Raw genomic sequence first — 144179 nt, 5'->3', positions numbered from 1 at the left:
TTATTCTCTCGATAATTGTGGGGATGTTTGAGAGGTTATGGATTTCGTTTGAGGGATATCTCCAGTGCTCGTAGTTGTATCTACGCAAGATTCTCCGTTCCACTCGCAACAACCTCTCTTTCTGAGCTCTAGCGCAAAGAGAGTAGAGGCATGCTTTGTACTCAATGACGGGTCGAATATAGGTCTTGTAAGTGTGTAAGTTAGTCTTCTTGTGTGTCTTGCCAATCCGTCCTGAGAGAGGGTTGAGAAGTCTGGCTCTGTTCCTTACCCTATCTAAAGTTGCCTTTAGGTCTGCGTCCCAGTTAAGAGTCCTGTTAAACAGTACTCCCAAGTAGGTCGCAGTCGGGCTGAGAACAAGCCTTTCTCCCATCAATCTCAGTGGGTATTGGTCGTCTTCATTTCTGATGATTTTTGCTGGCACAGAAGGGGCGCGAAACACAATTGTTGTTGTTTTGTTCGCGTTCAGCGTGACTCTCCCCTTACAACACCAATCCCCGACCGCGTCCAACAGAGCCTGGGCTCTTATGTGGATGAGTAATGGGTTGTATCGAGAAGTTGTCGTGAGTAGAGCCGTGTCGTCTGCATAGAGAAACAGCCGAGTGCCTGGGATATTTTGGTTTGTGATGTCACTGTTGTAGATGATGTACAGCAGTGGTGCTAGGACTGAACCCTGGGGAACTCCAGCTTTTGGAGTGAAGGGGGTAGACTTTTGATCGCTTATTTTCACTCTGACAGTTCGGCTGTGGAGGTATGAGTGTACAATTTTGGTAAATTGTAATGGTAGCCCGATGTCCAGAAGCTTCCGAACAAGTCCGTCGTGCCAGACCTGATCGAAAGCTTTCTGCACATCCAGGAATATGGCTATGGCGAATGAACCATCGTTGATGGTTCGAGTAACTTTTGTTATGAAATCTATTAAGGCATGTTTAGTAGATTTACCGGACTGGAATCCATATTGAAATTTTGGGATGATGTTGTGTGTTTCGAGAAAGTTATTGAGCCTTTCTTTTAGGATTAGCTCAAGAACTTTACCCAGAGTGTTTATTAGAGAGATTGGTCTGTAGGATTCCACGTCGGTTGGGGGTTTGCCTTTTTTCAAAAGCGTGATGGTATTGGCCACTTTCCAAGGAGTAGGGAAGTGGCTGTTTTTGAGACATTGAGTGGCATTTGAGACTAGGCATTGAATATTTAATCGCTACTGTTCATTGTTATACATATGCCTCCTCCAAGTTTCTCCATGTCTCTTGATTCTGGGTTGTCATGATCCGGTTGCCAGCAATTCTTTTTCATCGTCGCTTCAGCTAGTCTGGGGTCGACCTCTGCTACGTTTTCTGCTGGTGTTCCCCATTAAAATAATCTTCTAGTCCATTTGTCTTTCGATGTTCTCGTCATATAACCTCGCCGTTTATATTTCATTGTAGTTACATCTACATGTTTCAATATGTCTTTGACCTTTGTTCTCTGTTTGATAATGTTATTGGGTATTCAATCTCTTTCAGTCACTCCAAGCATTCTCTCTATGGCTCTCTGGTCTACTCTTAAATTTTCTGCTGTCATTTTTCTTAATGTTAATATTTCCGCGTATGTCACTATCGGTTACACGTGTTGTTCACATACTTCTCGCTATAGACAGATGCGTTTGGTTGTTTTTTCCAATTTGTATTTCGTGCTTAACCTTCGGATGACCAAGGGGGTAAATTTGGACCCCAGCGTATGTTTTCTTTAATAAATTCAAAAGTATTTTCAGTTTTTAACTCATTATTTTTTTATTTGTCTTTAATATCATTCTAGATATTCTCATATTTTGAAATACAAAAATTCCCTATATTTTACGAATAAAAAATATATTCTGAAGTTGATGTTTAGTAAAATACCGTCTATTATGTGGAATTCCAAGTAGTTTTACACTGCGCGTTATCAAAATCCATTTTTAAACTGTGGTGCCTGTTATGTACGAATCATGACATTCGTGTCTGCTACTTCTTCTTCTTCAGGTGCCATCTCTGCTACGGAGGTTGGCAATCATCATAGCTATTTTAATTTTTGAGGCAGTAGCTCTAAATAGTTGTTTTAAGCTACATCCAAACCATTCTCTCAGGTTCGCCATAAAATTCGTCTTCTTCCGATGCTTCTTCTGCCATCTATCTTTCCTTGCATTATGAGTCGTAGGATGCCATACTTCTCGCCCCGCATCACATGTCCGAGATACTGTAGCTTTCTTTCTTTAATTGTAAGTTCAACTTCCTTCTCTTTACCTATTCTTCTCAGTATTTCATTGTTCGTAACTCTATCTACCCAGGAAACCCTCATAATTCTTCTATATGTCCACATTTCAAAGGCGTTAAGTCGTCTCATTGTCTCTACATTTAGCGTCCATGATTCCACTCCATAATATAGTACTGTAGACGTAACATTTTGTTAAGAGTACTTAAAGAGCTAATGTTAAATCTTTGCTACATAGGACCTTTTTCATTTTTATAAAATTAGAACGTGCTTTTTCGATTCTGACTTTTATTTTTGTAGTGTAGTCATTATTTTCTGCTATAAGTGTTTCTAGGTAAGTGTACTATTTTACTCCTTCGATCTGCTGGCCCTCTACTATCAAGATTTCGTTAGTATTATGGTTGTTTTAACTAATTTTCATAAACTTCGTCTTTTTGATATTGAGAGAGAGTTCGTACTCCTTACTACACCTTACTATTTTACTCATGAGTCTTTGCAGATCTTGTAAACTATCGGCTATTATTACTGTATCATCTGCATATCGGATGTTGTTAACTAAGACTCCATTTACTCTTTATGCCGTCTGTTTCATCTTCCAGAGTTTCTCGCATTACCTCTTCAGAATAAGCGTTAAATAATAGAGGTTACAGTAGACTCCCGTAAGTTCGGCCACCTCGGGACCGGACCCTAGGCCGAACTTAAAAGTGGCCGAACTAACCGATGCCTGCCTAACAAATGTCCATTTATTGTTTGTAAGGATCTAGCAAACACAAAACACTTGCACATTCTGTAGAATACACACAGAGGGATACTCTGACATAATATTTAACACATGGAAAGACAAAAGGTTACAAAACACTACAAAACAATACTTACAGAACTCTAATTATGGCTAATACAACTTAAAAATATTACTTTACATTGGTGGTTTGGCTTCGTAAACACTTAAAAAAATCTGCTATTTTTTTCTTTTCTAATGATCTTTTATGTGCAAAGTCACGCCACTTTTTAATAAACATTACATCGATGGCAGTTGCTCCTTTTTGCTGTTCGATATGTTTTGCCGATCGATAAAGGTAGCTGCCAGTTGCAAAGCTGCTTTACCTTCAGCGTGGCTTATTTTATTTTCTTCAATGTCCTCTTCTACCTAAGCAGCATATGTGTCCTTATCGTTCCCATTTTCCTGGCAATGACACACTCGGCGATTTCGTCGTCGTTCAAAACCTCGTTGTGTAGCTCCTTTTCAAAGTTGATCCACTCAAAACATCTTCAACAATTAGATCACAGTTCGGTAGTTGCTGAAGGTCGTGCAATAGAGCTGCAGTGACATCAGGTTCGTTAACAAGAATGGTGTTTGACTCATCTGCTGTTGTGTTTGCTTGGCCAATCTTATCTTCTATATTTGGCCAAAGTTTTTTCCAAGACTTTACAAAACTCGACGCTGATATTTCGTCGTATACCTTGGCCGACATATACACAACATCATTCATATTAACTGCCCTTCTTCGGCACTTCTAAGTCTCAGTTGTCACCAGTCTCCAGTTTGGAAAGAACTTCAGAAAGCAGTTTTCGACAATACTTTCTCTTGAAGCACTCAATGCCCCTTGATCTATTGGCTGTTGAACACTGGGAACAGCAGCCTAATTTCTTTTCATCTTCACACTGAATATCTTCCAGGTGTGTAAGTGCGTTGTCAGAAAGTAGAGGGGCTTTGATGTCAGTTTTAATTTTGTCAAATGTTGTTTCACTTTGGGAACAAATTCGTAAACGAAATATTCCCTGAACAAATATGTGTCCATCCTCGCTCATTTCTGTGACCGATAATATACTAGGAGAGTTTCCACGTTTATGTTATTAAACGCTCTCGGTTTTGCTGCTGCGCCAATGACAAATATGATTAATTATGGATCTCCGAAGCATTTGAACACAAGGCGACCGTTATCATCTCTTTGCTGGCAAAGCTCAAGTTTAAGTCACCGATAATTTTAAAAATCTTGCAGAAAAATTGGTGGCCGCTACAGGCAGAGAGCCGGCCGGACTAAGCGGAGACCGAACTAACCGAGGCCGAACTTACGGGAGTCTACTGTAATAGTCTGCTTCAGTTAGTCATTATTATTATTTCCTGGCGTATATTATTATAGTTTCTTAGTGTTTTGTGTACATATAAGATATGGCCCGCAAATATCTTACTGAGGCTGAGTTGCAGGAAATTGTTACTGCTAGGGATTTTTATGATGATATAGAAGATGAAATAGTATCAGAAAACGAGGATGTATTGTTAGATGAAGATTTAAATGTTGGTCATCGGAAGGTTAAGAAAGATACTTGGACATATCGAACCCCGAGTTCATCAGTGCCGTAACCCTGAAATCGCAAAATTTTCAAGAGAGCAGAAACAAGATGTTATGTGAACGCTTTATTTTTTTTCTCTGCAACATTTTTTATCTAAGTTAACCAAATTCTGCATTCGTGTTGATTATGCGTGTAGCTATCTAATGTTAGTATTCATTTTTTGTTATTGACATTGCTTTACCATTCACCCTTAAAATATGATAAGGCGCTATTGCTAAGGACTCATCAGAAAACAGATTTCCCATTTTTTAGGGTTATTGAAGTTGGGGTGCAATATCTGTTTTTTTATGTTGGTATATGACGTTTTCTGTTCTATTCTATTCTGATGCTTTCTGTGAGCTCTAGATAATAAGGTTTGAGCATTGTTTGGATATTGTTTGCGTTTATTTGGAGAACAGCTTCTAGTAAGGCTTTAATAATAATTCCTCAATTATCAGTTTTGCATCAGAGATGTTGTCTGTGATAAGAATGATGTCATCTGCTTATCTAATGTGAGTTAACATTTTGCCGTCGATATTGACGCATTTGGTATGTACAAAGAAGGCTTATTAGTCAATAGTTCTAAGCTCGATGATGTCACTTTTTTTGATATATTTATGAATTCTATTCTGTCAACGACACCACTTTTTTTATATTTTTATTAGAGTGTTACTAGAGTACAACAAAAAATTCGTTGATTAAAACGTCGAGTAAAAAAAACTATTGATTATATCTTCTTGACTGGCTTTACAACTCGGGGTGAGTCTTCGCCGCATCCACTATGGCCCTCCATCGTCTGCGATCTTGCGCTTCGATTTGCCATTGTTGTACCCCAATCCTAGATAGATCGGTTTCAACATCATCCTTCCATCTTTTTCTGGGACGGCCCACTGATCTTCTACCGTCTGGTCTCTCGAAGCACTCTGTCTTCCTCTGATCTTACTACATGACCTGCCCATCTTATCCGTTTAGCTTTTATATGTCTGACGATGTTTTCAGTACCATATAGAGTCACCAATTTAGCATTGCGGCGCCTTCTCCACTCTCCTGTCAATTCATCTCTTTGAGGACCAAATATCATTCTGAGGACTTTCCTTTCAAATAACAACAATTTATTTATTTCTCGCTGATGTAGAGTCCATGTTTCACTCCCATATGCAACAACTGGGCGAATAATTGACATGTACAGTCTTAATTTAGATTGTCTTTTCAGCAGCTTAGATCTTAATAATGATGATAGGGAGTATAATGCTCTATTTCCCACAGCTATTCTTGCTGAGACCTCTTTTTCTATGTGATTGTCCTCTGTGATTACTGCTCCCAGATATTTAAACTCTTTTACTACTTCAAAGTTGTGGTCATTAATAGTTACATTCTGCCTAACTCTTGGTCTTGGATTTTTGGTCACCAGCATATATTTCGTCTTCTCTTCATTTATTCGAAGGCCCAGGTTACCTGTTTCCTCCTCGAGCTGTGAAAACACCTCTCTTACGTCTCTTGTAGAATGAGCGACTGCATCTAGATCATCGGCAAAGGCCAACAATAGTTTTGATCCTCGATTTGCGAATCCCCCTGTTAGTTCAGACGATATTTTACTTATTGCGTATTCTAAAGCCAAATTGAATAGCAATGGTGATAAAGGGTCTCCTTGTCTAAGCCCTGATGTTATACTAAATGGCATCGATGTTCTGTTTCCTATCTTTACCTGTGCATATGAGTCTGCCACGCACATTTGAGTGAGCTGCACTAATTTTCTTGGTATTCCCATTTCTAGCATTGCTAGCCATAGTCTGCTTCTTTTAATCGAGTCATATGCTTGCTGGAAATCTACGAAGATTTGGTGTATATCTCGGTTGAATTCCCAGTTTTTTTCTAATATTTGTCGGATGGTAAATATTTGATCTATTGCTGACCTTCCACTTCGAAAGCCGCATTGGTAGTCGCCTAGAATATCTTCCGAATACGGAGTGAGTCTCTTTAGTAAGATAATTGATAGAATCTTATACGCTGTACTAATAAGCGATATGCCTCTGTAGTTTCGGAATTGCTCTTTATTTCCCTTCTTATGTATGGGTATTATAACGCTTCCATTCCATTCTCTAGGCATTTCCTGCTATTGCCATACTCTGAGAATAATGTCATACAATTTTTGATGTACAACGTTTCCTCCTTTTTTTATCAATTCTCCATTTATACCACCATTTCCTGGTTCTTTGTGATCTTTAAGAGATGCTATTGCATTATTTACTTCTTGGAGTGTTGGTGGTGGTATTTCCACATCTGCAGAATGAAATGTAGTCTCTGATTCCCCCATCTCACTTTCAATATTTAGTAAATTCCGAAAGTATTCCTTCCATCGCTCTACGATTTCTGTTTCCATCATTATCAGTTCACCTGCTTCATTTCTCATAGCTTATGTTACCCCAACATTTCCACCTTGTCTGACTGTCTTCACTTCCCTAAAGAATTTTCTTATTTGATTCCTCTCGCCACTTATTTCCATTACTCGTATTTGCTGTTCTATGTAGCTTCTCTTTTTAGTTCTGAGTAGTTGCCTTGTCTGTGCCTTCGTTCTGCGAAAATCTGCTTTGTTCTCATTTGTAGGGTTTTGTACCATTTTCATTCTTTTGTGAGTTTTTGTTTCCAGCATTTCTTCGCATTGTTTGTCAAACCATTTTTGTTTTGGGCTAGTCCTCTTTTCCCAATGGTTTCTTTCGCTGCTTGTTCTATCACTGATGCCACTCGCTGCCATGCATCTCCTAGGTCTACATTTTGGTCTTCATCTCCCAGCAATTGAAATATGTTGCTTATGGCTACTTGGTACTCCAGTTCTTTATTTGGTGTTTGAAGAGCTTCTATGTCCCATCTTTCTCTTTGTTCTTGTTGCTCCATCTTCTGTACTGATATTCGTGTTCTCAACTTTGATTTTACAAGAAAATGATCACTATCGCTGTCAGCTCCTCTCATACTTCGTGTATTAATAATGCTACTAGAGTGTCTTGCATCAATGAGGACGTGATCTATTTGGTTACGTGTTCTTCCATCATTTGAAACCCATGTGACCTTGTAAATGTCCTTTCTTTCAAATTGGGTGGATTTAATAATCATGTTATTAGATATTGCGAATTGTGTTAGCCGGTGTCCATTATCATTTGTTGTATCGTGTAGGCTATGTTTACCAATTACTTCTCTTAAATAGTCTTCCTTACCTAGTTTAGCATTACAGTCCCCCATTACTATTTTGATGTCATGTTTTGACGCTACTTTATACTGTTGGTCTAGTAATTCGTATTGATTATATCTTACATAAAAATTATTTCACATCGTACGACAACCCCATTTAATTGATGGTATTACGAATCAAATTAGAAGAGCTTACCAACCCACTGCTTAAGGATTAAGAAATTTTGGCGCTAATAATCGGTCGCACCCATATGTCACGTATGCAGTCATCCTGAGATTTATCCACAATCTTAACTCTCACTCTTGTTCCCGGTCTGCCGAAGACAGTCGTGTCTTCGCTACGGGGTAGCACCCGCTACGATCATTATCATCTCACGTGGAGAATCAAGGTTTAATTAAACACATTATTTGTTGATAACTCACATTCTTAATGTTATATTCAAGTACGTTTACTTGTATAACACTGCTACATATACCCTATTCCACGAACATACGTCTGTTGTGGATTATCTCGACACTGAATATTATTACTGTGCAAATTATGAAGAACGAAAGTAAATTGAAAAATACATTTTGGTTTATTGGAACAATTATTAGAGCCATTTACTTTCGCACTTCTTATGTTGCACACTAAAATATGCGTTGTCGCGATAATCCAAGACAGTCGTATATTCGTGGAATAGCCCATACAATATTTGTTGTGAATTCAGATTGATTGTGCTGAACTATATTTCATCTTATGTTGCGTGTTAAACATTTTAACCGTTGAGAACATTTTAACGGTTGTTTAAACATTATTCACGTTATCGTAGATTTGTAGTTTTATCACTGATTCTTATTAATTTGTTTTTATTAAATATTATATTAATTTCATTATTAATTGAATGTGTATTTTATTACTGATTCTACTTTCCGAAAAACCTTCGTGCCAAGAACAAGTACTCCTATAACCGGGATATTCTAATAAAAGAAACAACAAAAATACACCATGGTTAGAAGAATACGAAATGAAACAAAGCAATTGGTAAGAAGAACAAAAAATGAACACTGGAAACAGTTTACAAAAAGGATGGAAAGCGACTTCTACGGAACACAAAAACAAATATGGAGAATCATAAGAAACCAACGGAAAGAAATGGCAGAATTGAAGGAATGCAATAACATACCAGCAAACGAATGGGAAATATACTTGACAGAACTGTTTAAAGGAAAGGAAAATAATAGTGAAAACAATAACCTACCTGAATTAAGACACGAAATAGAAATCAGTTTTCAGGAAGTAGAGATAGCCATAAATTCACTCAAAAACAGAAAGTCGCCAGGACCAGCAGACGATATAACTAACGAGCTTCTAAAATACGGACAATAAAGTATAACCTTAGAGATGACAAAACTTACACAAAAACTAATATTGCACTGCAAGATACCACACACATGGAGAAACAGCATAATGATACTCATGTTCAAGAAAGGAGACAAAGAAGACCCCAACAATTATAGAGGTATAAATCTACTGAACACCGCACTTAAGCTAACCACAAAAGTTCTATCCAACACAATGAATAAACTAACAACGTTATCAGATGAATAACAAGGATTCAGATCCGGAAGATCCTGCGTAGACGCCATATTTGTACTGAGACAAATCACAGAAAAGGCCACTGAGTATGTACAGTAAACTAGCATATCTATGTTTTAGAGACCTGACAAAGGCTTTCAATCGCATCCAAGTCGAAGACGTCTTACGTTTACTATATAGAAGAAACATTGAAACATACAATATTATACAAACCATCGAAAACATCTATTTTCATAATCGAATATAGGCAAAGATAAATGGAAAACTAACGCAGTTTATACCAGTACAAAGCGGAGTCAGACAAGGTAACTCATTAAGCCCACTACTCTTTATTTAATAATGGACGAAATAATAGGAGCAGTACGTAAAGGTCATGGTTACAGAATGGAAAATAAAGAAATCCAAATATTATGTTATGCAGACGACGCCGCAATAATCGCCGAGACAAAAGACGATCTCCAAAGATCACACACACATCTTCAATACAACAGCCAAGAAATACAATATGATAATATCAGCAGAAAAAAACAAATATATGACAACATCTAAATACCCACTACGATGTAAAATCGAAATTGATGGGAAAATAATAAAGCAGGAAGCAAGGTTTAGATATCTGGGAATAGATATAACCAGTTAAGGAGATGTTAAAGAGGAAGTACGACAACAAAGCTTAAAAGCAAGTAAAGCGGAGGGATCTCTTAATAACACAATCTGGAAGAAGAAACACCTAAGACAAGACACAAAAGCAAGAATCTATAAAGCAGCAATAAGACCTATATTGACATACACGGCGCAGACAAGACCCGACACATCTAAAACGAGACGACTACTAGAAACAGCAGAGATGAAACTACTCCGACGAATATCAGGAAAAAGTCTGTTGGATAGGGAGAGAAGCGAAAATATAAGAAGATCATGCAATGTAGAATACATAAATGGATGGGTGATAAAACGGAAACAGGAGTGGAACGAACACTAATCAGTAGAATGGCAGAGGATAGGATAGTACGAATAGCACGAGATAAATCACCAAATGGACAAGAAGTATTGGCAGACCAAGAAAAAGATGGTGCGATAACTTAAACAATTTACGAGGCTAATATTGAAGGAGGAACAGGCTTTAAAGCCTACATACAAGAAGGAAGAAGAAGAAGAAGAAGATGTATTCAGTTCAATATAATTCATATATTTTATGTCCGATTGCATTTTGTATCCCGTTATTTCTTATCTTACTCAAACACAGCAATATAATTCTTAAATTCCTTTGTCATTAATGTGTCTTCACACTTCATGGCTACCTGTAGTCGGATAATTCATTCATGGCCTGCGACAGTTTTTATTGGGTCTTCTGTGAAATTCTGATAGTATATATTATATTATAGTTTGCATAATCACATTTTGTAATACTTATTCTCGACTTTAAATAAATATTTGTTGTATCTTCGCAACTTCTCATATTTTACGTCGCATATTTTAATTCTGTAGATTTCAATGATTTAGAATTAAATGTATATATTATGATATTCCCGGTTTTCACTTCCATTGGTATGAATATTGTCTTCTTGCCTTTCTTTGTATCTCGATTGAACTCAATTCTAAGGGGAGAAACCAGTATGTTATAGACTGAACATATTTGTATATCCAGCCTCCCTTTCTAATGTCCTGATATGTTATACCGTATGTGCAGAAAGCAACAATTTAATTATGGCATATATAATAAGAAAATATTTCTAAATTAATTGTTGTGAGTAGTGTAGCTCAAGGATTAGTTAATGAAAAAAAAACAAAATTAGAGGATAATTTATTGCATTTATTTACAAAAGTTCACAGCACTAAATAAACAAAAATTACAATAAATATCGATACAAATGAATTCGATATTGATAAAAGTGTAAACATTATATACAAAGTTCATGAAATCACTATATAGAAGTTCTTGAGATCAAATATAGATTTTACATATATCTAATAATACTTGTCATGTCAATCGAGAGTCAATTGTCAAACAATTAAGTTAGCAAAACACATAATAAGTGAGACATATTACTGATATTAAAATGTAAATTAGGTAATCATGGTGTACCTTAGTTCATATTTATTATATTTATCTGCTAAGTAAACGAGTCTAAAAACGTAGAATATTACTGTGAGTAATAATTAATTCTATAAATTATTATATTAATTTGAATAAAAAATAGGAACATAATGTAACTTTTTCATCTAATTAAATTAATAAAAAAAACAAAACACTCAATTTTATTGAAAGGATTAACAAAAAACCTATTAAGCTACAATACAAAGGGAAGTGAAAAGGTTAAGAGCCAACAGTAGGCGTCATCAATATAACTTCCAGAGATAGTAGCACACCTTTTTTTCGAAAGTTCTGCGAAACTTTGGCAACAGTGCGTCGGGATTATTTGACATAACTTGAATATTGTGACATTATACTCATAGTTGCGCTAAATGGAAGTAATGGAAATAGTTATTTATGATATAAGTGTTAAAAGTACAATTTTAAGGCACGCATGTGAAAGTTTGCAGAATGAGCGAAGCTAATTCTGCAATTCACATGAGTGCCTTAAAAATGTACTTTTTAACACGTATATCATACAATATTTTTTCTACAAACGTTATAAATTTATAAAATATAATATTTTTGTTAATTGCTGAAACCATGAAACCTATGACCCGTAAAAGATAGAAATGGTTGTCTACACTCGAGGGGAATGTCTAAAAATTCTTAGCGAAAATATTATATTGTTACATAAACTTGTTTTTTCTACAAACGTGTTAAAAATGCAATAATACAGTTTAAATTACATTTTAAAAAACCGTATAACCAACTTTTTTAAATTGAGCAAGTTGTGAAAATATAATATGAAAATGAAATATAAATATTTTGACGTTTCACAATTTGAATATTCACTTTTAACTGCAGTGCCTTAAAATTTTTAAAGCACTAGTGCCGTAAAGTAGCATTTTTAACGCTCCTATGGAGTGCTAAAAATTGCATTTTTAACACGGTTGTAAAAAAACAATTTTGTTATAAGTAAATAAATATTTATAAAAATAAACCAAAATACAACCGCTATTATACTTAGAAATCTGACGCAGGTTTGTCAAAATGACACTGACTATTTCTGTATGTTGCCTAATCAGTTATATGTTCGATTTCTTGATAGAGATAAAAAATTTTAGTAGTTCTATTAAATAGGATCCATTACAGATATAAAATAGGACCTATTACAGATATGAAAATGCTGTAAGCTTTAAAAAACTTGGAAAATAAACGAGACTACGTACATACCTATATCTATGCGAGGAAATGTTTTTAATACCAATACAACTAACAAAAATGGAAATTATTTGGTTGAAAAAATATATAGATCACAGAACCAATAAATTAATATAATTTACCGTTTCAAGTAATCCAGATCGCTTTATTTAATTTTTGCAATGGCTTCAGTACTATGTCAATGTATGCAGAAGCAATGCTGGTCGGGGTATCACCAATAATAGTTCTGATAGCTGAGGAAAGTACAAATCATTGGTAAAGAAAAAGTATACATGGAAAACGAAAACGTGCGCCAGAGGGATTAACGAATGAATGACTGTGGAAATGGACAGAAGAGAGGGAAAAAGCTGACTGTCTCTAGCTTTTCATCAATAATCTCAAGATATTGGTCTTCTGTCAACACGAATAGGTAAACTATCAGCTGAATCAGGTAATCACGGGACATATTTGTTTCAGTTTTTTCTTAAAACGGGTTGTCAAGGAGAAGATCAATGTGCGTGTGTATTATTAAGGAAAGTATGAAAATACTGCAGCAAAGCATACTTTGTTTACATTCGTAGGTTAGATGGGAGAAAGTCGAGAGGGTGAGAGGGACTTCAGCAGGAGGATCATAGTGCAGTTGCTGCTTGTACTGATGTTGCATTTTGAGAGATTGTAACCTTGTAATTATATGACTATTTCAGGAATAAAAAGGGAGACTGAAAAGGGAGCGGAAGAAGGCAGTAGGATTGATATACATAGTTCATAATGGTGGAATGGAGGGGGCATGGTGAAGTAGTATCACATATTATGTTTTCTACCATGCGCTACACAACGTGTAGGTTATTCATGGTTACGAAACCTTCTGGTACGTTTCGGATGGTAACTTTTGAAGTTCTTCTCTCACCAGTGTAAAAAATGTAGCTTTGCTCATACTTTTACACATTTTAAGTAGACGAGCATTAAGACTCTTTAAGTTCATCCTTAAAGATTTAGTAAAAAACAGGCTAATCGACAAATTGGCAAGTAAACAATTTCTAAATTTTTGAGTGATAAGTTACCAACCTGGTAACCGGGCAACCAAGTCCGATGTAAAGATATATTGTATGTATCTCCATGAGAGATTAAATTTCTAATGAAGAACCATGCCACAGAACAAATTTAATTGATGTCATATGAAAAATTACGACTCTGAAGAGGAATCAGAAGTTGCAAGGTCGTAAGATAACCGATGGTCAAAATATCTCAAAATTAATCATGAGCATGGTACGAATGAGGATTTGGGCCACGACCCTTATTAGTTTCACTTATGATTTTTAAACTTTCTACATTTACATTTATGTTGATTAAGGGCATTTGTGTAGTTATAATAGTAGGGACAACCTAGAATTTTTTCTGTCGACGTATTAACAAGTTCTGAATTTATTTATATCGTAAGTATATTATTTGATGTAGCAGGGATATTAGAACAGTGGGTATCGTAACATTATTGTACTTTGTAGGAATATTCTAATTAAATAAAAAATGAAGTTGTTATATTCATTTATTCCCAGTTTAATTTCATTCTAATGTCAGCACTAAAAATTAATTAATTCAAAACTTTAATAAAAAATAGTATTTGAATTATTTTTGACTTACATTATTTTGCTATAATACTGAAGCTGTAATAAAATAATGAGTATTGGTAACAGCAATTTAGAGAATAACATCTAGATATATTATTTATTAACCTCGTATTACATTATTTTATTATTAATTAATTACGTATTTGAATGATCTGTATATTAGTCCATGTGGTGAGACCGCTCCCGTCTGGAAAAATTTCTGATTCGGTTTCTTTGTGGATTCCTATTCAAAAATGTCCCCTTTAAACAAATCTGAAGGGTACCGGGCGGAATTTTTGGGCAGAAATTGTTCAAACAATTTTTTTAAACAAATACAAAAGATCACGTTTTTTGGCTCCAAAACATACATTTTTAAGTTTTGTTGGTCATTCTAAACAAGAAAGGTATCTTGTAAATTTTCTCAAAAATTGATAGTTTTCGAGTTATAGGCGATTTAAAATCTGAAAAATGCGAAAATACGCATTTTCGAGGCCTAAAAACTCATATTTAAATTAGTATATTTGGGGATGCAAGATACTAAAATTGAAGTTTAAACATTCAGCTTCAAGATTCTGAAGAGTGATTGCGTCTAGCCTCAATTTAAACCGTTGTTTTTTAATTGTTAAATATGCCTGTCCATCCGATTTTTTTGCCGGTGCGGTGCGTTAGGTTTCAAAAAATCTTCAGTTTTTCTCCGAAAAATATTTTTTCTAGATTCTTTGTGATATTCTAAATAAAATAAGTTTCTTGACATTTTTCTCAAAAGTTAACAGTTTTAAAGTTATAAGCGATTTAAAATCCAAAAATGCGTTTTGTGGAATTTTTCGGATTTTAAATCGCTTATAACTTTAAAATTATTAACTTTTGAGAAAAATGTGAAGAAACTTATTTTATTTAGAATGTCCCAAAGAATCTAGAAAAAATATTTTTCGGAGGAAAATAGGAGATTTTTGAAATAGAGCGCGCCGCACCGGCAAAAAAATCGGATAAACACGCATATTTAACAATTAAAAAACAACAGTATAAATTAAGGTTAGACGCGATCTCTCTTCAGAATCTTGAAGCGGAATGTTTGTTTTTCAATTCAAGTATCTGGCAACCTCAAAAATACTAAGTTGAATATGAGTTTTTAAGCCTCGAAAATGCTTATTTTCGCATTTTTCAGATTTTAAATTGCCTATAACTCGAAAACTATCAATTTTTAAGACAAATTACTAGATACCTTTCTTGTTTAGAATAACCCACAAAACTTAAAAATATATAAATATTGAATGGGTTGCTATGTGAGTCCATATTAAATGTAGTAATGAAACACAGACTTACTCACAATCATTTAATTATACTTTGACGACCGGTTTCCATCTCTACATTATTCAGATCAATTTCAGGTCGGCGTTACAAGTAGTTAAATGCTACAATTAAAGAAAACCAGAGTTAGAACATTGTCTGGTTGCACAGATGCTAATAGAAAGCCAAATTTGAAAATTTTTGAAATAAAGGTTTGCAACTGTTGACATTTCAGAAATTCGATACACACAAATGCACGCCTATGAGAAACAGATACTCATAAACATGTATAAGCACATGGATGCATGCAGTTTATGACTATTTGTTGAGAAAAGGGTAAAACTGTAAAATATTAAAAAACTAATAAAAAATATTAATCAAAATTACATATGCTTCCAAAATTTAAAAAATAATAAAAAATAATAATAAATAATAATAAATAGTAATATTGCTTTGATCCACTTACATGCTGATACAAGGGCTGCGTTGCCAGTTCGTTGATAACATGTTTATACGTCCAACTTATGCTAATTGGTTAGCTGGGAGAGGTACAGGGCAAACAGACATGTTACGTAGGTCAAAACATAGTAAATTTTTTTATTTTTTTTTTTGAAAAAAAATAGGTCAAAACATAGTAAATTTTTTTTAATTTTTTTTTTCAAAAAAAAGTCAAAAAATTTACTATGTTTTGACCTACGTAACATGTCTGTTTGCCCTGTACCTCTCCCAGCTAACCAATTAGCATAAGTTGGACGTATAAACATGTTATCAACGAACTGGCAACGCATCCCTTGTATCGGCATGTAAGTGGATCAAAGCAATATTACTATTTATTATTATTATTTATTATTATTTTTTATTATTTTTTGAATTTTGGAAGCATATGTAATTTTGATTAATATTTTTTATTAGTTTTTTAATATTTTACAGTTTAACCCTTTTCTCAACAAATAGTCATAAACTGCATGCATCCATGTGCTTATACATGCTCATGAGTATCTGTTTCTCATAGGTGTGCATTTGTATGTATCGAATTTCTGAAATGTCAACAGTTGCAAACCTTTATTTCAAAAATTTTCAAATTTGGCTTTCTATTAGCATCTGTGCAACCAGACAATGTTCTAACTCTGGTTTTCTTTAATTGTAGCATTTAACTACTTGTAACGCCGACCTGAAGATGATCTGAATAATGTAGAGATCGAAACCGGTCGTCAAAGTATAATTAAATGATTGTGAGTAAGTCTGTGTTTCATTACTACATTTAAAAATATATGTTCCGCCCCAAAAATTCCGCCCGGCACCCTTCAGATTTGTTTAAAGGGGACATTTTTGAATAGGAATCCACGAAGAAATTTAATCAGAAATTTTTTTCAGACGGGGGCGGTCTCACCACATGGACTATATAGAGTTTCGCGATATTCGACAAAAATATCGATATTGTATTGATATCGTATCAAAAACCAATACGATACCGATACAATACATACCTTCGCAATATTAATGTCGATACGATACTCATTATCTGAAATCAATACAATACTCTTGTATTGTCGATACGCTTGCCTGGATATTATTGAAAATATCGATATCGAGAAAAAAAAAATAAAACGCCACAGTTGTTTGATTATATTTTGTCGAATAGGTATTTAGATCATAATTATTTATTACATAAAAGTATAAGTGATCTGCAACCCAAGCATCAGCTGTTATAATATTTTACACTTGAGTGCATGAACTTGAAATTCTTGAGAGTGAGTAAATGTCTGTTATGGAAGCAAGTGATGATGACTCAAACATAATTTTTATCAAATACTGAATTGCAATTTATTCCGAATCTCTGGGGATTTCCCTATATTTTCAAAAGTAATTTTTAAACAATACAGAATTAGTAACTATTTGTCGATTTTAAAGAAGCGTTCAGCCATATTTAATTTTAATTAGAATCTATAAGTTATAAGCAATATTCGTAATATTTTTAGAATAATGTCCATTTGCTAAGCATACAAAATTGGGCATAAAGGCCCTACACAGCTCAGATGTATAATCATTTTTATGTCGATATTTTATCGAGTATTGTATCGATATCGTATCGAAATCAATATCATTACAATATTTTTAAAAGAAAGTATTGCCGATATAGATACTCGATACGATACTTCATTGACATAACCAATACAATACTCAATACTTAAAAAGTATCGATATTGTATCGTATCGTGAAACTCTATCCGTATAATAAACTTTAACGTACCGATCTATTATCGTTATCGTACTAGATACTGGCATTCTATAAAAATAACAAAGTTACTCGTTATTTTGATATTTTAGAAACACCTTGTATACCTGAAAATATCTTATAGTTCTACGTATCATTAATTCCTGCATTTGAGAAAATGTTCGATGCCATATTTCGGGGACACACTATAGATTATTGCATAAATCAATAGAATATTAGTCATACTTGCATTTCAAATTAGTTCATATTTCTGAGAAATTAATAGTTTACAATATTTGCATTTTACTGCATGGATTTTAATTAAATTTTGGGAGTAGCCCAATCTCCTTATTCAAAGTTTATCCTATATACTATATACTATGGCGCTTTTATCATGGAGGCGGTTCCCACCACTTCTCGTGGATATTTTATTTTCGAATTGCATGGAGAAAAAGGAAGAATTGTAAGAAAATTTAAAAATGCGCTCTATAATTTGTTCTTATTTTTTTCAAAAATCTTTCATTTTAAACTCGTCCAACTTTTTGAAAGTAGAAATAACACTATATTAAGAGGTATTGCAAAAGAAAAACAATGCATTTAAATTCTGGTGGATGAGGGGTTAAATGTATGTACTTCTCATTTTTCCTTAAAGTACATTAGTCATATAATTTTTTTCACCATATCTCGCTTAATTTGAATGTAACCGACATTTAACGGTGCTCGTTTTAAAGGCCTTTTCAAACACTACAAAAGCATAAGCACTTTGAGCATGCACCAAAAAACAAACTTTTTTTACCTACCATATCTCTTTTTGTATTATATGTGAATAGAAAATTTACGAAGGAACAAATCTCTTTGTTATTTATGGTCTAAAAAGAAAATTATATAGTGTTTTTAGTTTGACGCATAGTATTCACAAAAAACCGTCCGAAAACGTGTCACCGTCAAGTATTGAGTTCTCAAAAACAATTATAGATCAATTTTTACTTAAAAATAGGTTCTCTAGCCACTTCCATGCTTATTTTGACCAACAAATTTTCTACCCCCTTGAAGCGGTGGGAATTGCCCCAAGATAAAAGCTCCATAGTATATAGGGTAGATTTTGTTTCTTGAGCTATTCCCTACTTACTGTGAAAATATCAAGTACATCGATGTAGTAGGATGGAATTCGGAGCCAAATACTCTCATTGACTGCCCTATATTAATGCTCTGCTATGATCGTGTGAGAGAGGACACACATAAGATTCTAGCAAAATTTCTATTTTCTGTAACTTTTCGAGTTTTTGAGTTACAGCAACAAGTTTTATGTCATTGGAAAGGTAATTTTGCATTCTTTCAAAATGTGTAAAAATATACAGGGCGTATCAAAAAGATTAAGATTTTTTTTTTCATTTCCGGTTCAACCGGAAGCCATATTGTAGGTAAAATTTATTGCGATAATAGATAATAAAGTACTATATACGTCTGCCAAATTTCAAATTTTAGTTTCTATTACAGAGGAAGTTACGGGCACTCGAATATTTTTTTATAAAAAATTCATAACTTCCCTCCTATGAGGAGTTAAGAAATTTGACTAATGTTATTCAATTTAACGATTGGATATCAAAAACATATCAAAAAATAAATAAATTCTTTGGAGCCATTTTTGAGAAAATCTAGTTCAAAGTTATGTCAAATTTTGACCCCTTAAATATAGGCAACCCATAACTTTTTCTGAGAAACGATAATATTCTTGTTGTATCCCCACCTTTAGGCTATATAAATATTTTTTCAAATTAAATTTATCTTAAACAAATTTTTAGATTGGTAGGGAAATGTGTCGGGCGGGCGGTCAGCCATGCTGGCCGCCATTTTGGATTTGGAAATGTCAAATTCCGTATTTCTATTTATCTATCGATGAGCTAACTTTATGTTAAATTTCATTCGTTTCGGTCAAAATTTGCAAAAATGGGCCCCAAATAACCCCCCTATTTCGGCCCCCCTTTGAGAGATTTTTTTCAAAAGCTTTGTTTCTCGACAAAATTCTCTTAAACTTACTCATACCGAATTTCATAGAAATCGGTCCAGTAGTTTTTGCTGGGCGGTGGCGACATACGTACGTACGTACATACTTCCCAGGCCCCGATATTCTAGTTACGGAAACTAGTCCGATTGGCGCATGACGTCAGCAACAGAGTAAAGCATAATCCCGTCTATACGTTCGTAATACCAAAGCGAATGAAATTTGAGCATAGTAAAAATGAATGAATTATGATTAGAAGAAACTAAGTGATTTTTATAGTTTAGAGGAAAATTATTAAACTATTTCCTATAATTTAAATAGATTTTCAGTTAATTGTAAAGTTCCCAGTCTCGATTATATTGGGATCCGGAAAATAAAAATATCCATATAATCGATATCTAATAAAATTGTTATATTTCGTTAGTTGGCAAAAATTTACTATTGGCCTACACATTAGAAAATATAATCTTTTCCAAGAGGAAGAGAAACCCCAAAAATTCAAACCATAAATTCAATGGATTGTTAAAAAAACAAAATGTTTACTTTTTAAATAATATATTTCATCAGAGTTAAGTGACAGGCTCGGAAAAGACAAAAATAAGTTTTACAGTTTTCATGCCATGCACTTGATTTAAATTTTGTGATTGTGAAAGAGACGTACATGCAGTAACTATGTAGCAGTTTTTATAATTTTTATAGTTTTTAAACTTGTTTAATTAGGAAGTACTTACATCCGAGACATAAAAAAGAACTTCTTCGCTCTATTAGAACAGTCTACAGTTATACTTTTAGACATAAGGTTTTATAAATAATTTTTAGTTACCAAAATGGAATCACCATTTGCGGAACGAAAAATTGTCTCCAGTTGCTCAATATATATGACAAAAAAGTTTCTGATGGTTTACATAAACCACCCTCATTCAAATGATCAACCCACGTGTACGTTGAAAAATCTTCGGATTGAATACTGGAGTTCTTCAATTTATGGCAAATATAGCCAACCAAGTTCTCCAAACCATCATACTCGAGGTCACTTATGTTTTTTTCATTCTGACTCTCATTGAAAACTTGAACATCCAAAACTGTTTCGTTCTTAGAATCCAGCCTTTGGGTCAATTATCCAGAAAATGGTAAATCTGGAGTGTCGTCTGTTCTCACGTTCGAAAATTCGTTTCTTTGTCTTTCCTACCGGAATATAACTTTTATAATACATAAAAATAAAGCTTTTTGTAAACACTTTAAAAGAATTTTAATGGGTTTTTCCCCGAACGTGCTTCATTTTTTGGTAATATCATGTTCAAATATTTGATTTGAATTTTGAACGAAAAGAGCGTCTTTTCATGAGCTACAAATTTGCTTTTACTGGTTCTATAGACTAAGAATATACCATTTTTTCGTTTTTTTATATGCTACATTTTTTCTAAGAATATTTTTTTCGATAAAATCCTTACTTTTGAGTATTTGCGAACAACAGCCTGAAAACGTGTTTTTCTTTTGTTGAAAAGTAAACATTTTTAGTCGCAAATGACTCTAGTACTACTGAATTAACCTAGAATCTAGTACTCAGTAATCTAGTAACTTAGTAATCAGTTTAGCTGTTTCCGGACTTATTTTAAACGTATATTTTTTTCACCCCCGAGAAGGAGTGACTTTCACCCCCCAACTAAAAGCAACCAACGCAACGGCACAAGTTCAACTTTGAAGTGGAGGATGAGTAGGACTTAAATCCAAATTTTCATGCAATTAGGAGTTGACCCTGAAAATTATAAGGTATCGCCGTATCGTTCTTTTATTGAAGCTTTAAATTTTAAATTAAATTATTAAATTTTAAAGCTGTTTTTCTTTATATTCTTTAAGTTTAAAACATTTTGCTTAAAACGATTTTTTAATTATACAATTATTACATAATGAGTTATTTTATTCTTTAAATTTTAATAATTATAAAAATTTGTACTTTTTTGTAATATATTTTTAAAACAAGCAATTATTTAAATAATTTTGTAACAATTTGTATTATTTAAGAATATAATAATTACATTTTTGTTTTGTATTAAGTGTTTCTTAAGAATATTAATGTATAGTTTTAAAATAATGTATTGCAAATTATCATTATTAAATAATGGTTATTATTTGTGAAGTATTCTTTTTCTTTTTTCACATCCTTATGTATGTAACAAAACTAAGAGACTTTCTGAAAGGTAAAACTAAATAGTTACGCGGACGGCGAAACTGTTAGCGGCAGCCTTGGTCAGATCCACATCCAAAATAGGCACAACGCATGTTTAACGGAAATATTCACAACGTTATAAATAAATATCACAACCTTATACAATAAATTCAAAATATTTAAAGAAAACCACGGTAGACGTTGAAGACACGAAAGAATGCGATACCTAAAAGTTGCATAAAGAATTCGAGATAACTATGTTGCTGCCGTCATTGACTCCGCCCACTATGCGCATTATCTTATCTTCTGTGTCTTTATATCGTGCATACTTCCGATATGTTTTTTTTTTATTTGCTTTTTAGACTCAGGGGGATTCAAAACGTCGAACAAAAGTGAAATCTGAAAAAAAATTTTTTGCACAATCCTATAACTTTATCTATTATACTCATACTTCGTATGTAGTACGATAAAGTAAAAACGAAGAACCTTTGAAACCCGATTGATCTGACAACGTCGCGTAACCAAAGCTTTCGGTCGGTCTGACCGTGGCGGCTTCAGATATTTCTATAGATCGGCATAGTATAGCTTAGCATAGTATAGCTATATATAGTAAGCTTGTAGTGCACACGATTTTGAGATTGCTTAGACCGTGACTTCCTGACTATGGTATCGATATTTGTTAATTTCGCTGAAAGAGATGAATATATCTGTCTAATGCTGTACCTTCTTCTTATATAAGTTCCGTTTCCGTATTCAGACGTTGGGCGTCATCATGTGTACCTACCATTTTCTGAAACATTTCTCTATCGGCTGGTGCGCGAAATGATTCTTCCACTTTGAAACCACACTATTGTCTAATAGTCTAATATTACGCAGCCATGAAAGTTTCTGATTAAAATGTTGAATGATATCGCACCTCCGCTAAAACAGTGTCAACTTAAAAAATTTTAAAATCGGTTTTATTGCACCAACACAGTGTCACGTCTATGAGTCAAGTTGTTCTGAAGCTATTTCCTTGTGGCATTTTTATGATTAATTATTTATATGGGAAATAAGCCACAATTAAAATGAAAAAAATAATTTTATTAACGTTTCGACGCCCAAATCGGGTGCCGTTGTCAAAATACAAAATATTACTAAAATAAACTAAAGTGTTGTTGCTAAGCAAAAGAAAAATTCTTCTAATAATTTATTTAATCTCACTCATTTATATTGGCAATTCAGACATATATTATACATTTTAAAGTAGAAGACTTTAAAATGATATTGCCAATATTTATGAGTTGCGTTCCTGGGACGACTTACTGAAAGATAGTTCATTCGATTACATGAAATTAATTTAAAATTAAATTAAATTTTCCCTTGTGATTTACTATGAAGTCTCTAACGCGAGAATTTTACTGTCGTTGCATTTGGTTGTCTTTTTAAAGACATATCACATGCTATAATTTTTTATGACGGATATTCTTGAGTTGGGGTTAATTTCATGTAATCGAATGAACTATCTTTCAGTAAGTCGTCCCAGGAACGCAACTCATAAATATTGGCAATATCATTTTAAAGTCTTCTACTTTAAAATGTATAATATATGTCTGAATTGCCAATATAAATGAGTGAGATTAAATAAATTATTAGAAGAATTTTTCTTTTGCTTAGCAACAACACTTTAGTTTATTTTAGTAATATTTTGTATTTTGACAACGGCACCCGATTTGGGCGTCGAAACGTTAATAAAATTATTTTTTTCATTTTAATTGTGGCTTATTTCCCATATAAATAATTAATTATGAGTCAAGTATTTATCGTTAGATGACACTAGTGTCATACGATTATCCAAAATCAACGACGCACCGAACACAAACGGTGTCACATATCGATTTCTGCAAAGCATTTGTCCATCTAAGATGTGTATAAAGCGTCGTTTGTCGAGTTAAGACAGTACATGTGATTATTTTATTCAAAACAATCTGCGTATGTGCTCAAGAAAAGTGACACATTTATCACTTATTTATCTTTATTTTTGCAGTATTTTGTGTTTAATGTTGTTACAGTAAAACCTGTGTTAACGGCCACCTGCCAACATCGGCCACCTGTCCTAACGGCCAGTTTAAAAATTTCCCAAACTAATTATATATGTAGACTACAAAAACTGGCAATAGCGGCCACTTTTTATATCGGCCAATAGTTCTTTCATTTTTAGTGGCCGTTACTGACAGGTTTTACTGTACTTGTATTTAAAGTTACATTATTAAAAAGTATAAGTCTGTTAACCAGATACAGGCGCGGATACAGGGGGGTCAACGGGTCCATGGACCCACCTATTGTATTTAGTCTATAAGTATTTTTTGATTATTTATTATTTTTTTCTATTAACTCTAAACTTTAAGCCATCAGCACAACACTGAATTACACGACAACCGCTTCCAATAAAATCCCAATCTAGCCATAAAATCTAATAAAACACCCTTCTCTGAAAAATAATCTGCAGGCGCATTTGTTTGGCTACCGGTAGAACCATAAACAACGGAAATATTTTTCTCAATTCAAAGAATAACAAAAATGATATTTTAAAATGCAAATACATTACACTGGGTATAAACCTTATCTCATGAAAAGTCACGTTTCAAATTTGCGATACAATAAAGATATAAAAATTTGTATTTTACTAGATAATCCATGCGTACCTATTAATACCCATTGATGGTAGAAAGGTTAATCTTTATGGTAAAGAACGACCAGTGAGATTAATAAGTCGTGAATTGTCTATCAATCGTTTTGATACCGTAGGTATCTGGGATTATATAGTGTATTTTATCCTTAGAGTAAGTGTGAGTCGTATGGCTAAATCTGGAAAATGTAATATTTGAGCAGTGTTGCCACAGGTCTTGGACAAAATTTCGGGAGACTGCTCCTATTTTTTCGGTAGAAATCATCAAATTTCGGTAGATTTCATTTTTTGCTTCTTTTGCTATCACATTGAAAAAAAATTATACTTTAGGTACGAGTATTCAAAAATAAACTACATTTATCATCATATAATGATCAATAATCACCATTCATCATAAAAATCATTCAAAGTTCAAAATCGGTATACCTTAAAAAAATGTATTTTTTGGCTTTCTAGGTATTATAATGGAGCAATTTTCTTCAATTTTTTTAATCCAAAGTAACTCGAGTAGAGCCGTCTAACTAACGCAATCCCAAATATCAATGATGCTTTAGTTTTGTTATAAGGAATTCATTTATTTATAATAAAATAAAACTGCACATTTTTTCCTGGTGTAGACTTTTGAAAAAAATTTACCACACGTGTACCTATTAACGTCCAAGATACCTACAAATATTCTTATTTGAAAGCTGCATAATTGTTTAAACAAGTTAAAAACTTTTGTTATAATAAATAATAGTTATAAGTTATTAACATTTATAAATTACTGCAAAAATAGGGTTTTTTTGAAATTATCTCCAATTGTTTATGTATTTCAAATTAAAAACTGTTAAGATCTAGATATTTATTTGAAACATATTTCTCTAAAATCGACAAGGAATGTTTTATAGGAAAAATCATGATTTTTTACGCTTTATAATCGTTTAAAAACAAAACAATGTCGGATATTGAAGCAGTTGAGAACGAGAAAAATTGTTAATGTTCTGTAGTTATGTCGAAATACTGTAAGTTAAAAAGATGCAAAATGGGTTCTCCTGTTTTAAGATTATAATATAAATACTGTTTTTAGTTTGGAATTATCTTCAATATCAAAGTAAGCCACAATCCTTCAGTATTCACTATTCAGATTCAGGTAGATATGTATATTTTACACATTTTTTCACAAGCTAGTAAAAGCAATTCAAGAATTCTTGAAAATTGACTAAACTGTGTTGCCAATTCTATCCACTAAAAAAAATTTTCTAATAATTTTGATTTTTCGGTAGAAAAAAAAATCGGCAGATTAATTTGAAAATTAGGAATTTTGATTTTTCAGTAGATAAAAAGGAGAATTAGGTAGATCGGTAGATTTGACAGGTATTGCGTAGATCTACCGAAAAATCGGTAGCTGTTACATCACTGTATTTGAGGTAAGTCTGCCCCCCCCCCCTATTATGAATTTCTAGATCCGCGCTTGACCAGATAATAATGATATTATATTCTGTATTTACTTGGGTCATGAAATTAGAATTGGCAGAGATAACCAAACATGCGAAATAAAAAGAAGATTAACTCTTGCTTGGGCAGCCTACGGAGCTCTGAGAGACATATTTAGGAGCAGTATACCGATCGGTTTAAAAAGACAAGTGTTTGACCAATGTGTGCTACCGGTAATGACATATGGAGCAGAGACACTGACTCTAACCAAGGCAACAGCGTCGAAAATGCGGGTTGCTCAAAGGCGCATGGAAAGATCCATGCTGGGCGTAACTCTACGGGATAAAATAAGAAATGAAGATCTCAGACAAACAACCGGTATCGCAGATGTTGTAGAACGTATCACCAGGCTCAAATGGAACTGGGCAGGACACGTCGCCAGGCTGAAAGATTCAAGATGGGCACGAAAGCTGATGGAGTGGAGACCAAGAGAAGATAAACGAAGTAGAGGAAGGCCGCCTACACGATGGGCAGATGATATCAGGCGGATTAGTAAAAACTGGCAAAAATCAGCACAAAACCGTGAAGTGTGGAAACAATTGAGGGAGACCTATGTCCAGCAGTGGACGTGAATTGGTTGGATGATGATGATGATGACTGCAAGTGTCACTTTTGATAAATAATATTTCATAAATTTTTCGTTATTTAATCTGTATAGTGTCATAACTCAAAAAATCAAATTTTTTAAATATTTTTAATAATATACTTAATACGCTATTTTATAGAGCTTCAAACACCATTGTCACTAACTAAAATAGTTATTATTCTAATTTTAATAATTTTTTAATTAAACACGAAAATGTTGTAGGACAAACTTTAAACGTCGTTTTCTCGAAACTTTGCTTTTTTGACTTACGACACTCTTTGAAAGGAGGTGGGATATGCTACACATAGTCTATTCTTTATGTCAAATTAAGGGTTTGTGAGACCTACGACCTACAGGAAGAAAGGAGTTACAAATGACAGATTCCTATATGGTTAAAAGATGACATGATATAGTCGGTTCGCTAAATTCAGACACAACTGGCTAGTGAGTTTAGTATTTTTTCCAATTTGGTAAAACTGACAAAAAAATAATTACCAAATAGTTAGTAACTTTTACTATAGTTAGTAAAAAAACAAAAAAATTACCTACTAAAATCACTAGCCAGTCGTGTCTGAGTTTAGCGAACCGACTATAAAAGAAGATGATCGACATGTTTTTCAACATTTTGGTCTATGTACATTATAATATGCTGAATAAAAAGCTTATATACAAATAATATACAGCGCATGTTTGAACACATTATTCGCATTAATATCCGTGGATTATCTTTCAGAGATGTAAAATGAACATATCATGTCTTATTTATATCGAGAAAGACAACCTTTATAAGGGGCCCACAAATTTCGTTATTGCTCGACAGTTTTGTTCAACAGGCAAGTATGTTCGAACAAAAATTACGCAAGACCAAAGTGTGTGGATTGAAAACTATCGTTGTTTTTCGCGTGGATAAATGATGGAAAAATCAGGTTCAGCTTGATTATGTCTGACGACCTTTCTCGTCGAACAAAACTGTTTAACAATAACTCAATTTGTGGGCCGCTTTAATGATGGAATGTATGGTGAATACACACTTATATTTCTGGCTTTGAATTCTTTGGACCTCTTAAACAAACCTGATATTTTCCTTTCTAAATTGCTGTTTAAATCAAGTTTTTAACGTCTTTTTAAAAATTATATCTACTACAAGTGATAACATTAACACTCATCACAAAAGTCCAACAACAATATCTTAAGTATCTTATAATATACAAATATATGTACAGGCAACGAAATATTTTGTTCAGATATCTTTCTAAATTATAAAAGGAGTCAAATAAAAGTATTATAAGATTTTTCACAATTTACTGTTAGAGGTAAATAAGGTGTCAAAATATTTACAAACATATTAGTAAAATTGGTAAAAGTATAAATTATTAAGCACTTTTAAAAAATGTAATAATTTTTATGAAAAGTGATAATAAAAAAACAGCACTTACAAGCACCAGTAGGGATGGTCACAAGCTCGAGCTTAGCTTGGCTTGGCTCGAGACTTGGTTCGTTTGACAGGCCGAGCTTCGAGCTCAAGCCAAATTGTTTTTTGCGAGCCGAGCTTCGAGCCGAATCAAACTTTTTCGAGCCGAGCCGAGCTGAATGCGAGACGAGCCGAGCTTGCGTTAATGAGTTTGTCAATATTTTACCTAATACAATAATTCATTTATTTCTGCTACGACTTATAATTTTGTTTGAGAATAAGCAATTCAGACTACAAATATATATTTTCAATATACAGTGTTAGTCTAAGAGCTGGGAGCGGATTTAATGCGTGATAAGTAATATGGAAAAACTATACGGGCATATGTTGAATTAGTTGTGTACATGACTTTCACCAACGGCCGGAAACCAAAGTAGGGGCCGAGGGTAGTTATAAGGGGTCAAAGTCGCGGATTTTATTATTTTTTTTATGACGCTCATGATCGAGACAGTGCACCAAAATTTGGGAATAAGTAGTTCATGACGTACCTAAGTAAAATCTCTAGGGGCTCAACGCTGCGTGGCCGACAAAGGGGTGGGGGTAGGGGTGTATTTAAAAAATATAAGGGGTTTTTTGCGACGTTCGTGATTGACATAGTGGACCATAATTTGGGTAGACCATGACATAAATAATTGAAATATCCAGAGCCGGAAACCAGAGTGGGGAAGGAAGGTAGTTATAAGGGGTCAAAATTTCGTTTTTTATTATTTTTTTTGTCACGCTCATGATCGAGATAGCGGGCCAAAATTTGGGAATAAGTAGGTCAGGACGTAACTATGTAAAATCTCCAGGAGTGGAACGCTGCCTGGTCGACAAAGGGGTGGGGCAGGGGTGAATATAAAAAAATGTAAGGGGTTTTTTTGCGACGTTCGTGATTGAGACAGTGCACCAAAATTTGGGAATAAGTAGACCATGACATAACTAAGTAATATCCCCAAAGGCGGAAACCAGAGTGGCGGACGAGGGTAGTAATAAGGGGTAAAAGTCGCGGTTTTTATTATTTTTTTTGTGGCGCTCATGATGGATATAGTGCACCAAAATTTGGGAGTATGTAGATTATGACGTGACTAAGTAAAATCTTCAGGGGCGGAACGCTGCTTGGGGCACAAAGGGGCGGTAGGCAGGGATGAGTATAAAAATATATGGGGGTTTTTTTGCCGTCCGTGATCGAGATAGTGCACCAAAATTTGGGAGTAAGTAGATCATGACATTACTAAGTAAAATCTACAGGGCCGGAACGCTGCGTGGGGGATAAATGTTGTGGCGGGTCACAAAAAAAATAACAGACACTGCGAATTTGACCCCTTAAAACTACCCTCATCCCCAACTCTAGTTTCCGGCTCTGGAGATTTTACTTAGCTAAGTCATGGTCTACTTATTCCCAAATTTTGGTGCACTATCTCAATCTAGCACGTCGCAAAAAACACCTTATATTTTTTAAATTCACACCTATCCCCACCCCTTTATCGGCCACGCAGCGTTCCACCCCTGGAGTTTGTACTTAGTTACCTCAGGGCCTACTTATTCCCAAATTTTGGTGCACTCTCTCGATCATGAGCGTCACAAAATTAATAATAAAAAGGCGATTTTGACCCCTTATAACTACCCTCACGCCCAACTCTGGTTTCCGGCTCTGAGGATTTTACTTAGTTATGTCATGGTCTACTTATTCCCAAATTTTGGTGCACTCTCTCAATCACGAACGTCGCAAAAAAACCCCTTATATTTTTTGTATTCACCCCTGCCCCACCCCTTTGTCGGCCACGCAGCGTGTCACCCCTGGAGATTTTACTTAGTTACGTCATGACCTAGTTATTCCCAAATTTTGGTGCACCCTCTCGATCATGAGCGTCACAAAAAAAATAATAAAAACGGCGACTTTGACCCCTTATAACTACCGTCATCTCCAACTCTGGTTTCCGGCTATAGGGATTTTACTTAGTAATGTTATGATCTACTTATTCCCAAATTTTGGTCCACTATCTCAATCACGAACAGCGCAGAAAACCCTTTATATTTTTTATATTCACCCCTACCCCCACCCCTTTGTCGGCCACGCAGCGTTCCGCCCCTAGAGATTTTACTTAGTTACGTCATGACCTACTTATTCCCAAATTTTGGTGCACTATCTCGATCATGAGCGTCATAAAAAAAATAATAAATTCCGCGATTTTGACCCCTTATAACTACCCTCGGCCCCAACTCTGGTTTCCAGCCGTTGGTGAAAGTTATGTACACAACTAATTCAACATATCCCCGTATAGTTTTTCCATATTACTTATCACGCACAAAATCCGCTTCTATCTCTCCGACTATGTATCCGTAAATTACCACTGATATTACATTTTACATTCATTATTATGTTTGTAGTTCAAGCCGAGCTTCTATCTCGAGCTCGGCTCGAAATTTTGAGCCCAACTCAAGCTTGTCAAAAGTTCGGCTCGGCTTGACTCGAGTCCATCCCTAAGCACGAGACTGAAGGGCAATTCACGCACATGGAAGAAACGTCATAGGGGAATAAAATGAATATCGTAATGTTTAGGTGACTAAATTTTCGGTGGTAGTGATATACAAGGAATTTTAGATCTCTCTCTTTTGTATCACCTTTTCATGACGTTCAAAAGAATGATATTGAACTGAACCACTGAATCTGAGGAGATAAATCATTCCATAAAAAGCAGGGTTCAGGCCCGAAAAGTGCTGTTGCAGTAAAATTTTTAATCTCACCCAACATATTGAAGCTGGTTTGGAACTGATAGAAACTGTCTCTGACACAGTTAACCATAAACAGCTGCCTACAAAACTCTAACAAATGACATCCAGAATATTCCAGAATATTCCAGATATCCAGGTTAGCGAAGGTCTCCTCCAGAAGCTTCCTGGTTACGCTTTAGTCCATGAACAGGCGGTGGAGGGACCAAAAAAATGGGCTCCCACACGGAAGTGTCCTTGCGCCGATTCCATACAATATAATATATACCCACGACCAATCCATAGACCAACAAAAAAGACAATTTATTTTGAGGAAGCTCAGGAAAGAACCGGCAGCGATGTCCAAGTATAACTGACAATAATTACCTTGGGAGACTTAGTACTTAACTATGATGACAACCATCCAAATCTCAATCCCACAAAAATCCAGGTATGCTTTTCACCTTAGAAACAAGCATGACCGAAGACTTGGAACCACTCACTAGAGATAAGAACATGTCTGGAAAAGGCACGTACAGTATTTTACAAAATGCAAAGAATTATATGCAACCGCCAGCTGGGTATCTCATTGAGAACTAGAATACTTAAGTGATGTTTTCTCCACCTTGCTCTATGGTGTTGAAGCCTGGAAAATGACAGAAGCAACACAAAAAAGAATCCAAGCATTCGAACTCTGGTGTTACCGTAAAATCCTCAGAATATCCTACATGAGCCATTAGTGTTGCCCAAATGCAAGACCAAGACGAGACTTAGAGAGTCTTGGTCTTGGTCTTGCACCAATACACCTGGTCTTGGTCTTGGTCTTGGTATTGCACTCCCGGTCTTGGTCTTGGTCTTGGTCTTGCAGCAAGAGTCTTGCAAGTCTCGCAGTTGCCCACTAGCATATTACTATTTATTAAACGTTACTTTAGATCTTAGAACAACGTAACAGTATAGGTACATTTTCAGCTTGACTTAAGATACAGGGTGAGGCAGATAAACTTTCATATTAAAAATATCTCCAGAGCTAAAGACAATAGAATCATGAAAATTGGAATGGAGTGTTTTGAAGAGTGATCTATTTAATGAAAATATTTTATCTATTTCCTACTTCCAGTTATACCGGAAGTTGCTTATAACTTATTTTTTAATGGGACACCCTGTATATTTTTACATTTCTGAATTCTCTTCCATGTCTTCTTTCTGAAATATGAGGTTTTGTAATATTATATAGGGTAGTTTAAAAGATAATTAGGTTTTCTTATTAAAAATTCACAAGGAAAAAGTTTTCCTGTAGTTGGCTGTATACCATGTAATACAAAAAAAAAACAGTAAAATCCTGTATAAAAGGTATATTTAAAGGTAATTTAAATATACATTTTATACAGGATTTTACTGTTTTCTTATTAATTTCGTAGCAGTTTTCACACCCTGTAGAATTGGTTATTTGACATCAAAAACTTTATTTATGTTCAAATGATTTTTAATATAGTCTACTATTGTTAAAAATTATTAGTGTAGCTTAATGTTGAATTTGGTATTCAGGGTTGGTCGAAACTCGGAATGAATATTTTCTGAGTTTTCTTAAATGGAACACCCTGTATTTTAGTATTGTAATGAAATGATATTTTATGGTACTTTCTTTATTTCTTAAGCATTCTCTATACCTAACTGCCTTAATTTGTGCTTAATCGTTAATCGCACTAACAATTTTAACTACGTAGGTATTTTGATAGCTCAACAATTATTGGTAATTTTTAGGATCAGTCTAGACTTCTAGACTCTAGACTCTAGATTAATATGTATATATTTCCGAAAAATTATTTGTTATTGAATTATTTGCGAACATTTTATGTTCACGGCAACCTAATAAAATTTCACATATTTTTTTTTGCAAATAATATTTGGCTTGAATCACCAATAATTCACAAACTAAAGCAGTTAGGTATAGGAAATGCTTAAGAAATAAAAAAGTACCATATTATATCATTACAATACTAAAATACAGGGTGCTCCATTTAAGCAAACTCAGAAAATACTCATTCCGAGTTTCGACCAACCCTGTATTCTAAAATTAAAAATTTAGCTATATGGTGTATTCCACGAATATACGACTGTTTCGGATTATCGCGACGACGAATATTTTAGTATGCAACATAAGAAGTACGAAAGTATTTTGCTCTAATAATTACTCCAATAAACACCAATATAATTTGCAATTTTCTTTCGTCCTTCATATTTTGCACAGTAAAATATCCGTTGTCGCGATAATCCAAGAGAGTCGTATATTCGTGGAATGGGGTATACTAACAATTCTTAACAATAGAAGATTATATTAAAAATCATCTGAACATAAATATAGTTTTGGATGTCAAACTACTACAATTCTACAGGGTGTGAATATTGCTGCGAAATTAAGAAAAAAATTTAATTCTCTTTTAAAGTACCTTATATAACATTACAAAACATTTTAACAACGAAGACATCGAGGAGAATTTAAAAATGTAGGTAAAAATATACAGGGTGTCCCATTCAAAAAAATGAAGTTATAAGCAACTTCCGGTATAAATGGAAGTAGGAAATAGATGAAAATATTTTCATTAAATAGATCACTCTTTAAAACCCCTTCGTTCCAATTTTCATGATTCTGTTCCTTTAGTTACAAAACCAATCAAATTAATAAAAAATGTATAAACAACTCACATCGGGTAGGGTTTGAACCCACGATCTAAACAACTATCCCTGCCTATACTCTCACTAACTGAGCTATCTACGATGTCCCACGGGAGTCAGTCTGTTTCTTAATAAACATTTGCATTTAATAACCTTACATGTACTAAAACATGGTTAAAACACACAAAAACCAATAAATGGCATAAACTTGACTGTATTAAAGAACATTTGTCTAGAATGGTATTTTGTTTGACCCATTGATATAATTGCACACTCTGCAAAAAGTTTAATATACCTACGATAGTCTTTAGTCTTTAAACTGATAAGGAAAAACAATTAAGTGGGTGTCGTATTATATCAGCTTTGGTGACATCATAACAAGTTTCAAAAGGATATTTATTACTGTCGGCGTCAAAACACAAGATTATTTTATGAAAGAGCCTATTCTCAAAATCTAGACAATTACAATAAATTTCAGAGCGAAGGCGTCGTCTGCTATATATAAGAAGAATGTATTATAAAATATTTTATTTTTACATTGTACAAATTTATTATGACCTCTGAGTACGTGTCAAATAAATATGTGAAGTGTTCTTTTAACACTCGTAAAGCGGTGCTTAAATTCTTACGTAAACAACGGTGCGGGGTGCATTTGTACCCCATCTGTATATCCATTTTTTTATATGTGAACGTCGGGAAAATTGATTTGAAAGATAATTAGGACTTGTTTATTATAGTATGAAACATAATTTTACAAACAAAGTACCCATTTCTTCTTAAAAAAAATTATTATCGTTGCAAGATAAACACATGAAATTTTTCACAGATTGACCAACACAAAGTTTTTACACAAAATACAGTTATGTCGGGACTTTCGGTCTTTTTTCTCTGACATAAGTAACACCGACCTTGTCCCGTAGCTCTGTTAGCTCCAAGTGGAACACCAGAAATGTCCAATTCAGGATATGAAGTTTTCATCATTTGCACAATACAGTCATTTTTCTAAAAAATCACGTAAACGTAAATCGTTTTAGATGCTGCAATGGGTGTAATGTGTTTAGAATTGAATTTAATGCGAATAAAAAAATAAACAAAAATCAAAAAAATTTATTAAAAAAGATAGGTGAGAAAAACGAGGTCTGGGGTGCGGCTGCACCCCGCCCCCTTACGAGAGTTAATGTATATTTTGATTCGCTATGTATGTTTATTGTATTGTTCATAACGCGCATAAGTCCAATTTTCCTAATTTTTTTTACCTTTTTTTGCGTCTCATAGTCTCTAAGCATATACCCGAACTACTATATTCCCTAAAACGACACTCAATCCTAACTGCAAGGCGCAAGAGTCTTGCAGGCTTAGTCTTGTTCTTGCTAAAGTCTTGCACGGTCAGTCTTGGTCTTGGTCTTGCTAAAATAAAGCGGTCTTGGTCTTGGTCTTGGTCTTGCGAAAATGCAAGAACAAGACCAAGACTGCAAGACCAAGACCGATTTTGGGCAACACTATGAGCCATACGACGAATGAGGAAGTCTTGCGGATGATGAATAAGGAAAGAGAGCTTATGCTTATAATAAAAGAACGGAAAACACAATATTTTGGTCACATTATAAGCAATCAAAAGTTTGAACTGCTCCAACTCATAATCGTAGGCAAAATCAATAGCAAAAGGGGAGGAGCAGGAAGAAGATGCAATGCGTCTTGGCTTAAAAACCTACGACAATGGACGAACATTACATACCTCCAGAAAACTATTCAGGGTGGCTGCTCATAAGAATAAATGGGCAAATGTAATGACCAACGTCCTAAAGGATAAGGCACCGTAAGAAGAAGATGACCGAAGAACGCTGGAGGCGAAATGGCATGATCGGATGCTTTAGGCCTTGTCCGTATGCAGGCGGTTTGCCAACGTCGACTGGGCGGTTTACCTGTTTTCCCCCTGTTATTCTTGGTATTAGGGTGAAACTTCAAAGGCGGCATTAGGGTGAGATCAAGTAAAACAGGTAAACTGCACAGTCGACGTTGGCAAACCGCCCACATATGGACAAGCCCTTAACAAAACGAGACGCCAAAATACTTCGGCTTACGTCTGGATAGAACACTGTCTTATCGATATCATTCTCAAGATGCCAAGAAAAAAGTAAGCGCCAAAAATAATATCATCCGCAAAGTAACTAATATAAAATGGAGAGAACAACCATAGACTCTCCGCACTTTTGCCTTAAGGTTTCTACATATTATCATGCACTCATCGTTTCCGGCACGTAGCGTAATCTCCGAAAAACCTGATTTAACAAAGAAGTGTCTGATACGATACGTTCCGGACAGTATGAATTGTTCATATTTAAAACCAATAAAATAAATATCTTTCGAAAACTAAACGCTACGTGCTGGAAACGATGAGTGCATGATAATATGTAGAAACCTTTAGCGATATGTTTTCAACCGCGGAGTTTGGAGCACTAGTCTGGGCAAACTCTGCTCTCACTATAAATATCGACGTGGCTCTAAATAAAACGGTTCGTGTAATAACGGGTTGCCTAAAACTTCACCTATCCAAGAGATCTACCCCATAGTTGGAATCACTCCACCACCTATCAGAAGACAGGTCATTTCAGAGGTAGAACGAAAGAAGCAGGAGACGGATCGAAGACACCCAGATCCATGACGACCAGACTCAGCCAAATAAACTAAGATCTCAGAAAAGCTCTCTAAAAAAATCAACATCTCTCCCCGAAGCGTCAGAGACTCGCCGAATACACCTACCGAATACAAGTGTCAGCTACCACAATACATTTTGCCTCCTCAAAGGAAATGGCTGCTGGACACTATTTGGCGTATCCCACATTAAAAGAGCCATACAGACTAATAACCGGCATGCCACGTTGTGCTAGTAACCTGAAAAAATGGGTATACCAACCAGTATTACGATACTTGCGACTTTAACGCTGCACAGTGTGTCGTTGAGCCTAGCTAGCTGGACAAAAGTCATGTTCAAAACTAAAAGAATTATTATTTGAATATTGTAAAGAATATATCAAAACATCCTATTCTAATATTTATTTGTGTCTGACACATCCACCGTGTGAGTAATAACATCCAAATTAAGTATTTTGATTGTAATAGAATAAATCAGTTGAATTCCGGACATCATTTAAATCGCACGAAATTAACGTTTCCCCTAATTTATAAAGATTAATTTTGTTGAATATGGATACTACTTATATTGGTAAGTGCTAATTTTTATTAATTTAACAAAACTATCTGATAACCAAACACTATTAAAAAAAGTTTTTATGATGAATGAAGGAAATTTTCTTCGTTTTGAAATTTTGGAAGGGTGGGAAATACTTGTACCCTTTTGTACCCGGGCTAAACTTTTTATATGTCATAGCTGCACCTATCCCATTGATAATAAGGCCTATTATAAACTGCACACGCTTGCACATAATTTTGTTTTTTGAGTAATAGCGTCCAAAGGTACGTATTTTATTGTAATAGAATAAATCAGTTGAATCCGTAGATCATATAAATCACATGAAATTTAAGTTTTCCTTAATTTATAAATATTAATTGTCGAAGGTGGATAATATTTATGATAGTAACTGATAATTTTTTCTAATTTAACAAATCTATCTGATAATAAAAGAATATTAAAAAAAGTTTGTATGATGAACGAAGGAAATTTTCTTCGTTTTCAAAGTGTGGAAGGGTGGTAATGACTTGTACCTTTTGTATCCGGGTTAAATTTGCTATTTGTCGTAGCTGCACCTTTCCCATTAATAATAAGACTTATTATAACCTGCGTACTCGAGCACATCATTATTTTTTAGAGCACTGTCTTCCGAGGAGCGTTTTTTTGGCAAAACAGCGTTTTTTGGCAACTAATGAAAGTTGGTTGAATGAGCACATCAAATTTGAAGCTCAATGTACTGTGCCACGATCGTCCATATTATTTCAAGGTTCCGGCAAGATAGGAAGCCCACGGAAAGATTTTGACGAGGCATCGTTTAAAACAAAAAAAAAACCTATAGTTGAGGAGCTCGTTGAATCACGCAGTGTGGAGGAGTTGGTAACTGCTTCAGAAGTAGCAGCTCGTGCAGTATGGAAAAGAAACGTTGCTAATTCAATTAGGAGCGTAAGTGAATGCTCAGTAGGTGCTACATCTTCTAATTATAAAAAATCGAATAGCTTGCAGGATGGTAGGCAATCAAGTGGAGATGAAGCATTAGCCTATTACATAGACTCCAAATCTACAACGCATTCATACAAGCAGACTAGGAAGTGTCTACCATAAAATATGCATTAAATATAGAAAATCTTTTAATTTTTTTATTTATTCCCCTGACTAACGCCTCTGATTTAGTCTTTGACTAATAAAAATGATTTATTTTATTATCAAATTACTTAACTGGTCGATAAAAATGTAAATAAGATGAAAAATAATTTTGTCCACCTAGCTTGTTATAAGCGACACACTGTGAGCTGTTCAGAAAATTCATCATCTACTCTCACGCACAGAGATGAGGGAAGTCTATGTGGCCATCCATTGGAAGTACATAATTTAAAGTTATTGGTGTTCCGTACAAGGAAAGTAAGTAAGTAGGTGGTGGATGCTAACTATGGGTACACTGGGTACTAAAATTGGAACTTGTACCTTTTGTAACTATGATCGGTATTTATTCGGAAGCCATATTTCAAGAGTCTTTGGAAGATGCAGAGATGGGAATTAAAGTGAATGGAGTATTGATGAACAACAAACGATATGCTGATGATGGTGATGGTGTCTTAATTTGTGACAACGTAGTGGATCTTCAACAACTTGTCACTATAATCGGAGAATACAGTAAGCGAATGGTATTAGAGATTAATACCAACAAGACCAAATTCACTATTATCTCCAGAAACTTGGACGCACTTGAAAACTCCATTATAACACTGAATACCAAGTCCATTGAAACAGTGAACAAATTTAAATACCTGAGAACGTGGCTTTTTGAAGACAGGGCATCGGACAGGGAAGTAAAATGCCGCATTGAACAAGCTCCGCAAGATTTCGTAAAATTCAGGAAGGCGCTGACGTGTTTAGAGTTCGACTTTAGCTGAGACTAATGTCGGTGCTGCTATACGGCGAAAAGGGCTGGACATTCAAATCAAGGGATATCAACAGATTAGAAGCCTTCGAAATGTGGCTTTATAGCCGTATTCTAAAGATACCATGGACGGCGAAAGTCACAAATGTAGATGTCCTCAAGAGAACCAACCAAGAACGCAAACTTTTCGAAACCATCAAGAAAAGGAAAACGGCGTATCCGGGTTCTTCTTCTTGCAGTACCGTCTCCTATCGGAGGTTGGCTAGCATCACAGCAATCTTAACTTTGTTGGCTGCAGCTCTGAACAACTGTATTTAACTGCACTCATACCACTCTCTTGAATTTCGCAACCAGGAAATCCTCCTACGTCCCACATTTCTCTTTCCCGAGATTTTTCCTTGGATTATGATCTTAGGAGAGAGTACTTTTCTCCTCTCATTATGTGTAGAGATGCATCAAGTCAAACTAGTTTGATTTTATTCAACAAACTTGACTTGACTTGAAAACCAAACGTTTTTTGTAAAAAAGTTTGACTTGACTTGATTTCGATATCTTTAGGTTTGACTTGAAATCAAACTTCTTCAAACAGTTTGAAGTTTGAATATCATATTGCGCAACGTGTTTATTTCCATTCTAATTGAGAGCGTACCGACTTTTGTTTTGACTTATTTGGATTGGTCTGAATCTGTACTCTGCTACGCAAATTAGTTTTAGGTCATATTAAGAAGTCTATGCTTGGCTTGTTTATTACGTTCGTTTTGAAGTGTGTGAAATAATATCTGAACCTGAATATTTTTCGGCTCAGAATAAGTACCAGATCAAATTGAGTCTGATTTTGAAGGTATTCCCACTTCAAAAATTAATAGAAAAAAATCTGTAGTCGAAGCAGAATTAATTAAGAAAAATGAATATACTGACTGATTTATTAGATATTGCGGCAGGTGATTTCAAAACAATGAAAATTGAAAAGTGCATACTTGTATTATGTAAAAATAAAGAACAGCGTTTTACAATGACAAATAGTGAACTAATTCTTTAAGACGACATTGCAAAGTCGCAAAAAATTCATTAAACCTACTCTATCAAAAATATAATATTTTGTTGTTCCTTCATAAATTTTTGTTAACCTTACGTTAGGCGCGTCGTTACTGCTGACAAGCTTAGGCGCGTGGTCTACGATTGTAGACCAATAGTTTTTTGTCGTATAATACCGGATTTTGATAAAATTAACAAATTAGTGGTTAATAACATGTTTATTTATGTTCGCACTTTGATATTAGATATGTTTTGTTCCTTGGCTTTTCTCATTTTGACAGTGGTAAAGTTAAAAACGAGGTCATGAATTTTTGGGTCTCTATTCGCAAGTAAATGAAAATGGTCACAAAAATAAGCTCAATTTAGTAAAAAAAACACAAATATGTTTTATTTTTGAACTTATAGAATGACCAATAGGGATAAATAGTAAAGAATAGAACTGAAAAGTAAAAACAGAACAAAACTATTAAATGGTAAAAGTGGCACAATTTTAGTCCGTCAAACATTCAGTGAAAATATCCCCAAAATGATCCTTGAATGCAAATGTGTCACATCTTTGGCATGCCCTTCTTGTTGACATATTGCAAATTCATGCACAAATGCAACATCGTCCCACGTAATTTGTTGGAATATTAGGGGAAGGGGTACGACTTCTTGAACTCCGAGCAGTACCCGAGCTCGTCGTCTAAGTTCTCTTAGCAGGGAAGGCATAGTTGATCCATATTCAATTTGCTGTTTGATTAGTTCCCATGCTGTTTTCAATGAAGTCGCTTCTTGAAACATTTTCATTTATGTTATTAGCTTTATATACACAGCAGGCTACATATTAGCTTTATATATACAACTAAAAACTGGAACGCGCTTAGTCGCGTGGTCTACGGTTGTAGACCAGTACTCTTTGAATAATGGTAAAAAAATAATGCAAACAGATCGGCGGCGTTTAGTAAACTGAAGAGTAAGTTGGAAGTATTAGTGACAGCTACTAAGCGGGATGGGGGCGTATGTGCAGTTTTATGCAATTTGCGACCACTTAAAGGAGAGTGGTCTACGATTGTAGACCACGCGCCTAACGGAGGGTTAAAAGGGCCGTTCAAGTATTACGAAACGCAATTTTTGAAGCTTTTACAACCTCTTTATCCTATCTGTATCTTTTCATCTTTTGTTGCGAAGAAAGGTCCAGCTATTTATTGCAAACATGTGTTACTGTGCTTGATCTGGTTAATACACATTTTAAGATTTTTTCACTTGAATACTACTGTCCTATTGTAACATGAGCGGAGCGTGAGGGGTCAATATAATACAATCCAGGGGTTCTATGTAAAATATAAACGAAAGTTGAAATTTGGGACATTGTGATTACGTAGTTTTTTTATTTAAGTTAAAAAACAATGTTACGTAACGCGCTGTTCCTACCCCCCTCCCCCCAACTTGCATTACGTAATCCTTGAAAGCTTCCAAAGTAGATTAAATTACACTTGGTATGATAAAAAACTATCCAACAAATTCTTTGTTTTAATCTAGTAACACTCAAATATAAAATATCGACAAGAGTTATATCGATAAGACGAAACTTGCCAGCTAGCAATTCTAAGCATACAGGGATCATTTTCAAAAAATTTACCCAATTTTGATTATAATCGCTTCCTGTATCAAAATACTTTTATGTGGCACTCATTGTATTATTAATTTTTTTATCTTAATTGGCAACTAACATGTCAATCTCGACAAAAAAGTGTATCTACTAAATAAATTATTTTTCAAACTCTTTCAAACTAGTTTGACAAACAGTTTGAATTTTCAAACCTGTACGATTGACCAATTTGACTTGACTTGAATTATTTGTCAGAAGGATTTACTTGAGTTTGACTTGAAATTAAATCAAACTCAAGTCAAGTTCAAACATTCAAGTCAAACTTGTGCAACTCTAATTATGTGGCCTAGATATTTCAGTTTTTTCGTTTGTATGGTTTTTATGACTTCGCAATCCTTCCCCATCTTCAGCAGAACATCTTGATTTGTTACTCTTTCTGTCCATGATATTTTCCACATTCTCCTGTAACACCACATCTCGAATGCCTCAATGTTTTTGATGTTTATCTTTTTCAGCGTCCAAGCTTCCATGCCTTGCAGCAGAACGGAGAAAACATAGCACCTCAACATTCTTGTTCTTAAGTTTATATTTACACTTACTTTTTCATTTTGACAAACGATTGTCTCGCTATCTCTATTCGCCTCTTGATTTCTCTTGTCTGGTCATTAGTATCAGTGAAGCAAACCCCTAAATATTTGTAGGATGTATCCGGGTCACATCATGCAATACCAGTTTCTTCAATTTATAATCGAGGGTTAAATTTAAAGCAAGAGAGGAATAGGAGACGCAAGAAAATGTCCTGGCTCCGAAACATAAGGCAATGGACAGGTATTAACGGCATACAATCTCTGATACACGTTGCAAGAAACAGAGAGTTAATGGAAAATGTGATTGCTAACATCCATTAGTAGATTTGCATCTGAAGAAGAAGAAGATCGGTATTGGCAGGAGAAATCCTTTAACACTCCATGAAAAGGATTTTATTTAGAGCACATTCTGGTAGAAATGAAAAAAAAAAAAATGAGAATATTGTACAAAATTCTAGAGACAAGCCGCCTAACGTAAAAAGAAGAACGTGTGAAGAACTATTTTTATTTACACCTGTGTAAAAAATCTTACATTATTACTACCAATTTTACTAATATGTTGTTCAGCGTATTTTGACTTTTATTTTTACACTCTGATAAACTGATAAGAAAATCGATTATTACAGATATATTTCGATTTAGAGAAGTAATTAGAGGAACACGTGAACCGTCATATTTTTAAAGAATGTAAAATAATCTTAAAGTTTTGACATTCATTCTATAAGAAATTGTAATACGTCACTTCTACAACTTTACATATCATCCTTTAATAAGTCTGAACCAAAAATTTGGTTGTATTGAAACTACTTCGGTCCATAAAATATATACGCCTAATACCTACACACTCACTTAAACCATTTGTAAACCCTTAGTAATATTTTCAACGTGCTCTTTTGCTTTGAGACGTAATGCAGCTATAGATGTGGTTCTAAGGTCGGGTGGTGTGTTGTTTGGCGAATGCGAATGAGAATGCGCCATTGGAGGTCTTCCAGGGTCTGCGGCGATGGGAGAGGTGAGATAACTTGGGTAACCTGTTTGCGGGTGACTAAGGAAACCTGGAAGAGCTGAGAGCAGCGGTGGTGATAACCAGGGATCCATTGGTAAAGTTAGACTAGAACCAGCTCGCGATAGAGTGGCTGCATGATATTCACTTAGTCCTAATCGAGCCGCTTCCATTTTTTCTTGTCGCCTCCACTTTGCTCGGCGATTTTGAAACCAAACCTGAAACAAAAGAAAAATATATTTAATAGGGATCCAAACCTGAAAATAATCTGAGACTAATTAGAAACCTTTACTGGAATCAGATTGCAAACCTCAAAGTTGACAGTGACGAATATGCGTAAATCATGCGTGGAGTGAGACAAGGCAGCATTTTGTCCCCCCTAATTTTCAGCCTTTACTCTGAAAGAATATTTATTGAAGCTTTGCACGAATCTCAAAAACGTATTGTACTAAACGGGTACCGGCTAAATAACATCAGGTGTGCAGATGACATCATAGTATTTGCGGACAACCTAGAAGACCTATAAGTCCAATATAAACGTACTGAAGGCAAAGTTTATGATCATTAGCAAGAAAAAGATAACAAGAAGGTCAAATCTACATCAACCAAACCCCTGTAGAAAGAGTGAGGCACTACAACTACCTCGGCACCATTATAACAAGAAGAAGTTGCTAGAAAAAGTTAGATCAACCTTCAACTGTATGGGGACCTATTTCAAGAGCCACAACCTTTCTCTTGGTATAAAAGTAAGAATGCTGAAATGCTACATCTTCTCTGTCCTTTTTATGGTGTTGAATCATGGACCTTGAACGAAGATATGTGCCGAAAATTGAAATACTTTGGACACATTATGCGAAATTAATCCAGATATGCCCTCCTACAAGCCATCCTGCAAGGAAAAATATTTAGAAAGCGAGGTCCAGGAAGAAGAGGAACATCCTGGTTGAAGAAACTTCAGAACCTGGTTCAACACAACATATGTGCAGCTTTTCCGCGTTGCTGTTGATAAAGTAAAGATTGCCATGATGATCGCCAACATTCGTCACGGATAGGCACGTCAAGAAGAAGATCCAAACCTGTTGATTTGTGGCTTGTTTGAAATAAATGGTATGTTTATATGGGATTAACTACAGTTAGGTTGTAACGCAGTGGCGACGCGTGACTTTTTCTAAAGTGTTACCAAACCCAGATGTAAAAAATCATGTTTCAAAGAACCTCGCAAATATAAGTTTTTGTTTATTTTACCTGGAAAAATGTTGATAACAGAATCGAAAAAAGAGGGTTCTGTCATTAATCCATTTAAAAAGCGTTACTCAATGAAAATTAAAGAAAATGACTACATCCGATATTATATTTCTTTGGCACGTTTTATTTCGTTTCACTGCTGGAAAACTTCTTTTAACGGATGCACTTGTAGCGGGAATTATTAAAAATAGGTTTTCCAATTTAAAGGGTTCTTGAAATGCATTATCAAGTTCTGAAGACCTTAAATATTGATACAATTCTTGTGCATTTTTTAAATATATTCTGGATCTTTATAAAGAACTATAAATTCTGTTTTTTAACTTATCTGTATCAATTTTTTGTCCATATAGCAGTACAAATTGATGAAAGGCCCTATCTGAAAATTTTGGCTTTAAATTAGAAAACCTATTTTTAAGTTTTATAATCATAGTGTCAAAAGTTTTAAAAAAAAGTCGTCAACGACACTTATCCATGTTTAATTGCACGCACACTCTAATAGGTAAGTAACCATTGTAACCATTTCAAAAAGTGGTGAGAAGCCTACAGCCTACTAATATCCACAGCGCACTTACGCCTTTCAAAATTTTCAGACACGAGCCGTCTTCGACCGTCCGCGTCCGACCGATAGCCGATGGACCTTCATTTTTTTCCACATTTAAAAGTGGTAACATTAACCTGCAACCGAGTCGCATAAATTCGCCAATATTTTCGTGCGTCTAGTTGGCTTTTTAGTGAATGACTATTAACACTCATATTTCTATTGAAAAAAAAAAATAAAATGGAATTATTTTACAGTAGTCAAAAAATATTTATTTGCAAGATTTTTAACTGTTATCAATGGTAATAGTGGTTACATGGACGCTTCGCCAGTGTCGTAACGATAATTACATATATTTTTAATTCGTTAATAATTCGTTAATAAGGTGTGTGCAACCACGACCGCCAAATTGTTGTTCTTGTCAGGGTTGTAAATACATTTAAATAATTATTATAAATTTAATGAAACAATTCTAAATACCATACCTAGATCAAAGGGCCAAAACCATGGATATCACGGGAAACGTAAAAAAGTGGGTCTAGGAAAGTTGGTCGAGAACACTTCGTCGACGGAAAATTAGTCGACAAATTTTGGTCGACAAACAGTTGGTCGAATGCACAATTCATCGAATGTACAATTCGTCGACGAACATTTGTTCGAATGGATTTTTCGTCGACAAACTGTTATTTATCTTTAGGATAAAGGGATTAATGGTGACAAACGACGGTTTATTGGTTTTTGTTTTGTTAACTGGAATATTATATTATACATATCTGAATTTATCTTTTTGAGAGGTTTTGTTAAATTTTTTTCTAAATCTTAACTATTTTTAAATTTAATAAAAAAATTGGCTACGGTGGAAGAGTAAACAGCAAATATAAACAGATATTTTAATTAGTGATGTTGTACCGTTCTTTTTTGGTGTCGGAGCACTTGCGAACGGAGCATTTCCGGACAAGTCAAATTTGATCAAAGATCAAAAATCAATAATTCTTCATTTATCACCATTACTTCCTTTGGGTCTTTGTCGCCGAAAAATTCATTCGATCAAATGTTCGTCGACGAATTGTACATTCGATGAATTGTGCATTCGACCAACTGTTTGTTGGTCGAATTCGACCAACATTTGATCGAATGCATTTTTCGGCGACAAAGACCCAAAGGACATAATGGTGACAAATGAAGGATTATTGATTTTTGATCTTTGATCAAATTTGACTTGTCCGGAAATGCTCCGTTCGCAAGTGCACCAAAAAGAAGAACGGTACAACATCACTAATTAAAATATCGGTTTATATTTGCTGTCTACTCTCCCACCGTAGCCGATTTTTTTATTAAATTTAAAAATAATTAAGATTTAGAAAAAAAAATAACAAAACCCCTCAAAAAAATCAGATATGTATAATATAATATTCCAGTTAACAAAATAAAAACCAATAATCCGTCGTTTGTCATAATTAATCCCTTTATCCTAAAGATAAATAACAGTTTGTCGACGAAAAATCCATTCGAACAAATGTTCGTCGACGAATTGTACATTCGATGAATTGTGCATTCGACCAACTGTTTGTCGACCAAATGTTTTCGATTAATTTTCCGTCGACGAAGTGTTCGCGACCAACTTTCCGACACCGTAAAAAAGTAAATAGATCTGAAGTAGGCCACAGTTTTAGTGGCGTAAATCTAAAGGAGTATAGGTCTGGATCCCGCGTATGAAAAAAAAGTTGATTGCTAGCAAGCTGAAAATTTGTTAATAGCTTAAGGGTGTCTAGTCGGATAAACTTTGATATATGGGAACACTGGAACAGGGGCAGTTTTAATTGTGGAACAGATTAAAAATTTGGAACCGTCACACTACGCAAACGGCACATTTATTTTGTCCGACAGAACAGACTTAAACTCTCCGAACAGAGATTAAACTCTCATGCAAAAATCAAACTGCTATTTATAACCTGTCATAATTCCCGTCATTTTACATATTCTACATGTTCCACTCATTTAAACGCCCATTTGGTGGTAAATCGCAGTCTGATTTTTGCAAGAGAGTTTAATCTCTGTTCGAAGAGTTTAAGTCTGTTCTGTCGGACAAAATACATGTGCCGTTTTCGTGGTCTGACCGTTCCAAATTTTTAACTTGTTCTAAAATTAAAACTTCCCCTGTTCCAGTGTTCCCATATATCAAAGTTTGTCCGACTAGACACCCTTAAGCTATTAACAAATTTTCAGCTTGCTATTAATCAACTTTTTTTTCATACGCGGGATCCAGACCTAGTAGGTACATACAGTGAGCACGTAAAGGTTGGAATAAATTCATTTTCTCGAGAATGGACGATTTTGGAAAAAAATCCCGAAAGAGGTCAATTTTTATTTTTAAATTACGACTTTTTGGCATATATATCATACTAGTGACGTCACCTATTTGGGTGTGATGACGTCATCGATGATTTTTTTAAATGAGAATAGGGGTCGTGTGATAGCTCATTTGAAAGGGAATTCAATTCTCTATTCAGTAATATAAACATTAACATAATTATTTATACAGGGTGTCGAAAAAAAATTTTTTTTAATTAAATTTATTGACATAAAAAGAAGAATATGTGTAATTTATTTAATTCAAAATACATTTTACTGCGCTCAGAAAACAGAAAAAAATGTTTATTTGAACAAAAAATCATTGCTTTTCGCTTAAATAAATGCTCAAATTGTCAAGAGGCAAGTGGGTGGCTGCTTTAATATTAAATTTGCAAAAAACAATATTTATGTGTCAAATAAACATTTTTTCCTGTTTTCTGATAGCAGTAAAATGTATTTTAAATTAAATAAATTACACTAATTCTTCTTTTTATGTCAATAAATTTAATTCAAAAAAATTTTTTTTGGACACTCTGTATAAATAATTATGTTAATGTTTATATTACTGAATAGAGAATTGAATTACCTTTCAAATGAGCTATGACACGACCCCTATTCTCATTTAAAAAAATCATCAATGACGTCATCACGCCCAAATAGGTGACGTCACTAGTATGATATATATACCAAAAAGTCGTCATTTAAAAATAAAAATCAACCTATTTCGGAATTTTTTTCCAAAATTGTCCATTCTCGAGAAAATGAATTTATTCCAACCTTTATGTGCTCACTGTATAATATAACTGTGCGAATATGACAATAACTGTGTTATCATATTAATTGTGATAAAAATGTTACTGCATGTTTATTTACAAATACTTGAATTTTGTATGTAAGTATTAAAAAATAATCTGGCGAATATCACACTACAGTAAGAATAAATAAGAAAATAATGCTTACATTTGCTTCTCAAACTTGTTTCTATCCGACAATAGTTACTCGAGCCCTACGGGATCTCGTATCTATTGCCAGGCAACAAGTTTTCGAAAAAATTTCGCATTATTATCAATTTATTCTCACTCCCTTGTGATATTAATGTTTAAAATATATAAAATAACTCAGCTACAACTGTTTTAATGTATTTCTGAATAGACCAATGAGGTCATTGAAATAGGGACATAGGGGTCGAAAACTTTCCCTTTCTCCTTCGATTCTAACAGAGGTAGTTTAAAATCACTGTGTATACACAAAAAGTAAATTGTCGTTTCAGGGGGAAGCAAAGTGCAAGAACTAATGTTTATATGCACCCCTCTTAAAGAATTGTTGCAGACGAATGAAAAGGGAAGACCCGTTACAAAGTTCCACCCCTATTCTCAGTGACGCTCTTGATTATCTGAATTCTTTTGGTTCTTTTATTTTGGTTTTGTTGAATTCAGGTGTGGACTTAACCGCATAGACCAGAATTAAACAAATATTGATATATATTCTACATACCTAGTTCATTACAACATAATTACTAGATACCCAATTCAAATTTGTACTATTATTCAAATTTGTATCATTGGGCGTCAGATTGAACGATTATCCCTACTACGTGGACAAAACCGCTCGTAACATAAGAACAATACGTTGGTGGCGTTATTTGGATGAGCATGAATTCGAAGAACAGATATAACTATAACAGTTTGTCAAAAAGAAAACAAAAAATACTGAGTGCTACGAAACTGCTAACATAAATGTGCGCCAATAAATCTTAACCAAAGATTTATAAAAAAAACTCAAATTCTTTATAAAACTTATCAAATCATTACATAAACAAAGCTATTAAACTGAATATGTTTACCTATATAATGCATACAATGATATCATCAATAGAATAAAATCATCAAAAAAGTAATTTTTTTTTTAATGCTCCACTCGGAGTAACATTACAATCTGTTCACTATTGGAACAATGAGTAACTTAATTCTAACCTAACCTAACTACATTTTTTTAAGCTAAAGTCTTACTCATCAGTATTTCTTTAGGTTATATTAGCATATCGCCTATTTACACTACAATTAACGTGTACACTACCGCACGATGCGCACTACACTATCTCATATGGTTTAGTACCGCACTATGCGCACTACACTAGCTCATATGGTTTGATTCTTTTAAGACGTCTGGTCTGGTTCGTGTTGTCAAGTAGCTGGAGGGCCTCAACATTCACGTGACGATGGAGCCTATCTTCGTGGTTCCGGGCAAATCTAGATATAGTCTGTCTAACGGTGTCGATCCCCAGATCATTGTGGATGATACTGTTTCTAATATACCAGGGGGCATCTACTATGTTCCTTAGTACCTTGTTTTGGAAGCGTTGAATTATTTGTATATTACTTTCGCTGGCACACCCCCATAGTTGTATGCCATAGCTCCAGACAGGCTTGAGGATTTGATTGTAGAGTAGCAACTTATTATGGATTGATAATTTGGAGTCACGTCCAAGCAGCCAATACATTTTTTTATATCTGATTCCAAGCTCTTGTCTTCTCTTTTTAATATGTGCTTTCCACCTAAGTCTTGCATCAAGAGTGATACCCAGATATTTTGCAGTATTCTCATATGGAATCTGGATATCATTTATTCTGATTGGTATGTATTGCCTCCTTTTATTGGTAAAATCAATATGTATGGATTTGGTTTCATTCAACTTGATTCTCCATGCTTTAGTCCATTTATATGTCTGATTTATGGAGTTCTGTAAGTTATGTACCGCTTCTTCATGATTATTTCCAACTGAGATAATTGCTGTGTCATCTGCAAATGTAGCAATAGTATCTTGACGTAGTTGAGGGATATCTCTGGTGTATAAAATGTACAGAACTGGTCCAAGGACACTTCCTTGTGGAACACCAGCTCTAATCTGTCTCAAATCAGAGTATGCTTCCTCCTGCTTTACTCTGAAGCATCTGTCTGATATGTATGATTCTAAGAGTTGGGCGAACTGTTCTGGTAGGTGATAGCGCAGTTTATGTATTAATCCTTTGTGCCACACCTTGTCGAATGCTTGGGCCACATCCAGGAAGACAGTGGTGCAAACTTTCTTTTCTTCCAGTGCCATTTCTATGATGTCAGTGATCCTATGCACTTGCTCAATAGTAGAATGGCTCTCTCTAAAACCAAATTGGTGGGATGGGATTAGCTGTCTCTCTTCAATTATTGGCTTTAGCCTTTTTAGGAGCATTTTTTCGTAGAGTTTTGCTATCACCGGGATGAGTGATATTGGTCTGTACGACGTTACTTGGTGAGGTTGTTTTCCAGGTTTAGTTATCATTATCACCTCTGCCACTTTCCACAACTTCGGAACATATTTACGTCTATATGAAGCGTTGAAAAGGTGGGTTAGTTTTATAATGGTTTTCTTCGGCAGCTGCTTTAAAATCTCACCAGTAATAAGATCAAAGCCAGGCGCTTTTTTCGGATTCAAATTGTGCTTTATTTCTGTCTCTAATTCATTAGGAGTAACAGGGTTGATTTTTATGTTTTCATCATTTAGTTCAATTGGTTCTTCAAGATCTTCTCCACATGTGGTTTGAATGTATTTTCTAAATGATCTGCAAATATTGTAGCTTTTTGTTCATTGCTACGAGCCCAGGTACCATTGCTATTCCTAATAGGAGGATTTTGTATAATTGGACTTTTAAACCGTTTAGCTGCTTTCCACAGAGAGTAGTCTGTCGTTTTATCAGCGCTTAGTTCACTGAGGTACTCCCCTATGGACTCTTGTTGTATGCGTTTGATTTCTCGCTTTAATTTTTGTGTGGCATTGTTTAAAACAGTTTTATCTGCAGGATTTCTAGTCATATGCCAGTTTCGTCGTAGTTTTCTCTTTTCGGCTATCATATCCCTTATTTCTTTAGGATAATTGTTGCCTTTAGTTCTTTGGATAATAGTTGGTGAATTATCCCAAGCTGCTTGCTGGATCTTATTCGTAATTTATCAAAAAAGTAAGTAATAAATCTAAAAAAATGTATTTATTCATTAATATAAAAAAGAGGCATATACTAACAACAATAATCTAATATTTAAATAATTTGCCGCCATCGATCTAATCCAAAATAAGCGATTCTTCAAAAAGTAAATAAAGGGCATCTCAAAAAATCAAATATTTGGTCTGCAATTACACATATCAAAGATAAAAATATCACGATAGTGGATATGTTATGGGCAATAATAACGTAAATCCGGCCAATAACGTTAATAACCGGTCAATATCGACAATGGCCTGTTGAATTAGTCATTGTCGATAATGGCCGGATATTAAAGTTATTGTCCATTGAAACTGGTCATTTCACAATGCCCGTTGTTAATAGGTCAATGTTGAAATTTAGACTAAAAATATGTTTTGTTTATTATTTGCTTCATTTCTGTGCTCGTGCTGAAATTACTAGTAGTAAATTTATGTAAAAAGTGTTACAAAATGCCATGGTTCACTATCTTGTCAAAATAAAATTCTTAGCCTTTAAAAGCTATCTTAATATATAAAAAAAATATGACATCATACCTAATTTTATTTATTTATCAACATTGGTCATTTGCTTTTGGCCACTGTCGTTATTGAGCGGTTATTGATGAAAACTCTAATTTTAGGTTATTTTTTTTACAACATTGGCCAATAGCTATGGTTATTGTCGTTAATGACCGGGCATTGTCGCTAATAACCAGGGTAAATGTACATTCACGACAATGCCTGGGCTTTAAGGTCAATGGCCAATTTACATCATTGTCCGTAATAGATATACTACATAACAATCATCCACACATAACCCCTATTGACCGGTTTGAAGTTGTGAGCTTATACTTATATCTGGGATCATTGATCACAAACACAGGGTCACTATAGGAAGAAATAAAACGTAGATGTGATCTAGCAAAAGTTTTCACAGCAAAAATGACAACAATATGGAAGGACTGTCAAATTTCAAGAGCGTTAAAGATGAGGTTGATCAACTGCTTAATATACCCAATACTGGCCTACGGATGTAAATCTTGGACACTAACACAATCGGAAAAAAGAAAGATAGACGCCACTGAAATGTTCTGTTGGAGACGAAGATCCCCAACAAGATGGATCGATCAAATAGAGACTAACAACAATAATCTAATATCTAAATAGACTTCCGTCGTGCCGTCATAAGTAGATCAAATCCAAAATAAGCGATTCTTTTAAAAGTAAAATAATTATTACTTAAAATTTCAAAACTAATAAATAAGGGGTTTGGACCACAATTTGTCAACCGAACAAGCTTTTTGGTTCGTACGTAATGTTCTCATTAAATAAATGAACACATAAACACATTACAAATACATATACGTAATCTTCCCAAAAAATATAAATCATACTCGTAATGATCTCAAAAAAATACATAACTTATTACAAATTTAATCATATTATACCCAAATAAAGGGCCGTTTTCACGCTACGTCTTATTGAACGTTTTGTGTGTCATGCAAAACGTACGACAAAATGTACGTTTTGTGAATAAGCGCATTTAATTTTTTCGATTCGAATTTTTTGTGTGTCGACAAGACGTACGTTTTGTTGTTTACACGCCACATAGGACAAAACGTGACACACAAAACGTACAACAAGACATAGCGTGAACACACACTAATATCAGGTGGTCGGGAAACTGAAGTGGCTATCCTCAAACTAAAATCGAAGTCCATTCTTATCTGGTCAGCAAAAAGGACAACAATAAGATGGATTGATAACATAATAATTGGGCAGCTTCTGTATGCAGTAATGCAGTTCGGCAATATAACGCTAAAAAGATAAAATCTCTTTATATTTAATGATCAAACAAAAGAACAAACAAGATTTACAGCAATACGACAGCATAATCAAAATTTTGAGGACAATTATTACTAGAAAAATGAAAACATACACACTCAGTAAAAAAAGTAGAGCCTTCCTGGAATAAAGAAGACGTTTTATTTTGAGACGAGTTTACCTATAACCGTACTTACTATCCCGAAGTAATATGATTACTGTATACCTACTACACCGATACCTACTACACCTTCCATACCTATGGAAGTTCGCCGGACACACCCTATGGCAGAAGGATGAAAGATGGACTAAAACGATTATACATTGGAGACCGTGGAACCACAAACGAAAAAGGGGAAGGCCACAAATGCGATGGTCACATGACCTGAAGAAGCACACTGGGCCAAAATGGATGCAAATTGCCCAAGATAGAGAGGCATGGAAGAAGGAAGAGGAGGCCTATATTCAAGGATGGATGTTAGTCCAGAGAAATAAGGTTTTTGTCGGGACACTTGAGCAGCCAGGTTGCAAATTGAATTTTTGGGTACTATATACCTAATACAGTATAAATACAAAAATGTCCGTCACAGTTCGGACGAGAAACTTAGTTATTAACAAATAAGGGTCAAAAATCGCAGTTTTTTCGTTTAAATCGCTACAGGTACAAATAGGTTAATTATATATATATTATTTAGGGTATTCGTATTTTAGCAGATCAGCCAAGGTTTAAAATGACACTTTTTAATTTTGGTGTGATCATTTTTTGCTTCGGAAATTGCAATAAAAGATTAAAATTTCAAAAATAAAAAATGTGCTATAACTTTTGCAAAAATAGCCTTAAGACTTTCATATTGCACAAAAAGTTGAGTCAAACATTCCGTATAATGCACAAAAAATTTTAAGACGATTCGTCAATTAGTTTAAATTTTATTCAATTTGTTTATCGCAAAGAGCTTGTCATTGTTCAGAAAATAATAATGATATAACAATTATGTGGAAACCACATGCAAGAATAGTACATTGTTTACCGGGTAGGAAAAGCTTAACATTCCTGGACGACTGTGAAGATTGCTAAGTCGAGGCGCAAGCCGAGACTTAGCAACACAGAGTCCAGGAATGTGGCTTTTCCTACAAGGTAAACATACTATTTTTCCGCAAATCGTTTAAAATTCGACAGATATTGATTGATTTAAACAAAACGCGATAATTTTATTCCCAAATAAATGGTGCTTTAAAATTCCTAATAAAATTACTTGGGTTACTATGGAAACGTATTGAGGTTGAATTGTCAAACTTGACGCTTATAAATTTAATTGCTGGTGTTCTCGAAAGTAAAATGATAAGTGATGATGAAATTTCCATTCCTGGGACTCCTCCAGAGCTGGTTGAGGCAGTGAATACTGCTTCATTAGAATTATTGCCAAAGAAATCAAGAGAAAAGTACGAAAATGCATACAGACGTTTTATGGATTATCGCATGAGTAAAAATACGAGTTCTTTCTCAGAAAATGTTGTAATGGCATACTTCCTAGACCTTTGTTTAAAGATGAAATCTTCAACATTATGGGCCAATTATTCAATGCTGAAGTCAACCCTTGCACTTAAACACAATGTAGATATATCTACATACTCAAAACTTCGTTCTTTATTGAAACGGCAAGCTCAAGAAATTGCCTTATAGGGCAAAGAAATCTAAGATTTTAACGAAGGAAGAAATTGAAAAATTTATCCAGGAAACTCCAGATAAAGAAAATTTAATGATTAAGGTAATTTACAAGGTTTTAATAGCAATGTGTTTTCTATCATTTATGTAGAACACTAACAACTGTACGGAAATATCATTTCCTTACAGTAAGGAAATGACATTTCCTTACAGTAAGGAAGTCCTGACTTTTTCTTCAAGAAATTTTGACAGGAATGTCAAAATTTCCTGGCGATTTGCGGAAAAAATAGTTATATTTTCAAAGTGTTGAGAAAAATCATTAAAAAGTCGTTTTTATCACTCCGAAAAAAGTTTAGCAAAATAGAGTCATTTTTGGCTTATAAATAATTTGAATAGCTTTGTTAATATTGACTATAGAGTAAATCTACTTTAGGATTTCAAAAACTGGTATTTTTACACGAATTTTCAGAGAAAACCTTTTTGCCTAGGTTAATTAGGCTCAAAGTTAGCCACTTTTATTATTTAATTCGCAGTTACTTCTATATACATCACATTCTCCTGTTACAGTGTTAGTTACCATACTACTCCGAAACGGCTTGGCCGATTTTTATGAAATTTTACACGTATATCCTATAGGACGGAGAAGAGGTTTAAACCTTTTTTTGTACCCATAAGTTATAAGGGGGGCTGCCCCCCTGACTTTTTTTTTATTTTTTTGGATAAAATTATTTACCTTAATTTTATATGATGTAGAAGTAAAAAATACATTCAACCCTTAATTTTCACTCTTTTATCACCAACCCCTCTTTGTTAATAGCCATCTATATATTTACATCTATAAAATTCTCCTGTCACAGTGTTAGTTTCCATACTCCTCCGAGACCGCTTTACCGATTTTTATGAAATTATATATGTATATTCGGTGGGTCTTAGAATCGGTCGTAATCTATTTTTCATATCCCTGAGTGATAAGGGGAGCTCCCCCTAACATTTTGTAATGTTAAGTGGGGATGTGTGTACATAACGTACTCTATAAGACTACGAGTCATACAAATTTAAAAAATTATAATCAAAATCCATCAACAAGCTCCGGTGATATTAATCTCAGCATATGTTTGCAGAATCAACTTCATTTTTTGAGTGCACGGATTTTATTAATTAACCCTCCACCGACCACGAATTAATTCCGTTCGGAGCCACTTTTAAAACTTTATTAACTACTCTGTTGAGGTTCAAAGTTTACTCAAACTTTTACACATATCTTCAACTTCAAAATAGCTCCAGTTAGGTTGCTTAATTATTATAAACAAAGTAGCCGTCAATTAAATAAAAAAAAGTGGCTAACTTTGACCGTAATTAACCTAGGAGAAAAGTTTTTCTTTGAAAATTCGTATAAAAATACCAGCTTTTCAAATCACAGTGTAGTTTTAGCCCACAGTGAATATTAACAGAGTTATTCAAATTGTTTATAAGCCAAAAATGACTCCATTTTAGTAATATATTTTCTGAGTAATAAAAATGACTTTTTAATGATTTTTTTTAAACGCATTGAAAACATGACTATTGTTCTTTCATATTGTTTTCACAGAATTACTATATCGTTATTATTTTCTGAACAATGACATTGCGAAAAAAAAGCTCTTTGCTATAAACAAATTGAATAAAATTTAAACTAATTGACCAATCGTCTTAAAATTTTTTGTGCATTGTGCGGACTATTTGACTCAACTTTTCGTGCAATATGAAAGTATTAAATTCATTTTAGCAAAAGTTGTAGCAAATTTTATATTTTCGAAATTTTAGTTTTATTTTGCAATTTTCGAAGCAACAAATGATCGGACCAAAATTAAAAAACTGCCGTTTTAAACATTGGCTCATCTACTAAAAGAAAAATATTATAAATACGATATTTAAGCACCCTATTTTTACATGTACTCTTATTTGTTAATAACTACATTTCTTGTCCAAACTGTGACGGGCATTTTTGTATTTATAATGGTATAGGTATATAGTACCCAAAAAACATGGAACATGGTATATTTTTGCCTTATTTCCCCGGTGTATGTTTAGGGCTGATTAGATAGATAGATACCTACTACAAACTTAAGAACCTTATATTGGAAGAAATCATACACAAATAGATATTATGTTACCTAAAATTGCTCAAACTGGCATAGGTAAGTTTACAATTGAATATACCTACATGAAAAATTACAAAATATTCATACCACTGTTAGATATTCAAAAGTATAATTAACTGTGTTATCGAAACAGAGACTTAGGTACATTCAGAAGCATAAAATACAAACAAAAATTTAAAAAGTAGCCACTAGATCGATATTCATAAATCCCTTGGTAACGTTTTACCGGTTTTACTTTTATTTTCCAGACATCAATGCGAACAATGTAGTATAGACAAACTCCAGCCCTGATTTTGGGGTGTCTTTCCTCGCAGCCATGTTGAGACGCCTTGGGCGAGCTCAAAATTGGTTTTGAACTGATGCATTAATTGACAATTTGATGGCATTCTTTGCCTGGGCTAATAGCGACTGAAGCTGTCTTAAATTGACTAAATCCAATAAGAAGTTTTAGCAAACTCCCATGTTTGTCGAATGCAATTTTCTCGTTGTGTTGGCAATTGTGTAACTTCATAAAAGTAAGCTGACGGCACCGAATGAAGTTTTTATTTCGTTTTCCGAAAATTGGACACGACTGAAGAGAACTAATGGTTAAAGTTATTTTGTTTACCTGGACTTACATTGTTCTTTCCAGAAATAACATTAATGACTATATTTCAATTAGTTTGAGCACTGAGTTTATTAAGGTAACTTGTTGAGTTATTCTGTTTCTCTTCTGTTGAATTGTTCTGATTTTTTTAAATTAAAGGAAAGATACTTATTAAAGTATGATTATATGAATTATGTTTATATGAGATTGAGCCACAAATATTATTGGTATATAACATTAGACTTTTGGACTTCCACTCCGAAAATTGTCAAAAAAGAATATTCTAATAAATTCTGGGAAGATTTTATAACTTTTTTTTAGATACATATTTCTTTTCAAAAAATGACATACTTTGCCTATATATTATAGGCCACAGCAAGGCGCGGATACAGGGGGGTCAACGGGTCCGGGACCCCCTATTGTATTTAGTCTATAAGTATGTTTTATTGTTTATTATTTATTGTTTTTTTCTGTTAACTCTAAACTTTAAGCCATCAGTACAACACTAAATTATACGACAACCGCTTCCAAAGAATTGAAAGAAGCCATAAAATCTAATAAAACACCCTTCTCTGAAAAATAATCTGCAGCCGCATTTGTTTGGGTACCGGTGAAACCATAAACAACGGAAATATTTTTCTCAATTCAAAGAATAACAAAAATGATATTTTAAAATGCAAATACATTACACTGGGTATAAACCTTATCTCATGAAAAGTCACGTTTCAAATTTGCGATACAATAAAGATATAAAAATATGAATTTTACTAGATAATCCATGCGTACCTACCCATTGATGGTAGAAAGGTTAATCTTTATGGTAAAGAACGACCAGTGAGATTAATAGTCGTGAATTTTCTATCAATCCTTTTGATACCGTAGGTATCTGGGATTATATAGTGTATTTTAATCTTAGAGTAAGTGTGAGTCGTATGGCTAAATCTGGAAAATATAATGTTATTCGAGGTAAGTCTGCCCCTCCCCCCATTATGAATTTCTAGATCCGCGCCTGGCCGCAGCAATGTGTTAAGGAAAAAGTTGACTGAATGTGATATAAGTATTATTAACCTAATGATATCCCAGGATATCCTGGGTATATGCGAAAGCAGAAGAAAAAGTGATGGCACACATTTTATGCATAAAGGTGGCGAATACACTGGAGTGGGATTCTTGGTAAAACAAAGCCTCACACAGTGTATCGAATAATTCAGGCCCATATCAGACAGAGTAGCATATGTTATCATCAGAATTAATAAAAAAACCACTCTGAAAGTGATCCAAGTATACGCCCCAACCAAAACAAAAGCCACGATGAAGAAGAAGGAGAAATATTTTATGATGAAATAATAACAGCTATAGAAACAAATAAAGCAAACTACGAAATCCTATTAGGAGATTTTAATGCTACATTGGCCAAAAAAGAAGAAGATTATGAACATTTAATTGGCAATTATGGCTACGGGAAAAGAAACGATAGAGGAGAAATGCTTCTCAATTTCATGAATGAACATAACATGTACTCAATGAACTCCCTTTTCAATAAAAAAACCAAGCAGAAAATGGACGTGGATGAGCCCCGATAAAAAGACAAAATATGAAATAGATTATATCTTAACGAAAAATAGAAACCTAGTTAAATACGTATCGGTATTAAATCAGTTTGACCTAGGAAGCGACCATAGATTAGTAAGAACAAAACTAGTAATAAACAAAAAACTACACCGAGAGAACAATTTCTTTTCTCCTAAAACACCGATTTCTTTGAGCAATATTTCTTAAAAGTTAACATATCCTATTAACTTAAACATACCGGTTCACATATAAAGAAACGAGTTTTTTAAACACAACTCAATAATTTCTTACAGATAATTTCTTCAATACTAAGAAATGCATTAATAGTTACATTTAATTTTCTTATCCTAAAGTTTTTATTTCTTAAATTGAAAACTACAAATATTTTGCAGTATAAGAAATATAATGTTAAGTTAATCCATAGTTATATTTGTGAACAAGAAATTTTCTTGCAATCAAATAAATATTTTAAACCACAAGAAATAATTCTTTAGAAATACCCTCTGTAGTAACTGTGGTTATAAAATAAAAACTTTGTCATTAATGCCGAAATGTTACTTGCAAAGAGATTTTCTTCCACAAAAGAATTGCGCAGATTAACTATTTATGATTTAGTCGTCAGTGTTTGTCAAGATGGCGTGATATGTTCATGTTCATATAGATGGATTTTTGATTTATTGGTGTTCTTTAAAAATTAACGGATATTTTGAAGGTACGTACATATATAGGTATTAAATAAAAGCAAATTGAGTAATTTAAGATGTAATAATAATATTGTTTCGTATCCGAATGGTTAAAAAAGAAACATAATAGTATCTTTATATGCCTTTTAGGTATAATGATGGACGACTCTGAAATAAAGGAGCTTATTATTCTAACTGGGAAATATGGCACAATTTAAAGCTGGGACAGAATGATATAATATATAGCTTCAGAACAATATTAAGAAATGAGTTATTAACCAACTGCGGGGCCTTCCAGAAATTGTAGAACTTCACACATGTAAGTACCTTTTTAAAAATGTGTATACTTATGAGTATCAACTATAATAGGTTTCTTGAATGTATCGTCTTCTATAAAAATATACAATACAACGCTATATCAAACATGGCGGGTGCAACGCTAAGGATGTTTTCTGTTAATTTATTTGAGATAAAGAAATCAGTTAGTCTAAAAAAATATATGTTTATGGTTAAAAATGTTATTGCCGAAAACCGTGAATTAGTTAATATGTATTAAATGACTTAGATGTAAACTAATAATACTTTCCCGTAATAAAATTTCTTAATTATTAGGTATGCTGTCTCTTTTAGATTATAAAAATTAAGAAAATTACATATTATTATGTCTGCTTCAATGTTTTACATTGGTTGTATTTTCCCTCATGTTTTAGCTAAACAATGTTTATTGTGTGACTTAATATTATACAGATAAATAATTAATATTTCAATAACAAAAAGAAAAAAATAATCAAAGATGTGTAGGTTAAATAATGCCATGTTTGAACTAAATATGATTGATTATTATTAGTATTAATAGTTCTTATGTGGGGCCGTGTATTTGTTTCTTTTTTGTATTTCCTAAATTTGTCAAAATAAATATCTATATCTTTATAAAAAATTTTTATTAAAGTAAGTTTACTCTTTCTACATAACGATTTTGTTTTAGTGAATTGCTGATATACAAGGAGCTATTAACAAAAGAAGGAAAATTTGAGGAAGTTGGATTGGCCTCTCCATCCATTTATTGTTGTGTAGAAGCCAGTGGTTTAAGAGTGGAGAAAATATTTGTATGTAATAATAACGTTTTATATCTTGTTTTATTAATAAATAATGATTTTACCTTAACACAATGATTTATTTCGCCGTATGTAATATCACTTTATTTTCAAGAAATATTAACTTAACTCTAAATATACGTTTATCTCTGTGAAATATATTTCTTAACATTAAATACATTAATTATTAATAGTAAAATAATAATATTCCTTACTAAGAAATATTGTTGCTCAGAAAGAATAGTTTTGTAATGTGTAGAAAATATATTTTTATGACTAATAAAATTAATTAACATCAAGTGTAATTTCTTTCTGATAAATGGGTTTGAAGTTTGCCAGAAAGTGATAGTTCAATCATGTTTAAGATATATTTCTTTGGCTATAGTAGAATTTATTTGAAATATTTTAGAAAATTATATCTTACATACAAAGATATATTTCTTAGGCAATATGCCAAGTCGATCTTTCTTAAATATTAATAAAGTTTCTTTATGTCAAGAATTTTTTTCTCTCGGTGTAGAAAGAAAAAAAATATACAAATGAACATCTGAAGAAATAAACAAATAAGTAGTGAATTTAATAAAAAGATAATGCATGCATTAAATCAAGTTAACATGCAGCAGATAAACTCCAATCATATTGATGATTTGAATAACCTTATAACCGAAACAGTGAACAAAAGCATTCTGCAACTGAAAAAACCAAAAACAAAACACAATGAATTAGACAAAGAAATATTACAACAAATAGAAAAAAGGAAGATCTTAAATAAATCTAACAAAGAGGGAACCGCAGAATATAGAGAACTTAATAGGCAGATTAGAAGAGGAATCAGAAAACAAAAAAGAATAGAAGAAGAAAAATTAATAACAACAACTTTTAAAAAAATAAGAGTATGAAATGCCTCAGACCGACACTAGAACGACGTCAGATAATATCATTAATGGGAAAAGACGAAAATGAAATCACAACTAGAGAAAGCATACTAAAACGAATAGAAGAATTTTACACGGAACTCTACAGAACACATCAACAAGACGATGAAATAAGACCAGCACGGAAATTAATAAAAAATGTTGGATCGGAAATAATGCCAAAATAACAATTTCAGAGGTAACTACAGCATTGGTAAACATGAAGAGAAATAAAGCTGCAGGAGAAGATAGGATTACCACAGATATGATATTAGAAGGAGGTAAGGAACTCATTGCAATTGGAACTAAGCTTATAGATAGTTGTTTACACCAGGCCAAAGTATCTAAGAGCTGGAACAACTCTAAAGAAGTAATCTTATTACACAAGAAAGGTGATAATCGAAAGTTGGAAAACTACAGGCCCATCAGTCTATTGTCAAACCTATTTAAAATACTCACCAAAGTCATAACTACCCGACTAACAAAGAAAATTAGATGAATACCAACCATATGAACAGGCAGGTTTTAGAAAAGGCTATTCAACTTCCGATCACCTGTTAACCACAAAAATATTGATAGAAAAATGTAACCAATACAAGTTTCCAGTTTTTATAGCATTTGTAGACTACGAAAAAGCTTTCGACACTATAGAACACACGGCCGTAATAAACGCAATGCAAAATTGTAGAATAGACAGCAGATATATTAACTTAATAAAAGAAACTATAAACCAAGCTACAGCTACATACTACCTTAATGAAAATGAATACACGAACCCTGTACCATTAAACAGGGAAGTCAAACAGGAAGACACTCTATCACCCAAACTGTTCACATTAGTTTTGGAGGACGTTTTTAAAAATCTAAATTGGAAATATAAGGGAATAAATGAGGGGTGTAAAATCAAAGTCGGCAATCTCCCATTTCCATAATTTTGGGAAACCGCGAAAAACTGTAGAAACTAGCCAAATTAAATTAAAATAATAAAACTGATGAATAATCATATAAAATTTGGTTTGTGATCGGAGGTCCAGAAAGAGGAACTTAAGAAATTATTTATTTTCCTTTTTTTTTAATATTTTAGTTTGGAGAATGCCGTTTTTGTTTACAATGCTGTGAGATTGACGCATATGAAAATGATCTATAAGGATATTGCCAGTTTTGAAACTAATAAAACATCGTTGTGCCCTTGTGCCGGTGCCGGTAACTTAGTGAAGAAAAATATATTTTGATATTGAACAATAATATAACATGTAATAGCAATTTATGTGCATATCTCTTAAACTAAAATATCCGGAAGTTCGGGTATATATTCATAGGTTTCTACAGAGTTCACGACATTCACACTTGATCACGTGCGAGCGCTTCCTGGTTCTTATTGGCCGCAGTGGAGATTACCGTGTTTGGTATGCACACAGCTATGGATATTGCCGCTTTTTCCTGCTATTTGTATACAGTTAAGACCGCGTTTGGTTCTTACAAATAGTTTTATCTAACAGATAATAAAAAAGCACAACAGACGGCATCCCGAACTCAAAACCTGAAAAAGTGTAGATTGCCGCCTTTGATTTTACACCCCTCAAATATCAATGGCCGCTACCTCAGTAATCTACGATTTGCGGCTGACATAATCGTGATAGATACTGCCCTACAAGAACTGCAAACCATGCTTTCAGAACTACACACAGAATCTTCTAAAATAGGACTGAAAATGAATTTAAACAAAACAAAAGTCATGCACTCCGAAGAAACGATGAGAATAATAAACAACAAAGTTATAGAAAAAGTTGAAGAATATATATACTTAGGACAAAAAATAATACTAAATAGGGAAATTCGAACGGAAGAAATAAAAAGAAGAAGAAAGTTAGCATGGGCAGCATTCGACAAACTGAACTATATACTCAGAAATCAGCAAATTCAACTACATCTTAGATCTAAAGTTTTTGATGCATGCATTATTCCGATATTAACATATGGGGCACAAACATGGACAATCACAAAAAAGAATATGAACATACTCAGAGTCACTCAACACGCGATGGAAAGAGCAATCCTTGCCATATCACTTAAGGACAGGAAAACAAACACATGGATAAAACAGAAAACCAAAGTCACCGATGTGGTACAAAAATCACGAAAATTGAAATGGGAATAAGCTGGACATGTAGCTAGGAGGATCTTAACAAATGGCACAGAACAATTCTAACCTGGAGACCATACGAACACAAAAAACCCAGAGGCAGACCTCCTATGAGATGGACAGATGATCTGAAACAAACTGCCGGGAAAAATTTTCTACAAGTAGCGTACAACAAAAAACAATTAAAAGGAAGAGGCTTATGTTCAGATGTGGACGTGAATGGTTAGACGAAAAAGAAGAATAACCTAATAATATCAAATTTTGACTGTTTTTGCGTGTTATTTTGTGTTGATATGTTTATGAAATCTGTAACGTAGATGTAATTGTGTAAATTAAATTGATAATGTTTTGTACATAGTTGTGTGTTCATGTATTGTGTGTTGCATATGTATTGTGCATGTGCATGTTCTGTCTCTGTTCTTGATGTATGTTTCATGCTCGTTTACGTTGACACTTAGTGGTTTTGCTGTTTCTTCCACGTAGAAATTGTTGGATTTACAGGGTATTTAGAGTCGTCTTGTTTCAAAACCCGACAAATCCACTGAGGTCAAATGTTGGGAAATTCAAAAAAACTGTTTTGGTATGAAAGTTAAGCTTATGGGTATTCATTGGATTTGCTGGATTTTGAAACCAACCCAATATTTCAAATGCAAATTAAGATTAGATTTGGAAGGTTTTGCATCGGAAACGGAAATTCAGTATAAACTTGTAGAAGGCAAAATTAAAAATATGTTGACATGAATAACACAATATTCATAAAAAGTGGACTTGTCGGGTTTTGAAACTAGACGACTCATTTTAAAGATGCAGCTTTTGGATCTTGTGTTTTGTTGGAGGGGTTTTATATAGAATAGATCTCAGAATGACGGTTGTTTTGAATATTTTGATGATGCTGTGCTTGTTTTCTATCCTTTTCAAATTTTTTAATAAGCCCTTTACAGATGGTATTATTGTCATCTTTGGATATCTTCTTGTGAGTGTATCTGGAGTGCTTGTGGTGTTTTGTTGCTACTTTTCTTTAATCTTGTGGAATTCTTTGTTTATAAATGACAACAGGTAGTTCTTTTTAGTGAAATTCACAATTAGCAGGTTTTTTCTCCCTGAAATATATTTTCAATGGAGCAGATGCTTCGGTATCTTCATAAAGAGATTTGTTTAATTACTTTCTTGGTGTTTACGATGTGGTTGGAGTGGTAATTTAAATACCTGTTGGTGTGGGTGTAAGATAGACGGAAGAAGGGGGCCAGGTCGAAGAAGAATGCCATGGATTAAAAAGCTGAGAGAATGGTTTAACAGATCCCTTGCATTCCTTTTCCGAGCTGCCGGCAACAAAATTGCTAAAGCTGATTTGATAGCCAAAGCTTGATAATCTAGTACGGCACATGCAGAAGAAGTTGGTGTGGGTGGATTTCTGTAGTCATTTGTTGCATATCCTGTGTCTTTTTTGTAATTAGGACATTTAAAAAAGAAAGTGAATCATTGTTGTCCTGTTTCATGGCAAAATTAATGGATTCTTCTTTATTGATGATGTAAATCAGTAATTTGTTCAATGCCTCTGGCCTGTAGGAGATAAGGAAGAGCCGGTAACTAATCTGAATTTTTTTTGCGGAAGTCATTATCTAGTTGAAAATAAGTATTATCTGTGAAAATAAAATTGTTATTACATAACTCCATGATAGCTGACACATTTGATCCAAAAGTTTGTGCAATGTTTTGTAAATTTTATTTTCCAGTGATTTCGCTGGGTCATTTTTTAGTTAAGTGTAAGGTCCGCTTGTGATCAATTCAAGGATTTCCTCCTGGTATTAGTTTTTGTCCATAATTACAGTTGCGTTGCCCTTGTCGGCTGATAGTATTAATCTGTACTCATATTCTTTTAGACCTTTGATAGCTTTGAGTTTCTCTTTACTAACATTTGCTGTTGGCTGTGTTTTTCTCCAGTTCCTTTTTGCATAGTACCTACTGTACTCTTCATTTTTATGTGTTGGTAGTACTTCATGGACTTTTTCTACTGCACTGATTATGTCTAGTTTGGGATCTGTTGGAGCCTGTTGAACCTGTCAGCAATGTTGTTGTTTCAAACTTTTTTTACCTGTTTGGAGATTTATGTTTGATAGCATAGGTAGTATAGAATAACACTGACTTTTTCAATTCTTTACTTCATTTCAAAAAAAATACACTACTTGTCATTTATTTTAACTTCATTGCACAAATATGTTTTAATCTTTTCAATCTATTTTTGGAAATAAATAATTTGTAATTAACTATTGATTAATAAATTTCAAATTATTAAAAATTATAAATTAAAAATCATAATGTAAGAAGCATTTGAATGTGTCCGTGGCATATAATAAATATATAGTCATTTGCACAATTTGAACTAATCGTCTAATGCTCTTTATAAGTTAGTAGAGAAATAATTAAGGTCAACTATAATTATTCGATAATGCATTTAAAACTATCTCTTTAAACATACCAATAAACTTTTGATTAATGTGCATTATTAAAATTGCTTATCTCATTTCATCTCTGTCGTGTTCTTTATAAATTATTATATAAAAGGCTATAAAAAACGTTTCTTCAGAGCAATATATTGCTTCAAGTTAAGTATAATACTCTAAGGTACAGTTTTTTAGTGATAGGTTAAAATTTTAATTACTAACCTAGGTTCAATGTTACTCAATAGTTTAAGCCTTCTAGCGTTTCTCAGTGCTTTAAATCAGGTTAGAAAATACCGGTTAGCTAACCACTTCTCTTCTTCTAACTACGTCATAAAACCCACCAAATTGCATTTGCATATCTCAACCGGTTTTAAAGCAATAAATAAATCAGAAAAATTTCAACACCCCCTATCTCGGAAACGAAGCATTTGCGGACATAAGTTTATAAAGCAAACTGTCATTATTTTTTTATGCACAATTACCCTTTAAACTTTGCCAAATTATTTTAAATACACCCTGTATTGATAAAAAACATGTCTAGTTGTTAAAGCACCTAACTTGTTTATTATCCAACATAAGTGAATCAATCGAAAAACAAAATGTTGAGAAAGAATGAGGCTATAGTTAGGTTTTAATTTCAGTATTCTACACATGCTAGAATATTCCACAATTTGATGCAAACTTTAAGCAAAAAAACAGAGTTTGATCCGTACACACGGTATATAATGAAAATTTACCTGTTTAGCAACAATATTATTATAACGATATTGTCAAAGAATAAGGCTATAACATATTAAAAAAAATCACTTAAATCGGACAACAGGTTTAGGATATATAGGACATCAAAAATGACCCAGTTTAAAGGTGGCCGGTTAATTTTGACACAGCGTATATATTCGGATCCCGTACTATAGGCCTTCAATGCTTGTTAAGCTTTGTAAATAATAGCAAAATAAGGTGTGACGACCAAAACTCAAGGTGATGCTAATCTCACAAACAGATTACTAGAAAATGGGCAAAAGGGGTCCACTCACGGTCTTGCATAATATGGAGAAGATTTCATATGGGTATCCTTGTACCCAGGACACCATATAACAAGCATTTTGGTGACAGTTGCCTCCATAACTCATCAGTGTGCTAGAGGGAGGGTGGGTAATGCCCGGAGAGCATTGAGGCTTAAGGAGTGGTCGCTGATTCTCTGATTAAGAGGATTGATCACTCGGATCAAGAAACCAACGGAAAGAAATGGCAGAATTGAAGGAATACAATAACATACCAGCAAAAGAATAGGAAGGGAAGGATACTTGACGGAACTGTTTAAAGGAACGGAAAATAATAATCAAAACACTACCCTACCTGAATTAAGTCACGAAATAGAAATCAGTTTTCAGGAAGTAGAAATAGCCATAAATTCACTCAAAAACAGAAAATTACCAGGACCAGACGGAATAACTAACGAGCTTCTAAAATACGGAGAAGAAAGTATAACCCTAGAGATGACAAAACTTATACAAAAACTAATATTTCACTGAAAGATACCAGACACATGGACAAACAGCATAGTGATACCAATGTTCAAGACAGGAGACAAAGAAGATCCCAACAATTATAGAGGTATAAATCTACTGAACACAGCATTTAAGCTAACCACAAAAGTCCTAACCAACAAAATCAATAAACTAACAACTTTGTCAGATGAACAACAAGGATTCAGATCCGAAAGATCCTGCGTAGACGCCGCGTATTTGTACTGAGACAAATCACAGAAAAGGCCATTGAGTACAATAAACCAGCATATCTATGTTTTATAGACCTGACAAAGGCTTTCGAACGCATCCAAGTCGAAGATGTCTTACATTTACTGTATAGAAGAAACATACCAATCAATATTATACAAACCATCGAAAACATCTATTTTCATATTCGAATACAGGCAAATATAAATGGAAAACTACCGCAGTTCATACCAGTACAAAGCGGAATAAGATAAGGTGACTCGTTAAGCCCACTGCTCTTTAATTTAATAATGGACGAAATAATAGAAGCAGTGCGTAACGGTCATGATTACAGAATAGGGAACAAAGAAATCCAAATATTTATGCAGACGACGCCGTAATATTCGCCGAGACAGAAGACCATCTCCAAAGATTAACCCATCTTCAATACAACAGCCAAGAAATACAATATAATATTATCAGCAGAAAAAACCAAATGTATGACAACATCTAAATACCTACTACGATGTAAAATCGAAATTGATGGGAAAATAATAAAGCAGGAAGCAAGGTTTAGATATCTGGGAATAGGTATAACCAGTTACAAAGATGTTTGAAGAGGAAGTACGACAAAAAATCTTAAAAGCAAGTAAAGCGACGGGATCTCTTAATGACACAATCTGGAAGAACAAACACCTAAGACAAGACACAAAAGCAAGAATCTATAAAGCAGCAATTAGACCTATATTGACATACACGGCGGAGACAAGACCTGACACATCTTAAACGAGACGACTATTAGAAACAACAGAGATGAAAATACTCCGACGAATATCACGGAAAAGTCTGTTGGATAGGGAGAGAAGCGAAAACATAAGAAGATCGTGCAATGTAGAAGACATAAATAAATGGGTGACAAAACGGAAACAGGAGTGGAACGAACACATTAGTAGAATGGCAGAGAATAGGATAGTACGAATAGCACGAGATAAGTCACCATATAGACGAAGAAGTATTGGAAGACCAAGAAAAAGATGGTGCGATAACTTAAATAATTTATGAGGCTAATATTGAAGAAGAAACAGGCTTTAAAGCCTACATACAAGAAGGAAGAAGAAGAAGAAGAAGAAGAAGAAGAAGAAGAAGAAGAAGAAGAAGAAGAAGAAGAAGAAGAAGAAGAAAAAGATCACTTGGATCAATCCGCTTCATTCCAATGAATTATATCTATATAGCCGAATGTCCTGAGGGTCATGCAAGTCTGTAGAGTCAATAATTCACTACTATTGCTTGCCACATGAGAAATATAAACACGGCAGCACTCTAATATACAATATATGGGAACAAGATTACTTTGTAATATAATTTGACATATGAAATTTATTCTTTACCATTAAAAAGAATTACCAAATCCCTTTTAGATTTTAAAAAGTTATTTAAACAAAACAGTAAGTATCCATTTAAAAATATACCAATAAAATTACTCCCACTCAATAATTACCATCCACTAAAAGTTATATTTGTTCTTTATATATAATTTATATTTTTTTGAATGTATTGATTTTCTAATGTCATTATTTTGTTTGGAAAACATAAATATGTTTGCCAAGTAATCAAACTCCAAAGCCAATAAAAATGTCCTGTGTCAGTGGCAACTCGTTAGGACCTAATTGCGAAGGAGGTATACCATTAAGTATACTAGTTAGAGTTAAATAATATAAAATATGTAGGTACAATCAAAAGATAATATTATTGAAAACGATAATGAAACATTTTAAATTAAAAATCTAGAGTAATTAACATTTTAAAATAGAATAACTACAAAGTTTACATTAAAAATAATAATTTTAGAAAAATTTGTTTCACACCTATCCCATTTTCTAGTCAGGTATGTGTTTTTCAAATGATATTAACCGACTATTAACTAACTTTTGAATTAAGGGCTTAATATTATAAAGGTGCGTCCAGAAATGCTCCGAATGCCGTATCGAACCTCGTCGCGAACTTAAGTGTGGACGGCACCCTGCAACAACGTACCAAAACCGCGTCTCAATCAGGGTGCACTTACTCACTTACTTTCCGTGTCCGGAACACCAACAACTTTAAATTCTATATTTTCAATGGTTGGCCACATAGATAGTACTAAGGACAAAAAGATTGCTCGAAAACCCTTGAAAACTTGAGATTGAGATGAAAACCCTTCGAAAAATCGATGGTAAGACTCTATGTGACAGAGCTAGAAGTACAGATATACGACGGAGATGCAAGATGGATAACATTAATAACTGGGTAAGAAACAGAAGAACAGAATGGAATGGACAACAAAAAGGATAGTCAGGACAGCGAGAGACGGTTCCCCAATAGTTCTAAAAGAAACATAATAGTATCTTTATATGCATTTTAGATATCTGTATTGATGGATAACTCTGAAAGAAAGGATCTTATTCTAACTGGGAAATACGCCACAATTTAACTTAAAAATTATTTTATTGACGTTTCGACTTCCACCTTGGAGAGAATAATATATCTAATATAAAGCTTCAGAACAATATTGAAAGGAGGTATTAACCAACTAGGGGCTTCCATAAATGGTAGAACTGTATACAGGTAAGTTCCTTTATAAAATGTGTATACTTATGTATCAACTGTAATATGTTTCTTGAATGTATCGTCTTCTATATATACAATCCTACAATTCAATCATATCAAACATGACATGTGCTTTATTTGTCCTAAAGAAATATTAGTTAGTCTAAAAGAAACATCTTAACGATTAAGAACTTTTATTGCCGAAAACTGAATAAATTTTAAAAAACAGTAAATCCTTTATAAAAGGTGTATATTTAAAATCCCTAAAAAGGGCTACATCACAATCACATAACTAGTTTTCGACTGGTTTACCAGACATCATCAGTGCTTAACTAAAATGAATATAACCTGATAAAATAATGCAAAGATATTGAAATTTTGACTACGGTTAAAAAAGTTGTCGGTTATACTCACGTGAAGTTTACTTGCTAACCACCAAGATATAGTTTAACAAAAATATGTGGGTCAAAGCCCTATATAAGTGGTCCGTTAAGAAAACATCGGTTGAAAATGCCAAATAAAGCATAGATGTTTAAAGTATTTTAATATTATGCCCCAGGTAACATCTGAGCTGTGGTTTGACTTGATTACATGGTGAAAATATGATAGCAAGTGTCAATGAAATGGGTAGAGACCTCAGAACGATGACAAGACAGAAATGACAGTTCCACAGAAAGTTGTAAAAATTAGCCTGTCATATTTAAAGACTATGGTGTACAACTTGTTAAAATTAGAAATGATTTAACAACACACTCCACTGTGAAAATAGTCATTTGAAATTCAGTAAACTAGATGTTGTAGTTAAAAATGTATTTGCGTATAGTGTTAGTGGAGGTGGATAGGCAAACCACATTACACAAATGTTTGTATTCGAGAACTGAAGTCAGTGATAAAATCTTTTTGTCAAAAGACCTGTCAAAAGAACATGAACGGGACCCAGAAAGAAAATTAGACTTTTGATTTGGTTTTACTATAGATGAGTGTTATATGTTGGTAATGACAGATTGAATAGGTAGGGTGAGAATAGTCATATGTAGAAATATGATGGGGGGTTGTATGTAGATGAAAATTTATATAATGTGGATGATGATGTCAGTAATTTATATGTATGTTATATATAGATAAAAGTGGTTTGATGGCTGAAGATGAAAAAAAAAAGAAATATTGTGGCTTGTATCAGATGAATTATAAATGTGAATGTGAACGAAGCAGTACAAGGGGGGGGTGAAGTATTATTGTAAATGTGTTAAGAAAAAAGTTGTCGATGGAGTGGTTGGAAGTCCCGATTGAACGAAACATGTCGATTGACACAATTCGGACTTTTTTGTTTTTCTTTGATTATTTCTAGGTCCAAGTACAAGTCTAATTTTAAGAAGTCTTTCTGTGGGATGTTGTGAAGTAAAGCGACATCATCTCAACATCTCAAACACAAAAATCATACTTTGAATATCCCAGATGATGTCGCTCTGAATGATTATTTTTCTTCTTATTTTAGCCAAAAAATGTCTATTGTGTGATATTATACAGATAATTAATTAATATTTCATATACAAAAAGAAAAAAAATAAAAAAGATGGTAGGATGAATAAAGCCATGTTTGAACTAAATATATGATTGATTATTATTTGTTGAAATGCCAAGAATTGTTTTTGGATTGTAGACTATTTTACTGATACCTACCGTTCTTATACCAAAAAATTAATAGATATTATGTGGGCCCGTGTATTTGTTTTTTTTTTTGTATTTCCTTTTGTCAAAATAATTATGTACTTATATCCTCATAAAAATTTTTTATTAAAATAAGTTTACTCTTTGTTTTGTTTCAGGTAATTGCTGATATACAAAGTGCTATTAACAAAAAGAAGGGAAATTAAGGAAGTTGGATTTGCCTCTCCATCCTTTTATTATTGAATAGAAGCCAGTGGTTTAAGAGTGGAGAAATTATTAAAATTTGTATGTACATATTAATATCGAACGTTTTATATCCTGTTTTTATTATCTAATAAAGAATAATTTTACCTTAACAGAATGATTTATTTCGCCGTATGTAATATCACTTTATTTTTAAGAAATGTAACTTAATTCTAAATATACAATTATATCTGCGAAATATATTTCCTAACATTAAATACATTAATTAATAATGGTAAGATAACAATATTCCTTACTAAGAAATATTATAGCTCAGAAAGAAGAGTTTTGTAATGCAAAGAAAAAATATTCTTATGACAAATATAATTTCTTTCTGACAAATGGGTTTGCAGTTTGCAAGAAAGTGATAGTTCAATCATGTTTAAGATACATTTCTTTGGGTATATTAAAATTTATTTGAAATATTTTAGGAAGTTATATCTTACATGCAAAGATATATTTCTTAGGCAATATGCCAAGTCGCTCTTTCTTAAATATTAATAAAGTATCTTTATGTCAAGAATTTTTCTCTCGGTGTGGGAAGATGATCAGTGGGAAGACCACGAAAACGATGGAACGACAACTTACTGGAGGCACATTGAAAAAACAGACAGAGTCATGTCTATACAAAAAGAAGAAGAAGAAGTCCAAATAGATGGCCCGATCATCTGCTAAAATTAAGTCTTTTTCTGTGCAGGTCTCTCACATCTCCGTGCATGATAGTAGATGCCGGCTAGTCTGAACCGCGCCACAGTCGCAGGTATCGTCCTCCTGGTATCCCCATTTTTTCAGGTTACTAATAGCACAACGTGAAACGCCGGTTCTTAGTCTGTTTAGTGCTTTCCAAGTCGGATACAGTAAATTGTGTCCAGCAGCCATTTCCTCTGAGCTGAGGGAGGAAAATGTTTTGTGGTAGCTGACGCTTGACATAGGTGTCTTCAGCGCATCTCTAGCGCTTCGGGGATGGATCTTAATGTTTTCAGAAAGCTTTTCCGAAATTTTAGTCTACTTGGCTGAGTCTGGTGGTTATATAAGTGGTGTCTTAGGACCGTCTCCTGCTTTTTTCGTTCTACCTCTGATGTGTCCTTCCTCCTGTTAGGTGGTGGAGCAATCCCAGCTATGCGGTATACCTCTTCGATAGGTGTCGGTTTCAAGCAACCCGATATTATACGAACCGTTTCATTTAGAGCCACGTCGACGTTTTTTGCGTGAGCAGAGTTTGCCCATGCTGGTGCTCCAAACTACGCGACCGAAAAACATAATGCTAAGGCAGAAGTGCGGATAGTGTATGGTTGTGCTCCCCATTTTGTATTAGTTAGCTTGCGGATGATATTATTTCTGGCACTTACTTTCTTCTTGATATCTTGACAGTGGTGTCGGTAAGACAGAGTTCTATCCAGACGGACGCCGAGGTATTTTAGCGTCTCGTTGTGTTTCAGCATCTGACCACGCCATTCCACCTCCAGCGACCTTCAGGCATGCTTGTTTCTAAGGTGGAAAGCACATACCTGTTTTTTTGTGGGATTGGGCTTCAGATGATTTTCATCGTAGTATAAAGCTAAGTCTCCCAGGGCACCTGTCAGTTTCACTTCGACTTCATTGAAGATTCTTCCCTGAGCTGCCACATCCCACCTGAGCTGTATCATCAGCGTAAATAAATTGCCTTATTTATTGGTGTATGGGTTGGTTGTTGGTGTATAAATATGTTGTCCCATTTTTTTGGTCCCTCCACCGACTGTTCTTGGACTGGAGCGTTACGTAGAAGCGTCTATTCTGGAGGAGACTTACACTAACCTTGTTAGTCGGAAGTCCTTTGTAGTTTCGTAGTATTTTGCGAGTAGCCGTTGATGGTTAACTGTGTCATCGGCGGCAGTTGTGATGTCGGCAGGTCTATGAACGCTACTCCTGTTATTTCTTTTCGGTCAAAACCATCTTCAATATATTGGGTGAGATTAAGAATTTGACTGCAGCAGCACTTTCCGGGTCTGAATCCGGCTTGTTCTGGAATAATTTTAGTCTCCGTAGATTCAGCGATCCGGTTCAGTATCATTCTTTCAAATGCCTTGAAAAGGTGGCACAAAAGAGAGACAGGTCTAAATCGCTTTGTATCCACCGGATAATTCCCTGGTTTTAAGAGGGCAACCACTCTAGCCTTTCTCCAGATTTTGGGGATTAGTAATGTACGGATGCAGCAATTCATCATTTTTAGGAGCCACTCTACGGTTTTTAGTCCAAAGTTCTTTATTTGTTCTGTTCGTATGTCGTCCAGGCCAGTCGCTTTATTATCTTTCATTTGGTGGATAGCGCCTCTCATTTCCTCTAGAGGTGGTACAACCCTGATATATGTAATTTCAGTAAACCTTCCGATATCATCATTTGCATCTTTAACAGAGGTGTTGTGGTTCATCATTCATCATTGAGCTTCAGAAGCATGGACAGTTTGATTAATGATCTTTCTCCACTGGTCTCGGTCAACTGTTATATGTGCCGCCTCAGTATACTGTTTGTTGGCGCTGTCAACAAACTCTGTGGAGCTGCACTCTACTTTGTGATCGTTTCGATTGTTATGAACAAAAATTTTAGAGTAAACTTTACAAGAAAAACATTGATTGGGTTTAATTTCATCTAGAACCGAGATATCCGTGCAAGGAGCTGCCCAAGGAATTCGAAGTAGTTTCATTTCCATATTACAAAGGCCTTTAGTGTCGTCTATTCGCTTTTTTGACCGTCCAAGTCTCACATGCATAGTAAAATATGGAAAAGATCATAGTTGAAACGAGTCTCTTTTTGATTGTGACAGTAATATGGCAATCACGACAGATCACCTTTAGTTGTGGTATTGCCGATTCTGCAAGCTGCATGCATCTTTGACTAGATTTCGGGTTCAACCCTCTGCATTTAGGATTTGCAACTGCCTACCTATGTTGTTAACCAGAGCTCCAAAATATATCATACAGGAGACTACATCGCATTCCACGATAGTTAGAGTTGCAGGAATCCCAGGAAAATGTTGGTGGTCAATAACCAAACCGATAGTCCAATCCAGCACTATCTATCGCGGGTTTTTTTAGTAAGTCCTTTTTCTTCTTTTTGTATATGCAAGACTCTGCCTGTTTTTTTAATGTGCCTCTAGTAAGTTGTCGTGCCATCGTTTTCGTGGTCTTAGTTTTAGTGATCGTCTTCCTATTGGGGAACCGTCTCTCGCTGTCCTTACTATTCTATTTCTTTTCATTCGGCTTATGTGGTCATTCCATTCTATTCTTCTGTTTCTTACCCAATTATTAATGTTGTCCATCTTGCATCTCCGTCGTATATCTGTACTTCTAGCTCTGTCCCATAGAGTCTTACTATCGATTTTTTGGAGGGTTTTCATCTCCGCTGTTTCGAGCAATCTTTTTGTCCTCTCTGTGTCGGGTCGTGTTTCTGCCGCGTATGTCATTATTGGTCTGATGACTGTTTTGTAAATTATGCCTTTTATTTTTTTTCTGACATGTTTATTTCGCCATATTGTGTCATTTAGGCAGCCTGCGGCTATGTTTGCTCTATTCACATGATCTTCCACTTCTGTTTCGAGCCTTCCGTAGCTTGATAGTGTGATGCCTAGATACATAAGCTCCATCACTTGTTCTATTATCTGACCCTCTAGCTCCAATTTACATCTTATTGGATTTGCTGTTATAACCATGCAATTTGTCTTTTTTGGGGAAATTAACATGTTCAATTTTATGGCGGTTATGTTAAATTGGTGCAGCATACGTTGTAAATCATCTTCACTTTGAGAGATTAGTATTGCCTCGTCTATATAGCAGATTATTTTAAGTTGTTTTTCTCCCATTTGGTATCGTTTTTAGTTCTTACATTTTTATTATTTCATCCATGATCAGGCTGAATGATAAAGGACTCAAGGAACCCACCTGTCTTATCCCATTGCCGGTTTCAATTGGGTCAGTTAGTTCATCTAGTCCTATTGGGTCAGTTTTTAGTAAGTTAGTGATTTCTTCTAAAGAAGAGGTTAGCAGTGTAGTTTTGTCTACGAAACGTAAGTTAAATATCTTAACAATGCCTCCTCTCATCCAAATATTAATGTTCTAATAATAATAATAATAATGCCAAAGTTCTGGTTCATATCGAATATCAGTTTTCATATCGATTTTCAGTTTCCTTAGTTTTAAATTCATTTAGTTGCTATATTTCAGCTAGTCAGCTATTTCAGCTATTACATAGCTTTGCTATAACAAGGACAGAAAGATCCATGGAAAGACCAATGCTGAACATTAAACTTCCAGACAGGAAAAGAAGCGAATGGATCCGTAACAAAACAAATGTGACAGATGTCTCAACCCAAGTAGTAAAGATCAAATGAAATTTGGCCGGACATACCCTAAAGCAGAAAGATGAAAGATGAACTAAGATGATTATACATTGGAGACTGAACCACAAATGAAAAAGGGGAAGGTCACAAATACGATGGTCAGATGACGTGATTCAAAATGCTCAATATAGAGAGGTATGGAAGAAGAAGTCTATAAGAATAATGTACGTTTCGAACTGATTAGATAGATATATTTCAGATCTCTTTCATTCCTAGTCTTGTCTATACTATGTCTACAGATCTTTCTTAGATGTGTTTTTTTAAATCTTTTCGTTGGTTTCTCATTTTATTATTTGCTTCCATATTAAGTCTTTCTTAAATTTTGCTTAAATAGTGAATTGTGTGAGTTTTTTTATTACATACCGTTAATAAAGTTTTTCTCTTCCTGCCATTTCTTTGATATCTTCCTTTCTAATTATTTATAGTCTGGATTTCCATAATGATGCCGGAAAGAATATTTTTGTTGCCAGTCAGTGCTTTCTTGTTTGGTAAGTGAATTGCGAAATATTGCTTTTATAGTGGATCAACAGTGTTGTTTGAAATACTCACCAAAGTCATAACTACCCGACTAACAAGGAAATTAGATGAATACCAACCATATGAACAGGCAGGTTTTAGAAAAGGCTATTCAACTTCCGATCACCTGTTAACTACAAAAATATTAATAGAAAAATGTAACGGATACAAGTTTACAGTTTTTATAGCATTTGTAGACTACGAAAAAGCTTTCGACACCATAGAACACACGGCCGTAATAAACGCAATGCAAAATTGTAGAATAGACAGCAGATATATTAACTTAATAAAAGAAACTATGAACCAACCTACAGCTACATACTATAGCAAAAATACTACTTTGCAGTAGTATTTGTAGAACGAAAATGATAAAATGAAATGAGTGAAGGAAAGTGGAAAGGTGTAGAAATGAAGAGAAGGGGATAACTGTATAGAAGAAGTATGGAGAGACAGAGGCAAACTAAATAGAATTGGCTAGCAGAGATGCAAGAGAACAACTTGACACTCAAGGATGGATACGGCTCGTTTGCATGCCTGTCAAAGAACAGTAGATCAAAGTAGAGAGTGATGATAACTAAGAAGGGAAATATTAAGATAAGAATATATGCTCAGAAAATAGATTAAATAAATATAATAATATAATAAAAATAAAAGGATATAGGAGACAAATACAATAGACTGAATTATGGGCGCCAGAAGTTGGGATATACCAAACTTCCAGGTATCTTACACTGCTGTTAAATATTAAATATATTAAATTATTAAATTCAAAAATGGGGAAAAAGATAATTGGTATACAAAAACAAATAAAGATTTATTAAATATAACTACTTAGATTTTTGACAACCTCTGAGTTAGAAAAATACAAAATATGTAACTCTAAAATGACAATGGGAAATAATTACCTATCTAGGTATAAATATAATTACCTATTAAATTAGTATTGGAGTAGCTTTTCTAGGAAGCATACCCCCAACTTACATGTACTAGGTTAAATAACAACCTTCACCAAATAATTGTACGATTAAAATACGTACAGCAATGCTAAACTCTACAAACGAATGAACAATAATTATAAACTCTCAAAGAGTTAAATAGGCACCAGCCTCATTAATGTGAACCTACGGTCTACTTGATATATAAAAATCAGTTGCTTCGACGCGTAGTCACTAAAAATTTATAACAAGTAAAATAGATAGCTATTCAAAGGGAATAGCGTCCAGGGATATAATTAAAAGTTAAATAAATGAATTTAAGTAAAAAGTTAAGCAAATAAGTTTAATTAATTAGAATGATTGGCTAAAGTACGTTAAAGTTATATAAGTTAATAAATTAGCAAATAAAGAGTAAAAATATATAAATTTAAATTGATAAGAGGAGACTAGCAAGGTTAGTAACAAAAAAATATAAAGTTAATTAAATAAATAAATGGTACAAGTAAATTTCAGGTAATATAATACAAAAGTAAAGAGAATCTTATATGAGGGAAAAGATGATCTGAGCTCAAACCTCTTTGACCAGAGAGTTTACTGGTTTGGGAAACACTATCAAAAATTATAGATATAATAATATGGAAAAAAATGCAACCTAAATCTTGAAACAAAAAATATGTGTGATTAAACTATAAAACTTAGTTTGAACTAAATGTCCTGATTATTACATAAAAATATTAACGTGTTGTGATGGTAGAGTAATAATAACTTGCAAATACCAAGTGTCCCCAAAACAAACCCTATATTATGGTTCCCAAAAGTGTCCTTGTTATGGATACCAAAATCCCTGGTAGTAGAATTAGCACAGGGATGGTGCTAGCTTGTACCAATTATTCAAGGTGCCCTTCGGGGCGGAGTGCAGAATTCAACGCTACGTGGGAGGAGATTCTCCAGGCTGGTCTCCAAGTGACCTGGCTTGGCCTAGAACGGTTGCTGCCGGTTGTTAGGGGAGCTGATGGACTGGTTACTTTATGATTTCACCCAAACGGCAGATGGTATGACTTCAATTTCTACGGGATCTTCCAAACTTTGTCTCCTAGCTCTTCCAAACAACAACACTATTAATTTTTCCACTAAATACTTATAGGAGCTTGAAACTCCGTATTAAAATTCCCGTTATTCTCGATCAACCATCTGCCGTACCGTTCTAGCTTACCAAGCGAAGTCAATTATTACCCGTCGTTAGACGAGGAGCCTCACAGAACAAACTTACATGACAGCGAATAGTGTCTAATACCAACTGAAGAACTCGTGCCAACTAATAGTTAAGTATGACGTCAGTCAAAGATTTATTTTAATTAGATCTTATTGATTTTAAGTATAACTTAATGACAAACCGTTATTAAATTTTAAATAAAATATCTATAAAGATAATTAGAAATTAACGGAATGTTATAATACTACCTAACTGAAAATGAATACACGAACCCTGTACCATTAAAGAGGGGAGTCAAACAGGGAGACACTCTACCACCCAAACTGTTCACCTTAGTTTTAGAGGACGTTTTCAAGAATCTAAATTGGAAATATAAGGGAATGAGCATCAATGGCCGCTACCTCAGTAATCTACGATTTGCGGATGACACAATCCTGATAGCTACTGACCCTGACCTACAAGAACTGCAAACCATGATTTCAGAACTACACACCGAATCTTCTAAAATAGGACTGAAGAATGAGTTTAAGCAAAACAAAAGTCATGCACTCCGAAGAAACCGTGACAATCATAGACGACAGAGATATAGAAAAAGTTGAAGAATATAAAATATATACTTATGAAAAAATATGGGAAACTAAATAGGGAAATTCAAACCGAAGAAATAAAAAGAAGAATAAAGTTAGAATGGGCAGCATTCGGCAAACTAAACTAGATTCTCAGTAATTCTCAGAAATCAGCAAATTCAACTACATCTTAGATCTAAAGTTTTTGATGCATGCATTATTCCGATATTAACATATGGGGCAAAAACATGGACAATCACAAGAAATAATATGAACATACTCAGAGTCACTCAACATGCAATGGAAAGATCAATGCTTAGCATATCACTTAACCCTCGTAAAGCGGTGCGTAGATTCTTACGTAAACAACGGTGCGGGGTGCATTTGCACTCCATCTGTATATCCATTTTTTTATATGTGAACGTCGAGGAAATTGATTTGAAAGATAATTGGGACTTGTTTATTATAGTATAAAATATAATTTTACAAACAAAGTAGGTACCTACCCATTTCTACTAAAAAAAATTATTATCGTTGTAAGATAAACACATGAAATTTGTCACAGAGCAACACAAAGTTTTTACACATAATACAGTTATGTCGGGACTTTCGGTCTTTTTTCTCTGATATAAGTAACACTAACCTTGTCCCGTAGCTCTGTTAGCTCCAAGTGGGACACCAGAAACGTCCAATTCAGGATATGAAATTTTCATCATTTGCACCCTACAGTCATTTTTCCAAAAAATCTCGTAAACGTAAAGCGTTTTAGATGCTGCAATGGAGGTAATGTGTTTAGAATTGAATTTATTGCGAATAAACAAATGAACAAAAATCAAAAAAAATTATAGAAAAAGTTAGATGAGAAAAACGAGGTCTGGGGTGCAGCTGCACTTACGAGGGTTAAGGACAGGAAAACAAACACATGGATAAGACAGAAAACCAAAGTCACCGATGTGGTACAAAAATCATTAAAGTTGAAATGGGAATACGCTGGACATGTAGCTATGAGCGATCTAAACAAATGGCACAGAAAAATTCTAACCTGGAGACCATACCAACACAAAAGACCCAGAGGCAGACCTCCTATGAGATGGACAGATGATCTGAAACGAACTGACGGGAAAAATTGACTACAAGTAGCGTACAACAAAAAACAATGGAAAGACAGACTTGAAGAGGCTTATGTTCAGATGTGGACGTGAATGGTTAGACGAAGAAGAAGAAGAAGAAGAAGAAGTGGATCAACATTTAATAAAAGAAACATACCTACAGGTTGTAATTTTATAATTTTTTATTTCTTGGTCAAAAGTTTGGCCCATACACACATATATCCAGTTTTAATAACATTAACTCTTAGTTTCCACTTGGTGGAACCTTCAAATAACTTTCTGGTCATGCATTCTATGTCATCATATATGGTTTGAAAAATTCTCATCCCCAGATAATTCGTGATTTACTGAGTTTTGCCTCATTAGGAAAACGTATTCTGGCGGCGGCGCCATAATTTTGAGCTTACCGCCTATATACTGAACAGGCAACAAGGCATAAGAGTATTAAGAGTACGAAATTGGAAAACCAAGCCAAAGAATAGGATGGAATTGAAACTGATTCTGGAGCAGGACAAGAATCACTATGGGCTGTAGAGCCAATCATGATGAAGTTAATGCTTTTACTACTGTGTTATCAAGACCCGTGACAGGTCAAATTATTGACCCGTGTTGAGCTGCCCCCCCCCTTGTAAAAATTAAAAAACAAATAGCCCTGATTTATGAGCTATTTATGAGCTCTCATATTCCGCAAACTAAAAATTTTGAGCTCGTTCCACTGAGCAGGAATTTAATTTAATACCTGAGTCAGCCCCCCCCACTACTTAAAAATAGGAATATTGAATCGGTTTTTGCGGCAGAATTACGAGCTATTTATGAGCTCTTGAAATTATATAGTTTCGATTTTTGACCTCATCCCCTTCACCCCCAAACAACCCTTTAATTGATTTAACTTAAGAGAAAGATGCTGAGAAAACTTAAAATATATCGTATTGCGGATATAATTCCTATAGCTTATATACTCTAAGAATAAACTATTAAATCAAGGGCATTTCGATTATTGAGCTACAACCCCTTCGCAAGAAAACCACCCTATCTTCCCGGCTTAAGAGAAAGTTGTACTTAAATGCGTTAAACTAATTATTTGGCGACTACATATCATTTAATAATTTGTAAGCTTCCAAATTACGCGCATTTAGATCAGTAAGTTGCAATTTATTTTGTATAGTGCAGTCACTGAAGGTAAAAATCAACGATTACCTTCAATTTCGGTGAACCTTCATCGATTTTCACGAAAATTGGTCAGTGGTTAGAGGATATGTCAAGAAACAAAGGTGACATGGTACCACCTTGCGCCTTTACCCTGAGGGTGGATACCGCCCCTTCTCGGGGGTGAAAATTATTTTATAAAAAATAAAATTTATTATAAAAAGTTAATAAAATAAGTCAATACTTTTTAAGTTATTAAAGATCAAAGATTTTAATTATTTGTGAAAAAAATGCATGTTTTGAAGAGGTTTTTTGTAAATCACTGAAAAACTGTAAGTTTTTACAAAAAAGTTAATAGTAGTTTAATTCGTATAGCTTATATTCTAAGAATAAACTCTAAAATCACGCGCCTTTCGATTATTGAACTACAACCCCTTCGCAAGAAAACCATCCCTTATTCCCGGCTTAAGAGAGGGTTGTACTTAAAATAATTTAAATTAATTATTTGTCGACTACATATTGTTTAATAATTTATGAGCTCGCAAAATATACGCATCTCAATTATTGAATTGCCATTTTCTTTCTATAGTGCAGTCACTGAAGGTAAAAATCAACTATGACCTTCGATTTCGGTAAATCTCCATTCATTTTCACGAAAATTGGTGAGCGGATTTTGATACTATCAACTTTTTCTGGATCTTATTTTTGATGGGTATTTCTAAGTACTTTGACAAGTATTTAGTATCTAAGTGTTATAAAATGCATCTTTTTCCCGTTATTTAAGCTTGAACCCTTAGATTTGAACAGTCGCGGAAAAAATATACATTTAATTACCAATAACTTACTTTAAATTAACATTAAAGGTTTTTCAAGTAAGCAATTTATTATATTTTTTATTAGCTTCAATTTTAGTGATGAAAACTTTTTTGTAAAAACTTACAGTTTTTGAGTCATTTATGAAAAATCGCTCTAAAGCATGCATTTTCTTTCCAAAAATTAAAATATTTGATCTTTAATAACTCAAAAAGTATTGATTTATTTTAATCACATTATATAACAAATTTTGCTTACAATTTGTCCCTCTCTCGATTTGTGGGGTTATGTTTAATAAAGTAATTTTCACTCCCGAGAAGGGGTGACATATACCCCAGGCTAAAACCCCAAGTTGTTATTGTCAATTCGTGAAAATAAATGGAAATTTACCGAAATCGAAGGTAATAGTTGATTTTTACCATCAGTGACTGCACTATAGAAAGAAAATGGCAATTCAATAATTGAGATGCGTATATTTTGCAAGCTAATAGATTATTAAACGATATGTAGTCGCCAAATAATCAATTTAAATTATTTTAAGAACAACTCTCTCTTAAGCCGGGAAAATGGGGTCGTTTTCTTGCGAAGGGGTTGTAGCTATATAATCGAAAGGTGCGTGATTTAAGAGTTTATTCTTAGAATATAAGCTATACGAATTAAACTACTATTAACTTTTTTGTAAAAACTTACAGTTTTTCTGTGATTTACACAAAACATCTTTAAAACATGCATTTTTTTCACAAATAATTAAAATCTTTGATCTTTAATAACTTAAAAAGTATTGACTTATTTTATTAACTTTATATAATAAATTTTGCTTTTAATTTGTTCATTTATTGATTTGTGCAGTTATTTTTTATAAAATAATTTTCACCCCCGAGAAGGGGCGGTATCCACCCTCAGGGTAAAGGCGCAAGGTGGTACCATGTCACCTTTGTTTCTTGACGTATCCTCTAACCACTGACCAATTTTCGTGAAAATCGATGAAGGTTCACCGAACTTGAAGGTAATCGTTGATTTTTACCTTCAGTGACTGCACTATACAAAATAAATTGCAATTTACTGATCTAAATGCGCGTAATTTGGAAGCTTATAAATTATTAAATGATATGTAGTCGCCAAATAATTAGTTTAACGCATTTTAAATACAACTTCTTGCGAAGGGGTTGTAGCTCAATAATCGAAATGCCCTTGATTTAATAGTTTATTCTTAGAGTATATAAGCTATAGGAATTATATCCGCAATACGATATATTTTAAGTTTTCTCAGCATCTTTCTCTTAAGTTAAATCAATTAAAGGGTTGTTTGGGGGTGAAGGGGATGAGCTCAAAAATCGAAACTATATAATTTCAAGAGCTCATAAATAGCTCGTAATTCAGCCGCAAAAACCGATTCAATATTCCTATTTTTAATTAGTGGGGGGGGGGCTAGTAGGGTATTAAATTCCTGCTCAGTGGAACGAGCTCAAAATTTTTAGTTTGCGGAATATGAGAGCTCATAAATAGCTCATAAATCAAGGCTATTTGTTTTTTAATTTTTGCAAGTGGGAGGGGGGGGCAGCTCAACACGGGTAAATTATTGCATTATTGCCCGATGATTCATACAAATATTTCATTACCCTTATCCGGGCAAGGTGGGTCCAACGGACCCGAGACGCCAATTCTTTTATCATAAACTGATAGAAAAATTTTTGTTGAATTTTATGCATCACTGAATTTGTTCAGAAGTATGTTTCCTTCAACATAGTCATGAGCTATTCAAAATATTTATTATCATTTTTGAAATTATTGCGTTAAAAAAATTTTGTCACGTAAATAAGCAACATGGGCCCGTCGGACCCTATTTGTATTTATACCTAAAGTCTAAATCTTAGTTACAGAAGTTAATCTGGCAGTCAGGTAATGTTTTTGTGGATTATCTAAACGACTTTTATGAATCCACAAATCCAATAATAAAGTTAGAGTTTCACTGTAACAAACAACATAAACGTCTCTTTGATGTGAACATTAAAGGGATTCTTACAATAGGTGTTATATATATTCTAAATGAATTTTAAAAACTGGTAATCATTGTTGGAATGCAATAATATTGTTAGGTAGGTACTTATACATATTTTGAAATAAATAATGCATCTGCTATCAGTCGTTTGACATCGATGTTAGTGTCGACAACTAAGCTCCTAAAATGATATTGAATTACAGTGAAAGTAGATAGTGCGAATAAAATGTCCTGAAAACCATTATCAGCTGCAGAACTGTAAGATATTTTCTATTATTTATGGGATTCCGATGATGAAGAATCTTTTGCAGTAGGTGGCATTGAAAGTGACTCTGAAATTGAAGATTATCTTTCGGAAGCAAGCGAAGAGGATGATCAGCAAGTAGTATTGAGTGATTATGAAGAAGAATGTGTAGCTACAAGTTCCCAGATTTCAGAGTGTGTAATTGTTGAAACTAAGAATGGAATTAACTGGACGAATCAACCACAACCGACAGGACGTATGGGATCCTGCGACATAATAAAAAGCAAAGTGCACAAAGTAATGTTAGCCACTAGTCAAAGTGTAGATGATCCTGTTGATTCCTTTTGTTTGTTTGTGAACGAAAAAATTGTGAACGGAATAGTAAAGTGTACACCGAGAGAAAAAAATTCTTGACATAAAGAAACTTTATTAATATTTAAGACAGATCGACTTGGCATATTGCCTAAGAAATATATCTTTGTATGTAAGATATAATTTTCTAAAATATTTCAAATAAATTCCACTATAGCCAAAGAAATATATCTTAAACATGATTGAACTATCACTTTCTGGCAAACTTCAAACCCATTTATCAGAAAGAAATTACACTTGATGTTAATTAATTTTATTAGTCATAAAAATATATTTTCTACACATAACAAAACTATTCTTTCTGAGCAATAATATTTCTTAGTAAGGAATATTATTATTTTACTATTAATAATTAATGTATTTAATGTTAAGAAATATATTTCGCAGAGATAAACGTATATTTAGAGTTAAGTTAATACTTCTTGAAAATAAAGTGATATTACATACAGCGAAATAAATCATTGTGTTAAGGTAAAATCATTATTTATTAATAAAACAAAATATAAAACGTTATTATTACATACAAGTATTTTCTCCACTCTAAAAATCACTGGCTTCCACACAACAATAAAAGGATGGAGAGGCAAATCCAACTTCCTCAAATGTTCCTTCTTTTGTTAATAGCACTTTGTATATCAGCAATTCACTAAAACAAAATCGTTATGTAGAAAGAATAAACTTACTTAAATTTTTTTATAAAGATATCTATAGATATTTATTTTGACAAATTTAGGAAATACAAAAAAAAACAAATACACGGCCTCATATAAGAACTATTAATACTAATAATAATCAATCATATTTAGTTCAAACATGGCATTATTTAACCTACACATCTTTGTTTATTTTTTTCTTTTTGTTAACAAAATATTAATTATTTATCTGTATAATATTAAGTCACACAATAAACATTGTTTAGCTAAAACAAGAGGGAAAAAACAACCAATGTAAAACATTGAAGCAGACATAATAATATGTAATTTTCTTATAATCTAAAACAGACAGCATACCTAATCATTAAGAAATTTTATTACGGGAAAGTATTATTAGTTTACATCTAAGTAATTTAATACATATTAACTAATTCACGGTCTTCGGCAATAACATTTCTTAACCATAAACATATATTTCTTTTAGACTAACTGATTTCTTTATCTCAAATAAATTAACAGAAAACATCCTCAGCGTTGCAACCGCCATGGTTGATATATCGTTGTATTGTATATTTTTATAGAAGACGATACATTCAAGAAACCTATTATAGTTGATACATAAGTATACACCTTTTTAAAAAGGTACTTACATGTATGAAGTTCTACCATTTCTGGAAGAAATAATAACTCCTTTCTTAGGAGGAATAACTCCTTTCTTAATATTGTTCTGAAGCTATATATTATATCATTCTGTCCCAGCTTTAAATTGTGGCATATTTCCCAGTTAGAATAATAAGCTCATTTATTTCAGAGTCGTCCATCATTATACCTAAAAAGCATATAAAGATACTATTATGTTTCTTTTTTAACCATTCGGATACGCAACAATATTATTATTACATCTTAAATTACTCAATTTACTTTTATTTAATACCTATATATGTACGTACCTTCAAAATATCCGTTAATTTTTAAAGAACACCAATAAATGAAACATCCATCTATATGAACATGAACATATCACCCCATCTTGACAAACACTGACGACTCAATCATAAATAGTTAATCTGCGCAATTCTTTTGTGGAAGAAAATCTCTTTGCAAGTAACATTTCGGCATTAATGACAAAGTTTTTATTTTATAACCACAGTTACTACAGAGGGTATTTTGGAAGAATTATTTCTTGTGGTTTAAAATATTTATTTGATTGCAAGAAAATTTCTTGTTCACAAATATAAATATGGATTAACTTAACATTATATTTATTATACTGCAAAATATTTGTAGTTTTCAATTTAAGAAATAAAAACTTTAGGATAAGAAAATTAAATGTAACCATTAATGCATTTCTTAGTATTGAAGAAATTATCTGTAAGAAATTATTGAGTTGTGTTTAAAAAACTCGTTTCTTTATATGTGAACCGGTGTGTTTAAGTTAATAGGATATGTTAACTTTAAAGAAATATTGCTCAAAGAAATCGGGGTTTTAGGAGAAAAGAAATTGTTCTCTCGGTGTACAAATAAAGAAGCCAAAAAAGTCTTGGGGATAGAGAACTGGAAATATTGCGACTCTAGAGAGCTATATTGGACTAGGTACTACTAACTGCAGGGCACCTGAGTGCTAACATCCATAATGTAGATATACTTTGGAGTAAGTTTTATGGACCTACTATATTTAAAGCTACCATGGGGTAAAACAATTAAAAATATGCTAAGATTTGTTCGATTTGACGATAAGGAGACGAGGTCTGAACGAAGAAGGAACGACAAAGTAGCAGCAATACGCGATGTGTGGAATCAAGTCAACCAAAACTTTCAAAAATACTATTTACCGGTAAAAAACATAACGGTAGACGAGCAACTTGTTCCGTTGTTTATTACACCAAATGTTTATTATTTGTGAACAAATATTTTTTCTAGATCGCATACTATGGTAGCACCTTTTTTTTTTAATCTAGACAATTTAAATTTAACTTTTAATAAAAAATCAAAAAAATAATATTAGAAATATATGGGTAAATATGAATAGTACATTCAAGAACAGTGGTGGGCCCAACGGACCCGAGTTGCCCGGTTACGTAAGTAAAATGTGTTGCCCGGATAAGGGTTAAATGGTATGAAGAATGGACCATAATTGACCTTCATAACTTCAACAATCAATAATTTTAAACGCAATTGTTAAAACAATACCCCATCAGTTGTCTTACAACAAATTGTGACGAATACTAATACAACATGTTTTAATTACCAAATAAGTACGCTACTGTATTCCATTGTAAGAAACACAAATGGATTAAGTATTTTCAATATCATTACAGGTGTTTATTCAGGAAATGGATATAAAATTGATGTATACATACCTCAATTTTCCCCCAACAAAAGTATTCAATTTATAACAAATCGTTTGTCATGCTGACAAACTGAGGAAAGAAATTATCTAACCACCTGTTTGAAAACTACCATTTTTTTGTCATTATTGGCCTAATATGTCTCTGAGGAGACCTAATAATGGCCACATTGTCCTGATAATTTTATATTGCTTGATATTATCTTTGATTTACGGTAAAAAGCTACATATTTGCTATATCATTTACATGTGTATTGTTTTAGAAATAGCCGGAATGTCATTAGAATAATAAAATACAATATAAAAATGTATCTGGTATTACTATCCAAAAACCCCTTGTAGTTATTGTGATACGATGATAGATATGTCGTAAACACAACATTTAAACATTTCTTTCTTGTCCGAATATCTTGATAAGACTACATGTCTTGCTATATAGGTAAACACAACAACGTAATATGTAATGACAAGAGTTATATAGTGTTTGTCTCGATAATTTAAGGGGATGGGCACGTATTTTCGGCTGCAATGCTCTTCAAATGGGGATTCATTTTTTTCGAATCCTGAGAAAACTAATAAGTATTTTTGAAAAATTTAAACGCAGAATGAATGATTACCTTATTAGTGAGGGCCGAGAGTCCCTGAGAACTTCTATAATGTTTATTTTAATAAATTACAGAAGTGAAAACTAAGAGAAAATTTAGTGTGATTTTTAATTTCAAATATCTCATTCAAAATAAACTTTTTATTTATTCTAAGGAACTTTCGCCCCTCGGTAATAATTTAGTTTTTCATTTTGCGTTTAAATTTTTTAAAAGTATTTATTAGTTTTTTTCAAGATTCGAAAAATATGGACACCATGTCCGTGGTAATATTTTCCAAATCTATCTTTGTCTTACAACGCACTCAGTCGAATAGAATATTGTCAGCATATTGTCAGTCAGACAGTGACAATCCGTGAAAATTTTAAATACAGTGGAACCTTGATAACTCGGATTAATCGGGACTGCGGCCGATCCGGGTTATCGAAAATCCGGGTTAGCCGGAGAATATGGTAAAAATTAATAAAATATGGTATACTTATAGAAAAAGTCCGTTATAATTGAAATAACATGAAATATATGCACAGTACACATCTAACTTACCTATAGTTGTATAGAGTATAGTATAGACATAGACAGTACAGAGTATTGTTCATTTCTAGGTAAAAAAACTCAGTCAGTTTCAGTTGTGTCAATTTCGTCTGCCCTCGGAACGATGTTATGTTATTTAAGAACAGTGGCTCTTTCATTGTTTAAAATACCATTGTTTAAAAAATAATTTCTTAAACAGTCTTTTAGTCTTTTTAAACAATGCTAACACAGTTGGAAACAAATACATAAAGGAATAACAGGTGGCTGTTGTTTCAGATAGCCCGAGATAATAAACGTCGCTCTGCCGTCGCCGCCGTGTGCCATGAGTCATTTTTACCACCGTATAGTTCAAATTACACAAATACCCATTTTCTCTCAAATATTATATTATGGTCGAAGCGAAGATAGGTGGGCATTTTGAAATTTGATATTTTTAAATAAGACATTTCAGAAACGGCTACAGATAAAATGTTTTAACATAATTCATACATTTTTATTGTTGAAATGTTTGTCTGATGAAAGTCGGCCCGGGTTAGCCGGACTTCCGGGTTATCGGGGGCCGACTTATCGGGGTTCCACTGTATTTGACATGTCATCGGGAATATTTTGAGTTGTTGATTAAATAATATTGATATATAGTGTATTTGATAAAAAATAATTGATTTAAGACGTAAACATAATAAAAAGTTATTTATTGTGTATTATTTGTGGAAGATCCAAGCAAAGAATACATCAGGATTATATATTCTGTGATCCAAGTATTTTGTTGTTAAAGATGTTCAAAATTGTAATCGTTCCATAGTAACAATATATTATTAAAAATCACTTTAACACTTTTCCTCTTTAGCCCGATCAAAGAACAATCTGACCCCAAAAAAATAAAGGAAGGATGAAAATTTTGGAATAGGTAGTTGAAATTGTCTATTATTATATAAGAAAAAGTTTACAATTCTGTTTCTAATTCTCCATTTTTCAAAAATAGGGGGGAATACCCCCCTCTCGAAGGTGAAAAATATACATTCAAAATAAGTCCGGAATTGGATAAAGTGACTAATTTTAAGCATCTTTTTTTCTATAGAGTTTTTGTCCTAAGTCAATACTTTTCGAGTTATTTGCAAGTGAATATGTTCATTTTTAACAGGAAAAAACATATTTTTGGACGGCTTTTCGCAGATAACTCAAAAAGTAAGTATTTCAGCGCAAAAATATTTAGCTTATAGCTATATAGCAAAAATATAGCTTACAAAAATCTGAAAAAAATGGTGTATGCTTGAGGTCAGTAGACCCAGTAGAAGCAGAGTTGTAGCTAATGAAAAGTAGGTTCTTCTTCATAAAATTCCAACTCGAATATTTTAATGTGAAATAACCCAAAAGCGGAGGGGAAATTTTCGGGGAAATTCATTTGAAGTGTTTAAAAATAGTTATTTTCCTAACTAGTGCGGAAAGTGATACTTTTACGCACGAGACTACCATTGACCCGAGTGACGCGATAGCGGATTTCGGCCAAGCAGTCGAGTGCCGGGAAGACATTTTTCGCATGAGTTAGGAACAATATTTTTTCTAGGGCCGTACGTTTGGAAAAAAAGCCACAAAAAATAGATTTATATCAATTTTTATTTAGAATTGAAAATACACAAATTAATTCTTTGACAAGGTTGTCAAAACCAAACTTTAAATATAATGGGTTCACCACGACGACGATATTGGTTTCCATGACGACGATTCAAAACCATTGTAATTGTCTACTGATCTGACTTTTAAATATTATGTCAAAATAATTTTATTTCATCGAATTATCAGTAGTAATTGCACAAGAGCTCTGAAGTTATTGAATTTTTCCCGAGTGACACTTTGACAGTTTTAATTTCACGAGCCGAAGGCGAGTGAAATTATGTCAAAGTGTCACGAGAGCAAAAATTCTATATTAATTTCAGAGGTCTAGTGCAATTTGTTGCGATTATTTCATGAATAAAACTGTTCAAAACCAAAATTTTATTGTAATTTATTTATGTAAGTACCATTAATCACACAGTTTTTATATTGAAAGTCATCACTTTTATAATTTTTAAAACATTAATTGTCATTAATGTCACTGAATGTATTTTTTCGTCGCAACGAAGGGCATCTGACGTAATATACTTAACGACGGGAGATTATCAAAAATTATCGATTTAATTCAGATTTCTGTAGCTTTCTATTGGTCAGAATCTCCTATGAATGAAATAATCGCGCTAATTTCATTAAAACATGAACACAATAAGATAAATTTGAAATAAATTAGTAAATAATATCTAAATATTAGTTTGTTGCATGTATTAGAGTATTTTATAATGCTATATTACAAGGTATTTTACTTTCACGCACGCCGTGCGGGAAAGTGCAACTTTGGGAAACAAAATTCTTGCATTAAAGTGGCTCTTTTAGCACGTCCGTAGAAAAAAGGATTATTTTTGTTTTTTAAAAAAACTTGTAACATTAAAAGTAAGTGAGTTACGCTCAAAATATTGTTGGTCCCTTTTATTTTTTGGTAAAAAAATCTCAAAAATCACCACCTAATTAGCATCACAAATAAATTTTATCATTACCACTTCACAAGTTACTTTGCTTATGTATTATTTATATGATCTGTAAGTTTTATCGGTTCAAGGTGCTTATTGTTGAAAAAGCTGTAGTTAACAAGGCTTGAAAGAGTAACCAATCACGAGTTTATGCAACAGGCGTAGCATAATCAATTTTAGTATAACAAGAAAACAAAAAAGGAAAAATATTCAGAAAAGCAAAACGTACATTTTATTACTCCTTAAAATTTTTGGTATTACTATTAATTTTTAAGTTAATTCAATGAACACTTCCATTTTTTTACAAAATTAAAAAAATGTTTTATTTTACACCCAATTTTTTTCAAAACTGAGCACTTTGATCCAATGAAACTTATACATAATATAAACAATACATAAGTAAAGTAACTTGTGAAGCGGTTACGATTAATTTTATTTGGGAAGCTAATTAGGGGGTGATTTTCGCGATTTTTGTACCAAAAAATAAAAGGGACCAACAATATTTTGAGTGTAACTCACTTATTTTTAATAATAGAAATTTTTTTAAAAAACAAAAATAAACCTTTTTTTAACACTTTAAAAAAGTTGTAATGAATTTTCCCCGAAAAGTGCTCTGTTTTTTGGTTATTTCACATTGAAATATTCGATTTGGAATTTGAAGAGAAAGAACCTACTTTTCATTAGCTACAACTCTGCTTATACTGAGTCTGCAGACCTCACGCGTAAACCATTTTTTTCAATTTTTTATAAGCTATACTTTTTACTAAGAATATTTTTTTCGCTAGAGTACTTACTTTTTGAGTTATCTGCGAAAAACCGTCCATAAACATTTTTTAAAACCTCAAAAATCACTCCGTAATCAAAAATATTTTTCACCCCGTATTTCCCAATTTTTGTAAAATGGAGGGGATGTAGAATTGTAAACTTTTCTTATATAATAATAGACAATTTCAACTACCTATTTCCAAATTTTCATCCTTCCTTTATTTTTTTGGAGGTTTTCGTTAAATTTTGTGTTTCCTGATCGGGCTACTTTTCTTGATTGAATATTAGTTTTTGTTGTACATATAAATTATTACAATCACTAAATACATAGTTTGTGAAAAAACTGACATTTATTAACTGAATTAATAATTTGCAATTTTACAAATAACAGTTATCCAAGAACATTCAAAAGCCATCTCTTTAAGTTAATGATGACATTTTCAAGTAGAATGACATTCTAGTAATGTTTACATATCCATACCAGTGTGAATTTTACTACACGTAATTTGCCGTGTAAATACAGAAAAAGTAGGGATAGCCGTAAAATATTTGCGAATTATGTATCAATGACCTTAATGAAAAATAATAAAAGTTTTCGTATAGATACCACCACAACTATTTATAGATAGGTACAGGTCCCGGAGCGAACCATGACCGACAACAAACGCTGTCGTCGGTCGAATACCCACCAAAACTTTACGCAGACAGGATTTCTCTCACCGGCAATGGTTCGGTCAGGGAGCTGTACTATTCTCAACTTTTAATACTGCTGAAAACGTAAACGTATCTCAGAACAAACAATCATAAACTTAAAGTCCTCGTTACATTAAACTGAGACTACCGCAGGGATCAGCTCTAAGCCCTCTATTATTTAATTTCTATACTAGATATCTATAGTCGAAGCAATAAAGCACTGAACCTTCGAAAAAAAAAAGGACAAGCCGGATCTTAATAATTCTTTTTGCATTCGATTCGTGAATGCGCCAGGAAACTTTGTGAGCCCGAGCCATGATATAATATTGAAACACTGGATACAAAAAATGCATTCTTAAAGTGCACCTCAAACAGACAATAAAAAAAAATTCAGAACTCGTCAATTGTCGGCGGAAATGAGTTCAATTTTGTTACTCGGGGTTTTTGGGGTCGCTGAAAACGAATATGATGTCAAAAGTGATCTCCGGAATACTTGGTGGCCAGGGTACCTACTGTGTACCTCGTCTTGTGGAGTTTTCGGAAAATTCATTAAAAATTACTCAAAAATCATTACTCGGGGGTTTTGGGGGTCGCTAACGACAAATATGATATCGGGAGTAATTTCCGGAGTACCTGGTGCACAGGGTACCTACTGTTTACCTCGCCTTGTGGAGTTTTCGGCAAAAAATTTATTAAAAAATTAGTCAAAAATAATTACTCGGGTGTTTTTGGGGTCGCTAACGACGAATATGACATCGGAAACGATCTCCGGAATACCTGGTGCCCAGGGTACCTACTTCTTATGGAGTTTTCGTCAAATTCATTAAAAAATTAGCCAAAAATCATTACTCGAGGTTTTTTGGGTCGCTGACGACGAATATGACATCGGAAGTGCTCTACGTAGTACTTGGTACCCAGGTTACCGACTGTTTTCCTCGTTTTCTGGAATTTTTGGCAAATTCGTGCATTTAGGAAACATAATGCGTTGCACCATTGAGTCTTAGATCAATTTTCAGCTTGCTTCAATTTTTCTTAGATCTTAATAATTCTTTTTGCATTCGATTCGTGAATGCGCCAGGAAACTTTGTGAGCCTGAGCCATGATATAATATTGAAACACTGGATACAAAAAATGCATTCTTAAAGTGCACCTCAAACAGACAATAAAAAAAATTCAGAACTCGTCAATTATCGGCGGAAATGAGTTCAATTTTGTTACTCGGGGGTTTTTTGGGTCGCTGAAAACGAATATGAGGTCAAAAGTGATCTCTGGAGTACTTGGTGCCCAGGGTACCTACTGTGTACCTCGTCTTGTGGAGTTTTCGGAAAATTCATTAAAAATTACTCAAAAATCATTACTCGGGGGGTTTTTGGGGTCGCTAACGACGAATATGACATCGGAAATAATTTCCGGAGTACCTCGTGCACAGGGTACCTACTGTTTACCTCGCCTTGTGGAGTTTTCGGCAAAAAAATTATTAAAAAATTAGTCAAAAATAATTACTCGGGTGTTTTTGGGGTCGGTAACTACGAATATGACATCGGAAACGATCTCCGGAATACCTGGTGCCCAGGGTACCTATTTCTTATGGAGTTTTCGTCAAATTCATTAAAAAATTAGCCAAAAATCATTACTCGAGGTTTTTTGGGTCGCTGACGACGAATATGACATCGGAAGTGACCTCCGGTGTACCTGGTGCCAAGGGTACCTACTGTTTATCTCGTAACTAATCATGTTTGACTAATTTTTTAATGAATTTGCCGAAAATTCCAGAAAACGAGGTAAACAGTAGGTACCCTGGGTACCAGGTACTCCGTAGATCACTTCCGAGGTCATATTCGTCGTCAGCGACCCAAAAAACCCCCGAGTAATGATTTGTGGCCAATTTTTTAATGAATTTGCCGAAAACTCCCGAAGAAGTAAGTACCCTGGGCGCCAGGTATTCCGGAGATCACTTACGATGTCAGATTCGTCGTTAGCGACCCCAAAAATTTCCGAGTATATATTTTTGACTAATTTTTTAATAACTTTTTTGCCGAAAACTCCACAAGAGAGCTAAACAGTAGGTACCCTGAGCGGACCCAAAATCCCCCGAGTAATGATTTTTGACTAATTGTTTTTTATATTTGCATTTTTTGTATGCAATTTTTCAATATTCGATCATGACTCCGGTTATTTTATTAATATCCGTCTAATAATAATTATTAAGATCCGTCTTGTCCTTTTTTTTTTCGAAGGTAAAGCCGACTTTAGTGCTTTATTGCTTAGTCTACTAGTACTATATCTAGATATAGATACTAGATTACTAGATAGAAAATATCAGTTTTTTAAAATAATACAGATATGCTGATGACTTTCTTATGTATTCGTCTACCAAAAAATACGATAATTGTAGGTATTCAAATATTAGAAAAAATACATGATATGTCCAAAAATTCGTTTAAACAAAATGAGGTTGATATCCCGTCAAGGAAATCAAATATTATCTAGTTTTATCACTTATTTTATATTAAATTAACAATAATTATTAAGTGATCACAATGTGAACATTAAATGGAAATTCATCAAAAGTTAGTATTTTTTATTTGCTTTTCTAAGAAATAATTTTGTAAAAGAATTTGGCAATATCTTCCTTTAAACGTGTTTTTTTAACATTATTGTTTTCATTTTCTAATGATTTTAATTAGATGATTTTTTACTTCTGTAACTGCAGCTTTTCAATAAATTTCAGGAAGCTGCAATCCTAGTCGACATGACTGATAAAATCAATGTTTATCGCAGGAGAAGTGAACTACAAACAGTTTATAAAGGGGCATTGTACCGCCTAATAACACGGCAGCAGTCGGATTGGTCCTATTATATTTCAAGATTGTATTATGGAAGGAACCGCATTCAGATCTGCGCCTGACGTCTTTCGAAACTTGGCTCAGCGTGACGCATAACGGACCCTACGAGACTTGTTACGTTTTGTAAAAATGGGATCTTAGCTGTTTGCATCGGCCTTGAATTTGATTAAATAATAGTATTAAAAATATACTTGTAAGGTGTAAATATACGTTTCCTCCGAAAATAAAAAGTATTAATATTAAAAAAAATGTATAAACATTTTCAATCAGTATATTAGTACCTGTTGTAACAAAAATGAGAAAACTTCTGTTGGAGTGAAAGTAAAAAGAAAGATATAGGTACTCCAACAGAAGTAAGGAAAAAAAAGAAAAGACTAGGTAACTAAATAGTTGGGATGAAAAGAAGAGAGTGAAGTGGCTTCTACGTTGAGGAGCCGCAGTAGGAAAACAAAAAAAAATACTACTTTGCAGTAGTACTGAAGAAAGGGGGATTAGAAGGGATAGAAGTAGAAGTGGGAAGAGACAGAGGCAAACTGAATAGAGTTGGCTAGCTATAGATGCAAGAGAGCAACTTGACACTCAAGGATGGATACGGCTCGTTTGCATGCCTGTCGAAGAACAGTAGCTCTATATAGATAGTAATGATGACTAAAAGATGAAATAATAAAATAAGAATAATGTACTGAAACTGAATGAAGATGGATAATTGCTAAAGACGAACAAAATAAATAAAACTAACAAATCATGGGCGCCATGAAAATGATCTTCGATCATTCTCCCAGGTATCTTATACTGCTGTCAAATATTAAATATATCAAACCTGTAATAACAAACATAAAGGAATAATAAAATTCATGATATATAAAAATAAATAAATATTTATTAAAATAACTACTAGATTTTTAACAATCTCTGAGTTAGACAAGCATATATCATGTAACTCTAAAATGACATAAGTTATACAAGAAGCTATATATATATTTTAAAGATAACAACAATAATGTTATCTGTTACAAACTTAAATACCTCTTACATATATATAGGGTACAACTCACATGAGTCTTCTACCAAATGGTTATAGTACGCCTGCTACGTACAACTAAAGGAAACTGACAGAGATGAAAATACTACAAATAAATAGGCCCAAGCCTCACTAAGGGAAAATACAATAATGAAGTACGCAAGTTAAATATACAAGGAATGAAATAGAAATGAAGTTGAGATAAATACCGACGATGACATAAATTAACCGAACAAATGGAATAAAGCAAATAACAATAAAATATTTGGGAAACAAGCAAGTAATATTACAAAATAAATTTACCCGAATTACATAAACCAATGTCAAAGCAATAATAAAGTATTAAAAACCTAATTTTCTAGGCTTATTAACTTGTGCACAAGTAACTTACCATAGATCGTAAATAAGTTTGGGAACCTAATACACTAATATTGAAATATGTTATAATAAAAACCAAAGTTAAGCTAAATTGAAAAGAAATATTACATTAACCAAATGTCTGAAATATAAACACTATAGTTACTCAAATCCACAGAAACTTAAATGTTCCCAAACAAATCCAAATGACTCCTGAAAGTCCGCTACTGCCTCCCAAAATGAGCACCTAGACGGTACGAAATGGTACCTCCTGTAGGTCCAGGTGTAGAATGAAAAGGAGCCGGAATGCCCCCAAAATTACTACCCATGATGACTTGTGGTTGGAAATTGTCCTACCTCTCCGATGGTACTGGGAGGTCTAAGTTTTCAAGGGAGTGGCATGAGACTCGATGGTGTTGTATAGAAAACCCCATTGGAAGAATAATTATTTCTCCCAAATAATCCTCAATGGGTTGGAATGGAATTCACATTTTTTCTTTTTTTAAACTAGGTATTAACCGGTACTTGATCGAAATTTAGTCCCATGCCACTCTGAACAATTCCCAACTAAAAGTGAAAGCTCAGCTGAGTTTCTTTCCGACTGTCACAAGGACGACCTCAGAACACGAAATACTATTGCTCGATAGGTGGCGTACATAGTACGTTCCATCACCGAAGTGTGACGTCACGTCAGAAGTCCTTTACGAGAAATTAGAGAATTTAAATGAGAGACCGAGGGAAAATAATTATAATAATAATTAAAGAGCTAATTTCGTAACGTGACCGTTACACTGTCTACAAAAACAAGGGAGACATACAACAATGTACAAACTACAGGGCTATAAAACTACTTAGCCACACCATGAAAATATGGGAGAGAGTAATTATTGATAGACGGACACGTGAAGAAACCGAAATATCCGATAATCAATTTGGCTTTATGCAGGGCAGATCAACAACAGATGCAATTTTCATTGAAAGGCAACTGATGGAAAATTACAGAAATAAAGAGATCAACGCTCATATGGTATTCATTGATCTTGCGAAAGCATATGATAGAGTTCCTCGAGAGATTCTGTGGTGGGCACTCAATAAGAAAGGAGTCCCTAGCGAATATGTAAAGATTGTGAGAGATATGTATGAGGGAGTAACGACTAGTGTTAGGACAGGTGTGGGAGAGACTGATAAATTTCAGGTGAAAGTAGGATTGCATTAAGGCTCGGTGCTTAGTCCTTATTTATTCTCATTAGTTTTGGATCAGATAACAGCGAAACTACAGGGTAGCATTCCATGGTGCCTAATGTATGTTGATGATGTAGTGTTAGTAGGAATTAGTGAAAGAGACTTAGAACAAAAATTGGAACAGTGGAGACAAGCTCTGGAAGAAAAAGGTCTAAAACTCAGTAGGACAAAAACAGAGTAGTTGGAGTGTTTATTTAAAGATGGAGTTACTACAAATAAAATGGTATCTTTGGATTGGTGAAATGATTGTGAAAAGCAATAGTTTTAAGTACCTAGGATCGGTATTACAGAGTAATGGAGAAATAGATGGAGCTGCATGCAGTAGAATTAGGGCTGGATGGATGAAGTGGAAAGAAGCGAGTGGTGTGTTGTGTGACAGAAAAATTCCAATGAAGCTGAAAGGAAAATTCTATAAAAAAGACATACGACCGGCTATGATGTACGGAACTGTGGATTGACAAAGAAGGATAAAATTAGAAATGAGTATATTAGGGGAAGTCTAGGTGTGGCACCAATTGATGCCAAAATGAGAGAGCATAGGTTAAGATGGTTTGGTCATGTTCAACGTCGAGACGTTAATCACCCAATACGAAGAATAGCTGAAGTGCAGATTCATGGAAGGAGTAGAAGAGGAAAACCAAAGAAGACCTGGGGGAGACGATAAGGCAGGACATGTTGGTAAAGGGGATTAACATTGATATGATCCAAGATAGAATTGTGTGGAGAAATGCAATTAGGGAAGCCGACCCCGCATAGGGATAAGGCAAAGAGAATGATGATGATATTTGTTTTAGATCTTTGATTCTATTAGTTGTTCTATTTCATTCTGATTTATATCTTTATTATTATATCTTTTATTATAAATCTAAAATCAATAATTTCTTTGAAAAGTTAATTACACATACATACATTGACTCATAAATTAATTACTAAAAGAAACCAACATAGTAAAATGAAACTGAATAATAAAAATGGTAATGGAAAGCCGGAAAGTATATTTGCCAAACTCATTAATTCAAATATAATAGAATCTCACGTAAAAATCGTCCCCCAAAGCAAAGTTAACTACCCTAATAATCGGTTCTGAGTCTCAGCATTAATAGCCTTTATTATGCGAGGGTGAGAGTATATTTTAAACGTACGTCAATGGTGGTCTCTCCGCTAATAAATTGGTAGCTACACATATCAACGTCAACGTGGTCTTCTTTGTTATATCCAGCTAATCAGGCTTGCAACGTGTAATTTGTGATGACACGTGACGTACACGTGACCACTGCCGTTGTTTCGAATTGTTTAAAACTTGTCACAATGTACTCTCTTGTTTGTTGTGTGACAGCACGACGAAAGTTATTAGCGTTCTATTACTGCCTATTCCCCAAACTAGCTTGGTTTGCCTAATACGCCAGATATTATGTAACCGGATTTGCGACTACGTTACATGTAACTAATTAAAATAATTTGACGTTAATAGAGTCATCTCTTGATATTTTGGAGAGCATATAATATTGTATGTACACACACATTGATTAAAATACGGAATACGCTGGTGTTTTTCAGTTAATAATCGAAAGCAGCGGAGTGCATGTTGTGGTATATTATTATCCTTAGTATAATTACTCTTATAATATAATTATTATAATTGATATAAAATGTTTTACACCTAACTTCTGAATAACTTCAATCACTCTTATTAACTTGTATATTAACTTTATAAAAGCTACGAACAATGACTACACACGACATTGAACTGTGCGTGTTGTTGATATAGTTCTTTGTGTATAAATACAGACTGTGTGTTAGATCAGTAATGTTAATAAATTGTTGACAGTTGTGGTTCGCCACCGTATGTGATATTATGTAAATATATTGTTATTAAAATTGAACTGTTTTATTTAATACGGACCAAAGAAGCAGATTAAATATCAACCCTTCTACCTTATCAATATCGTGTGCTTGGTTGCATAATTTTTAAGAGAGTAGGCGCAAAATTTCGGTCCCATGTTTTTTAAATGCATTCATTAACTTAGCAAGGTAATCATTTTTAAATTATTATGTTCAAATTTATTTGTACATATAAAAAAATGTATTGAGACGATTATACGTTTATAGGCTTTTGTTTTCTTTTTAAGATGTCCGTGACTAAATAAAATCAAAAGTATTGTATACGTTTGAACTGGTATTGAAGTGAAGATTTTAATAATTGTACAATATACAGAGTGTTGTATTTAAAAAACCAAAGTGGCTAATGCTATCAAAAAAATGGTAAATCTGGCAGCGTTACAAATATCAATTCTTCATATTGCACAATAGTTGTATCCCTATCATTGTATAATTCAGATCTACTATTTAGGAGATCATTAGGCCTTTCCAGACATTTGGTTGACCGACTGATCAAGTCACAAATGAGGAGGTTCACAGAACAATGAAGACGGACCGATAAGTACTTTTTCTTCAGGTGCCATCTCCGCTATGGAGGTTGGCAATCATCATAGCTATTTTATTTTTTGAGGCAGTAGCTCTAAATAGTTGTTTTGAGCTGCATCCAAACCATTCTCTCAGGTTCTTCAGCCATGAAATTCGTCTTCTTCCGATGCTGCTTCTGCCATCTATCTTTCCTTGCATTATGAGTCGCAGGATGCCATACTTCTCGCCCCGCATCACATGTCCGAGATACTGTAGTTTTCTTTCTTTAATTGTAAGTTCAACTTCCTTCTCTGTACCCATTCTTCTCAGTACTTCGTTGTTCGTAGCTCTATCTACCCAGGAAACCCTCATAATTCTTCTATAGGTCCACATTTCAAAGGCATTAAGTCGTCTCATTGTCTCTACATTTAACGTCCATGATTCCACTCCATAGTAGAGTACACAGTCTACGTAACATTTTGTTAGTAGTACTTTAAGAGCTAATGTTAAATCTTTGCTACATATAGGACCTTTTTGATTTTCATAAAATTAGAACGTGTTTTTAGATTCTGACTTTGATTTCTGCAGTACAGTCATTATTTTCTGTTATAAGTGTTCCTAGGTAAGTGTACTTTTTTACTCTTTCGATCTGCTGGCCCTTTACTATCAAGATTTCGTTATTATTATAAGTACTGATTACCTTCAAATCTGGAAAGTTACAATATTTCGGACACATTGTGCGAAATGAATCGATATATGCTCTCCTACAAGCCAACCTGCAAGGAAAAATATTTGGAAAACGGGGTAAAGTAAGAAGAAAAACATTCTGGTTCAATTAATTCAGAGCCTAATTCAACACAAAATCTCTGCAGATTTTCCACACTGCTGCAGAGAAGATAAAGATTGCCATGATGATCGCCAACATTGGTCACATCAAGAAGAATAGCAGACTTTTGGTCCACTTTGTGTTAAAAATAAATCTTTAAGCCAACTTTTTAGATATTTTAATACAACTCTAACAAGTAGATAAAATATAAATTTGTCTCTGCACGTTTATCGTATAAACTGTTATTTGATTATTTAATGTATACAATGAAATTACACCGACAATTTCAAATTACATCTTAATAAAATAATTATAGATATTGGATGCTACGAAAGTGCAAAGATAAATGGGAGCCAATAAATCTTAGCCATATATTTACAAAGCAAAAATTATTATACACACAAACCCCAACACAAATACACGTGGCAAAACACGCAAGGCCAACAATCAACAATAGACTATATAATTACAAATTGAGAAATCATACATAAACAAATACTAGACGTAAGAGCATTAACATCGCCCAATATCGGATCAGGCCATAAAATGGTGTTTGGAAAATTTTTGCTCAAAATACCACAAAACAAGAAAAAACCACCCAAGTACTTCGAAAAACTAAAGATTGAGTCTCTAGAGATCCAAAACACAAAATGGCTGTATAAAAGACGTTTAGAACAAAGATTTGAGATAAACCCAGTAACAACAGGGGAGGGAGTAAATGAGACATGGGCAAAAATAGAATATAATATATTACAAGCCGCAAAGGAAAGCATAGGGGTCAGAAAAATGAACCTGAATGCAACAAAAATATCAAAGCCCTGGTTCAATATTGAAATAAGGGATCTAGCGTATGAGAAGAGGAAAGCGTACCTACAATACTGCACTAACAAAACACCAAACAATTACCAACAATACAGAGACACAAGAAATTACATCAATTCTAAGATAAGAAATATAAAAAGGAAATATTGGACACGCTTTACCAAAGAAATGGAACACGATTTGTATGGGGCGCAAAGAAAAGTTTGGAAAATACTAAAAAATAGGAAAAAACCCATTAACGAATATAGAAGTTTAAATAAAATAGAAGCAGAATAATGGACCGCCTATATAGAAGAACTATATAAGGAAGATACTATAGTACCCGAAGAAGAGGAAGAAACAGGAAATGAAGACGAATCCAACATAGACACAGAACTAGAAATCACAAAAGATAAAATAAGGAATAACATACGTAAATTTAAAAAAACAGAAAAGCACCAGGACCCGATGGGATACCAAATGAACTCCTGAAATACGAAAGAGAAACCTTAATCGAAAACATAGAGGTCCTCTTTCAAGAAATAATATGTAGCCAGCGTGTACCAGACCAGTGGAGGACGAGTATGACAATACCTATACGCAAAAGAGGAAACAGCAAAAACCCTAGCAACTACCGTACCATCACCTTGCTGAGCACAACTCTTAAACTCTTAACAAAAATACTTGCCAACAAAATAAATGAAAAATACACCATTAGTGAGGAACAACAAGGTTTTCGGAAAAATAGGTCCACAATAGACGCCATATTCATAGCCAGGCAAATTGCTGAGAAAGCACTGGAATATAATAAACGTGCATTTATGTGCTTTATAGATCTGACTAAGGCCTTCGATTGTGTAAGATTGGAAGATGTGCTAAGATTGCTAAAGGAGAAAAATCAGCCCAACAAGATGATAAGGATAATTAAAGACATTAATACGAAGAACAACACCAGAATAAAAGTCGAGAATGAACTAACATCGGAAGTAGAAATCAACTCGGGAATCAGACAAGGGGATAGCTTGAGCCCATTGCTTTTTAATTTAGTCATGGAAAAATCATAGAAAACATTAAAGGTACTGGAAAATGATATAAGATGGCGGAAAAACAAATAAAATCCTTTGTTATGCTGAAGACGCAATCTTAATCTCCGATAACGAGGATAACCTACAGCGAATGGCACAAACTTTCAATACAGTGGCGAAGAACTACAACATGAAAATATCAACAGCCAAAACAAAATGCCTGGTAGTGTCAAGGGAACCCATAAGATGCAAATTAGTAACTAACAACGAACTAATTAAACACGTCTCGAGATTCCGATATCTGGAAATCGAAATATGTAGTTATGGAGATGTTAAAGAGAGCGTCCGAAAGCAAGCAAATAAAGCCAATTACTTGTCAGGATGTCTACGGTTTGTCATCTGGAGCAACAAAGATATGAAACTGGAAGGGAAAGTACGCATATACACGTGTAAGACCGATCATGACGTACGCGATAGAAACAAGATGTGACACAGCAGAAACCAAGAGGATACTGAGAACATCAGAAATGAGAACGCTGAGGTCCATAACTGGGAAAACACTGAGAGACAGAATACCGAACGACAGAATAAGATATCTCTGTAACATACCAGATATAGTACGGTGGGGAAGACAGAGACGACGAGAGTGGAATCAGCATGTGACGAGAATGGACAGCGAGAGAATAGCCCGTATAGCCAGAGATTCGAAGCCAACAGGCAAAAGACCAATAGGAAGGCCCTTTAAAAGGTGGCGGGATAGCTGGCAGTCAACATCACAGCTTCGAATACAAGCTCAAAATCGGTAAGGAACAGGCCAAGAGGCGTATTATAAGAAGAAGAAGAAGAAGAAGAGAAGAAGAAATATTATTATAGCTATATTTAAATTTAGGTGAAATCTGATCTTATCTGGTCGGCCAAATAAAACAATGAAGAAGCTGCTGAATGTGGCACGACGATATAACTGTACAATATGTAGGAAAATATTTTTTCCACCTACGTCTACCGAGAGTATACTTTTCCGGACGTGATTGTAGGTATTTCATTCATGAAATATAACTTATTGACGCCCTGTACAATATCTATTTTCTATTACGTAAGTATCTATACATTTTAACGTTTATTTATAAAACACCCTGTATTTTGCAGAATGGTAAAAAACAGTAAATCGTTATTTTGATTTAACAATGTTTACATTAATAATTTGACTTATATAACCTCCGACGCCCCTAAGGAGCATAAGGAGTTTCGAGAAAGAAGAAGAAGAATTTGACTTATATTTGACAGTTGACAGTTATATTGTACCTACCTACTTGTTAGTTTTAGTTTTAATAAATTTTGTTGGTTAGTTACATAAATAAATTAAGTAAAAATGAAAAAATGACTTGTTATTTGAGGAAGGTGGAAAAACCATATTGTATAACATGGGAGTAAAGTGCCTTTTCCTCCCTTGAATGATTACTGCCCTCCGCTACGCGTCGGGCAGTAAACTTCATTCTCGGGAGGAAAAGTAGCACTTTCCTCCCTTGTTATACAAATTAATAGCTATTTTCTAAATTTTCATGATCAAATAAAAAGAGACAACACACTACTTAGAACTAAATGTTAATATAAACATTTTTAATAGGTACTATTATATATGGGAACTAGAGAAATATGGCGTAGTTAGACGCAATAAAAACAGTCTACGAGATAGTTAGGAGGTATTGCTCTATATCGTGGTATTGCTCTATTTAAGAGCAGTTATGACTAGAAAAATTAAAACTTTACATGCTGCCAATGCCACATATTATCAAAAATAAATGTTTAACTAAACTTTTCAGGTATTTAATAGTAATACAACTCTAATAAGTAGATAAAATCAGTGGCGGCTCGTACCACTTTAAGAAGGTAGTGCCAGAACTCGGGCAGCCGCCAAAATTTTTAGTGACGGATTCACGATATTGTCAAAAAAGGTACACTGACAACAAAAACTAAAAAAAAATATGCGCGGATACTTTTATCTTATGTATCTTAAGTTTATTGATCTGAGGTGCCAAGCAATTGTCCAACATTGATCAAAACAGTTCCGTAAATTAATTAATAATAAAAACCTCTTAACCTACTACCAGCATTTACTGCTGATAGTGGAAGTGCTTGAAAATTGTTATTACGATTTAGTCTCTATTTACCAATTTATAAAAATAATACTATTTCATTATTCACACACATGCACAAATTTTTGTAATGTCACTTTTAAAGTTTACGATATATGAAGTTCATTCTTTTATTTTTTGGTTGCAAAGTTTTCAATGACTTTATAATTAAAATTATCAATACAATTTACAAAATGCTTTTCTGCAGATAGCATACCTAAAGCATTATGTTTTAACATCGAAAAACAGCGTTCTGCTTCAGATGTTGATATAGGAATGGTAACTAAAATACTTAAAAGTTTAATAGTTTCTTCAAATGTTCTTTTTAAACCTTCCTCTACAATAAAACCGATAGCGAAACAGCCCCAGAGGTAGTACTTAATTCGTCTCGCTAATATAGTACTTACTTCTAATTCAGTTTTAAACCGAGTTTTGCTTAAAAATTAAAATTGTCTCCATGTTTCATTAAGAAATGATTCGAAAAACTGATGCTTATAAGCAGAAAACTTCTCCTACATAAATAAATTAGAAGCAACTAAATGTCCGGAGAAGGTAGAGCTTTGAAAGAGCTGGTACTTTGAATAATATGAACCTTTAAGTCGTTGTCTAATTCGGCGCTAAAATTGACCAGCTCCTTAAATATGCCTCTATTTTCTGAATTTTCTTTTTCGTCGTGACCTCTAAGCCAAGCCGCACACCAAAGAAACATGAAATGAAAAACATGAAACATGAAACGAAAAACATGTTTCATGAAAAGAAAACACAGCTAAACAAATCTCAAAGTCCGCCTACCAATGAAACGAGTGTGATTCATGCTCATGATACATTTTTATTTTCGGAGAGTTTCATAAATGGCCGGACATATATTTGTTTAGCATTGGTTTATTTCCATGAAGCATAATTTACGTTTCATGTTTCTTTGATGTGCGGCCTGCCTTAAAGCTAACTCGAAAGCTCCACAACACCTTATAACATTTATAGTTTTTTTTCTAGCGAAAAACCACCAAAAATTTTTTTTAGAAAATATACATAATAAAAGCGACAAACCAGCACGTAAAGGAACTCAAAATAAATAGACCTGGCATCATACCCTCGTGCCTGGCACAGAGATTCTAATTTTAAGGTATACTAATAGTCCAATATAGCTCTTTCTCTGTCACTTACATAGGATGCTCGTAAAATCTTTCTCTCTTTAGTAGTGCCAGTACTGACTTCGGCACGAAGGAGATTCTCCTGTCGAATACTCTCCGCTGTCGGCAGGGATTGTATTAAGCCCATAGTTGCCATATTTTATATAATTTATGAAGATCAAAAGAAATACACACAAAAAAAGTTAACAGGAATTAAAAAGTTTTGAAGATAAAAAATATGTTTCTGCATAGTTAGCAAGGTAGTGCCATGGCTCTATGGCACTACCTCACGGGCCGCCACTGGATAAAATATAAATGTGTCTGCACGTTTATCGTATAAACTTTTGTATGTTAATGTATATAATGAAATTACACAGAGAATTTCAAATTACTTCTTAATAACATAATTACAGTGATTCTAAAATACAACAAAACCGACGCACTCGTTCTTAATAGAAAGCTTAATTTCGAAATGTAAATTTCCCACTTGTATTCCTAGCTTAACGACCAAATTCAAACACATAATTTTAGGCAATAATCTGGTAAAACAAGGAATCGCCAACCTTTGGGATCCGAGTCAAAATTAATTGAAGCATCTTTAATTAAGGACATTAATTGAGAGAGCCTGGAGTCACGAAAACACGCTCAGCTTTGACGACAAAGCTCACCATAAAACGATTAAATATCAAAATGAAGACAAATTTAATAATGGCCCGTCTATGGGCCCACGGGCTGTGCACAGAGTTGCAACGATGATTTAGGGGAACACCAGAACAGGGATGGATTTCAATGAGTCATAATTACAAGAAATTTCAATGGATTTGCGAATTATTTTGCAATTTGGTGAATTTTATTGCTTTGATATTCTGATTAAATTTTAACAATTTGTTGAAATTAAGTATAACTGTCTGAAATAATTAATTTTATTTTTATACTTCAGAATTGGTGTTCGTTTATTGATTTGACTTTTAAAAAAGTAAATTTTTGTCGTTTTAAGATTTACAATTTTTATTTATTTGTTTTAGTAGGGGAGGAAAGTATGCTATATTTGCAGTCACTCGAGCGTTATGATGACCAATTGGGTTGTTAAGTAAAATTTTCCATTTTAGCGGGCGCTTGTCATTTTTAATTTAATTTTCCATTTTCAACAATCGTTTTTTCCAATTATAGCGCCATCTATCCATAATTCGAAAAAAAAATTCGTTAGAGCGGGCCACGAAGTGGCCCGCTCTATTGCAGTTTTTGTTCTTTTGTTTCTAATTTGCTGGAGACATTTTGAACTACACAAGAACACACTAGAAGAACAAAACGAAGAATAAATATCCATCAAAAAAGAAAACAAAATTTATTAAGAAACACAGGGAACGCTTTTGTTAGGTTCCTTACTCGTTTACCTGATTACCGAAGACCTTGTTTTAACACTTGTTTAAAGACTAACCGCCGCGCGCCGGTGCCTGTCTACACATGCTAACTCAAACACCTGTACAGTAGAGCGTCGATAATCCGAACTAATTGGTACAGGGGGTAGTTCGGATTATCAAACTGTTCGGATTATCGAACATATGTTCAAAATACATACAAAGATCATAAACATAGTACATATGTACATATCTACATACGTTTTAGTTACAAGGAATAAAACACCTGCATAATAAACAAATATATTGTATGTATTTCTGCATCAACAAAACAAAAATCCGCGGTCATATTTTTCCCATATTGTCATATTAAATCCAAAAATTCGGTCCGCGATCATATTTTTTAATTTTATAATTTTTTTTTTGCGTTCGGATTAGCGAACGTTTGGATTAGCAGGGTTCGGAGTATCGACTCTCTACTGTATTTTTTTATATAAGCACGATCCATGAATAAGTGATAAGTTGTAAGTAAACTACAAAGTTGCAGAAATTCGGAAACTGGTCAATGCAGTTTTTATACGGTGGGTCATAAAAATAATCCCAATACAATATGTTTAATGTTCGATACTAGTGTTTATAGCACCCTCATCCTTCAGCCCGTACTTTTAGGTAATTCAACAAACTAAATTCCAAATATAGACAATATGTAGCGGTAGGGATAATAATAATAAGGATAAATAATATAAACCGTCAGTAGAAAAAATAGAACGTCAATAATCCGGATTAATTGGGACCGGACCCCATCCGGATTATAAAATCATCCGGATTATAAAATTATATGGATTATCGAAATGACCGTAAAAAAGGCAAGTACATAAACAAATTTAAGTACAACAAATTTATATTTTCTCTTATACAGTAAAGGGACTAGGGGTGAAAATTTCATCTTAATCTGAGCGGTTCTTTAAAATTTACAGCAAAAACGGTGAGTAAATGCCATAAATTAGCTTGAGTTTTTATATAATTATTTATGATATAAGTGTTAAAAGTACACGTTTAAGGCACGCATGTGAAAGTTTGCAGAATGAGCGATACCGAGTTCTGCAATTCACATGAGTGCCTTAAAAATGTACGTTTTAACACGCATATCATACAATATTTTTTCTACAAACGTAATTACAGGACAATATCTACAAAAACTTTTACTTGAACTTGACTGACATTCCATTTTTATATTTTTTTGACATTACGCTCGTATGGAGTGCTAAAAATTGCATTTTTAACACGGTTGTAGAAAAAATATATTATGATATATTTTATAATAAACCTATGATGATTTATATTTAATATTTATTAAAAACTTTTTATATACAATTTGTATTTTTATATGAGGCGGGCGGGCCCGCATCCCAACTGGAACCAGGGCCCGCCGATCTATCAGTACGCCACTGTTCCGAAGGTCGCTTCTGATGTCATATTTGTGTTTAAAAGCCCCAAAAACCCCTGAAGCAAGTTGTTTGTATTAATTTAATGCCGAAAACTCTCGAAACTCCAGAAGATAACGTGCCTCAGCACTGATCCTGGCACCTGGTGATTCGGGGATAACGTATTCGTGTTCAGCAACCACAAAACCCCCGAGTATTCTGTTTGCATCAATTTAGTGCCAAAAACCATCGAAACTCCAGATGGTATGCATTGGCAGTATCCCTGGGTAGACCGGTTGCATAGGGGGTCGCTTTTGATATTGCGCATTCGTGTTCAGTGACACCAAAACCGCCCCCCCCTCTCCGAATAAAATATATGCACTTTTGGACCTTTTGCCTGCCTTTATCCTGAACACAATGCAAAAAGTTGCAAGTCTCTATGTGCTCTATTTAAAAATTGATTTACTCCGGTGTTTTTGTTTTTAGTGGCAAGTGCCCTGGCCTAGGACTAATTTAATATGAGTCAATATAAATGAGAATACCAAATCATGTATGAAAAATGCTGCAGTTTTAAGACGAAAATATTTTTTGCAGAAATACAGGATTATCTTTTTACAAAAAATTGCTGAATGTTGTTCTCAAGATATTTTCTTGTGGCATTTTTATAATCAACTATTTTCAATGGGAAATAAGCCACAATTTTACCAAAAAAATGATTTTATTAACGTTTCGACACCCAAGTCGGGTGTCGTTGTCAAAATACAAAATAATACTGAGTATTGAGTATGTATTATTTTGTATTTTGACGACACCCTACTTGGGTGTCGAAACGTTAATAAAATCATTTTTTTGGCAAAAATTGAGGCTTATTTCCCATTGAAAATAGTTAATTAAAAAATTGCTGGATGCATTAGACTATAAATATACTTAATTTAAAAATTATTGATATTTAGCAGAGTTTTTATGAAAAATTATATTTTATGGTGTATTTTGTTCGAAGTTTGTCGGAGTGGTCATACGTCATACCATTTTTATAAATTCTTGAATAAAACTAAGACAAAGAGGTATCGATATTTATAATTTTCCTGTTTGAACGGTCCTGTGTAAAGCCCATTGTACTCATCTGCTATACAATCTGTGCTATCATTTCCAAATGTATCGATTTGAATCTGAAGTTTAAAAGCTGATGAAAGTAGAATGTTGTTAAAGGTACTTACCTATTTTACTAAGGAAGTAAAACTTCACTTGTAGGTAGATGGTATATAAATTTATTAAAAATTTTTATCTAAAGATCCAAATTGGATTGAAGTGGGTACATCACTAGTACAAAAAACACAAACGTTTTCGGACCAATCAGTCCATCATCAGGTTGAAACTTCAGATCCAAAGTAGTTGGAACTAGCTACATAGTTAGGTCGAAAGACCTTAGTATTACAAGAATTAGGCCATTTCGGCTACAACAATGTCGACAATAAGTCGATGTTAAAAGAATATAAAAATTTTCAACTGTTAACATCGACTTATTGTCGACATGATTGTAGCCGAAATGGCCTTATTCTTGAAATACTAAGGTCTTTCGACCTAACTATGTAGCTAGTTCCTACTACTTTGGATCTGACGTTTCAACCTGATGATGGACTGATTGGTCCGAAAACGTTTGTCTTTTTGTACTAGTGATGTACCCACTTCAATCCAATTTGGATCTTTTTAGATAAAAATTTTTAATAAATTTATATACCATCTACCTACAAGTGAAGTTTTACTTCCTTAGTAAGTTTTTATTATGGTATACAGCCAATGAGAGGAATCTTTTCCTTTATAATTTATATTGTACTTACCTATGTTCAGCAGTAGACGAAATATGTCGAGGTTCTCCTTAACTGAGTCTCTTGGTACTACCATCATTGTATACCATTTTTCTATAATCTTTTCTCAACATATTTAAAAATAAAATATCCTCAACTTTTAGCAGTGAAAATAAAATCGTTATCTACATTTCTGGTAATTTTCCCATATAACCTCCCTAATATAATTATTTTTGAACCCAATAAATCTAATTTTCAATATTTCTTAAATTATTTAATATTCAAACTATGCTAACCGACAAGAGATCATAAGGAGCAGGCAGGCACACCCGGTACCCAACATCCTGTACATGATATAGTCATGAACAACAACTGAGGACAAAAAACTTTGTTAAAAAAGGGCGGTGTAATGTAAGTAGAGCTATTTAATTCTCCTATTGTGTGCCGCCTCCTTTCAAGGTTTCTCCGTTTACTCCATATCGGATTTCTAGCTACTTAGATACTTACACTGCATACGCATTAACAAATCTGTCATGGAATGTATTTTTCTACCTGGTTAGGCTTGTGTCATATCTGAGGAGCGGATATTTTATGAATGTTGACAGATACGGACTAAATATTAGAATTATTTTTTAGAAACATTTATTTGAAATATTTACAGATTTACGCCGCGCAGCGTTTTGAAAATCTCTGACAATCAGCCCTGTGATGTAACAAACCCGTTATAAATAACGTGTATACGTTATGTTAAGATAACGTTTGAGTATAACAGCCTGTATAACGTGTTGCCAAAAATTAGATGTGATGTATCATGTTTTTAACGTGCATGTTATCCAGCATGTTATTTTCAAAACGTTAAAGTATCGTCTTGCGCGACAAGAATAACAGTATACAGAAATGGAATACGTTAGAGGAAGACAGACATAAACATACTAGTCCTGTCGCCAGGGGGGGTACAACGGCCTCCTTAATTCAGATGGACTTACCCAAGTTTTCTTTATGTATTTTGACCCGTAGAACACGAATTTTTTGGGTAACAGTCGATCCGGATGTCGATAAGATTGTTATAAACAAAGAACTTGAGGAATCACATAACAGCGATTTTTCGCAAAACAAAACATGTTTTTGTATTCTTTGGGTCATTCTAAGCAAAAAATTTTTTTACAAGTTTTTTGGTAGGATGCATAGTTTTCGGCATAAACGGGGTTGAACTTTCAAAAAATCGAAAAATTGCAATTTTTGAACCCGAATAACTTTTCATTGAAAAATAAAATAGCAATTCTGCTTACCGCATTTAAAAGTTCAAGTAAAATTCTATCGGTTTTGATTATTTTCATTGCTAGAAATTAATTTTTTTATTGTTAAACAAAGCTATCAACACATAGTAATTGAATGATATTTTCACGGCATTTCTAATTTGAAATCGAACGAGTAGGCGCGCATACACAATGTCTACGTACATTACGTCCATTAAAACGCATGCATTGGGCCCGGGAAACGCTATGTGTTTATACCTTTATTTAACAAATAAAAACTTATTTTTTAGCAATGCAAACAATCAAAACCGATAGAATTTTACTTGAACTTTCAAATGCAGTAATCAGAATTGCTATTTTATTTTTTAATCAAAAGTTATTCCGGTTCAAAAATTGCACTTTTTCGATTTTTTGAAAGTTTAACCGCGTTTATCTCGAAAACTACGCATCCTACGAAAAAACTTGTAAGACCATTTTTTGCTGAGAATCACCCAAAAAATACAGAAAAATATTTTGTTTTGCGAAAAATCGCTGCTATGTAATTCCTCAAGTTCTTTGTTTATAACAATCTTATCGACATCCGGATCAACTGTTACCCAAAAAATTCGTATTCTACGGGTCAAAATACATAAAAAAAACTTGGGTAAGTCCATCTGAATTAAGGAGGCCGTTGTACCCCCCTGGCGACAGGACTATACAGCGTGCAACGAAGTACGCATCTTGTTCATCGCACTCGCACATCTGGCCTGGCACTTGCATTGCACCAAAACCAAGACCAAGATGACTCAAGATGTTATTTGAAATTCCCGGTTCTCGGTCCGTGAGGTGTTCTTTCTATTGTGCATGTTATTTGTTATTTAATTTTTGCCTGTCGTGTTGCTATGTTATAAAATGGCTCAACAAGGATTGAAATAAACCACAAAACGAACATACAAATGGATTTACCCAATCTGGACAAACTGGTCTCTATAGTCTGTATGTTACTAAACATGTTACTAAAATGTTACACTAAATACTTCTTCCTAACTTGTTCATTCACTACTGGATGTTGATCACATTGACAAATCTGTCTTTGCGCCTTGTAACTTAGCAGGTCGTTTTAAGTTCATCAATATATTCCTTAACTAACGCTTTTCCTTTACACTTTTGCCAATTTCCTTTCCCTTGAATATATGTTGCAGAAGCAAAGATTTAAATTTAAAATATGTACGAATGATATGGAAGATGGTCGAAGTCATTATGATTCTTAAACCAGAAAAACCAGTAGGTACAGACTTCGTCATACAGACCGATATCTCTGATCGATTTAATATCGAGGGTAGTTTTTGAGAAACTTCCCCTCAAGAAAATTAAACCAATTATTGAAGCAAAAAGTTTGATTTCGACACATTAATTCGAGTTTAGATCCACAGAATCACAAATATTATCGAAAGATCGCTAGAAGAAAACAAATCTGTATAACTGTCTTCCTTGGTGCTGCACAGGCTTTCGATAAAGGCTTACATGAAGATTTAATACAGTTGTTCCATTTCATCTTTGCCCATGCATGCGTCATGAAACATTTTCAAACAAGTTAAATCAAGACATAAAGTGAAAGGTACGTCGATGTGTAGTACCATTGATACGTACTATGTGTGGTAATAATTAGGAAACGGCTATTATCCCGTGGATGTATTTTATCAAGTTATTTATTGAAGTGTTTAATCTTTTTACACTATTGAGGAGATTGATGGACTCAACATTAAACAGTTTGAACATTATACCGACTATTACTAGTATAAAGATAAATATAGTACGGTAATAACTAAATAAAAAAAAAACAAAAAGTTAAACAGTAATCTCTAAAATAAACAAATAAGTTTCCATTCGACAGAACTATAGCCACACTCATATATATTACTAAATAGGTACTTACCGGAAGTAATCAAATTAAGAGAGGACAGTAGTTAGTCGTCCTAACAACAATTATGTTTGAAAATAAAAATTACAATAACATATATAATATAAAGAGTAAAAGTTTTAATTTGAAAAACTAACTGTCACTTAAAATCATAAACGTCAAAATTCATAGTTAACAAGGTATCAACGACATGCCATATTATTTATCCTTGCGAAATGGGACGTTTCATCGCCGCCGGTTCATCGCCGCCGTTTCGATGCCGCCGGTTCATCGCCAGTCCAATTCATCGCCGTCCGTTTCATCGCCGGCCGTTTTATCGCCAGTTAGTCAGTTGATTTTGTATTATGGGAGATTACACGACACGACGCTTAAATTCAGTTCAAAACTTATGACAATTAAAAAGATAAAAAATATTATTATATTTACTGTTCTACTTCCCCTAAATTTTATACTAGATAGTAGATACTAAATTTGTTGTGTTAAATGACCTTTGTAGAAATATGTTTTATATGTTCAAGTTTATGTAGTGTTCAATACACCAGTGGTGTATCTACTTCATAATTTTTATTTAAATAATTTGCATTTTTATTATTAACTGACTGGCGATGAACCGGCCGGCGATGAATCGGCCGGCGATGAACTGGCGGCATCGAAACGGCGGCGATGAACTGGCGGCGATGAAACGTCCTAGATCCTTATCCTTGTTTAACTTATTGTGATTTATATGGAAAACGGCTTAATTTTGCGATACTAGTTTCTGTGAGTTAAAAAGGGACCTAGTATAAAAAGTAATTTGTGAATAATTTCATGCATGGGAAAACGTGAGTTCAACTCAAAACGTCTACCTTCGTACATAAATGAAAAGCATTTTAGAATTAAGCAGGAAGACTGTTTTTGGGACATTAGAGCCGGTGTTCCATACTGTAGTGTGTTGGGTCCGGTTCTATACACCCACTATAGACGTATCACTATCACAGTAGGGGCGACTAGGAAGAACAGACCAACAAGGTCTAAATAGCAGTTAATGAATTTTATAAACAGACACAACTGAATGAGGCTAAATCTGATCATGTTAATTTCACAAATAAAAAAACACAATATATAATAGTTATCAATATCCATATCCAGATACTGCTAAATATTTAGGTATACATAGATGCCAAACAACGCTAGAAGGTTCTCGTCAAGAAAACAAGAAAGAACTAAATAATATAAGAATACAAGAAAATGTATTGGTCAGTTGAAAGAACCTCAATTATGTTGATTCATGAAAAGTTTACATTAAAAACAAATATCCATACTTGTATGGACTCCAGCACACCCCCATAGTGGATGTCAACTATGGGGGTATGTTGGACCAAGCATAATAGCAATAATACAAAGATTCCAGAAACAAATACTGAGAAACATTGTAGTTGCTCCTTGATACGTGGCAAGCAGTGATCTCCATAAGGTCCTAGAAATGGAAACTGTGGATACAATCTACAAGAATATCGGGCAATATAGCTTCTCGATATTACTAGGCAACCCAGAATATTGAAGAGGGAAAAAAGCCTTTTGAACTAGTTTGAGTGAAGCATATTGCTTGTGCGGGTAAGTATGTTGGAATATCTGTTGGTGTTGATAAGAGCTGCTCTAGAATAAACTCTTAATTTTAAGGAACAGTTTTAATTTGGATTAAATTAAATTAAATGAATGATGAACTAAATGAATTGTTTATTAAACAAACTAGTTTCTAGTGCGCAGAAGCAAAAATTTGCAAAAAAACTGTATTCCTCCAAAGTTTATGAAAATTTGGTACAGCAAATTTAAAGTTATTATTAAACTAATGACATAAAGGAAATGCAATAATTTGGAATCCAGCTATGCTAAAAAATTTGAAACTTTCCAAAATTTTCCTGTTCGAAAAATTCTGTTTTTTGAAATTATTTTTTAAGAAGAATGAAGATGAACCGAGAGGTGCTGACCACCATCAAATCTCAAATCTGCATAAGTTTTCCGGGCTGCTGTAGTTGAGATAAATATTGTCATGATGTTCGCCAATATTCGTCAACGATAGACACATCAATAAAAAGATGTTTGTGGAGTAATTTGGTAGAAACTATTGTGGTAGATAGTAGTGACCTAGTGGTTTGAAATCGTGCAAAATATGTTTAACTAATTCATGTTCTATGCCAGAGACCCTGCAGGTTGAGCCTTTATGTAACAGGTGCAGGTGAAGGTGTCTTAAAAAGCTTGTTCTGGGTTTATTCTTGGCTTTTTATGCAGTATTTTAGCTTTATTAGTACATATTCGTCTAGTATAGATTGCGCCATGTGCTTGGCCAGATATGCTATCCCAATGATTGTGTTGGGATCCAAGCTCTCATCCGCTAACGGATAGTGCTTTTTAGCACTTCTAACACTGAATTTGAACTAAAGATGCTTTTTGATGATAGCCTAATTTTTCGTATTAAAGGCTGCATTTCTTTGAAATAGATATCTTCAGTCCACAGCTGATATATTTTTGTGTCGATTTTAAATATAAAAAAATAATTCTACAAAATTCTGAAACGCTAAATTTTTAAATCATATGTTAAATTTCCTGACTACTGTCCTGAGATATTGTAGAAAAGTATATTCCCATTTCAGCATTTGAAATAACCTCTAACAATAAGCATTTTGTACAATTGAGCTGTCAATACAAGTATTGACATTTCAATTTACATATTTCGATAATGACAGTTATTGTATGATTCTTCCGTTGTTTTATATTCAAATGTATTGTTCTAAAATAAGATTTCAATCTTAAATCAGTAATGGTATTTTCTTTATGGTTATTGGAGCAACACAATTTGTTTGTGCCAAGGTGACGAAATTATGTCTGCACACCTAATTTAATTTCCATTATCTCTATAAATATTTGACCTTTGAGGTATACCTAGTGTGTATAGTTAATAACAAAGGGAACTGAGAATAGAATTAGTCACCATATTCCAATGAAAAGAAAAGTTATGTTCCAACGAACCAAAATACGAAAGACCCAAAAATATGAGTAACAAAAAATACAAACAATATTTGTTTTTATTTATAATAAAAACGAAAACAACAATGAGATAGAACTCTAAAATCCTTCATCTCCATACAAACAAGAGGTATACATTATACTAGAAGAATTACAAACCACTCAGTGCGCGGAGTCCCAGAAATCCAAAAAGAACTAATAAAACTAAAAACCTTTTAGTAGTGTGCCGAAACTACTAACAAAAATACTATTTATTTATCTATTAAGCGCAACAGGCCTTGTAGGCCTAGGGCTAAAATGTTTACATTTCTGATTACATAAATAATAAATAACTTAATATAACTTATATAATTTATATACTTACTTACTTAAGCCGTCCTCTTGTACCTTACGGTGTCGAGATAAGTGGAGAAATCAGACGGCTCCATGCCTTTCGGTCAGCAGCTAGTCTTTCTGCTTCTCTCCACCCAATACTCCTTTTTATGCAAGCCTTTCCAATATTTGCTTTCCACGTTCTTGCTGGCCTGCCTCTTCGTCGTTTGTTGTCAGATGCTGCTTTCCATACCCTCTTTACAGTTCTAACTTCACTCATTCTCGCCATATGTCCGAACCACGATAACTGTTTCATTTCAAGTCTGTCCAAGGTCCTTCCAACACCGCACCTTAATTAATAATTTATATATTTTATTTAATTACACTTCAGTCTTTTTATACAGTCCTTCAACACCTCCCTCCATCTCCTTCTGTCCAATGCTAGTTCTTTCCATCTCTCAATATTACTATTCTTCAGATCTTCGTACACACTGTCCCTCCATCTTTTCCTTGGCCTGCCCTTCTTCTCTTTTGTATTGGTCTTCGTGAGAGTACCATTTTTGGCATTCTTTAACTTCCCATTCTCTCGATGTGCCCCAAATATCGTATTCGCTGTGCTTTGATCGTCGTCGTGATCATTGGCTCTTTATATAGTTCCTCCAATTCTTTATTGGTTCTTCTTCTCCACTGACCTATTTTCACACCTCCATATATTGCTCTTTGCATTTTTCTCTCCTATCTTTCTAAAAGGTCTGTTTCTGACTTTTTGAACACCCATGTTTTGCATGCGTATGGTACTGTAGGTTTGATAACAGTCATATAAATTCTTATTTTTGTTTTTCTTGATACGTATTTGGATTTCATTAATGTGCGTAATGCTCCATATTTTTGCAACAAAAATACTAGCAAATATAAACTTGCCAGGGAAGGAATACTCGAAAAAGCAGGATTTCTAGACAAACAGATCCATGATTCATTGCATATACAACTACGCCAATTGATGGAGAAATTCATTAAGTACAATATTCCGAGTTACATATATTTCGCAGATCTGAAGAAGCCATTTAACAGGGTAAATATACCCTAAAATAGGATTAAGAGTACAGGACTGTTGGAGATATTACGTAAATGGATAGGTCTAGAGTCTAGATCAAATTGCAAAATGGACAAAAACACAAAAACCAGAATCAAAACGTCCAGTAGGTAGGCCCACAAAACTTTGGAACGAGAGCTGGGCATCTACAAGGGCAGAAATGACCAGACCTCGTCCTATCACAAGAAAATAAAGAAAAAAACTAAGGTCTTTCTACTTGGTTAATTTTCCAATATTTCTTTTTAGAAATCTCGACCATTAGAACAGTAGATAGGAGAAGAATTGAAGAATTTGAGACACGATGTTGAAAAACAATGCTTCATATTCTTTGTACCGTCAGGACAAACACGATAGCTGTTGGGGAGATTTACAACCCACAAGGTTTCTATAGCTTTATAATTACAAGGATATTAACATTTTTGGTCATATTGTTGCAACTAATTTTACAGGGAAAAGTAGAAGAAAAACGAGGAACATGAAGTAAAATGATTTCCTAACTGTGAAATATACGTGATTCAACACAACAACTACGTGGTATGTAGGGGTGGGGAAAACCTACCGGTTTTAACCGAAAACCGGTTTTTTTACTTCGCAATAACCGGTTTTACCGGTTGTTTTTTTGTCCCGGTTATAACCGGTTTTTTCTTTTTAAAGTAAAAACCGGTTATTAGGTTTTTACGGTGATTAGGATTAGGTTAGGTATTATTTTGGATCCCAATCATAATTATTATTCTCATGTAATTATTCCAAACAAGACCATAATTCAAATTTTATTTTATAAATACAGAAGCAAACTGAAAGTGCAAACTCACATCAGCCAGAAACAATTAAGTTTTATTATAATATTTCGTTGAAAAGGTATTTGTAATCATAATATTTACATAAGAAGTGATCTGGTTGAAGTAGACGCAAACGTCATCTATTTTTCACATTTGACTCTTGACATTGAAAGTGGGTGAATGACATTTTCTGATTACCAAAAATAATGTTCTGACTATGAATATCGAATTACCGATTACGAATACGAATCTTATAGTATTTACCTACGTTTTCAAAACGATACCCCCATACAGGAAGTATTAAATGAGTTAAAATGTACCTATTATACAAAAATATACAAACGTGTTAAAAGAAATATTGTACATGATAATTTTTTTTTGATGGTAGTAAAAATAAAAGATAAATTGTATTATACAATTTATTTTTAAGTAAAATATTTATGTTGATATTATTTTTTTTAAATCTCATTTGAAAGAGTCTGGGGAATTTTTTATAAGTTGAAATGGTTGGGTTAAATTGTATATTATTGCAGTATGTATATATAGTCCTGTCGCCAGGGGGGGTACAACGGCCTCCTTTATTCAGATGGACGTACCCAAGATTTTTTCATGTATTTTGACCCGTAGAATACGAATTTTTTGGGTAACAGTTGATCCGGATGTCGATAAGATTGTTATTGACCAAGAACTTGGGGAATTACATAACCGCGATCTCTCGCAAAACAAAACATTTTTTGGTATTTTTTGGGTCATTCTAAGCAAAACATGTTTCTACATTTTTTTTCGTAGGATGGCTAGTTTTCGAGATAACTGCGGTTGAACTTTCAAAAAATCAAAAAATTGCAATTTTTGAACCCGAATAACTTTTGATTAAAAACTAAAATAGCCAGTCTGCTTACCGCATTTGAAAGTTTAAGTCAAATTATATCGGTTTTAATTATTTGCATTGCTAATAATTTATTTTTTTATTGTTTAACAAAGCTATAAACACATAGTGTTTCCCGTGCCTTTACATGCGTTTTAACACATGCTACGTACAAATAGCCTCGATTGCACTAGTATAGTCGGTTCGCTAAACTCAGACGCAACTGGCTAGATATTTTAGTCGATAATTTTTTTGTTTTTTACCAATTTTGCAAAAATTGGCAAAATTACTAAATATTTAGTGATTATTAACTATTTAAAAATTATTTTTTGCCAATTTGACTAAAATTGGCAAAATTACCGACTAAAATATCTAGAAAGTTGCGTCTGAGTTTAGCGAACAGACTTTACCTATTCTACCTACTCGTTCGATTTTAAATGAGAAATCATAGAAAACATCACTCACGCACTAGGTGTTTGTAGCTTTGTTTAACAATAACAATAAATTTTTAGCAATGCAAATAATCAAAACCGATATAATTTGACTTGAACTTTCAAAGGCGCTAAGCAGAATTGCTATTTTATTTTTTTAATCAAAAGTTATTCGGGTTTAAAAATTGCAGTTTTTCGATTTTTTGAAAGTTCAACCGCGTTTATCTCGAAAACTGAGCATCCTACGGGAAAACTTGTTAGAACATTTTTTACTTAGAATGACCCAAAAAATACAAAAAAAAAAATGTTTTGTTTTGCGAGAAATCTCTGTTATGTAATTCCTCAAGTTCTTGGTCAATAACAATCTTATCGACATCCGGATCAACTGTTACCCAAAAAATTCGTATTCTACGGATCAAAATACATGAAAAAAACTTGGGTAAGTCCATCTGAATAAAGGAGGCCGTTGTACCCCCCCTGGCGACAGGACTAATATTAATCTTACGCTATATTATATTTAATAATAATCAATAAATATATTATACTAATAAAATAATAAATAAATATAATAATTAATAGAATAAAATGGTTTTATTAAAAATTGTGTTTTATTTATATTGATATTGATGTTCTTTCGATAGTACTAATTTTGATCATACTGATATCGAGTATCGAGTCGAGTGGAGTATCCCAAACTAAAGTGTATTGTAAATGTAACATTGTAACCTATTGGATTAAAAAAACCGAAAACCGGTTTTTGGAAAAACCGGTTATTTTTGACCGGTTATAACCGCAACGTTAAACCGTAAGCAAAAATAACCGGTATGACCGAAAACCGGTGTTTCGTCAAAAACCGCCATCCCTAGTGGTATGTGGTTTAATAACAAGACCACAAATCTTTTCAGTGCAGCAATATGCAAATTACTGATTGTCACGATGGTCGCCAACATCCGAAACGGATAGGCACTACAAGAAGAAGGTCATATTACTTTCATTGACAATATAAGGCTAATGGTGCTAGGAAAACCGAATAGAAAGAGAAAGAGGGGGCGAATATAAATTAAAATATAGTGGAACTAATAAATACAAGATATGGGGGTGCAATACGAACAACACAAAACAGAAATATATAGAGGTAAAGGTCAGAAAATGCGAAAATAAGAATGATAAAATAGATGAGTAGTTATCCTGATATGCAGGGATAAAATTACGCTGTGTCTAGGTACACGCTAACGTGTACGCAAATAAAAAAGTTAGGTACACGCGAATTAAACTTCATCAAGCCAATGACGTCATTATTTAGCGTGCACAGTGTCTGTATACTTTGGTACACGCTATTTTGATACGTTTAGTGTTTGATAGAAAAATATTTGTTTTAAGTGAAGGGAAAGCAGAACTATTCAGATGTTTCAAACTTAATTGTAATAAATCAATGTATATACAGTAGGAAAAATGAAAGAATACCCATGAACGAACATATAAAACACGCTGTATTTTCCTGTCACCGTGTCATACAAAAAATTGGCCAGCGCAAGTACATGTAATAATTATTATTACATGTACTTGCGCTGGGCAATTTTCTTTGTGACACGGTGACAGGAAAATACAGCCTGTTTTATATGTTCGTTCATGGGTACTCTTTCATTTTTCCGACTGTATAAAAGTATATATTCAGGTTAGCAAAATAAATATGTATTTAGTTGACATCACATTATGTACAAAATATATGTTAATATAATTTTTATACGTAAGTTAATTATTATAATTAACTATTCTAAATGGGAAATAAGCCACAATTTAACTAAAAAAAATGATTTTATTAACGTTTCGACGTCCAAATCGGATGTCGTTGTCAAAATAAAAAAATTAGTTAGATTAAATAACTTATTAGAAGAAATTTTTTACTAAGCCACAACATTTTTGTTTAATTTATTAATATTTTGTATTTTGAAAACGACATCCGATTTGGCCGTCAAAATGTTAATAAAACCATTTTTTTAGTTAAATTGTGGCTTATTTCCCATTTAGAATGGTTGATTACAAAAATGCCACAAGGAAATAGCTTCAGAACAAGTTAATTATTAATGTGAAAGTTTTAGGTCTTCCTTTTATTTTAATTTTGGACGGTACTACTATTTTACTTACAACTAAAAAAATACCTATATATTAATTTATAGTCTCTTATCTTTTTCATACTGTTTTAAAATGTTGTTAAACTCATTAAAATATCTAAATAATTGTCCACACTCCATAATTAATTTAAAAACAAACACTAAACAAATAAAAAACAAGAAATCTCTACTAATCAATATTAAAGTGTAAACACAATTCAACAAATTCTACTCTCTGACAATCTGGTACTCGCGGTATCTTACCATATCATACACGCGGCTCAAGTTGGGTGTATGCAAAAAACCAGTATTATAACAGTGCACGCTAAATAGTGACGTCACTGACTTGATGACGTTTCGCGTGTACCTAACTTTTTTATTTGCGTACACGTTAGCGTGTACCTAGACACAGCGATAAAATTAACCTTTAAGTACTAACATCTTAAATCAATGACGTAAACACTAACTAACCGCCTGACAGACGGGTTTAACATTTTAGTGGTAATTTTTGTTTTTGTTAAATATTTTAATGCAAAAAATATCTCGATGACATACTGAAAGTATAAACTATCTAAAAACACAGTAATTAATCTAGTTTTTCTGTATTTATTAAAATAATAATTATTTATGATATAAGTGTTAAAAGTACACGTTTAAGTAAGGCAAGCATGTGAAAGTTTGCAGAATGAGCGAAACGAGTTCTGCAATTCACATGAGTGCCATAAAAATGTACTTATTAACACGCATATCATACAATATTTTTTCTACAAACGTAATTACAGGACCATATCTGCAAAAACTTTTACTTGAACTTGACTGACATTCCATTTTTATATTTTTTGACATTACATCAAAATTGCCGCAGTGCCTTAAAAATTTTAAAGCACTAGTAGCATTTTTGGAGTGCTAAAAATTGTATTTATCTACTCTATGTCATATCATGTGTCAGTTTTTAGTTTTAGTCTGGGCTGATTATCGGAGAATAGGCCATTTTTGGGAAAAGTTATTTACCAGCAATTTTATTGCTGGAATCGAATTATAAGATCCTATATATTAATAATATATGTATGCAAAGTCCTCAGATAGTGTGCTACGTTTTTTATAAACAAAATGGCGCCGACAAATCGTATTTTTTTCAATTATTGCTCTATAACTCCCAAGATTTTAAGTTTACAACCAAAACACCTTAATAAAAATTCACCGCAATTAAATTTTGCATAGAGATATGTTTTTCACGATCTGATACGACGAAAATTTTCCTCGGAAAATGCGGGTTTTCCCAACAAAATCTTTAATTTTCAAATAAAGTTTTAGATAAATAATTATCTACCAATAATTAAATAATTTGGTGACTTAAAAGCCTTTTTGGTTTAAATTATAGTTCCAGAAGCTGATGAAAATTAAACGAATATTTTAGCAACAATTCAATTGTTAATTAATAATTTACGGTTACAATAATAACCAAAATAATTATGATACACTGATACACTTGACAAAATATGAGTTTTTTTATTTTTTTGCATAATCTTTAAATGTTTTAAAAAAAATAGTTATAAACAAATTAACGTTCCTCAGAAAGTTTTTATTATATTATAATTTTAAAAAATAGCTAAAATGCGCATTTTAAATATCTTTAAAATAAATGATTTAAAACTTTTTTGCAACCATTTGTAAAAAAGTTATGAAACAGCAAAGTAAAGATACGATTACTACTGTGTTTATAATTTTTTAAAATTCTTTCAAAGCGTAGAAGTGAGTTTAAAGTAGAAGCTAATTATTTACAAAATAATTTCGATTATCAGTTTAATGGTTATATTTTAATTAAAGATTATAAATATATTTTTTTGTAATTTACACGCGCGAAAGTAGAGTAACACAGTACTGTAGCTACAATTTTCACTCGGAGCGACGACCGGCCGCGTGATGTACACTTTTAATAAATAATGCATGCTGCGTGTCAGTCGCTGGGAGTGGACATTTTAGCTCCGACTCTGTATCAGGCCTACGTTTGCGCTAAAAATTACAAAAAAAGTATTTTTAATCTTTGATTAAAATATAACCATTGCACTAATTTTTGACATTCTTTGTGAGTAATTAGGTTATACCATAGACTCACTTTTAAGCTTTGAAACAATTAAAACAAATTATAAACAACGGAGAATTCGTATATTTACTTTGCTGCTTCATAACTGTTTTGCAAATGGTTCTAAAATTTTTTTAAACCATTCATTTTCAAGACCTATGAAATACGCATTTTAAGTATTTTTTTTAAATTAGAATATAATAAACAATTTCTGAGAAATGTTAATTTGTTTATAACAATTTTCTTTAAACATTTAAAGATTATGCAAAAAAATGAAAAATTTATATTTTGTCTACAAAATATTAAATAGGCATCACACCTTTATAATCTTTCTAAGTTTGATCAATGTCTAATGATTATTTTGGTTGTTATTGCGACTGAAAATTGTTAAATCAACAATTGAATTGTTGCTAAAATATTCGTTTCATTTTCACCGTCTTCTGAATTTATAATCTATAACAAGAAAGCTTTTATTTCACCAAGCTATATAATTATTGATAAATAATTACTGGCCCAAAAAATTTATTTGAAAATTCGAGATTTTGTTGGGAAAACCCACATTTTCCGAGGAAAATTTTCGTCGGAGCAAATCGGGAAAAACATGCCTCTATGCAGAATTAAATTGGGGTGAATTTTTATTTGAGTATTTTTGGTGTAAAGTTAAAATCTTCGGAGTTATACAGCAATAATTGAAAAAAATACGATTTGTCGGCGCCATTTTGTTTATAAAAAAAGTAGCACACTATATGCGGACTTTGCATACCTATATTAATGATATATAGGATCTTATAATTCGATTCCAGCAATAAAATTGCTGGTAAATAACCTTTCTTTGTACTTTACTAATTAGACCAGCGTATTATAACTATTTATTTTTCAAAATTTAAAGATTATGCAAAAAAAAGAAAAATTTATATTTTGTAAATAAAATATTAAATAAGCATCTCATGTTTATAATCTTTATAAGTTTGATCAATGCATCATGATTATTTTGGTTATTATTGCGATCGTAATTTGTTAATTAACAATTGAATTGTTGCTAAAATATTCGTTTAATTTTCACCGGCTTCTGGAATTACAATCTATACCAAGAAAGCTTTGATGTCACTAAGTTATTTAATTATTGAATAATAATTACTTACCTAAAACTTTATTTGAAAATTAGAGTTTTTGTTAGGAAAACCCGCATTTTCCGAGGAAAATTTTCGTCGGAGCAAATCGTGAAAAACATATCTCTATGCAGAATTTAATTGCGGTGAATTTTTATTGAGGTGTTTTGGTTGTAAAGTTAAAATCTTGGGAGTTATAGAGCAATAATTGAAAATAATACGATTTGTCGGCGCCATTTTGTTTATAAAATAAGTAGCACACTATCTGCGGACTTTGCATACCTATATTATTAATATATAGGATCTTATAATTCGATTCCAGCAATAAAATTGCTGGTAAATAACTTTTCCATGAATTTTGCTAATTAGCCCAGAATATTTGTGAAATCTGTCATTATAGATAGCAGTGCGTGAAGTGTTTAAAATGTGCGTGAAGTAACAATGTATTTTAAATGGGACTTACTTTTTCGCACTGTTTTTAAAACACTTTCATATAATCAAATATCCTTAACCTTCGCGTTGTCATGGTGATGACACAATGAGCAATAAATTGCGACAAAAGTTTTGACAGTTTTGTGGTTTGAAAGAAGTTAGAATTTTTAAATGTCAAAGTTCTAAAAATTGTAGAATAGAAATGAATTCCAGTGACGAAGAGTTGCAGTTTTTTTATTTGTTTATGGTAGAGTAGATAAAATATTGTATGAAACTGTGCGTGAAGTACTTTGTGCGAACTTACGCGATGTATACCACTCGCTCCGCTGTCGCTCGTGCTCTAAATATCGCGTGCGTTCGCAAAAAGCATACTTCACGAACTGTTTCATAAATAACTATTTTAACACGGTTGTAGAAAAAAAAACATTATAACAAGAATGGAAGGGTTTGTGTACCTTTTTACTCCTGAAAAAAAATGTGATAAAAATTTAACAAAATAGAGAATCTTAATAAAAATTTATAATCGAGTTAAACAAAGGGTAAAAAAAATGAAAATAAAAAGGTTTTTAAAAAATGTTAAAACAAAAAAAACTGACAGGTACTATATTTAGTACAGTGTAGCAATGGTAGTCAGTGGCAACATTTTCATCACAGATTGATTCCACTTCGCTTATGTCGTCTTCTACCTCATCAAACCATTTCAAAAGAGTTTCCTCATAGTCTTTATTCTCTTATTTGATATTTTTGACGAACTGGGGCACATTGTGTGTAATGACGAACTGGGCACAAACACTAACGTGTCTATTAGACGGAAATCACACTTTGAGCCTAAATATATTTCGAATAACAACCTGCCGCAAATTGCAGAATTTAATACTACTAAAGAACAACTTAACTTGAAAAGTCATAAACGGGTAAACTTCAAAAGTTTCTGGGAAGGGAAATATCCCACTTTCGACAAGCGATGCCGTCTGAGAGACGGGGTGTTAGTACTTAAGGGTTAAGAATACATTTTTATTAGAACAGGTCTATATTTGATACCATTTTTGTTGCCAAAATTTACCACTTATTACCATCGATTGAGATGGTAAGGAAGAGGTTTAGTAGCGAAATAATATCCATCCAATACGAAGAATTGCTTAGTTGAAGGTTCTGGCCGGAGTAGGAGAAGAAGATCAAAGCCGATCTAATGTGACATGCTTAGACACGGTATGTGTGTAAAAATAATTAACGTTGGTACGGTCCAAGAGAGAAACTTATTGAGTAGTGTATTACCGATGCTGACCTCACATAGGGAGTAGGGCAAAGAAAATAATGAACAACAATAGTTACTACATGTACTTTTTCTATTAGTGACTGACGATTGTGGAATCCAAGCTGTAAGTATAACATGTGGTTTAGGTTAGCATACAGACCGCTCTTAAACTGATAAAGGAGTTGAAGCTGGAGTATATGGAGGAAAGCCAAGGCTAAGTTTAGTGAAAATCTAGGAAATCACTGGACTATCTTTCAAGAAGAAATTTTTTATAGGAATAGCTACAAGATGTTTAAGGTAAAGATGTTATTTAGGAACTAATAAAGGGGAACTGGAGGGACAAATCTATAAAAATTATATATGATAGCATTAAAGGCACTGGAATGGAATCGGATTGATTCCAAGTTAGTTTAGGACTCTATGTGTATCTGAAAAAGTAACAAAATAAGTTTACTCTGGATACCTGGACATATTGGTATTAACGGGAACAAAAATGGACCTATTTTCCAGGAGAAAGAGAAACAAAAGGAACATTCATAGGCCCAGAACCTATCGTTGGCAATACGCACTGCCAGAATTACATATAGATAACCACTGGTATGAAACAACGGGTCTCAAACATTCGAAGGCTTATCTACTAGATATGAATTAGATTGATGTGAGAATCATTCTAATCTAGACTTCTTAATGCCATCGGTACATAATTCGCAAATATTTTACGGCTATCCCTAATTTTTCTGTCTTTACACGGCAAATTACGTGTAGTAAAATTCACACTGGTATGGATATGTAAACATTACTAGAATGTCATTCTACTTGACAATGTCATTATTAACTTAAACAAATGGCTTTTGAATGTTCTTGGATAACTGTTATTTGTTTAATTGCAAATTATTAATTCAGTTAATAAATGTGATAATTTTTTCACTAACTAGGTATTCAGTGATTGTAATAATTTATATGTACAACAAAAACTAATACTCAATCGAGAAAAGAGGAAAAGTAAAGTGATTTTTTAATAATATATTGTTACTATGGAACGCTTACAATTTTGAACATCTTTAACAACAAAATACTTGGATCACAGAACATATTATCCTGATGTATTCTCTGCTTGCATCTTCCACAAATAATACACAATAAATAACTTTTTATTAAGTTCACGTCTTAAATCAATTATTTATCAAATATGGGTCATTCCACGAACATACGCCTCTTTTGGATTACTTCGACAACGAATATTTTACTGTGCAACATAAGAAGTACGAAAGTAAATGGCGCTAATACTTATTCCAATAAACAAATGTAATTTGCAATTTACTTTCGTTCTTCTTATTTTGCACAGTAAAATATTCGTTGTCGAAGTAATCCAAAACAGGCGTACGTTCGTGGAATAGGGTATACACAAGTATATATCAATATTATTTCATCAATAACTCAAAATATTCCCGATGCCATGTCAAATATTTCAAATTGTCACTGATTGTCACTGTCTGACTGACAATATGCTGACAATATTCTATTCGATTGAGTGCGTTGTAAGACAAAGATATATTTGGAAAATATTACCACGGACATTGTGTTAACTTATTTCGAATCCTGAAAAAACAAATAAATATTTTTGAAAAATTTAAATGCAGAATGAAAGACTAAATTATTATCGAGAATCGAGGGCCGAAAGTACCTTAGAATAAACAAAAAGTTTATTTTGAATGAGATATTTGAAAATAAAAATCACACTAAATTTTCTCTTAGTTTTTCACCCCTGTAACTTATTAAAATAAACATTAAAGGGGTTATCAGGAACTTTCGCTAATAACGTAATCTTTCATTCTGCGTTTAAATTTTTCAGAAATACTCATTAGTTTTCTCAGGATTCGAAAAAAACGAATCCCCATTTGAATAACATTGCAGCCGAAAATATGTACCCATCCCCTTAACTACAGTGAAAAAGTGGTTAAGCGGCGACTTATATTGAACTTTACCTAACCTAAAAGGTTTCAACAGTAAATTGTTGGTAAGTTGATCATGTTTCGGTCGGAAACAGGCATTATAGTTTTGTTTTTCATAAATTGTTTTTCGTATTTTTAATAGGTATTATTAAATAAACAATAATCGATAAGTTACAACTGAAAGGAGTGGGAAAGTAAAAACCTAATAATAAAGTATCTAATAAGCCCTGTGGGAGAAGATTGACGAAAACATATTTAATTTGCTAAAACGCTAATTCCGCTAATGCCCATGATTGCCTTTCGTTTTTTTCAGTCTTCAAATTTTATAAAAATATTTTTTTATAAGAATAAGTCACAAAATTAGCTTATTCCAAACTAAATTAGTAAATTGGCACGATAAAGTATTAATTTGTAAAATTAAAATAATAATTCTTATGATTTATGCCTTTTATTCACTTTGTAATGATTGTTTTGTCGGCATTGTAACATAATACCGCCTATACATCGCATCCCTCGGTAGACCGCAAACTATAGTAGAAACACGACGGTAGACCGCATACTATAATAGCCCCGTGTACATGTTACCACGCGCCATCAACTTTCCGCTTAATTTATTCAAAGGACCAAAACATTTACCTCAGATTAACACAAACCATTAACACTACACATTATTAATGACAAAAAACATATGTTATTTCTCAAAACGTAGTGTTGATCAATTTCACCCCTCAATAAAATCCCTCAGAGCCGCAATAAAAGCGGGGTTACAACCATTCTCTACGGTTAATCAAACACTGATACCGTATCATGACATTAGTCTCCCGAGAAATATGTCAGAATCGTAAACTTCCCGGTAATGTATTCAGAACGTAATGGTTTTCCGTTGTGTTTTCTCGATAACTGAGAATCGGCTGGAAATTTTTAGATTTTACAACAAAGTATAATGTTAAATATTGTGTTTATATGAAATAATCAACAGTTGATTAGAACGACAATTGCATTTTTACCTAAAAATATTTGACGTTTCAATTTTCACTCCGGTGTATCTTCTAATATCTCGTTAATATAATTTTTCAGTACGTTTATAAAATTTTTGTGTAGAGTTTGTTTAGCAGTAAATGGTTGACTTCAATTAGTGCGGTCCTGTAGTCTCCTCTCTTCTTTTAATTTAGTCCTTAACCATTATATTGTTTTCTCGCCTAGCCATTTTATAATTGCTGGTGCTAAATTATCTTTATCTTGTACACAAGTTTTTTCTACTTTAATAGTTCGTACTTCTTCCACGTCTTCTTGTCCTCTAGGTTGTCGTTTGAATATTTTTCTTTAACGTATTCTGCCTAATTTTGTGTTTAGTAAATTTTTCTTGGTAGAATTTCCATAGTTTTAGTATTTCCTTTTTCTTAGTTGGTTTTGACAGTCTGTTATTGCTCTTATTTCTGTCTTTTTATTACTTCTTAGTCTTTTAACCCTTGTTCAAAAATTTTTGTTATCAATCCTATACTTCCTCGTTATTTCTTTCCAAATTCTCACTTTTCTACTATTGTTGTATTCTTCTTCATTTCTTTGATTTGCAATCTGGATGAATTTTTTCCATGCTTGTTTTTTTGTCTTTACGAAATCTCTTATGTTCTCGTTCTACTATTTCCTTCCCTTTAGTTTTCATTTTACGTTCTTCTTCTACATACCTTCTCTGTCTTTTCTAATAGTATTTTCTTAACTTGTTCCATCTTTCTTTCAGTATACTTACGTTTTTGTGATTGTCTAGTTGTGTGACTTTTTCTGTTTTCTTTTTGGTATTTATTCCTATGTTCCGTGTCTCTTAACTTGTAAATTGCAATTTTACTTTATTCATTTTCTTCATCTGCATTTGTTTTGGTACTACCTAGTAGTTTTGCTGTTATCGCTTTCCCTCTTAAAAAAGTGGTTCATTAGAGCTGCCTTAGCTGATGTTGGTTTACCTATCAGATCTTCTTAGACCTCACTTCCACGGCAAGCAAATCTGTACCTTGCTTAGTTTGAGTGTTGTTACAATATTGTCATGTTGAAACATTCTCTTTTCCATATTTTATGTGCAGATGGTATTATTGCCTCAATCCCTTGGTTATTTTTGTTCGTCGTGTTAGTTGGTTAGTTAATTAGTTATATTTTAATAGTTATTTATTATGGTATCTCCCAAATTTTACCAAGCATATACAAAGTCATCTTATTTTCTGATGCTAGTTGTGTTGATCGGCAGACTTAAAAACCTGCTTGTTTTTCTGCTTTTGATATTGGTACTCTTGTTCAATTATGCTTTTTATCTTCACTGTCTTGTTTTATTCATATAAGAGAAGTCCTTTAATTCAAACACTTAATGTTAAGATCTTATATTTTTGGAATTCTTTTCCTATTCTCTCCAATAATGCTTAAATATTCCTTTGGTTTTCTTGATTTTTGGTTTCCTACTTAACACATAGGAATGTTTTAAAAATATAATTAAACTTTAGTTCGGATAACCGTACTATAATTTTTCGAAACCAAGAAACAAAACAAATTTACTGAGTAAGCAAGTTTTTCTCTCACTGAATTAATTTGAGTCCTATTCACAAAGTTAATTAACTTTACAATGGTTCTCGTTACTGCCAAGATGCCGCAACTTAACTCCAGAAAAAGTTAATTTATCCCATTGCTTACTTTACTCAGTTGAATCCAACTAATAAGTTAATTCGAAATTAATTTCAGTCGTCCCCAAGAAACACCGACGCCAAACAGACATGTTGATGAAATTAAGGAAATTTCTGAAATAATTAGTGCACGAGCCAATGTTGCATTTCAACTGTTAAGTATTTATACAGGAAGCACTGTTAAAGAGTAAACAAATATTTTAATGAATAATTTGTACTAGAAGTTGGAAATGAACCTTATTTTTATGGAAATAGTTATTTAAGAGAAAGTTGAATTTAAAATTTACAGTAGTAACAGTAATAACCTGTAGAAGAATACGAAATGAAACAAAGCAATTGGTAAGAAGAACAAAAAATGAACACTAGGAACAGTTTACAAAAAGGATGGAAAGCGAGTTCTACGGAACACAAAAACAAATATGGAGATTCATAAGAAACCAACGGAAAGAAATGGCAGAATTAAAGTAATACAATAACATACCAGCAAAAGAATGGGAAAGATACTTGACGGAACTGTTTAATGGAAAGGAAAATAATAATCAAAACAATAACCCACCTGAATTAAGACCCGAAATAGAAATCAGTTTTCAGGAAGTAGAGATAGCCATAAATTGACTCAAAAATAGAAAGTCACCAGGACCAGACGGAATAACCAACAAGCTTCTAAAATACGGAGGAGAAAGTATAACCCTAGAGATGACAAAACTTATACAAAAACTAATATTGCACTGCAAGATACCAGACACATGGAGAAACAGCATAATGATGATACCAATGTTCAAGAAAGGAGACAAAGAAGACCCTAACAATTATAGAGGTATAAATCTACTGAACACTGCACTTAATGTTGTTCTGAAGCTATTTCCTTGTGGCATTTTTATGATGAACTATTTTAAATGGGAAATAAGCCACAATTTTACCAATAAATTCATTTTTTTGGTAAAATTGTGGCTTATTTCCCATTTAAAATAGTTCATTACTGCACTTAAGCTAACCACAAAAGTCCTAACCAACAAAATCGATAAACTAACAACTTTATCAGATGAACAACAAGGATTCAGATCCGGAAGATCCTGCGTAGACGCCGTATTTTTACTGAGACAAATCACAGTAAAGGCCATTGAGTACAATAAACCAGCATATCTATGTTTTATAGACCTGACAAAAGCTTTCGATCGCATCCAAGTCGAAGACGTCTTACATTTACTGTATAGAAGAAACATACCAATCAATATTATACAAACCATCGAAAACATAAATTTTCATAATCAAATACAGGCAAAGATAAATGGAAAACTAACGCAGTTTATACCAGTACACAGCGGAGTCAGACAAGTTGACTCATTAAGCCCACTGCTCTTTAATATAATAATTTTGTTTTATTTATTTATTGTTTATACATATGACCTGGCCTCTAGTGACTAATCCAGGTCGTTTTTTCCTGATGGGATTACAGATTTTTTTTTATATTTTTACATTTTTTACTAAACTACTTAATCTAATTTTACAATTTATTAATTAATTTGCCATAATCTATTAATTACATTTAACAAATACATTTAACAAATTTAAATAAACAATATACATTTGTTGAAATATTTTTGGTACTATCAACTTCCTTCTAAGTTATAAAGACAGTCCCTCTATTTTCAGAAGAGAGTTGGTAGTCTTTTTTTTTATTTAATGAATTATTATTTTTATTTATTTATTTTATATTGAATTATTATTATTATAATTGTAAATATCTATTTTTGAATTTATATTTTATTTCATTTATTTTAACTTTATCTTACTCAACTTCATCAGGGTTGGATTATTTTTTGTCTGCTTCTATTATTATAGATTTCTTGTTGTTTTTTAGATATTATTTCTGTTAGATTGTTTAATATTTCAAAATATTCTTCATTTTATAATATATCTTTTATTTCAATTCTTTCTAATCTTCTTCTCATTTCTTTATGTTCTTCATTTTCTATAGTATTTTCACAATGTAACACTATATGTTCTGGTGTACCTAGTTCTCCACATTCACAATATGCATCATCTTTTAAGTTAAATCTTTCCAAATATGTTGGGTACGGTCCATGCCCTGTTAAAACGTGTAATAATCCTTGTTTTGGATTAAAATAATTTGGAATGTTTTCTAATATTGGTATAAAATTGTATAAACGTCTAGATTTTGTTGAATTTTCCCATTCATTTTGTCTTTTTCTATTTATTATTTCTTATATCTAATCCTATTATTTGTATTATTTTTTCATATTTTTCTTTTTTTAGCCAATAATTACATGCTCTTTTTTGTGTTTCTAAATGCATTGGCATTACTCCAGTTAAAACTGTGAGTGCCTGTGTTGCAGTTGTTCCAAATGCTCCCGTCATTCTTACAAGAAATCCTCTCTGAGCTCTATTTAATTTTTCTGCATTTTTTTTATTTATTAATCTATGTGCCCATACACTTGAACCGTACCTTACAATTGATGTAAGTATTGTACTTAGGTATATTCTCATCTGTCGGAACGAAATTCTATATTCCTTCTGTGCTAGACTAGCAATGCTATGCATGATCGTTGTTGCCTTTTCACAGACACAACTCATGTGTTTTGTAAATAATTTTTGTTCGTCTATTATAATACCTAAATATCTTGTTTCCATTTTTCTTTTTATCGTTTTCCCTCTAATTTTTATAATTGGATCTCTTTCTAAATTTCCTTTTATTAAACTATATGTTGTTTTTGAATCTGATATTGTTAATTTTACTTTATCCATCCAATCATTTACTCTTATTAATACTTCATTTGATTTATTTTCTAATTCTCTTCTTGAGTTTGCATCTATGATCAACAACAAATCATCTGCATATGCTATGCTTCCAAGCACTTCAGGATCTATAGTCAATTGTTCCAAGAGTTCCTCTAGCATTACATCCCAGAATATAGGTCCACATACTGATCCTTGTGGACATCCTTTTGTGATATGTTTTGTCTTTTTTCCTGTTGGACAGCTTAGGCTTGCATATCGGTCTTGACAGTAGTTTCTGAGACTTCCGTAAAGATTCTTTGAACATCTCATTCTTCGAAGTCTTTCAAAGAATGACGGCCACCAAAGATTGTCAAAAGCCCCAATATAATAATGGACGAACTAATAAAAGCAGTACGTAAAGATCATGGTTACAGAATGGGGAACAAAGAAATCCAAATATTATGTTATGCAGACGACGCCGCAATAATCGCCGAGACAGAAGACGATCTTCAAAGATCACAAACACATCTTCAATACATCAGCCAAGAAATACAATATGATAATATCAGCAGAAAAAACATAATGTATGACAACATCTTAATACCCACTACGATGTAAAATCGAAATTAATGGGAAAATGATAAAGCAGAAAGCAAGGTTTAGATATCTAAGAATAGATATAACCAGTTACGGAGATGTTGAAGAGGAAGTACGAGAACAAAGCTTAAAAGCAAGTAAAGCGGCGGCATCCCTTAATGACACAATCTGGAAGAACAAACACCTAAGACAAGACACAAAAGTAAGAATCTATAAAGCAGCAATTAGACCTATATTGACATACACGGCGGAGAAGAACCTGACACATCTAAAACGAGACGACTACTAAAAACAACAGAGATGAAAATACTTCGACGAATATCAGGGAAAAGTCTGTTGGAAAGGGTGAGAAGCTAAAACATAAGAAGATCATGCAACGTAGAAGACATAAATGGATGGGTGACAAAACGAAAACAGGAGTGGAACGAACACATTAGTAGAATGGCAGAGGATAAGATAGTACGAATAGCTCGAGATAAGTCACAAAATGGACGAAGAAGTATTGACAGACCAAGAAGAAGATGGTGCGATAACTTAAATAATTTAGGAGGCTAATATTGAAGAGGAAACAGGCTATAAAGCCTACATACAAGAAGGAAGAAAAAGAAGACAGTAGTAACAAATATAAGGAGCGCCACCCACGAATATATTTAGAATTAATGAAGAACAAATTATCAGTGACAATGCAGCAAGGAAAGAAGGTTGCAAAAACTTATCCAAGGATCTACTAAGAGAGCAAGTACCAACAAACACAGTAGATGCAATACCTGATATCAAGAGATCAGGAGAACAGAACCGAAATAATGTCATTAAAGCATTGAAGAATAATAAAGCCGCGGGGATTGACAACATGAACATACCAGCTGAAATTTTCAAAATTGACGGACACATACTGATAGATAGATTCCATAAAGTAATAACAGACGTGTGGAACAGGGAAGAAATTGCAGGATACTGGAATAAAGCAATTATATGCCCAAGCCACAAGAAGGGGGACAAACTCAGCTACAAAATCTATAGAGGCATATCCTTACTCTGTGTTTGTTATAAGTTATAAGATATTTATGTGGATCATAAACCGGATATTAAGTCACTTCACAGAACAAATCATAGGAAAATAATACCAGGCCGGATTTAGACCAGGACGGTCTACTATTGACCAGTTATTCAACGTAAAACAAATGTTCTGGGAGCACGACATATATATCTACTAAATATTTGTAAATTTTTGATAAGGATCCAGCGCGAATCCAGCAAAATGTGGAATTAAAAAACACGAGAAAGCCCATTCCGCCTCTACACTGGTCGATTTTAAGGTCTTGAAATGGCCATACACCATGGACAAATGATCGCCTATCACTACTTCGGTCTCATAAACGGTCATTTCCTTTTTTAAAATCTTTTCGTAATCTTTTTGAGAACAATTTTTGTTTTGTAATAAAAGTTTTCTCTCTTTCTCGTTTCAGTTCAATCTCAAGTTCTTCTTCTAAACTAAAATTGACGGGAACCGGATTAGCTGGCCCGTCTTTTAGTTCCATTATGTCTTCTTGCACTGGTTCCACAACCATTTGTTTATTTATACAACTCAACGAATTTTTCATCTCTTGTCACATTGCATTCTTTTTCGGCACGGGGAAATAACCAAGATTGTTTGGTCTTTCGTCATACTTTTTGGATTTTGTAAGTACACTAATGTACCTGTAATCTCAGAGAGGCGTCGTTCCGCGATTCTATTGAGTAGTGCTTCCGATAGCTCGACACTAAGGCTATTTAGTTTCTGGCTATTTAGTTTGTCTAAGACAAATTCCATGGCTGTGTCTGCCGTTATTAAAGTGAACTCTCGTCTGCAAAAGGCTTCTACAGCCAGTTTCACCGGTCAAAGAGTGGCGATCAAGTCATTTGATTATTGACCACTCACCAGAAGAGAATTTTATCGCAGAATCAATGTCTATCAACGCTTTATCGATGCAAACTTTTAGGCTGTAGAAACGTTCCAACCTACTGAGCAAACCGTTCTACCTGGTGCGGCAGTCAAGAATCAAACTTAATTCCTTGCCTTTCTCTTACTTGACATATTTTTGCAATATCGTCTTTGAAAGGTGATTTTTTGAACGTTTTACCAACTTTTCGTATTTTCATGAGCAGATTGCTGTAACAAGGAATCTTTTTAACAGGCATCATTAGGCGCGAAGACACTTTTAGTGGCGAAAGCAGAAAGTCAATTAAAAACTAGACAAATAAAAGAGGTCTCAAGAGTCAAATGGTATAGGCTTTTTTAGGCGTAGGCGATGCAATTGACAGAGAGGGCGACGCGACGTCGCAGTTCAATCGCACTTGTGGCACGTACTACCTGCTAGCGCGATATAATGGCAAGTTTCCCACTCACAGCTTTGAATAAAGAGGCTAATGAAGACATGAAGTAACTGATTTCGAATTTGACACGTTTGCGGATCCGCTCTGCTGGATGCAGTACGGTTTGCTGGATCCAGCATGTAAATAACGTTGAATATAGCTGGATTGCAGGATGCTGGGTCCAGCAATTGCAATCTTTAGCTATGATAACATGAATAGATATTAAATATATTTAATTATGCAAGAATTTGGTATACCAGGGAAATTAGTAAAGTTAGTTCAAGCCACGTTGATAATAAAATATTAACTTATTCTTATTACCAGGTAAGTACTCAACCAGCTAATACGACGAAAAGAAATAAAGAGGATTGAAAGAGTAATTCCATCTGCAAATAAGATATGAAGCAGAAAATCTTCTAGTATGAAAATATTCCATTCTCAAAGGTACATATTTGCTTGTCTTGGAAGTAAGATCTGAGGGTCAAACCAACAGTAGCTATGGAAGTCGTAATGAATCTTTCTTCGCTCATCCCTGCACGTTGTTACAAGGGGTAAGACGAGAAGTAGGAAGTATAAGGTCATAATATCTGGAATATCTGAAATCTATCAACTAAGAACTCTCGGACCGCGGGGATCAATATATGCACAGACATTCAAGCAGCGAAGCAGCCATGAGTGCTCTAAATATCTCCAAGGTGGATTGTAGGTGTGAAAATGCCAAGCAGAACTAACAGATTGTTTGACCATAACAGTTTCACACATTATTTGTACAAATTTTTTATTCTCCTTTTATTTTTTTTATTTTCCATATCAATTTTTTATGAAATGGATATGTTATTTCTCCACATAGGCTAGGTATACTACAGATTCAAGAACCAATTCCACTAAGCAAACATTCAAAGAAGACACAAATTTATTATATTCAAAACATTGCTGAGACCAGACCTCACACATGGGGCAGAAACATAAACTGTAAGGTAGTACGATGAAATATTTTTGGAAATATTCGTGCATCAAATATTTGGAGATGTAAACGACCAAGGGCAGTTGTTCAAAAAAATATATGACAGTGACAAAGATAAATACAATAGAAGTGAAGTATATTAGGGAAGTAGCAGGCAAGACTAAGTAGGACACAGTGAGAAGTGAAGAAATAAGAAATGGCATTGGTGAAGAACTAATATACAGTGCGGTGAAATAAGTGTTGCCCCCCCCCCCTGTTAACTTGTTTATTTTAAGAATATAAGCAAAACGCTCGGACAGGTCGATTTTTAAACTAACCATAGTATATTATAGCATCAACTTTTCGAACTTTACGCGATCCCTCTTCAGGTGACAGGCATAACTTTGATTTTTTTAAATGGTAAAGTACATCATGTGATACCTCATTTAACAACTTTTAAAATACTGATTTCAAAAATGTATAATACTTTAATCCTTTTTGAGATCGCAGGCCCAAAATTTCGGTCGAACTTTTTTTAAACGCATTTATTTTTTTCGAATTCTGAGAAAACTAATAAACATTTTTGAAAAATTTAAACGCAGAATGAAAGATTAGATTATTACCGAGGGCTGACAGTCCCTTAAAATAAACAAAAATTTTCTTTTGAATGATGTATTTGAAATTAAATATCACACTAAATTTTCTCTTTTTTCCACCACTGTGACTTATTAAAATAAATATTACAGGAGTTCTCAGGGACTTTGGACCATCGAGAATACTGTAATATTTTAGTCTGCGTTTAAATTTTTCAAAAATATTTATTGGTTTTTTCAGGATTCGAAAAAAATGATTGCATTTAGAAAGAATTTGACCGAAATTTTTCGCCTACGTTCTCAAACAGGATAAAGTATTATACATTCTTGATCTCAGTATTTTAAGAGCTTTTAAATGAGGTGTCACATGATGTACTTTCCCATTTAAAAAAATTAAAAATAAAAATGTATACCATTTTTATTCAGTTGCAATGCGAAGGCAAAACAATTTTACTTTTCAATTAGAATACGGAGTGCAGTCCAGTCCCTTGAATCGCGATTTTCGGCTCTTATTGGAGCCTTCATGAAGTGATGATAGTAGGTGGCTAGCGCCATCTGGCATTGAAAGACGAAGTAGTTTTTAATCCTAATAGTAAATTATTAATATTGAAAATATTAAAAATATTACTAAAAGATTTTTAAATTGAAAACTTATTGGTACACTTTCGTCGTCAAAAAAATTAAAGTTATGGCTGTCACCTGAAGAGGGATCGCGTAAAGTTCGAAACGTTGATGCTGTAATATACTATGGTTACTTTAAAAATCGACCTGTCCAAGCGTTTTGCTTATATTCTTAAAATAAACAAGTTAACAGGGGGGGGGGGCAACACTTATTCCACCACACTTAAAAACCAAAAAAAATAGGAGGAAGACTAAGAAAATAGTGGCTGGAGTCAATACAAGAAGATTAACGTATAATACAAGAATATTAACGTGAAAAACCCATAGACGAGATAAAGTAATTAGTAAAGAATAGAGGGGAGTGGAAAATGGATAGATGATAAACCCGAATTACACTCCAACGCCTGAAGGGATATGGGGAGCGAGAGCAGAAGAATAAGAAGAAGATTTATCTAGCCGTTGTTTTTCTATGTGTACAAGGCATTTGTTTTATCTGTTATTGTTTCACTGGACGGGAAACTATACTTCGTTTATTCCCTCAAATAAGCTCTAGGTTAGTTCATTATTTATTCTTAAGTGCATTATATACTAAACAAGTAATTGGACTTGGTAAGTCCTAGGTTTTCACCCAAATTTGGGTCATAAAATGTTTAAACAGAAATAACTTCAAAACCGGAACTAAAGATTCAAACTCGACTTTTCAATACGCTTCGATTGATGTGTTACAATGTACTATTTCTGCGACTATAATATGGTACTTCCGGTTAGAACTTTTTAACCGGAAATGATAGAAAAAACAAAACTATACATTTCTTCTCATCTTGCTAAGGCACGTCGAATGATATATCGCTTATACTATTTCGGTGACTTAAAAATAGTACTTTCTAAAACCGGAAGTCCGATATCATCTTTAAATGGAACAGCTTGAAAATTGATGAAAACAAAACTTAATAAGTCATTACGTTTTAAAGAACACATTAAAATTAGTTATCAGAATTTTATTTTTTGGAATTATTTTCTCATTTTATTACGTATAAACTGATTATTCGTAGCTTTATAAATTGGCAAAGAACTTTAGAAGTATCCAGTTCATTATTCGACCTCTTAAATACCTTTCTGTTTCACCCTAACTTCCTTTTAAAGCCTTAATAGAAAAATCGACGAAGTAAAAAGGGGAGACAAAAAATGAAAACAAATTACCGCAGATAATGGCGTTAAATTGAATGTTGTTGAAACAATTTTTGTGTAGTTTTGAAAGTGTAAATGTGAGGGCAAGGATCCCAGAAAAGAGCACATTAGTATGGATACACATCACCCCACATCATTTGTCTTTAGAAAAACCCTGTTCCATTTTGCCTCACAAACGAATTTTCTGGCTGGTCGCCTCGCGCCTGTTCCTTTTCCCACACTTATATTGCAGTCGATGATCCTGCTCTTTCCCGATCTTTTCCCGCTTTCGCCGCTTTTTACAGCCGCCGTATATTTTGTTAACAAATTTCAACTTGAAGGAGTTCGATTTTTCTTGTGCTTCACCTTCTTGAAAAAGAAATATTGGATTTGGGAGTTTTATGATTTTCACGAAACAATGTAACTTTCTAAAATAGGGAAAATGTTTCTGCAGAAATATTTTTATTATTTCTTATGTAATAAAAAAAATAATAATTCTATAATACAGTGTTTTCAATCTGTGGGTCGCGACCCCCCTGGGGGTCGCGAAGCCTTTCTCGGGGGGTCGCCGAATGAAAGAAAAAGTTGATGTTCTCAATACACAATTTTAGTGGGAAGGATGTGCTTGTTTGTTTTTCAAAAGTTTATCAAATTGTGGTGTTATTTTTCAAAGGTTAAACAAATCATTTTCTGATTGCAGTCTATTTCTCTTTTTAGTTTTAATGTCTATCATTGAAGGAAATGTCACTTCACACAAGTATGAAGTGGCGAATTGCACTAATAATTTAAGAGCTTCCCTTGTCAGCTCTGGATATTGGTGTTTTCCTTTCCTCCAAATTACGTCGACACTTTGAGAATAAAATTCCATTTTAAGCAAGCCATCATCAGCTAAATCTAGAAGACATTCTTTCATTTTTTTGGTGACATCAATCAGATCTATTAATTTGTCCAAAAAATCCATCTACTCCCATTGTCAGCTTTAGAGTGCAAGTTTGGAAGGTATGTTAAAAGTTTTTCTTCTTCCTCTTTATAAGCAATTCTGCTTGTTTATTGGCGGATTGATACCTCTATGGAAGGTTATCACTTCATCTTTTGCGCGGTCGGCCGATACTTCTTCTACCGATTGGTGATTTATCTCTTGCTATTTTAACGTCTTCCCCATTCTGGTTATGTGGTTATTCCATTCTTCTTTCTATTTAGTGTCCATTCATTTATACACTGTACGTTACATTGTCTTCTAATGCCTTCACTCCCCTTTCGATCTCTCAGCATATTTCCTGTAATTCTTCTCAGTACTCTCATCTCTGCCGTTTCCAGTAGTCTTTGTATAGTGACTGTATCGAGTCTTGTTTCTGATGCATATGCCATTATTGGTCTTACACTGGCTTTATAAATTCTTGACTTCATCTCAGTGTTAATATGTCGGTTTCGCCATATAGCCATATCGCATTGCTTTTGTACTTGATTTATCACTTCTTTGTCCAGGTCTCCGTAACTTAACAATATATTTCCAAGGTATTTTACTTCCATTACTTGTTCAATACTGATACCATTAATTTCTATTTTACATCTGATTGGTTTTTTACTTATGGTTCTTTACTGTTGTTTTAATTTTCTGAGATGAAATTGCCATATTAAATTCTTTTGCTCTTATGTTAAATCTGTGGAATAATCTTTGCAGACTATATTCATCTTGGGCTATCAATATTGCTTCGTCTGCGTAGCAAAGTATTTTTATTTCTTTGTTTCCCATTCTATATCCTCTTCCTCTGTTGGCATTTTTGATAATTTTATCTCCTTTTTTGAATAGTATAATTAGTTCGCAAGTTCTCCATTCTTTCGGTATTTTATTGTGTTTTATGATTTTGTTCATTAATGTTGTTAATTGTTCTGTCATTCTGTCAAAAGTTGCTCTTGTAAATTATGCAAGGAATGTGAGCCGATACTGCAAAACTTTGGTCTGTTGCATTATCTTCATCAATCT

General features: G+C 33.4%; 1 protein-coding gene across 1 annotated transcript; it reads right to left on the bottom strand.

Moving 5' to 3' along the window:
- Window positions 1–42336: 42336 nt before the first annotated feature.
- On the bottom strand, window positions 42337–132247 carry LOC126880905 (retinal homeobox protein Rx-like). Its single transcript, XM_050644980.1, has 3 exons — window positions 132206–132247; window positions 65309–65539; window positions 42337–42954 (listed from the first exon to the last, which is right to left on the bottom strand). Exons 1-3 carry the CDS (start codon window positions 132245–132247, stop codon window positions 42583–42585), a joined length of 645 nt encoding a protein of 214 aa, XP_050500937.1. The 3' UTR covers window positions 42337–42582.
- Window positions 132248–144179: the final 11932 nt, after the last annotated feature.

Source organism: Diabrotica virgifera, chromosome 2 (genome assembly GCF_917563875.1).
Source record: "Diabrotica virgifera virgifera chromosome 2, PGI_DIABVI_V3a".
Lineage (NCBI taxonomy): Eukaryota > Metazoa > Arthropoda > Insecta > Coleoptera > Chrysomelidae > Diabrotica > Diabrotica virgifera.
Note: the sequence above shows the minus strand (reverse complement) of the source record. Positions and strands in the feature narration are given on the sequence as shown.

Excerpts from the sequence above, each read along its gene's own strand:
- LOC126880905 (XM_050644980.1), bottom strand. The coding sequence starts at position 132,247 with ATGGAACAAGTTAAGAAAATACTATTAGAAAAGACAGAGAAG. Across the intron at positions 65,540-132,205 it reads TATTAGAAAAGACAGAGAAG|GTTCAACAGGCTCCAACAGA; the intron begins GTATGTAGAAGA and ends CATTGCTGACAG. Across the intron at positions 42,955-65,308 it reads CCGACAAGGGCAACGCAACT|GTTTGGTTTCAAAATCGCCG; the intron begins GTAATTATGGAC and ends CTTTTGTTTCAG.